General features: G+C 41.6%; 4 protein-coding genes across 8 annotated transcripts; 1 reads left to right on the plus strand and 3 right to left on the minus strand.

Annotated features, from left to right (window-relative positions):
• Positions 1 to 948: 948 nt before the first annotated feature.
• On the minus strand, positions 949 to 12,895 carry kcnk4a (potassium channel, subfamily K, member 4a). Of its 2 annotated transcripts, none has more exons than XM_060927937.1 (9): positions 12,738 to 12,895; positions 10,503 to 10,605; positions 10,085 to 10,404; positions 7,335 to 7,449; positions 7,031 to 7,191; positions 6,523 to 6,706; positions 6,005 to 6,141; positions 5,493 to 5,770; positions 949 to 5,382 (listed from the first exon to the last, which is right to left on the minus strand). In XM_060927937.1, the coding sequence occupies exons 3-9, from the start codon at positions 10,271 to 10,273 to the stop codon at positions 4,809 to 4,811; spliced, it is 1,638 nt and encodes a 545-aa protein (XP_060783920.1). In that variant the 5' UTR covers positions 10,274 to 10,404; positions 10,503 to 10,605; positions 12,738 to 12,895; the 3' UTR covers positions 949 to 4,808. The 2 variants fall into 2 exon arrangements, with proteins under 2 accessions (XP_060783920.1, XP_060783918.1); XM_060927935.1 differs by having other exon boundaries at positions 6,523 to 6,709.
• Positions 12,896 to 14,817: 1,922 nt separating this feature from the next.
• Positions 14,818 to 65,217, minus strand: si:dkeyp-115e12.6 (centromere protein F). Of its 4 annotated transcripts, none has more exons than XM_060927939.1 (17): positions 65,045 to 65,217; positions 63,980 to 64,219; positions 55,417 to 55,613; positions 54,566 to 54,669; positions 54,264 to 54,304; positions 53,832 to 54,117; positions 48,214 to 48,395; positions 46,104 to 46,229; positions 38,088 to 38,216; positions 32,925 to 33,047; positions 31,540 to 31,675; positions 24,263 to 29,325; positions 21,924 to 22,132; positions 20,660 to 20,792; positions 19,689 to 20,535; positions 19,424 to 19,577; positions 14,818 to 15,619 (listed from the first exon to the last, which is right to left on the minus strand). In XM_060927939.1, the coding sequence occupies exons 2-16, from the start codon at positions 64,139 to 64,141 to the stop codon at positions 19,447 to 19,449; spliced, it is 7,869 nt and encodes a 2,622-aa protein (XP_060783922.1). In that variant the 5' UTR covers positions 64,142 to 64,219; positions 65,045 to 65,217; the 3' UTR covers positions 14,818 to 15,619; positions 19,424 to 19,446. The 4 variants fall into 4 exon arrangements, with proteins under 4 accessions (XP_060783922.1, XP_060783921.1, XP_060783923.1 ...); XM_060927938.1 differs by having other exon boundaries at positions 20,660 to 20,795; XM_060927940.1 differs by lacking the exons at positions 14,818 to 15,619; positions 19,424 to 19,577; positions 19,689 to 20,535 and having other exon boundaries at positions 20,704 to 20,792; positions 21,868 to 22,132.
• Positions 65,218 to 78,879: 13,662 nt separating this feature from the next.
• zgc:162144 (RD3 domain-containing protein) lies at positions 78,880 to 80,697 on the plus strand. Its single transcript, XM_060926978.1, has 2 exons — positions 78,880 to 79,184; positions 80,334 to 80,697. The coding sequence occupies exons 1-2, from the start codon at positions 78,880 to 78,882 to the stop codon at positions 80,695 to 80,697; spliced, it is 669 nt and encodes a 222-aa protein (XP_060782961.1).
• Positions 80,698 to 87,189: 6,492 nt separating this feature from the next.
• Positions 87,190 to 107,612, minus strand: stx5a (syntaxin 5A). The gene is made up of 11 exons (XM_060927942.1): positions 107,518 to 107,612; positions 106,585 to 106,814; positions 101,113 to 101,180; positions 98,750 to 98,805; positions 98,604 to 98,674; positions 96,819 to 96,935; positions 96,596 to 96,652; positions 96,368 to 96,449; positions 95,743 to 95,849; positions 95,376 to 95,497; positions 87,190 to 89,012 (listed from the first exon to the last, which is right to left on the minus strand). The coding sequence occupies exons 2-11, from the start codon at positions 106,651 to 106,653 to the stop codon at positions 88,853 to 88,855; spliced, it is 909 nt and encodes a 302-aa protein (XP_060783925.1). The 5' UTR covers positions 106,654 to 106,814; positions 107,518 to 107,612; the 3' UTR covers positions 87,190 to 88,852.
• Positions 107,613 to 128,892: the final 21,280 nt, after the last annotated feature.

Genomic DNA, 128,892 nt, shown 5'->3' on the forward strand with positions numbered 1-128,892 from the left:
AAAACATCATTAAAAGATAAATACTTGACAATATAATACGAAAACACGCAGGAAAATCATCAAAAGTCCTGTATGTAATAAAATACTTGTACAAAATAATGCATGTTTAAAAAATAAACTGTATGACTAGTAAATAAAGACTGGAGTGTAAATGATTTATGTAAATACAGGTATGTTTCAGTAGCTGTGTTTTCAATCTAAGATAATTACACTGGACTGCTCGGTGATGGACACATCTGGATCTAGATTTCATAATAATATTTACTTATGTTCGATGCATGGAAACTGATCATTTCTGCCTGAAATACTGCAGCATTCTGAGAAAAGACAAGTCAGTTGAAACCTGCACAGGCTGTCTGGTTCAAAGGCATCAAGCTCAGCTTGTGTCTGACCTTTTGACAGTCAGGGTCGTCTTGAATAGGAATGTAGTCAGTAAACTGTAAATGGCCACATAGATTTCCAACACTGGGAAGGGACATCAACAATACAATCCCTGGCAAAAAATATGAAGTCACTACTCTTGGAGGATGTTCATTCAGCTGTTTTACTTTGCAGCAAAAAAAACCAAAACAATCAAAGATATGACACAAAATTATTTTATTTAACAGTTGAACATTCTGGCTTTGTAAAATATATCTAAAAAAATGTAATGAAATTTTGTAACTAAGGCGGTGGTGGTGGTGTAGTGGTTAGCACTGTCGCCTCACAGCAAGAAGGTTCTGGGTTCGAGGCCAGCGAGGGCCTTTCTGTGTGGAGTTTGCATGTTCTCCCCGTGTCCGCGTGGGTTTCCTCCGGGTGCTCCGGTTTCCCCCACAGTCCAAAGACATGCAGGTTAGGTTAACTGGTGACTCTAAATTGACCGTAGGTGTGAATGTGAGTGTGAATGGTTGTCTGTGTCTATGTGTCAGCCCTGTGATGACCTGGCGACTTGTCCAGGGTGTACCCCGCCTTTCGCCCGTAGTCAGCTGGGATAGGCTCCAGCTTGCCTGCGACCCTGTAGAAGGATAAAGCGGCTAGAGATGATGAGATGAGATGAGTTGAACATTCTGGCTTTGTAAAATATATCTAAAAAAATGTAATGAAATTTTGTAACTAAGGCGGTGGTGGTGTAGTGGTTAGCACTGTCGCCTCACAGCAAGAAGGTTCTGGGTTCGAGGCCGGCGAGGGCCTTTCTGTGTGGAGTTTGCATGTTCTCCCCGTGTCTGCGTGGGTTTCCTCCGGGTGCTCCGATTTCCCCCCACAGTCCAAAGACATGCAGGTTAGGTTAACTGGTGACTCTAAATTGACCGTAGGTGTGAATGTGAGTGTGAATGGTTGTCTGTGTCTATGTGTCAGCCCTGTGATGACCTGGCGACTTGTCCAGGGTGTACCCCGCCTTTCACCCGTAGTCAGCTGGGATAGGCTCCAGCTTGCCTGCGACCCTGTAGAACAGGATAAAGTGGCTAGAGATAATGAGATGAGATATTTCTGAAAGGACTTCAGAAAAGTTTATGTTATTCATGTTAGCGTAACTCTGTTTTTACATGCTAACTAAGAGTGTCCAAGTTAACTAGCTGTGTGTTAACACTAGCCGTGAACAAGGCTATGGCAACTTGATGAGCAAATCCATAGAAAGTCATTTGACAAACCAGACTGCATAGCTGTTGCAACGTTATCGCTTGCTCTAAAAGCACAGACAACTTCATTGCGAGCTTTTTCTTGGAATAGAACGTTTATATCCCTCAATATGCTTCCGCAGGTTGGACGGTGAGTTTTTGTTGGCTGTGATGTGGTTCGTTTTCGACAAACAAAGCAAACATTTAAAACGAAACAAACCTTTAATCCTTTCAGAAAACTGAAACATGGGTTCTAGGTATGGTCATGGGTGCGTGCATTCTCCAGAAGAACTGCTTTCTTCCATTCTGCCATTAACTGAATGTGTTCAAATAATGCCGTTGAGAAATAATTGAACTTGATTTTATCCAGTCTATGGATGTGACATGACCCTAGTGATTACTGACAGGCTGTCTCAGTGTCACCTGCGAAAAAAACAATCATGTTTTAGAAAAGAAAAGAAAAAACATCCACTTTCAAAGCTGCTTCATAGTAACGAGTAATGAGGACCTAGATAGAAATGTAGTGGAGTAAAAAGTACGATATTTGTCTTTCAAATGTAGTGAAGTTAAAGTCAGAAGTTTCCCAAAAAAATAATACTCAAGTAAAGTACAGATACTCAAAAAGTGTACTTAAGTACAGTACTCAAGTAAATGTACTTTGTTACTGTCCACCTCTGTCCAAGAGTAGTGATTCCATAATTTTTGCCAGGGTTTGTATTAACGACAGGAATAAAACTGGGAATGCTGCACTTCAGACCCTTTCAGTATTGGCTGAAAGACTCCGTGATTGACAGAAATATCACAAAGGCACGTGTCAGTATTAGTGACAAGAACATGTGCATACTACTTGTACTTGTAAAGCAAACCCCCCTCCCCCCTTTGTGATCTCATAACTGTGTTCATTAATGTATATTATACATTATTTAGATGTCTATTATTTAAAAGAAAAGTCCTTATAAAGGAAAAATATATATAACCAACATTAATCTGTGAAATATGTCAGTTAATACAGTTTAAAAAAAGGTAAATCTGTGTTTAGAATCTTGGGGATTATTTTAATACATAACTGTTTTCCCCATTAAATAGGTTATTAATACAAATATAATACATTTATATGTTAATAGATCAACAGTAAACTGGTTTACATGGGCTTTCATTTTTTCTGCGTAAGGACATTTTTGATGCATTCCAGGGTAAGATTGGCGTTGGCCTTGTTTCTTGGTAAAGAAGACATTTTCAGAGCAATTTGAAAAACACGCTACCTAAGCTGAACAGTAGTGTATACTTTAACAATGAAAACCCCCCACTATTTTCAAAGTTTCCAAACCGAAAAGGTTTGAGCTTGGATCCATTTCTGATAAGGAAGCCCTCACTTGAAAGGCTCTACAGAGAAAGGTTTCCCCAGAGGGAAAACTCAACACCCCTTAAGGGTTCAAAATTTGACCTGTTTTTGTAGGCTGTATTTAATTTGTAGGCTATGTACACTCACCAGCCACTTTAACAGCAACTTGTTCTCGATTCTAAAATTCCTGTTCTTGGCTGCAGGAGTGGAACCCAATGTGGTTTTCTGCTATAGCATGCTGAGATACTTTTCTGCTCACCCCAGTTGTAAAGAGTGATTATATGAGTTACTATATCCTTCCTGGCAGCTCAAACCAATCTGGTCAGTTTCCTCTGACCTCTTTTATCAACAAAACGTTTGTTTCCACCCACAGAACTGTCACTCAGTCAATGTTTTTTTAGTTTTTGCACCATTCTGTGTAAACTCTAGAGACGGTTGTGTGTGAAAACCCAGGAGATCAGCAGTTTCTGAAAAACTCAATCCAGTCCATCTGGCACCAACACCCATGCCACAGTGAAAGTCACAGAGATCACAATTTTTCCCGTTCTGATGTCTGAAGTGAACATGAACTCAGTGTTGTAGTCGAGCCACTAAACCTCGAGTCCAGTCTGAAGTCCCCAATGTTCAAGTTCGAGTCGAGTCCAAGTCATTAAAACAAATTCGAGTAAAGTCCGAGACGAGTCCACTATTGATCCGATTCGAGTCCGAGTCGAGTCCAACTGCACCATTTGACGGTGGCTGTTTCAACACCATTAACATTAGTTTGTTCCTGAACATGGCGTATGAACAGGTGAATGTGCATTCTCTTTATCAGGGAGTGTGAAGTATTCTCTCAGAGATGGTTGAGAGACGGATGTAAGTGCAGAAGGTGTGTTTATTAATACAAGTGAAGACAGGTAAACAATCCAGAACGGCAGGGAAAATCGTAAAACAGTGAAACAGGCAACAGGTCGAGCGAGGCACAAACAGGCTATTGTAGACTTGGCAGAATCAAAGACAAGAAACAAGAAATCAGGGATCAGGAAACCAAACAAGGAAATAAGGCTCGGTAATGTGTTAGCAACGCAACTCAATACTTCGCAAAGTAAGTGTGTTTTCACAGTTTTTATAGGGGCGCTGTTTGCACCTTAATCCTGCACAGGTGCAAGTTGTTTATGGCGCGCACGCAAGAGTCCACTTGGCACGTGCGCTGTCCGGGGCGCGCCCGAGAGTCTATCTGATGCACACGCCAAAGCGCGCAGGTGTGACACTCTTGCACAAAATTAGTATAAAAATGAATGTAGATACGAGTATAAATATCTTATGCCAAATTATTATAGAATGTTACAAAAAATAAAGAAAAAATCTGAGTCCGCGTGTCCAATTTCCGAGTCCTAATGCAGTTAATGTACGAGTCCGAGTCCAAGTCATCAGTGCTCAAGTCCAAGTCGCGTCACAAGTCCTTAAAATTAGGGCACGAGTCGGACTCGAGTACTACAAGCCTGACATGAACTGAAGCTCTTGATTTGTATATGCATGATTTGATGCATTGTGCTGCTGTCAAGGGATTGGCTGATTAGAGAACTGCATAAAACAGTAGGTGGGTGGTTGTTCCTAATAAAGTGTCCAGTGAGTGTATAATGGCTATATTCCCAAACCCTATGCCATTGTAATCAATCACAGCCCCTAAGACATTTCTGAAATTCAACCACTGGGTAAGAGTACCAAGTATCAAACACTGAACACGTATGCTTGCTGACATCTTTTTCAGGCCAGCCACAGGGACAGGACTTTTCCATGAAAACATTGTTTCTTTGTAAATTAACAGATTATTATGTGGCTACCCGTACATTTCTTATCCTCTGCTAAGCTTGGACTGAAAAACTTAAGTTTTACATTTCCTGCAGAGATTGGGGACTAACGTCTTCTGCTTTTAGTGGCGGAGGTGTTGGCGGATATGATGGGGGATGAAGTTCAGTGCTACATGCTCTCTGTAGTCCTAAAGGAGTCAAAGATGGAAGCCACCTTTTCATGCTTCTTTTCTTGGGCCTGCGAGGCCGCTTTGATCCAGCTCTAGACATTTTGATGTGGTCACTTAGTGTGTCTGAAGACTCATCAATGTAGGCCAGATTCTCACCAAAGAAGTCCAAGAGAGAGGGCCCAGGGGGAAAAGAAGCAGCAGAAGAAGGAGGTGGAAGACTCAGGCAGCTTCCAATCAAAACAACAGGGATATCATTTTCATTTGCCTGCGTTTTCTCGGACTCGGCTCCTGACCCAGACCCCTGCGAGTTCCACTCTGACTGAGACCAGGAATCTGACGGTGTCTCAGATCTGGAGTCTGATCCTGAAACTGATCTAGATGTGGATCCTGATCCAGGCTTGGAATGAAACCTCAATTCAGATTGTGAGACAGGCATTGATCTTTGTCCTGATGATCCATTTCTCTTCTCATAACTCGTATATAATCTAGACAAAGGTGGCACATCACATATTATAATTAACCTGAATTTAACAAAAAGTGGGATCAAAAAAAGACTGCATATATTAAAGAGAACTTTTGAGATCTTCCTGCTAACCTGGTGTCTGATGCACTGTTATACCGGGAACCAGGCAAGTTCACAAATAGATGGCCATTTTTTCTGATGGAATTAGCCTCCAAAGAAACTCCATGATGACGTCTATCCACAGCAAGCTTTGGATGCCGGTGGTGGGCACCACGGCGGCGTTTCCTTCTGCGCCTACGCTGGAGCTGGAAAGGATCATTAAGGTCCAAAGGGACAGGGATGCGAAAATCCATAGACATGTTCTGGATATTCTGGGTCCAGTCTGTAGCATGTGCTCTTAGCTCCTCCATCTTTGGAAAACACAAGTGTAAATAATAACACTAATTCATGTAGTGTAAATGAGTTTAGAGATCAGCAACCAATAAGGCAGAGACAAAAATGAGCTGCCAATGTATCGGCGCAATGTTTATAAGACATACTGTATTAACTATTAGATAGAAAAGGCATAAAGAATGCAGTTTATTAATACGGCAGAAATACACACACTGACTTGCTCTTTGCAAATTTATAACACTCGCACCTACCTCTGCTCTGGTTTTCTTGGAGAGCATTCGGAGCCAGTTGCCTATCATTGTGAGGATGGAGGCGAAGTAGGCCAAGCCAAACACAATCCACAACCATACCAGGGGCTTGTATATAGGAATACCATTTCTCCGGTTCTCTAAGAAAAATAAATGAATCTTGGATTGGATCTGGCCTTCAGCTTGACAATCATTCTTAGTACTGTAGTCGAATTTCAGTAAAACTAAGTGTTTAGACAGCTCTAGCCAAAATATTTGGACATAGTCTCAAGGCAGTGGAGTCACTGGAGAATAGAATATCCGGATGTATATCCATGGATATAAACATTAGCCACTGAGGCAAGTTTAATTGGCTTGTTAAAGCTTCACTGTAATTAACCTCTTCCACAAATCTCCAGGGGAATTAGCTAAATTACAGAATGTTATCCATGGCAGAGGAAGATAACCACAAGACTTCCTGTAAACCCATAAGTAAATGTAATTTCCTGCCTTGTAAAAGAATTAAGACGATAACTGTGTACCTGCTACATAGTCACCAAAGCCCACAGTTGTCAGTGTGATTACTACAAAGTATCCTGCTTCCAGAAATGTCCAGTTTTCCACTTCCTGAAACACCACGGTGGGTAAGGCAATGAAGATCAAGCAGCCAATCAGAATGGAGAACACTGCAGATATGATCCGTATGCTGGTGTGGCTCACCTTCTTCTGCTATTGTTAATGAGAATTAAGGGAAAAGAATAAACATTATTCCATAATATAGCTTAAACCAGGTGAAAATTAGCTACCAAGAACTTAACAGGAAGACAAAGTGCATGGGCTTGTGGTACATTCTTAACGTTATGTAATTACTTATTCTTGGCTCATCATCAAAATCACCCAGCAAAGATTCTTCTGGTTTCTGGCTCTTGTACTTATTAGTAGTAATCTTGTGTACAACCTTATAGCCTGCCTTGTAATATTACCTGTCTGAAGTATCTAAAATGTGACAAATTAAAGGATCATGTTCGATAAAAATTGTAAAGCACTTACCCGGAACAGTGCCTCTATCTTTGCAACTGCCCTCCTGAGCATGGTGCCCAGATGATCTCCGACTCCAGCTAACAGGATGCCAAACATGGGAATCCCCACCAGGGCATAGAATATACAAAAGAGCTGGCCTCCCTCTGTCTTCGGGGAGAGGTTTCCAAAACCTGCAGAGAGGGGAGTACAAAGATGATGATACAATATTTACAGCCTATCAATGATGCAGCATTAAGCAGGCACTTCCAAAAAGGATGGATATAGCCAATGACCAGCGATGATCATCAGAGAAGCAAAACTGTGACACACTCACCAATGGTGGTGATGATGGTCCCACAGAAGAAGAAGGCATTGGCAAAATCCCATCTGGTGCTGAAATTAGAAATGCTTCTGGAATCCACACCAGCCTCAATTGCATCAATTACTTGCTGCAGAGATTAGTATTCAGTGATTACATGGATGGTGGTGTGAGATGATCTACATACAGGGAATTAAGCTACTGTTCTTTTGGTTTATATGAATGTCAAGCAGCCTACATTACTGCAATTAGGTGTTTTTTTCTGCTTTTTCCCCCTGAAACATGTTCAATCTAGCCACTGGGATTTCTGCCCATTCGTCAAGGCAAAACTGCTCCAACTCCTTCAAGTTAGATGGGTTGCATTGGTGTACAGCAATCTTCAAGTTATGCCACAGATTCTCAATTGGATTAAGGTCTGGGCTTTGACTTGACCATTCCAAGACAAGACATCTACAGTGTCTTGCAAAATTATTCATCCCCCTTGGTGTTTGTCCTGTTTTGTCACATTACAAGCTGGAATTAAAATGGATTTTTGGGGGGTTAGCACCAATTGATATACACAACATGCCTAGCACTTTAAAAGGTGCACATTGTTGTTTTTTTTTTAATTGTGACAAACAATAATTAAGAGTTTAAAAAAAGAAAGAAATTTGGAGTGTACATTGGTATTTAACCCCCAAAGTCAGTAAAGCCACCTTTTGCTGCAATTACAGCTGCAAGTCTCTTGGGGTGTGTCTCTATTAGCTTAGCACATCTAGCCACTGGGATTTCTGCCCATTCCTCAAGGCAAAACTGCTCCAACTCCTTCAAGTTCGATGAGTTGCATTGGTGTACAGCAATCTTCAAATTATGCCACAGATTCTCAATTGGATTGAGGTCTGGGCTTTGATTAGACCATTCCAAGACATTTAAATGTTTCTCTTTAAACCACTCCAGTGTAGCTTTAGCAGTATGCTTAGGGTCATTGTCCTGCTGGAATGTGAACCTTCGTCCCAGTCTCAAACCTCTGACCATGATAATGATGATGATTATTATTATTATTATTAAATTTTGTGATGACATTGGATATTATCAGCTACTGTTGGTGTAGGTGTTTTCCTTGTTGAAAAGAAATCATGAAAATCCATTAGAGGTTTCTAGTTCTAAATGGATTGTAATGTGTTTCTGGTGGTCTGTGATGGCAATTTAATTGAATGCATTGTTCTTAATGGATCCTAGTGGTTCCTTTAAATTTATTCTGATGGTAAATCACCTACAGATGAAAGAATGAAAGACAGCCCTATTGACTTCTGGTGGTAACTATCAGGGACCGTTATTACTGTATATATGTAGTTGTTACAGTTCTGAGCTTTTAACTGGTCACTTGAATTGGTTAAAAATTCTGGTCATCACAGTAATCTGTTTCTTATAGCAAGTTTGTAAATCAGCATTTCAAACCTTATAAAAAAAATATACAGATAATGCCAGCTTGGATATACACTCACCAAACACCTGCACATCTGCTCATTTATGCAATTATCTAAATCAGCCAACTGTGTGGCAGCAGTGATATAAAATCATGCAGATACAGGCCAGCAGCTTGGGGTAATGTTCACATCAACCATCAGAATGAAGAAAAAAATGTGAACTCTGTGACTGTGGCATGATTGCTGGTGCCAGATGGGCTGGTTTGAGAATTTCTATAACCGCTGATCTCCTGGGATTTTCATGCACAACAGTCTGTCAAGTTTACTCAGAATGGTGCAATAAAGAAAAAAAAAAAACATCCAATGAGTGGCAGTTCTGCAGATGGAAACACCTTGCTCGAACCACAGACTGGTTCGAGCTGACAGAAAGGCTACAGTTACTCAGATAGCCACTCTGTACAATTGTGGTGAGTAGAAAAGCAGCTCAGAATACTCAACACGTTAAACCTTGAGGCGGATGAGCTACAACAGTAGAAGGCTACATCGAGTTCCACTTCTGTCAACCAAGAACAGAAATCTGAGGCTGCAGTCGGCACAGACTCATCAAAACTATACAGATGAAAACTGGAAGATATGTAGCCTGGTCTGATAAATCTCAATTTCTGCTGAAGCACACAAATAGTAGGGTCAGAATTTGGCACCAACAGCATGAATCCATGGACTCGATCTGCCTTGTGTCAACAATCCAGGCTGGCGGAGGTGGTGTAATGGTGTGGGGAATGTTTTCTTTCAATTATCACTTGAATTCCACAGACTATTTGGGTATTGTTGCTGACCATGTGCATCCCCTCATGGCCACAATTTACCCATCTTATAATGGCTACTTCGTGCATGATAATGCACCATGTCACAAAGCAAAATTCCAAGGTCAGCGGATCTGAATCCAATAGAACACCTTTGGGATGTAGTAGAATAGGAGATCCACAGGAATTGTGTGATGTAATCATGTCAACATGGACCAGAATCTCAAAGGAATGTTTCCAACATCTTGTGGACTCCATGCCATAAAGAACTGGCTGTTTTGAGAGCAAAGGGAGACCCTACCTAGTATTGGTATAGTGTTCCTAATAAAGTGTCGCATGAGTGTAAATGCAATGAAAATAAAGGGGCCTCTGGCTGAGACAAGTTTGAAAAACACTGGAATACATTTTGCACTGCATGTCATTTGTTACGCTATATGTAAAGCTATGACTGTGTGTGTTTGTGTACATTTACTTACGTATATGAAGTCATGTTAATGGCTATAATGCATGTCTGATACTGTAGGATGTTTATGTTTACCTGAGTATATAAATGTACCTGAGTGAACTCACTGAGGCTGCTCACTTGAACACAGTTGTGCTTGTTCAGGAATGTGATTCGAGAGTTAAACAGCTGCATATAAGCCTGTTCTTCTTTGGGAGCCTCCAACCAGCCAAACACCAATGCTCCTATCACCAGATACAGCAGCACAGCTGCCAGGATTGTCAGCAGCGTCGAGCAGCGCATGGTGCCTCAGCCTCCTCCGGGATTTGGCCAGGAGGGTCAGAGCGTTAATTCAGGAGCACTGGGTATGTTTCGTCAGGTCCACATCAACTAACTGGAACGGAAATGTGCTTGCTAATAGCTGTCTGTTCTGCCTAACAATGTCAAGACAAAACCAGAAACAGGGGAAGGAAAGGTTAAGTTCAATGCTTGTCCATGTTGCCTATGATGTCTAAAAACCTAAAAAGATTACCTACGACACTGTCCTGTCATCCCAGTTGAGAGTCTTGTCCTCAACCATTACAGAAGTCTGTTGTCTTACCCTCTTCTGCACATTCAGCCTTGATTACTGAAACCTGCAAAGCACAGCAGCCAAAAAAAAAATGGCTAAACAGCACGATGTTGAGAGGTGTTGGTGCAAACCAGACATGAGACAGGGTATCATAAGCATAACAGATCAGAACACAACAAATGACGCCATAGTAACAGAGCCTCTGGCGGAGGTCTGTGTAAACATGGTGTTCTAAAAATTGGTGGCAGAACCCTGATGTACAGCAGGACATTCAGTATTACAGCAACATGTCCACATGAAGCAGCCTCTGTAGACACCAGGAAGAGAGAATGAATATGAATATAAATTACTCATCACTGGACAAGATTCAGTGTGCAGATCCCGATCAAGAGTTACACATACATTAAATAAGAAAAGAGATAATCAGTACTGTGCAAAAGTCTTAGGCACATATAAAGAAATGGCTTAAGGCAAAAATAGTGAAATGAAATGTTTCTACTATAAACAGCAATAAGCCATAATAAATGAAACAGTGAATATATGGTGTGAGACGACCCTTTGCTTAAAATAAACACACACACACACACACACACACACACATATATATATATATATATATATATATATGTGTGTGTGTGTGTGTGTGTGTGTGTGTATATATATATATATATATATATATATATATATATATATATATATATATATATATACACATACACACACACACATTATATATATATATATATATATATATATATATATATATACACACACACACACATACATACATACATACTATATATATATATATATATATATATATATATATATATATATATATATATATATATATATATATATATATTAAGTCTCAGATACAATGAGTGCAGTTTTATAAGGAAATGAGCTGTAGGTTTTGCAGAACCAGCCACAGTTCTTCTGGACACTTTGTCACACTCGCTTCTTAATTTTGCAGCAAAACCCAGCAGCTTTCATTATGTTTTCTTTTTTAATCTGAAAAGTGCTCTCTTATGTAATATGCTGCTCGGATACAAACTTTTTTTTCCCTAACATTTAATTTTGTGCTGGAAAACGAACGTTTGGAACTCTAAAATGTTTTTGTACTGACTCGATAATGTAGAAGTCATAAAATCGAAATCTATAACAAAATTTTGCATGAAAAATATAGTGTACCTAAAACTTTTGCACAGTATTTTATGTGCATAGAAATATGTGAATATGTGCAGTAAATATAAAATATAAAAGCACTATGCAGACATTTTGTGCAGTGGGTGATGGAATCGGGCAAATGAGGTGTGCAAAATGCATGCTTTGATGTGCAAGAATCTGGATCAGAAAGAACATTAGTAGCAAGGATGTGCAAAATATTGACAGCAGATCACATGTTCAAAAGTATTAGCAGCATAGCATTGTGCTGAAACAACTGAAACATTATGTGACATTCCATGAGAGAGAGAGAGAGAGAGAGAGAGAGAGAGAACAATTTGCAAAAAAAAAATAATAAGTGGTCGGTGGTAGACATACTTTTAAAAAGAAGATTAAAATCACTATTTCTTCTTTGCAAAATGATAACTACAACAGCTATGGCATTTTGTTTTAATTCATATCTCCATTCAGTCAGCTCAAATTTGAATTTTACTCAATTTCAACTAAATCACAAAGGTTTGATTTAACACAGTATCAAAAGGCTATATGTATATTAGAAGGAGCTGTTCAATGAATTTCACAGCACAAATCACTAATTATAAAATCAAGTTGCTAGTGTAAAATTACAGCTAAAGTGCTAAACCTCTGACACATTTTATGTCTCTCAGATTGACGGTATTATTATTACTACTATGCTTTACACTGTTTAAATTAAACCAACCCAGTATCAGATAAAACAGACATGATCAAATGCACAACTCAATCAACTGGTTAATTACAGCTACCAAACTACTAACATTCTACTAAGCACACAGAGATGTGCAAACATTCACAGTACACACACATTTGTGGTAGAAGTGTAAATGACTTCACAGCTTATTAACCCATAAGACAGAGATGAAAATCCTAGAGCAACACACTAGAAAAATTCAATTGCTTGAGACACAGATTCACTTGCACCTTGTAATAAATAAATAAATAAATAAATAAATAAATAATTCTAATGTAGGTTCCAAGTTGGACACTTACCTTAGTGAAAAACAAAGATACAAAAGTGCAAAATTCCAGGGAGTGACGATCAGGAGTTCCCTCTCGGCAATAAAGGAGAGTAAGTGTGTGCAAACACTCAGCGGGTGTTTCCCCATTCCCAGGCCTTTACATCAGCCTGCCAGTACTGGAGAGGAGAAAGAACAGAAAACATTGGACAGTGAACAGTGCAAGGGCAGAGATCAGAAGGCTCCTGGAGAAGGGGGGGGGGGGTATGGAGAGAAGGCGATAGGAAGAGGATAGCATCAAGGATACAGTGCATAAATAAGTCTTGCCTGTTTATCCAACTTCATCTCATATTTCTAAACCGTTTTCATGACCCACAGTTGGCTCTGTATTTTTCTTGCTTCAAAACTCTTCACGTTGTTCATCTTTGCAGACATTCAAATATCCCATACTGCATACATAATCACTTCAAGAGTGGCATATCCCACCCATTAGCCTCTCAAGCGATGTTTGTCTTTTGTATGAAAGGCTTGAATTATTGTCATCTTTCTACAAAAACAAAGCAACTGAAAATGGCTGCTTGGGAATAATACAAACTAATTTATGACCATCCAAGCATGAGTCAAGATATTCCAAGCATTCTGGATTTACTGTATGCATCTCATTCAACTCCGAAACATATTTAAACATGACAGTCAACTTAAGAATTGGCAAAGTTAATGAAAAGGAGCAAAAATGCAGAATAACATGCAATGAGTGATATTTTGAACTGAAACATATGGACTGGGCGGCACGGTGGTGTAGTGGTTAGCGCTGTCGCCTCACAGCAAGAAGGTCCTGGGTTCGAGCCCCGGGGCCGGCGAGGGCCTTTCTGTGTGGAGTTTGCATGTTCTCCCCGTGTCCGCGTGGGTTTCCTCCGGGTGCTCCGGTTTCCCCCACAGTCCAAAGACATGCAGGTTAGGTTAACTGGTGACTCTAAAGTGACCGTAGGTGTGAATGGTTGTCTGTGTCTATGTGTCAGCCCTGTGATGACCTGGCGACTTGTCCAGGGTGTACCCCGCCTTTCGCCCGTAGTCAGCTGGGATAGGCTCCAGCTTGCCTGCGACCCTGTAGAACAGGATAAAGCGGCTAGAGATAATGAGATGAGATGAGACATATGGACTATGAGGAGCAGTTTTAATTGTAGAACATTTTTTTCCATTTAAAATGTCTTCCTAAGCAGTACAATTATCTATAAATGACCCCCCCCCCCCACACACACACACACACTCGGTAATGAAGGACAGGAACTTTACAGGTGAGTAACCTTATATTTACAGTATACCAAAGAAATGATGAAGGACCGCAGTCTGAGCAATGTGTTAGGGGTGGCGATAATTCTGGCATGGTCTTCAAGAGGGGAAAAAAAAAATGGTCTCATGAGAATGTTTGCTAGAGGAAGGAAAGTCATTTTAAGTTAATCAGCTGATTGAATCTTTTTCATCATATTTGCCCATTCTCTTCCTCAGATTCCTCAGAAAGTTCACTGTCGCTTCCAAAGCTTGACTGCGGTCTCATTAGAGTTGAATTTTTGACCAAAGGCAGCACTGTAGCTCATTACTAGTAGCCCAAGCTTAGGAGTGCAGTTTGAGTCCCATGTTAAATCAAAATGACTAACTGTTAAAGCTTCACTGGGAAACAGACCTGTGCATCAGTAAAAATGGACCTTTTCAACATTCAAAGATGATACGTCTTTATAGCTTAATCTAGAAATAATAATAAGTCTTTCACAGTCGGTTAACATTGCATTGTGAACAGGGAACGTGAACATAAAAGGATCTGGATCCATGTCCCAAAAAGTACGGTAATATTCAGTTTCTTCACCACAGAGTGAGTTTTTTATTTTTTATTTTTAAATTCACACCAATATTGAATTTATTATGGCTTACTGCTGTTTATAGTTTGTTTTTTTATGTTGAAACATTTCATTTCGTTATTTTTTAACCCATTTGATTTCTACAAAGATTCAGAGAAAAGATTTCCCCTGCGTGAATTTCACAGCTGTTGAAAGTTGCCTGAGCTATGAACACGCAATTCAAATGCATCTTTACAATTAAAGAAAATCCATTAACACAAGTTGCACTTTTAATGCCACATTTCAAACTTTAATAAGATTAACCAAAAACTCAAATCACTAGAGGGGCTGAAACCCCAACTCAAAACAAGTAACCAGTCCTTCAAACAAAATATACACATTAGAAAGTCGTCTCCTTCCAAATGTCCCAAGTAAACTAAACATATTTAATATCAGAATGAGCAGTCAGCATTACAAATGTCCCTTGTTTACTTGATGTGTAAAACACAAATTTATCTAACAAAGACTGAAGATATTAAATATATTAATCTCAATTAAAAAAAAAAAAAAAGATATTTCTAAGCCTTTCTTATACGAAAGGAAATTGTACAAATCTCTAGTTGAACTAAGATCAACCAAGCACTGCAGAGAGAGTGTGCGCACACTTCACAAATCACCATACATGGAGCGGAAACAGGCTCATGTTGGTCTGAGTCATACGCTTACCCTCTCTCTCTCACACACACGCGTTTCTCAAGTGTGTAACGTACCACATTCACAACAAATCAATCAGTAATCTATAGTAGTGCAAAAAAGAAAATTCCACAGGGAAAAAAAAAAAGATATTCACAAAGTTCAAGTGTTTCAAAATGAAAGCTAGCATGCATCACAAGACAATGTAAACATATCTGATTCAAAGGAATAGCTTTTCAGATAGTGAGAGTGATGGAAACGCAATCTGTGAAAACGTCATTGTGCTCCAGGAGGCTGAAATCGGCAAAAACGATCACGAGAGTTCCCTTTAAAGAGTAGAGGCCACTTATAGTCAAGACGAAACAGGCAGCTTTAAATCTTCCCGGTGAACCTGCAGAAAGACAAGAACACCCAAGGTTAAGACATCTATGTAAAATTATTAAAATTAAATGAGATCTGATTAAGGACAAGCAAATAAAATACAGGGGCATGTTCAGGGGTGGAGGAATCAATAAGCTGGGTGCCGAGGACGAGCAGGTTATTTGTCCGTTAAAAAATAAAAAAAATCACACATCTATCCATCAACCAGGGAAAAATAAGAGTTTGATTTTCACTGCTAAACAAAATGTTAACAGATGTCTTTATAACAAATTCCAACTGATTTGTACTGTACATTTCTTGGTGGCATGAAATGCTGTAACTTAATGAGTTATGGAACAAATCCCATCATTCTCCTAGCTTTCTACCTAGCATATCATTATTGCCTTTTTTTTTCTTCTTTGTAGCTTGAAAGATGAAATCTCTCTTAATATCAGAATTTGTTATACACGTGCTCAAATGTCACTTAAACGCCTGTATATCTGCTCATTCATGCAGTTATCTGATTCGCAATCATGTGGAAGCAGCATAAATGCCATAAGGATACAGGTCAAGAGCTTCAGTTATTGCTCACATCAGTCATCAAAACGGGAACATTGTGATCTCAGTGGCTTCGATCATGTCATATACACTGGTTCCAGACAGGCTGCTTCGAGTGTTTCAGCAACTGAAGAATACTTCGGATTTTCACAAACAATAGTCACTAGAGGTTGCACAAAATGATGTAAAATGCAAAAACACCATTGAGTGGCAGTTCCCTGGATCACAGCAGTGTTAGTGCAGATCACGGGTAAATCCAGGAGCAAGATCAATGTAATTCTCCTATTTTATATTAAACTTTGGTCAAATATCTGTAACATTCGGCATTCTCTGCAATTTTTTTTTACCTTGCGCAATACCAGAAAAATTCAGTTGAAATCAAGCCATTTGAGGCGAATTGGTCCGCCTCTGAAAAAACTTGGCATTTGGATTTCCCAGGAAACATTGATTTTCGTGACGTCGCGTGCGGGACGCCTCCCTCTGAATCCTACGTCAGCGCTGGTTTGTTTGAGAAAACGACCTGGTGGTTTTCTGCAAATTTTTTCAATGTTATCGCGTAATTATTAAAATGGTTAACAGATGTATCGTAGGAGGGTGTAGCAACACCAATCTTGATGGGATTAGTACTCATCGTTTTCCAAAAGACCGGACAATGAGAGAGAAATGGAAATGCTTGGTCTACACAGGCTGTGCACTGAAATCGTGCAAAGCTTGCACAGCCTGCTGGCGCTTCTGCCGGTAACGTCACGAATCTGGCTCCAGACTCCCTTTGGATTTATCCAGACGCGTTTTGTTATTTTATTTTTTTCTGCTGTAGACAGATGGCCTTGTGCAAAATTACCCTTCTGGATGAGTGTGTAAACATGACAACATGGGGTCCAGTCAATGCATTCTTTAACATCGGGGTTTTTTTTTTTTTTCCTCCTCTAGATTATTTGATTGATTGATTGATTGATTGATTGATTGATTGATTGATTGATTGATTGATTATTAAAAGGAAATTACGGGTCTGTGTACACTTGATCATTCTTTTTTGGTCACACACATTTTTTGTGTGTTTCTTTTTCTTTATTTCCAAGTTGTTAAAAAAAAAAGGTCATAAACAATTTTTAAAATTTATTTATTTATTTAAGTCCGTTTTTCTGAAGCCTGTGGTCGTCACTGATGGACAGCATGCGTAATTTACTGAGCTGCTTGAACAGAGAAGGTGCCAATCTGCGTGAGTGTTGAAAATTCCAAACTGCGTGAGAGAAGCAGATACCAACGTGACCCAAACATCACGTACAATAGACGGTTTTTGTAGCAGCAGGTAATACAGACTTTTCAATCAGCTACCATCACAAGTACAGTATATTTAAGACCTGTGGGAAACGCTGCTTATTTTATCATTTCACGCTGTTTCTGGCAGGAAATTAAACCATCAAAAATCCTATCAAAAATGTTCTTATTGCTATTGATGAAGTGTCTATGGACGGTTCATACCGCTATTGTTTTATCACCCGGGCCTACCTGTACCTGCATGATTTCATATATTACACTGCTGCCACATGATTGGGTGATCAGGTGTACACACACATTCCTATTAAAGTGGCCAGGGAGTATACAAACAGTACCAAAGTCTGGACGAACTTGCTTATGACTATGAATACTTTTGAATGGTACTGTACACTACTGTTCAAAAGTTTGGGGTCACCCAGACAATTTTGTGTTTTCTATGAAAAGTCACACTTTTATTTACCACCGTAAGTTGTAAAATGAATAGAAAATATAGTCGAGATATTTTCCTGGCAATTTTGAGCATTTAATCGACCCCACAAATGTGATGCTCCAGAAACTCAATCTGCTCAAAGGAAGGTCAGTTTTATAGCTTCTCTAAAGAGCTCAACTGTTTTCAGCTGTGCTAACATGATTGTACAAGGGTTTTCTAATCATCCATTAGCCTTCTGAGGCAATGAGCAAACACACTGTACCATTAGAACACTGGAGTGAGAGTTGCTGGAAATGGGCCTCTATACACCTATGGAGATATTGCACCAAAAACCACACATTTGCAGCTAGAATAGTCATTTACCACATTAGCAATGTATAGAGTGGATTTCTGATGAGTTTAAAGTGATCTTCATTGAAAAGAACAGTGCTTTTCTTTCAAAAATAAGGACATTTCAAAGTGACCCCAAACTTTTGACTGGTACTGTATGTACATACAAATATTAACTTAGGCCAAGAAAAAATAATTGTTTGTTTCCTATTACATCTTGAAAAAAAATAGGGTAGGTAGGTAGGTCTTTTTATTTTATTTTATTTTTTTATCACACAAAATACCGGGTAGGTAGTTTTTTTTTTTTTTTTAAATAAATTTTAGGTGTGGGACAAACAGTGGCACATAGTGGGGAAGTGTCATTCTGTGACTCAACCATCCAGAACCAGGCCTAAGAAAACCAGTGAAGCTTGTGGAATACAGGATTCGGAGCCCATGGATAAAATATGGAGTGCTCGGACGCTTAAAGGAACTATAAACATAACAACTACAAATGTTGAACCTTAACTTTATTAGGAACACTATGTTGTGAACTTGTATGTTTAATATGAATACAAAGAACATCGTGATATCGATACCGCCGTTAGCCTGGGCGCTGTGTGTATACTGTTTGCATGACTCGTCCAGCGGAGGATGATAATGTTCGTAGAGTTCTTTTACAGTTGAAAACTTATAAAATGAACTTATTGTCTTACAATCTTCCGTGTGGTCGCAACCGATCACGGTAATCGAGAACACTTCGTTGGCCGCCATGATGCCTAGCGTTGTGTACAACACAAGCCGGAGTTTCCCGGAAAGAGGTCATGACGTCAGATTGAGGCCGTGAGAAATCAATGAGTGTTTCTTGTCCGATATATGCGTTTTAGAATTAGTCACTTGTCAGATCGACAATATTATGCAAATCGTAATGCAGATATTTTTTTTTTCAAAATTTATTGTTGGTCGGCGAAAATACATTTTTTTTTAAACATCTAACAAAAAAGTCTAGGGTCAGGGCATTTTTTAAACGGTCGGTCGGGTAACCGGAAACGAACAATTATTTTTTCTTGGCCTTATCTATTTGACTTACTGAAGACTTGCTAGCCCAAAAGTGTACTGCCCCTGAGGATGGGTGACCAGTAATCCACTGTTTAATGCCCAGCTCCTACACCCATGTGTGAGGACTGACAGGTCTGTTATTTCACCCGGTGCTGAAAAGGAAGAAACGGCACCTGTGCAACGTGTGTACAGTGTGATTACCTGGTGCACACTATAGGAGATCACTATGGGTCAATGTCTTCCTCAGCCTCTGTGAGCAGAGGCTCTCTGAGTGAGATGGGTAAAGCATCTGTTCCCAGAAGTCCCCTGCGCAAGACATACGGACAAGCAGGACCACTGGGAATATCAGCAAAACCTTGAGAGAGAGAGAAAGAAAGAAAAACAGATAAGCTGCATGGCAGAATATGTTAAGACTGAACAGCGCCAAGATACATGACTGAGAGCTCCGAGCACAGCCGCTGCACACCTTTCATGACAACCTCCGGCAGGCCATAGGGTTCATACTCTGTGTCATCATATGCTGCAGACATGCGACTACGGCCGCGCCTAATTCGCTCGGCCAGGTGAACTGGATTGGCCGGGATTGGGAACGAGCCGGAAAACAGGAGCCTTTCTGTCTCTGATGCAGGTGCAGCAGAGAGGGGAGGCGATTCAGTGCATTCATCACTCTCTTCCTCCTTTTTTTCACTCTGAACCATCTGCTCATCATGGGTCTGGGTGCTAGCATGGAGGACAACTGGTCTCTGCTGGGGGCTTCCAAAGCCCTCCGCTTCCTCTCGGTTACACTCTTCTGTCTGCGTGCACACACTCTTTGCTTCTTTGGTACCCACTTTGTCTATACTGCCGGTGAGCCCAGTGACCTCTGATATTTCTTGCTGGTCCACAGCATTATCCTCTCTTAGGACAGAGTCAGGAGTCTGACTGTCTGGAGATGGAATGTGTCTCGTGTTTCTATGAGCTTTACCACTTTGCGTGGCAGTCATTACTTCATCATGCTTGAGACTAGACATACAAGCATCTTCCCTGTCTGCTGATTCTCTATTGAGCTCGGGATCTATGACTTTGGTCTTCAGTCCATTTCCTGCTAAATCCTCCTTTCTGCTTTCTGGTTGGAAAGAGATTTCACATGGCTGGATTCCAAGGTGCTGATCCTCACTCGGTCCGGTTTGTTTGATCTGATGAGTTAAATCATGCCTGCGATCAGCGTTTTCTATTTCTCCAGACTTGTCCTCTGACGTCCTCTTGCCATTCATGGTTTTGATTTCCATTTTTAGGTGATCGTTCGTCACGCTATTGTCATCAGCAGTCAGTTCCTGTGGAGACAGTAAATGAACTAAATAAGGCAAAAGCAACCATCCACACTGCAAAACTGTAATAATTCAATCGCTACGCAATAACAATTTAGAACACACATCAAGAAAGACTAATCTTATTTACCATCGCTTTAAGAATTGATGGACAGTCCTCGGTGCGCTTTTCTACTGATGATGACTGAGGATCTCTTTGGATGTCTGCAGTACCAGGTTCAGAATAACCTATGGGCTGGGAAAGATCTCCATACTGCACCACGCTACTGGAACAAGAGCTCAAATTACTGTGGAGTCAGAAATAATGTGTACATACACTACCGTTCAAAAGTTTGGGGTCACCCAGACAATTTTGTGTTTTCCATGAAAAGTCACACTTTTATTTCCCACCATAAGTTGTAAAATGAATAGAAAATATAGTCGAGACATTTTTCTGGACATTTTGAGCATTTAATCGACCCCACAAATGTGATGCTCCAGAAACTCATCTCATCTCATCTCATTATCTCTAGCCGCTTTATCCTTCTACAGGGTCGCAGGCAAGCTGGAGCCTATCCCAGCTGACTACGGGCGAAAGGCGGGGTACACCCTGGACAAGTCGCCAGGTCATCACAGGGCTGACACATAGACACAGACAACCATTCACACTCACATTCACACCTACGGTCAATTTAGAGTCACCAGTTAACCTAACCTGCATGTCTTTGGACTGTGGGGGAAACCGGAGCACCCGGAGGAAACCCACGCGGACACGGGGAGAACATGCAAACTCCACACAGAAAGGCCCTCGCCGGCCCCGGGGCTCAAACCCAGGACCTTCTTGCTGTGAGGCGACAGCGCTAACCATTACACCACCGTGCCGCCGCTCCAGAAACTCAATCTGCTCAAAGGAAGGTCAGTTTTATAGCTTCTCTAAAGAGCTCAACTGTTTTCAGCTGTGCTAACATGATTGTACAAGGGTTTTCTAATCATCCATTAGCCTTCTGAGGCAATGAGCAAACACATTGTACCATTAGAACACTGGAGTGAGAGTTGCTGGAAATGGGCCTCTATACACCTATGGAGATATTGCACCAAAAACCAGACATTTGCAGCTAGAATAGTCATTTACCACATTAGCAATGTATAGAGTGGATTTCTGATGAGTTTAAAGTGATCTTCATTGAAAAGAACAGTGCTTTTCTTTCAGAAATAAGGACATTTCAAAGTGACCCCAAACTTTTGAACAGTAGTGTACCTGCAACACAACATAAACTTTCCAAACGCAGTCGCTTGCCTCAAGCACCCTTGTCATTATATGTTGTAAATAACTACGCTCCATACATCCCAGGCTCTCACCGTTATTGTGTACTTATCTATAACAAACGCCAATCAAACAGTTGGCCCATGAGCACCTCCTCTGTGTGATGTGGGAGCGTAGCGCAGTGGGGCTGCATGACAGGACTAGCTGCTCCTCTTGCACGACGACTATAGGACTGCTGTTGCTTTTCTGATCCAGTGTCTCCTCAGGGTTTGTGGCAGACAGTCTCCAAAGCTGCAGCTCTTCAGCTTGGTCTTTGGTCTTCTCAGAAAGGAGCTGGAGTTCACTCTTCAGGGCCTGCAACTGAGAAAGAAGAATGAAAGCTTTTCAAAACCAGCATCTCAGAAGGGAAATTAAAACTGAATAGAGACTAAAGTGAAAAGCTAATCCTGTAGTGGCTGAGATTGCATGCAAGAAAATGCTGGTAACTCCAGGTGTGAACAAGATCAATTTTAAAACAATGCCTTGCAACCGCTCCATTTTCACATCAAATACGGGTGTTATGGTTTGAAATTTTCGCAGTATGATAGCCTAGTAGTAGAGTAGCCAATCAGAACGCGTGATTGCTCAAGTCCGGTGAATGTAGATAGAATAATGTTTTTTTAGACTAGGTTATCAGCTCGGGCGGCACGGTGGTGTAGTGGTTAGCGCTGTCGCCTCACAGCAAGAAGGTCTGGGTTCGAGCCCCGTGGCCGGCGAGGGCCTTTCTGTGCGGAGTTTGCATGTTCTCCCCGTGTCCGCGTGGGTTTCCTCCGGGTGCTCTGGTTTCCCCCACAGTCCAAAGACATGCAGGTTAGGTTAACTAGTGACTCTAAATTGACCGTAGGTGTGAATGTGAGTGTGAATGATTGTCTGTGTCTATGTGTCAGCCCTGTGATGACCTGGCGACTTGTCCAGGGTGTACCCCGCCTTTCGCCCGTAGTCAGCTGGGATAGGCTCCAGCTTGCCTGCGACCCTGTAGAACAGGATAAAGCGGCTAGAGATAATGAGATGAGATGAGGTTATCAGCTCATATACCGCGAGTAGAGAAAAACAAAATGGTGTAGCGTGTTACTGAACCAACCGAGGATGAAATAAAAACTCGACTCAAAAACAAAACCTCAAAAAAATACAAAAAAAAAAAAAAAGCAATAAGAAGTATTTGATGGTCTCATCTCATCTCATTATCTCTAGCCGCTTTATCCTGTTCTACAGGGTCGCAGGCAAGCTGGAGCCTATCCCAGCTGACTACGGGTGAAAGGCGGGGTACACCCTGGACAAGTCGCCAGGTCATCACAGGGCTGACACATAGACACAGACAACCATTCACACTCACATTCACACCTACGCTCAATTTAGAGTCACCAGTTAACCTAACCTGCATGTCTTTGGACTGTGGGGGAAACCGGAGCACCCGGAGGAAACCCACGCGGACACGGGGAGAACATGCAAACTCCGCACAGAAAGGCCCTCGCCGGCCCCAGGGCTCGAACCCGGACCTTCTTGCTGTGAGGTGACAGCGCTAACCACTACACCACCGTGCCGCCCGTATTTGATGGTAAGAACGTATCTTTTTTTGTAGTTTTCAATAATAATTATTATAGCATTTTTCACAAATTGCTAGTCATTTCGTTTACATTCGAAGCGGAAATTATTTTGTCGGATCTTTTGTATAAAGTTTTTATTTATAGAATTTGCAGAAACTAAAAATGCTCTGTCAAAATCCAGTGAATGTGGATATTAAAAAAAAAAAGTTATTCCACTCAATTTTGTCGTACATGGCTTATAGCCAACTGGGTGCTACGCGCCTCATTGGCTATCAGCTCATGTACGATTGGATTTCGTGGAATAACTGTTAATTAGTTTCCCAGTAGCACAGTATTAATTGAATATAACCAACAAAAAAAGATTCAAAGATTCTTAAGGATATTTTTGCGAATAACTTTCCATAAAATCTCTTACATCATCATCAGTATTTATCACGTTGTCGTCATCCGCTGAAAGAGAGAGCGGCTGCCAGGAAAGCCAACACTCTGAGCCAAAAACAAAACTAACTAGCAGGCTGTGTGCAGACCTGCTTAGCCAAAGATAGGCAGTTGTTTTGTTTAGTTCCGGGAAGCAATTTTATGTTCTCCTGTGCATCTTATAGTCACCATGCATGATACAGTTATAAACGTGTGAGAAATAGCAGCAGAGGCTGCAACGTAACCAGCTGGGCACGTCAACTGTGGGCACAACCATAGGATTACACTGAACTCCGATGTGTAAACAAAACCACAGAGCAGACGTTCGTTAGATACAGGTGAGTGGAAATATCAACACAGTCATTTTGCAAAACGTAGCAGTGATGTGGCTCTGAATATGGTATGGAAAAGCACAATTATAGTTTTTAAGAAAAAAAAAGTACTAAATGAGTTTTGACACAAAAGATAAACTGAACAGAAAAGTAAGTACCTGTTCATGAAGAGAGTGAACCTGTGCTGAGGTGCAGGTCTCATCTTCACTCTTCTCATGTTCATCTCCACGTTTTGGACAGCTGTCTTCAAAACCCCCACCAGTTACAACCTTCTCCTCCAGATCGGTGACTAGTGCACTCTCAATATCTGCGTTTGTCAAATTATTGGACTCCTCTTGTTTTAAACATGTTTCTGATAAACCTGGTTCATTATCAATTAGCTTCAGTTTTAATTTCAGCTGTTCATGTTCTTGCTTGAGGGACAGGAAATCCTGCCTGGACACTTCCTGCAGCTGTAAAGTCAAGCAGTCATGTTTAGCCTTCAACTCAGACAGCTCATTCTGTGCTTCATGCAATTTGTTTATTACCATCTTTAGTGCGCTCGTGTTATCTGTGGAATGTTCCAGAAGCTTCTGTAAATACTCTGGTAGCTCATTTGTGTCTGTGAAACTAGATTCAACAGAGCACTGTGCATTCTCTGTATTAGTCTCAGTCACATGATCATTGTCTTGCTGAGCAGTAGTCAGTAGTTCTGGTAGTTCCTCTGCAGTAGTGTTTTCGGTATTTGAGGATGTTAACGTCACATGCTCCTTGGAGGCTAAGCTCATATTACTCATATTTGTCTTATCTGAAGCAGCAGAGACATTGCCAGACTGATCCTCTCCAACTTCTACATTTGTAAAGGACTGCAGCACGACATCAGACTGCAGCACGACATCAGACTGCAGCGGAATGCCAGGCTGCAGCGCAACGCCAGGCTGTAGAGTACTGTCAGGCTGCAGCGCAACACCAGGCTGTAGAGTACTGTCAGGCTGCAGCGCAACGCCAGGCTGTAGAGTACTGTCAGGCTGCAGCGCAACGCCAGGCTGTAGAGTACTGTCAGGCTGTAGAGTACTGTCAGGCTGTAGAGTACTGTCAGGCTGTAGCGCGACGTCAGGTTGTAGCACGACGTCAGACTGTAGCGTGACCCCAGACTGTAAAGTACTGTCAGGCTGCAGCGCAACGCCAGGCTGTAGAGTACTGTCAGGCTGCAGCGCGACGCCAGGCTGTAGAGTACTGTCAGGCTGCAGCGCAACGCCAGGCTGTAGAGTACTGTCAGGCTGCAGCGCAACGCCAGGCTGTAGAGTACTGTCAGACTGTAGCGTGCCGTCAGGTTGTAGCGCAACGTCAGACTGTAGCATGACCCCAGACTGTAAAGTACTGTCAGGCTGTAGCGTACTGTCAGGCTTTAGCGCAATGTCAGGCTGTAGAGTACTGTCAGACTGTAGCGCAACGTCAGACTGTAGCGTACTAAGAGGCTGTAGAGTACTGTCAGACTGCAGCGCAACGTCAGACTGTAGAGTCCTATCAGGCTGTAGCACAATGCCAGGCTGTAGAGTACTGTCAGACTGTAGCGCAACGTCAGACTGTAGCGCAACGCCAGGCTGTAGCGCAACGCCAGGCTGTAGAGTACTGTCAGACTGCAGCGCAACATCAGGCTGTAGAATACTGTCAGGCTGTAGCGCAACGTCAGATTGTAGCGCAACGTCAGACTGTAGCGCAACCCCAGACTGTAGAGTACTGTCAGGCTGTAGCGCAACGCCAGGCTGTAGAGTACTGTCAGGCTGTAGCGCAACGTCAGACTGTAGAGTACTGTCAGACTGTAGCGTGCTGTCAGGTTGTAGCGCAACGTCAGACTGTAGCGTGACCCCAGACTGTAAAGTACTGTCAGGCTGTAGTGTACTGTCAGACTGCAGTGCAACATCAGGCTGTAGAGTACTGTCAGGCTGTAGCGCAACGTCAGATTGTAGCGCAACGTCAGACTGTAGCGCAACCCCAGACTGTAGAGTACTGTCAGGCTGTAGCGCAACGCCAGGATGTAGAGTACTGTCAGGCTGTAGCGCGATGTCAGGCTGTAGAGTACTGTCAAGCTGTAGAGTACTGTCAGGCTGTAGCGCGATATCAGGCTGTAGAGTACTGTCAGGCTGTAGAGTACTGTCAGGCTGTAGCGCGATATCAGGCTGTAGAGTACTGTCAGGCTGTAGAGTACTGTCAGGCTGTAGCGCGATGTCAGGCTGTAGAGTACTGTCAGGCTGTAGCGCAACGTCAGACTGTAGCGTACTATCAGGCTGTAGAGTACTGTCAGACTGCAGGGCAATGTCAGACTGTAGAGTCCTATCAGGCTGTAGCGCAACGCCAGGCTGTAGAGTATTGTCAGACTGTAGCGCAACGCCAGGCTGTAGAGTACTGTCAGACTGCAGCGCAACATCAGGCTGTAGAGTACTGTCAGGCTGTAGCGCAACGTCAGATTGTAGCGCAACGTCAGACTGTAGCGCGACCCTAGACTGTAGAGTACTGTCAGGCTGTAGCGCAATGCCAGGCTGTAGAGTACTGTCAGACTGTAGCGTGCCATCAGGCTGTAGCGCAACATCAGATTGTAGCGCAACGTCAGACTGTAGCGCAACGTCAGACTGTAGAGTACTGTCAGGCTGTAGCGCAATGCCAGGCTGTAGAGTACTGTCAGACTGCAGCGCAACGTCAGGCTGCAGCGCAACGTCAGACTGTAGTGCGACCCCAGACTGTAGAGTACTGTCAGGCTGTAGCGCAACGTCAGGCTGTAGAGTACTGTCAGACTGTAGCGTGCCGTCAGGCTGTAGCACAACATCAGATTGTAGCGCAACGTCAGACTGTAGCGCAACGTCAGGCTGCAGAGCAACGTCAGGCTGTAGCGCAACGTCAGACTGTAGCGCGACCCCAGACTGTAGTGTACTGTCAGGCTGTAGCGTACTGTCAGGCTGTAGGGCAACGTCAGGCTGTAGCGCGACCCCAGACTGTAGTGTACTGTCAGGCTGTAGCGTACTGTCAGGCTGTAGGGCAACGTCAGGCTGTAGCGCGACCCCAGACTGTAGAGTACTGTCAGGCTGTAGCACGACATCAGGCTGTAGAGTACTGTCAGGCTGTAGTGCAACGACAGATTGTAGCGCAACGTGAGACCGTAGAGCAACGTCAGACTGTAGCGCGACCCCAGACTGTAGACTACGGTCAGGCTGTAGCGCAACATCATGCTGTAGAGTATTGTCAGACTGTAGCGTACCGTCAGACTGTAGCGTACTGTCAGGCTGTAGCGCAACGTCAGACTGTAGCGCGACCCCAGACTGTAGAGTACTGTCAGGCTGTAGCGCAACGTCAGACTGTAGTGCGACCCCAGACTGTAGAGTACTGTCAGGCTGTAGCGCGACATCCGACTGTAGAGTACTGTCAGGCTGTAGCGCAACGTCAGGCTGTAGCGGTTTGTTTTTCATAGTGTGAAAAGATTCTTGTTCGGCCACTTCATGGGTATTTGAAGTAGTAGTAGTGCTAATAGCTAAATTGCAAGATGGCTCTGCAGAAACCTCAGCACACGTCTCAGTCCTTGAGGTCATCCTGTTCACCATGACCGTCATCTGTTTATCCATCTTGAGTGCAGAAAGCTCTTTCAGACAGCTCTGTAGTTCCTCTCCTTGCTTCTGGAGGGCGCTGTCTCTTTGTTGTAGTTCTATTAAAAGGGTTTCAATGTGCTTGCTCTGATTCTCAAATGCGAGAGTTAGCTGCTGGGTCTGACTCGTCACCTGGTTCTGAAGAGCCTCCAACTTTTTCTGTGACTTTTTTGCCCTTTCTGCTTCCCTGTCTCTCTGTACTCGCATACGTTCCACCTCCAAGACCAAAATGGTAGTGTCGTCCAAGTTCATGCCTGCTGTGGTCTTTATGTGATCCTCCAGATTTCCTGTTGAAGTAGTGTCCTGTTCTACTGGGAAGTGCTCCCCAGGTTTTATTCCAGTTCCACATTCTGTAATCAGGGCCGTTTTTGGTTCCTTGGAGAACATGGTGTTCTGAAAGTTCACCGACTCACGCAAGACAATATTTGCATCAAGAGATGTAGTAACCTCATTTTCTAATGCAGCAATATCGTTTGTGGTGTTGGGTTGGTTTCTGAGCTGTAGATAGGTTAAAGGCATGTTGATGTTTACATTCTTGTCTTCAATTGCGGCAGGACTTTGTAGCCGGTTCAACTCTGCTTGAAGTTCTGCAATCTTTAGTCCTTCCACTTCAGAAGTTTTGCGTAGTTTCTTCTCCTCCTCTCGCTCCCTCTCCCTCTCCTCACGTTCCTGCAAAAGCTCAGACTGAAGCACTTCTAGTTCCTTGTGCAATTTCTCCCTCTCTTTTTCAAGAAGTTCCTCCTTTCTCTTCATCTGAGCCAGGGTCTCTTGGAGTTTAAAGGTCTCCTCTTTGGTTTCTTCCTCTTCTCTCTCAGCTTCCGCCTTTCTTTTTTCAGCCTCCTTGTCCAAAGCTGTTACCACTTCCCTGAGTCTTGCACTCTCCTTCCTCTCTTGTTCCAGCTGTGCCTCCACTTTGCTTCCTTTCTCTTTAAGCTCCTGGGTTTTTGTGCGATACTGCTCGGCCTGACTCGAGTGCTTTTTGCTTAGTTGCTTCAGTTTGGTCCTGGCCTCAGTTTCTGCCCGCCTCTGAGTTTCAAGGTCATCCAGACGTTGATCTAACTCACGCTTGATGTCCCTGAGCTCACTCCGGAGAGCTGAATTCTCCTTCTTTAACTCCACAATAGAAGACGAGTCCCATTTCTGTCCCTGACTCAACTTCTGGCTTCCTGAATCACAACGGATATCGTCTTTAATCATATGTTCACTGATTGAATCAGACATGTACGAGTCAGTGTCAGTGTCAGTATCTTCAATCCCAGTGTCTTGTTCGGTAGTGGAACTCTCTATCTCTGCCTCACTAGACCTTTCTGCTCCATACCGATTCCCTTCTTGTACACCGATGCTCACTTGGGGGGAGTCCTCGGGGCCAAACTCGATAATGTGCTCCGAGTCGATCCCCTCGCCAGGTTCTCTCTCGGAAGGATGGGTTAAGAGCCCTGGCCTGTCTGATATTTTTGGTCTCTCGGTTTTGAGTGTTCTCTTTCTCTGGGATGAATGCTGGTGAGGTGGAGAGTAACTGGGATAAGTGGACAGAACAGGACTGAAACTGTCCCCAGCAACAGGACGAGATCCCCCTTGTGGAGAAGCTGCTGCTGCTGCAAGTTGTGCTAAATGAAAGATACACAGAGAGGAAAAAAAAATTAATGTTATATGCATGTACATGTCTGTGATACACTACATCTACCCATTTGTATACATGTCTTAAAAAAACAACAACAACCCTATATAGACATAGATTTACAGAACACTATACCAATACTGGGTAAGGTCTCCCTCTGCTGTCAAAACAGCCTCAATTCTTCATGGTATTGATTCTCCAAGGTGCTGGAAACATTCCTTTGAGATTCTGGTCCATGTTGACATGACTGAATCATGCAACTCCTGCAGATTTTGTTCTTTCATTTGTTGTTTTTTCTCTTCTTTCTTCCTCAATGTCTTAGTCTCGCTTTCTTTTTTTCACTTTCAAACTCCTTTCTTTCTTTCCATCTATTTTTTCTTATTCCTTTTTATTTTCTTCATTTCCTGTGTGTGTGTGTGTGTGTGAGAGAGAGAGAGAGAGAGAGAGAGAGAGAGAGAGAGAATAGCCTCAGTGTAATAGGACACTGGCCAAACGCTGTCAGGGTTTTGCCCCAAGACTAATTCTCACCTTTGGATTTGTTTCACACACACACACACACACACACACAACATGCAGACAGATAAAGATTGAGAGAGAGAGAGAGAGAGAGAGAGAGAGAGAGAGAGAGACATACAGATAGACAGACATACAGATAGACACAGACAGACAGACAGAGAGATAGATAGATAGACAGACAGACAGACAGATAGATAGATGTGCACCCTCGCTACGTGCGCTAGGTGAAGGATCGGTCAGTGGAGAGCTCAGCATGTTTAATTCCCCAAGCCATTGACAAGAACTTTCGTGAGAAATAACGCGAACGTCTGCATCATGTTGGATTTGCGGGCGGGAGCGGGACAAAATATGGCAGGCGCGGGCGGGAGCGGGACTGAAAATCATAATTCTTTGCGGGAGCGGGACTGAAAATTCTGTCCCGCGCAGACCTCTACTTTGAAGATCACAAAAATGTGCCTGGAAATAGCTGAGAAGCCATCTCCAGGCATCTAAAGCCCTTCAGCTACTGGGGCCCTAAGGCAGGCCCCAGACCCCCGGCCGCATTGTTCCGGGCCTTTGGCCAGTCATTCGGACAGGCTTTAATTTGGATGAACAGACAACATTTCAGACTTGCCTGCTTAAAATTCCTCATTTCCCACACTGTACTACATCCCAAAGGTGTTCTATTGGATTCAGATCCGTTGACTTGGAAGGCCACTGATCTCATCGTCATGTTCATGAAACCAGTTTGAGAAGAATTTTGTTTTGTAACATGGTGCATTATCATGCTGGAAGTAGCCATTAGAAGATGGGTAAATTGTGGCCATGAAGGGATGCACATGGTCAGTAACAATACTCAAATAGCCTGTGGAATTCAAGTGATGACTGATTAGTACTAATGGGCCCAGTGTTCCAAGAAAACCTTCCCCACGCCATTACACCACCTCCACCAGTCTGAACTGTTGACACAAGGCAGGTTGGGTCCATGGATTCATGCTGTTGGCATTAAATTATGACCCTACCATCTGTATGTCCGAGTAAAAATCGAAATTTATCAGAGCAGAGCATTTTTACAGTCCTCAACTGTCCAGTTTTGTCGAGTCTGTGCCTACTGCAGCCTCAAGTGCAACCTGATGTGGTCTTCAGCTGTTCACGCTCCTCCGCCTCAAGGTTTGACCTGTTGTGCATTATGATATGCTTTTCAGCTCACCACAACTGTACAGAGTATTATCCAGAGTATTACTGTATCTGCATTTCTGTCAGCTCAAACCAGTCTGGCCGCTCTCCGTTGAACTCGCTCATCGACAAGGTGTTTCTGTTCACAGAACTGCCATTCACTGGAGGTTTTTTTTTCCTTTATGGCACCATTCTGAGTAAACTCAAGAGACTGTTGTGCGTGAAAATCCCAGGAGATCAGCAGTTATAGAAATACTTAAACCAGCCCATCTGGTACCAACAATCATGCCATGGTCAAGATCACATTCCCCCCCATTCTGATGATTGATGTGAACATTACCCAAAGCTGCTGGCCCGTATCTACAGGATTCTATGCAATGCACTGCTGCCACGCACATGGCTGATTAGATAATTGCATGAATGAGTAGGTGTACAGACGTTCCCAAATAGTACTCAATGAGTGTATGTCACATACGTAAAGATGTGTTCGGGGCCTAAAACAGGAAAACCCCACTCACGGCCCTTTCCTTACCCTGCAGCTCTTTAATTAGTTTCAGTGCTTCCGCTAACTCCTCAGTAAGCCTCTTCACCTCTGCCTCCAGGCTTTTCTCCTTCTTCCTCAACTGTTCCAGTGACACACTCAATCCTTCGTTTTCCTTCAGCGACTCCTGCAGGCCAAAATGGGAGGTGCATTAGAACAGAACAGTCATCAGTGGGGACACCGTTTATGTTTATTAACTGAACTAAATAATGTTCAGTTAATCAGAGTGTATTCATCATATGAATGAAAAGAGCAAAGAGGCCAAGGCTGGTATTGCCAAGAAAATAAAATTAAAATAGTCTAATGACTGAAAAGGAAAAGATGCAAAAACATGTTTATTTTTTACTTTAATGGTTTATTTAATAGGGACCATGCATATTGATGAACATTGTTGTATAAGAATACAGCATGTAAATATGCCAGAATTAGTAAAATAACTACTTTTCATCTGCAGTCCCCAGGCAGGTAACATAAAGCATAAAAAAAGACAGCTAAACATTCATCCAGCACTCACTCACTATAATGATGACAAACATTGCCACAAAAACAAATACACACAAAAAAAAAACGACAAGCAACAAAGAAGACAAGGACATTAATACTCATTCACCTGTACATTGACATTTAAATGGTGAAATATTTGGCAATTAATAGTGAGTGCATCTCTGGTTTTCTAGGAGCCACTGTTTTAAATGAGTTTTGAAAGTGTTGTATGTTGGACACTCTCTTATTGGGATGGGCAAAGTATTCCAGTGTTTCAAAATTAAATTATTATATTCCAGTATTCCAGTGTTTCAAAATTAAATTATTATATTCCAGTATTCCAGTGTTTCAAGATTACAAGGTGAGAAAATGTCCAAGCAAAGACAAAAACACTCACATCAATAAAAGGAAGTAGTATTATGTAATAATAACATATTACACTGTGCTATAACAATCAGAAACTGCAGGCTTGGCTTTGCATTTACAACCCAAGACACTTTGCATTTACACCCTCACCCTGCACAGCAGACTCGCATTATATAAAAGACAGAGACGGCACTACTATAGTGTGTGTGTTACGTTTTTAGATGATAATGACAGAATATTGAGCAACTAACGTTGCCAGATCATTAACAGCAGTGTAACACCACTTCTGTACGTGGATTTAACTGTAGCTCAGGAATAAATATATCAGAAAAGCAGACTGAGAAATGGCACCAAATTACAATTATTCATCTAAACAATACGTTTCACAATTTATTCTTTTACATAGTCCATGTATATAGTTACAGCAGAAAAAGAACACAGCTATAAGTAAGAGCAGCCCTGCTGCGCTTTAGTTCATTCCGCATACAACTGATGTATGAGGAATTGAGGTAAGATGATCGTCATACCGTGAGTTTAGCTTGTGTGTGAGCCTCTCGCTTTTGGCTTTCTGTTAGATCACTCTGTGTGCTCTTCAGCTTGCCCTGCACTCCCTCCAGGTCCCTCTCTACAGCCTGCTTCTGCAGAGCCAGCTAGACACAGACAGACAGACAGACAGACAGAGACAGTGAGTTAGAGAGATGAGTCTGGGGGAAGTAAAAAAAAATAAATAAATAAATAAAACCACCCCAAACTATACTTGCCATCATTTGTAAACTAATTTACAGTGAAACCTCATGTTACGACCACTTCAAAATTACAAGCAGTTTTTCACGGTCCCGATTGCTTGCTTATATATTTCATTGGTCGCGGCCTTCATTAATGCGACCACCTCAATATTGCATATTAAGACCATTAATTTCAGTCCCACCCGTTGAAAATCAATGTAATTAAACCTCGAAAATACGGGCCCCCCCCGTCGTGTCAAAACACGGGGCACAAGAGCTTTCACGACATCCGGTTTACGTCATGCCGCAAAATTAAGATCGACTTGTACGACAATGAGTAGAAAACGTAATGAGTTGTCTTTGAAAGAAAAAATTGATCTGATTAACGAAAGTGCGGGTAAAAGTCAGCATCAGCTAGCAGAAAAGTTTGGAATTGGCAAAACGCAGGTAATCTATGCAACGAGGTGTGAAGTGAGCTTTAGTAGATCGATTTAAATAGAAAAGGTGCAAGTTGTTAAAAGTGTCCTAAGGCCACACCAATTTAATTCGTTGGTTCTCAGATTTTTTCAGGAAAAATATGAAGCGAGCGGGCGAAATAAAAATAAAATTAAAAAAATGCTCTGATGGTAAAACTAGCGGTGGAAATAGACCAAACAATACAGGCAAACCAGTAAACAGAATTTCAACACACCTGTCAAAGATTTTACGCTTCTGTTCGCTGAATATCCTAACAATCACAAACACAGGCTTTGCAGGATTCCCCTCCACAGGCATGTTTCTTCCACAAGTCTTTATCGAAAGTGAAAGGGGCGATTTGATTGGTTTTCGGCGTCACGTGACCTTTTCTGTTGGCGGGAGTTTGATTTCGATTTTTTTTTTTCATTTTGCATTTTCTTCAAGCGGCGGTTCCGAGAACCAACTAATTAAATTGGTGTGGCCTAATTATGAAAAAGAGTATTCAGAACGAGATTTCAATTTCTTGTTTCAATGACTTGTGTAAGTTTGCTGTCTGGTTTACATTTAAAAATGGTATGGTTTTAATTATGATTAATTCTATTACAAGTTTATTAAAAGTTTAAATGAAAACATATTGTTTTTTACATGTTGTATTACATGTACATTTGTACTTGCTAGACACACAAACCACACACATCCTATACTTTTGTTTACATTTAGCTTGTTGATTTGATCATTTATCAATGAAATACAATAAACTAGTTCATAAATTTATTACATGTAGTACAACAGTATTAAGAACATCATGCATGCACGTTGCTATGCAACAGCTCAGCAACTGTCAGTATATCTTGCCAACTCAATATTAAGACCACTTCGACCTGGTCCCAGTGGTGGTCTTAATATCGAGGTTTCACTGTACTTGTTTTATGTCTTTACGCCTGATCTAGGTACTATACATGATGGTTGCTGTTACAACAGAGCTATACTTGCAAGATGCATGAATCATATTCTGCCTGAAAATGCAGGTTGTTTTGGTACGCATCTTAATTCATGGATTGTAGTGTAAATATATTTTCTTTTTTGGGGGGATGATTGATGATAAAGAAAAGGCGAGCCTGAGGAAAAGATTGGTGTATAGGGTTCGAGTGTGGGGAAAAACAACTTATGAAATTATTCACGAGGACATTGTTCTTACTACAGAACACACAATCCTGTCTCTTAACCACAGCAAATATACTGCATTCATGCTGAATGGCTAGAACATGAAATACAAAAGGAAAACCATGGTTCATGGTTTCAGCACCACAGCCAACAAATAGATCCATTCACACCAGACAGCATGAGTAGTGATCATGTCACTCCATGCATTAGCAGTAATGATATCCAGATTGTTATTGCACACAAAACATTTTCAGTTGAGAACAAAATCTCAACAGAATGGTGTTACGCAAAGTTCATTATCTTCCTAGAACAGAAGCGTGTTGTTTTTCTTACACTATGACATTTTTCAAAGCCTACAATAGCTATTCTTTAAAGAATGAAGTGTCTTACTTATCGGTTTATACATATAATAAATGTGGAACATCTGTGAAACAAATTCATTCCTATTATCACTTAGACTACAGTAGTTATAAACTGTTGTTCCCTCTCCAGTATTTCTCTTTTTTCAATCGGCACAATGTCCCCTATCCCACTGAGGAAAAAGAAAGAAAGCTCCGACACTGGAGACTCCTTCCATAAATGTTAAATAAATGTCTCTCTACAAAAAGCTTCACCAGATCAAATCTTATACATTCTTCTTTGTTAAATAACATGTTTTCAAAATTTGTTTATTAGTCAACTTAAATTATTTCGGGCACCCGCCTTACAAATGATTAGGCTGATATAATAAAAATGATCGAATGTATTAGAACTAGTGGATTAATATAAATCTGTGCTGATATACAAAATGATCAATCAGGAAGGGAGACTGGCATATGGTGTAGGTTAACAAGAGTGCTCAGAAAGCACAATATCCCCCGCTGGCAACTATGCCATAACGCTGGTAAAAATGCGACTGAATTGAGCGAAATTGCAGAGGTGGACAGTAATGAAGTATATTTACTTGAGTACTGTACTTAAGTACACTTTTTGAGTATCGTACTTTACTTGAGTATTTTTTTTGGAAACTTATGACTTTAACTTCACTATATTTGAAAGACAAATATCGTACTTTTTACTCCACTACATTTCTATGAAGGTCCTCGTTACTATGAAGCAGCTTTAAAAAGTGGATGCTTTTTTTTTCCTTTTCTTTTCCTTTCTAAAACGTGATTGTTTCCCCCCCCCCCCGCATGTGACACTGACAGCCTGTCAGTAATCACTAGGGTCACGTCACATCCATAGACTGTATAAAATCAAGTTCAGTGATTTCTCAGCAACATAATTTAATACAATCAGTTGGTGGCAGAATGGAAGGAGGCGGTTCTTCTGGGGAACGCACGCACCCATGGTCATACCTAGAGCCCATGTTTCAGTTTTCTGAAAGGATTAAAGATTCGTTTTGTTTTAAATGTTTGCTGAAAACGAACCACATCACGGCCTACAAAAACTCGCCGCCCAACCTGCGGAAGCATATTGAGGGATATAAACGTTTGATTCCAAGAGAAAGCTTGCAATGAAGTTGTCTGTCCTTTTAGAGCTAGCGATAATGTCGCAATAGCTATGCAGTCTGGTCAGTCAAATGACTTTCTGTGGATTTGCCCGCCAAGTTGCCGTAGCCTTGTCCACAGCTAACGTTAACACATAGCTAGTTAACTTGGACTGCTAGTTAGCATGTAAAAACGGAGTTACGCTAACATGAATAATGTTAACTTATTTGAAGTCCTTACAGAAATATACATGTCTTAGCATAATCTTGCCAAACAAACAGAATGTAGATATCGGTGTTTAAAGGTGTTTATGCTACAGGTTCTACAAGCAAGTCAGTAAATCTAGTTGGTTGCTTCAGAGGCATTAGGTTTTGTAAGCGTTGTGGCAACAATAATGATGCGTTGACAGAAAATGTACTTTTAATCCTTAAGTATTTTTAAAAGCAAGTACTTCAGTACTTTAACTTAAGTAAAAATTTGACTGGACAACTTTCACTTGTATCGGAGTAACATTTGACCAGTGGGATCTGTACTTTGACTTAAATAATGAAGTTAGGTACTTTGTCCACCTCTGCGCATATTACAGACATGCATCAAAGAATCCTGTCAAGTTTCGTGAAATTCCTCCAAAAATCGTGAAGAGGATTTTCAGAAGGTGAGTACCCTTCCTGGGACAAACGGATGGATGGATGGACGGACAGACGGACATCGCCACGACATAATCCCCCTTTGGGCCTTTCAGCCAGCGGGGGATAAAAATACACGGAACAATAGCTTTCTAAGATAAAGTACTGTGTTCCTATTGCCAGGCAGCTACAAAATCAAGCCTTTGTGTATGGTTGTGAGAAGAGAATGAACTTTGTTTGAAGTTGCATAATATGCTGCATTTGAAGTGCTAAATTAAGCAATAACAAGGGAAGTTAGTGTTCTAAGACACGTCATTCTGTGCTGATTAATGAACACATGATGAAAAGTGATTTACATTATATTAACACATACGGTACTCAAAACAACGGACAATTCATATTGAGCGCGCGCTTATTTTTCAGAGATTACATTGGAGTCAGAATGTTTGCATTAGATTAGGTTCAGAAAAAGGGCCCTTATTCTACCTCGCTATTTATCAGTCAAGGATTTCCGAGAGTGTTGCTTTAATGCAAAGCAAATGAAGCAGCAAAACAGCAACTAAAAACACACACTACACATGGCTCCTCTGGTTGAAACAGAATACGCCGTTACTGGCGTCAGTAACGTGAGAGACAGCTGAGCATGCAGTGTGCATATCTCTTGTGCTCCACTTACTGACCCCTTCGTCAAGCCGACTAACCCCCCCCCCAGTGATTTGTGAATCCTTAATTTCTAAATGTATTACTATGGAGAGACAGCGAGAAACCACACAGAGAGTACAACACTGACCTTGACTCAAGTGCCTTCTGTCAAAAAGCCAAGAAGAGAAGAAAAAGGAGAGAACGAAAGAATGCAGGGGGGAGGAAAGGGGGAGAAAAAAAAAACAGTGGGAAAAAGTGAGATAGTAGCTGAAGTCAAAGAGGTGACGTTAGTACATTGACCTGTGGAACACATCATATTGTAACTCCCAGGAGAGAGAGAGAGAGAGAGAGAGAGAGAGAGAGAGAGAGAGAGAGAAGAGAAAGAGTAACTAGTTTTTGGGGGATAAACAAAATGAAAAAGTCATGTGAACAAGTGAACATTCAACTTTCAAAAATTTTCTAAACAGCTACACAAACAGAGAGACTGTGATGGGCAGTAAACCTGTTTCAGTGTAATCATGAATGCTCTGCAGATGTAGATTTGACCAAAATAAAGTATGCTGTAGTAATAAAAGAAGTGCATGCTGTGCAGTATATGCGGAACATACTTTATCATACTGTGACTGTAGTGTATTGTGTTGTGTCCTGGCTTGCTGGATCTCTTGGTTGAGTCGGTTAGTCTCCTGTTGGTGCTGCTTCTCCATAGACTGCCTCTCTCTCTGCAGCTCCAGCAGCTCCTACGTAAAACACACGAGTAAAGCTTAGCCATCCAAACATCTGCACATCCTCCCATCCGTCTGCAAGGCTCTGTCTGACAAAGATTTAAGGGAAAGCTTATGCATGGATAATTGGCATTTTATGACACTGCATTGCTGACATTAGGACTCGACCAAAGCTATATTTTCAAACCCAAGCATACACAAAACATTTTACCACTCCTATAGTCTTGTATACGAGTTCTTAAAGGAACAGTCCACCGTACTTCCATAATGAAATATGCTCTTATCTGAATTGAGACGAGCTGATCCATACGTCTCCGAGCTTTGCGCGACCTCCCAGTCAGTCAGACGCGCTGTCACTCCTATTAGCAATGTAGCTAGGCTCAGCATGGCCAATGGTATTTTTTGGGGCTGTAGTTAGATGTGACCAAACTCTTCCGTGCTTTTCCTGTTTACATAGGTTTATATGACCAGTGATATGAAACAAGTTCAGTTACACAAATTGAAACGTGGCGATTTTCTATGCAATGGAAAGTCCGCACTATAATGACAGGCGTACTAACACCTTCTGCGCGCTTCGGCAGCGCATTGATACGGAGCTCAGATATCAGAACTCAGATAGGAGTTGTTAAGACCAACAACAATAGCAAGACTGCCATTTTTAAATAAGTGATGAGATATCATGGATGCAGTAAAGCAGCAGTCATCCATTATTGTTGTTGTTGCTTCGATGTTCGCGCCAAGGTTTATGCAAACGCAGCGACGTAACTGACGTATACAGTGACATAATGACGTGGCTCCCCTTAGCACCCCGAGCTATGGAAAAGCAAACTGGTTCTCAGTTGGTTCGCAAGTTGAACGAGTTGTGAACCAGCACCAGCACTGGCCCCGAACCAGCCCTGGAACTGATTTGGTGGAAAAGGGGTAACAGAGGTACAAGTTACCAAGGCCACTGGCAAAACCCCATACCATGACAGACCCTAGCTTTTGGACTTGCTGTTGGTAACAGTCCAGGTGGCCCGTTTCATCTTTGGTCCAGACAACACCATGTCCATTTCATCCAAATAAACTAGTAGTTATTGCCCATGAACCAGATTTCCTCTGAACGGTGCTTTTCATATGGGCTAAATCGCTCAGTGACCTTGACTCGGCCCTAGCGGAAGTCTCCGGTGAGGAGTGCCGATTGCGAGGTCCCGTACAATCAAAACTCTCAGGCGAGTCAGGGAGGGGATTCCCCACCGAGGCTGTGTGCAGTGTGTTAGCGCGAGCATGTAGCCTATAGGAAATGAACAGTGTGCTGGATTAGCACTAATCCCATGTTCTGGAAAAATAAAAAATGTCATCTTGGGCCCCTCTGGAGTGTCACCAATCCATGGGCAAAGTATAGAGTATGGTGAACAGACAGACAGCCTTCCTTTAATAGAATATAGATAAACAAACAAGTCCTGGAATACTGATTCGTCTGACCACGAGACACATTTCCACAGTGTGATGGTCCATAACATAAGCCCTCCTTTTTGCACAGTAAAATTTTTACTGGCTTTTGTGGATGTAACTCTGTACTGTAGCGCCTGACAAAGGTTTGCCAAAGTAATCCTGAGCCCACGTGGTTATATCAGCTATAGATGAATGATGGTTCTTGATGCAGTGCCATCGGAGGGATCAGAGATCACGGGTGTTCAGCTTAGGTAGAGCTGGGCGATATGGCCTAAAAAAAAATCTTCGATTTTTTCACAAAAAATCCGATTTTCAATTTTAATCGATTTTCCCCCCCTACTAAAAATCAAACTACAGATGACAAAGAAATGGTTCAAAACAAGTTTTGCGTTTATTTTGTTTTCACTTAAACAAAATAAAGGTAAAACTTTTACTCTGGGGTTAAAGTGCAACCAGAAAACAAAAAGAAGCCAAAAAACAAGCTTGTATATGAGATAACATCGCGATAGCATCTGTGATTGCCTTCCACCGTGCCCCATCCTTATCATAAAGCACACAGATTGAAAATGTGTCAGGGACGGTTGCTTGCTTTACTTTGGATGGTGTGCTAGTGCTGCGGCTGTTTTCATTCTGCTGGGAGCAGCACTTCTCCCACTCCGCTGCATGCTTCTGTTTAAGGTGTTGGAATAAATTCGTCGTGCTGCTTCCTCTGGAAGCAACCATTTTCAAACACACCTTACAACAAGGACTTGTTTGGTCTGCGTCCGACCCCGTAAAACCGAACCAATTCCAGATCACGGAGGAAGTTACTCCTTTCTTGGGCACAAGTTGTGGCTTTCCCCCCCAATCGCTGCCATGTTGTTTGTGTGTGTCTATGGCAAGCGTGCGGGAGGAGGGCTATAATGTCACTGCCCGATCTGTCCCTGCTGCCCGATCAGTTCCGCACATGTGCAGAGGGGAGTATCGGTGGTGGAAGTTAAAACTGAGAGAAAACCGATTTTCATAAAAACACATCGTCCTAAACTGTAAATTCGAATTAATCGATAAAATCGATTTATCGCCCAGCTCTAAGCTTAGGCTTGCCCCTTGCACACCTTTCCTCAAGATTCCTTGAATCATTTAATGATATTATGTACTGCACTGGGTGAGATATCCATATCCTTTCCTATCTTTCTTTGAGAAACATTGTTTTTAAACATCTTAATAATTCTCTCATGCATCTGTTGACAAATTGGAGATCCTCCTTTTTCTAATGAGGTTGGATGATAATCAAAGTCATGCTTTTATGAAAATCCTTGTAGCATGGTTAATAATTTCTGTTTATGGTGTCACTTTGTTTTTGAAACAACACGCGGACCTTAAACACACTCATGATGGTTATTATGATGAAACTATTAGCTTTCTAAACACAACATAAAATATTTTGTGGCATAAAATATTTTGTATGCCAAAAGTGTGCGTGTGTGTGTGTGTGTGTGTGTGTGTGTGTGTAGGGGGGAGTGAGTGAGTCACTTAATGATATAGCTGCAATGAAACAAGGACTCGCGTGAATATTTTTAGCAATAGTGGCTTTGTGCCAAATTAACATCCTGCTGTCGTGTCATCCGTTTATTTACTTTTGAATTCAGTGAAACAAACGGGAGTTTAAAGAAAACAGCTATAGCTCCAGAAAGCATTAAATTGTAGCTAGCTTATAGTGCTAACCATTCGAGCAGGACAGTGATCTGTAGCACATGTCCAAATCAACACAAAAATGGTTAGCTGACCACAGAATCAAGCTTCTGCCATGGCCATTTCAGTCCCCTGACCTGAACCCCATTGAAAATCTGTGGGCTGAGCTGAAGAGGAGAAAGAGAGAGCACAAGAGAGGACCGCGAGGACCCTGGATGATCTGGAGAGATTGTGTAAAGAGGAATTGTCTCAGATGCCCTGCTCTGTATCTCCAACCTTATAAAATGGAACAGGAGAAGAATCAGTGGTGTTTTTACTGACAAAGGGAGGTTGTACAAAGTATTAAATGCAGGAGTGCCAATAATTGTGGCACATGCTCTTGTTGAAAATAATTATTTCTTGATGAGGGTTTTGTTTTTCTCTGAATAAATTTATTTCAAATAAAAGGTTGGATTTTTTTTCTCATTTTTTCCAGTGTGTGATGAAGCTACTTCACCAAAAGGTGGATTCTTTTTTTTACACTAATCTTTACAAGGGATCCCAAAAATCATGGAGGGCACCGGAGTATAAAGGTGGTGTGTGCCAGAGGTGGACAGTAATGAAGTAAATTTACTTGAGTACACTCTTTTTGTATCTGTACTTTGAGTATTAATTTTTTTGGAAACTTATAACTTTAACTTCACTACATTTGAAAGACAAATATCGTACTTTTTACTCCACTACATTTCTATCAAGGTCCTCATTACTCGTTACCATGAAGCAGCTTTGAAAGTGGATTTCTTTTCTTTTCTAAAACGCGACTGATTTTTTTCGCGGGTGACGCTGAGACAGCCTGTCAGTAATCACTAGGGTCATTTCACATCCATAGACTGGATAAAATCAAGTTCGGTGATTTCTCAGCAGCGTTATTTGAACTCGATCAGTTGGTGGCAGAATGGAAGGAGGCGGTTCTTCTGGGAAACGCATGCACCCATGGTCATACCTAGAACCCAGTGGCGGCTGGTAGTCTTTCAAACAGGGGAGGCTGGTCGGTTACGATATTTCCAGATTTTAAAAGAAAAAACATCAATTTTGCCCATACTCTTGCCTCTGATCTGGCTGATTGTTGGCAGCGTCACAAACTGTGAAATAACAGGTTCTTTTGGCCCATTAGCCTACTGTCCAATATACATGATGGTGGTGTTGGGGGGAGGGTACATTTTAACATTTTATATTTTAAAATTGTGGCATGTTGTTTAAAAATTGATCATTATTGAAAGCAGCTCTTTGTCAGGAACCTCAGCAGTAGAGCTGGGTGCCACACATTTCATTCAATGACACTTTCCCTATATTTTACTTATTTTGACTGAGAAATGTTTTATTGACAATATTGATAACCCTTCACTTTTAATCCAGGTCTGTAGTGTGAAATGTTCTCGGCTGCGTTTTTGTTTAAAAATGTTTTCCAAATTGTAGCTGTGTTTAATTCATATCCAGAAAAATATATATTCCAATATAATATACTCAGCATAAACATTTTAAATAGATTCTATATTTTTGGTCCATCCATGACATATTACTAAAGTAGCCTATTTACTGTTGCTGATGTGGGTCACTTGCTGTTAGCCAATTCACTTTCTCGTACCAGGAGAGCTGAAAGGAACGAGCATTATTCCCTACCTTTTTCACCAAGTCAGTTTGAGGCGTTGGTCTACCCTGCTCTTTAATTTTAATTTTTTCCTCGAAAGGAAGACTGGCAAATGGCTTCGCCAAAATTAAATCAGCAATGCTTGGCATCCGTGCGCAGCTTTCTTGCTAGCTGACTAGCCCCCTCAAGTTCAAGTTCAGTCACTCAAACAAAATTTCTGGAACTAAGATAGCAAACTTGACACTATATTTACACTTTATTTACAATGAAAATATATACAAACTAAAAAAGCTGGTAGAAACCGTATGTAATGAATGAAATCGAAATGTAAGCTGATCTCTTACAATACACCACAGCACTTGCGAATCCGCATGGGACTGAACTGAAATTCACCGCTGCCTGTCTATAGTTGAAACGAGCTGTCAAAGAAAATATCCGGCCGCTTTCACCAATCACCAGTCTCCTCGCGGAAACTGCCATGTCCCTCCCATGTGAGGCTGGGAGTCCGTGGGCGGGCATTTTTGCAGTATTTGTCCAATAACCGTCTTGCATTTTGAGATTGAAAAGCGCATAGCTCCCAAATGCCATTGAAGTCCACTGAGGCTGGGAGTCCGTGAGCGGGCGTTTTCGCAGTATTTGTCCAATAATCGTCTTGCATTTTGAGATTGAAAAGCGCAGAGCTCCCAAATGCCATTGAAGCCCACTGAGGCTGGGCTGCACCGCGCTGTCACGAGGGGGAAAAACTCACGCACACATTAAAGTTATAAGGGAATGATTTCGCACTGTAGTGGGTTGAGCACATATATTTCTATGATTCTGGATCTGAAATAGCAATGTTATAAGGTCGGCTATAACATAAGCCTAGCGCAATTCATCCTACACAATGTTCGTCATTTTTAGAGGAGGCTGAGCCTCCCTCGTTGTCTTAGAGCAATCGCCCGTGCTAGAACCCATGTTTCAGTTTTCTGAAAGGATTAAAGATTCGTTTTGTTTTAAATGTTTGCTGAAAACGAACCACATCACGGCCTACAAAAACTCGCCGCCCAACCTGCGGAAGCATATTGAGGGATATAAACGTTTTATTCCAAGAGAAAGCTTGCAATGAAGTTGTCTGTGTTTTTAGAGCTAGCGATAATGTCGCAATAGCTATGCAGTCTGGTTAGTCAAATGACTTTCTGTGGATTTGCCCACCAAGTTGCTGTAGCCTTGTCCACAGCTAACGTTAGCACATAGCTAGTTAACTTGGACACTAAGTTAGCATGTAAAAACGGAGTTACGCTAATATGAATAACGTTAACTTATCTGAAGTCCTTTCAGAAATGTGTTTTAGCATAATCTTGCCAAATAAACAATGTAGAAATCTTTCTTTTCTAGTAGCGTTAGCTACCCAATATGATTTTGAGTTTGAAAAGAGTTTGCTAGCATGTCAGGTGGAGTTTCACTGACTAGCTAGCTTAACGTTAAACCACCATGATGCACAGCATGCGTTCATTTTGTGAATTCACAAAATAATCCAGTCGGTTGCTTCAGAGGCATGAGGTATTATAAGTGTTGTGTCAACAATACATCGATGTGTTGACACAAAATGTACTTTTAATCTCATCTCATCTCATTATCTGTAGCCGCTTTATCCTGTTCTACAGGGTCGCAGGCAAGCTGGAGCCTATCCCAGCTGACTACGGGCGAAAGGCGGGGTACACCCTGGACAAGTTGCCAGGTCATCACAGGGCTGACACATAGACACAGACAACCATTCACACTCACATTCACACCTACGGTCAATTTAGAGTCACCAGTTAACCTAACCTGCATGTCTTTGGACTGTGGGGGAAACCGGAGCACCCGGAGGAAACCCACGCGGACACGGGGAGAACATGCAAACTCCACACAGAAAGGCCCTCACTAGCCACGGGGCTCGAACCCAGACCTTCTTGCTGTGAGGCGACAGTGCTAACCACTACACCACCGTGCCGCCCCTGTACTTTTAATACTTAAGTATTTTTAAAAGCAAGTACTTCAGTACTTTAACTTACACTACCGTTCAAAAGTTTGGGGTCACTTTGAAATGTCCTTATTTTTGAAAGAAAAGCACTGTTCTTTTCAATGAAGATCACTTTAAACTAATCAGAAATCCACTCTATACATTGCTAATGTGGTAAATGACTATTCTAGCTGCAAATGTCTGGTTTTTGGTGCAATATCTCCATAGGTGTATAGAGGCCCATTTCCAGCAACTCTCACTCCAGTGTTCTAATGGTACAATGTGTTTGCTCATTGCCTCAGAAGGCTAATGGATGATTAGAAAACCCTTGTACAATCATGTTAGCACAGCTGAAAACAGTTGAGCTCTTTAGAGAAGCTATAAAACTGACCTTCCTTTGAGCAGATTGAGTTTCTGGAGCATCACATTTGTGGGGTCGATTAAATGCTCAAAATGGCCAGAAAAATGTCTCGACTATATTTTCTATTCATTTTACAACTTATGGTGGTAAATAAAAGTGTGACTTTTCATAGAAAACACAAAATTGTCTGAGTGACCCCAAACTTTTGAACGGTAGTGTAAGTAAAAAATTTGACTGGACAACTTTCACTTGTATCGGAGTAACATTTGACCAGTGGGATCTGTACTTTGACTTAAGTAATGAAGTTGGGTACTTTGTCCACCTCTGGTGTGTGCTAGCCAGCAGCCTTAGTGTGTAATCACCCAAGGCTTGTAAAAGGCACGTGTTAACCTGCTTTACATTCAGCTCCAAGATCACTATAATAATCTCCACAGTAGAAACGCATTTCTACTGAAGATTCAACAGGCACAGAATACGCACGAGGAAAACTCTGACTAGTTGAAAAATGATGAAACTATGAATTGCTCTGAATTCATGATTCTATAGAAAGTAACTTTGTTCTGTAACAAAGGAAGGCTCCTCAGGTATCCTTACCACCTGAGAAAACTACAAACCTCTTCTCGTGCAGTCCAAGCTGTAGTTTCTTGTCTCATATGTACTCACAGTGTGTTTGTATACGAGGGTGTGTAAGAATTTGTGTAGCACAGTGAGGATAAAGGCCTTCATGAAGCAGCAATGCGACACTACACACACATTATTATTAATGTCAAACTGTTAGAAATTAAATGATCTAAAATTAATGGAAGCCCTGGACGCAGGAGTACTCACTCTCTGGTGCTCCCTCTCCATTTCTTTCCTGCGTTGCTCAGCATTGCAGCGGCTGGTCTCCGCATTCTGCCTCTGACACTTCAGCTCCTCCTGTAGCTGCTTCACCCGCTGTTCAGCTGCCTGAGTCTAAATACACAAATAAGCACTTTATCTACTTTATGTATTAAAGCAAGAACGCTTTTATAAAATCCATACCAGCAGTATAAATATACCACAGTAGGTGGAGAAGGATATTGCAGTTATACTGGTATTTATGGTGGACTGTGTGCAATACACATTAACAAACCAAAAAAAAAAACCCAGCAGCAATGTTTGGAGCTCGTGGTGATGCGTTTCTGAATTTGCTGTTTTGTTTCAGGTTTCTTAAAGTGTTTTGCACTTAAAGGCTACCATACCTACAATAAAGAAACTAAAAACTATTCAACTGCATATTGCAGGCCTCAGTGATGCACTATAAAGCCCATTATTCTATCCACATTCACTAGATATGAGCAATCGCGCACTCTGATTGGCTACCAGCTCATATACTGTGAGTAGAGAAAAACAAAATGACGGAGAGTGTTGCTGAACCAACTGAGGATGAAATAAACACTCTACTCGAAAACATCCATCCATTATCCGTAACTGCTTATCCTGTGCAGGGTCGCGGGCAAACTGGAGCCTATCCCAGCTGATTATGGGCGAAAGGCAGGGTACACCCTGGACAAATCGCCAGGTCATCACGGGGCGACACAGAGACAAACAACCATTCACACCTACGGTCAATTTAGAGCCACCAGTTAACCTAACCTGCATGTCTTTGGACTGTGGGGGAAACCGGAGCACCCGGAGGAAACCCACTTGGACACGGGGAGAACATGCAAACTCCGCACAGAAAGGCCCTCGCCGGCCGCTGGGCTCGAACCCAGAACCTTCTTGCTGTGAGGCGAGAGTGCTAACCACTACACCACTGTGCCGCCCATTACTCAAAAACAAAACCTCAAAAATTATCATCAAGTATTTAAAAGAAACAAAAATAGCTAAAAGAATATAACCCCCAATATCTCCTGTTCCACACTCCAGCCCAGTCAGTGGTGGTAACGCACCTTTAAGTTGGTTTGCCAACTGCCAAAAAGACCTAAAGAAGATGACTATACACAAAAAAAATGGAATAAAAAGTATTTAATGATAAGAACGTATCTTTTTTTAATCTTTCAAGAATTACTCATCTCATCTCATTATCTCTAGCCGCTTTATCCTGTTCTACAGGGTCGCAGGCAAGCTGCAGCCTATCCCAGCTGACTACGGGCGAAAGGCGGGGTACACCCTGGACAAGTCGCCAGGTCATCACAGGGCTGACACATAGACACAGACAACCATTCACACTCACATCTACGGTCAATTTAGAGTCACCAGTTAACCTAACCTGCATGTCTTTGGACTGTGGGGGAAACCGGAGCACCCGGAGGAAACCCACGCGGACACGGGGAGAACATGCAAACTCCACACAGAAAGGCCCTCGCCGGTCACGGGGCTCGAACCCACGACCTTCTTGCTGTGAGGCGACAGCGCTAACCACTACACCACCGTGCCGCCCTCAAGAATTATTATTATAGCATTTTTCAAGCGGAAATGATTTTGTCAGACGTTTTGTGTAAAGTTTTTATTTATCGAATTTGCAAAAAATAGAAATGCTGTTTCTCAAAATCCAGTGAATGTGGCTATAACAACAGCTATTTCACTCAATCTCGGTCACTGGCTTAGAGCCATGATATAAAATACCTTTTTATTATTACTTTTAAAATCACTCATTTTCTACCTTATTGTTGCAATTCGCTTACTGATGATATACTTGACAAGCTTCTTTTTTTTTTTTGACAAGCTTCTGATAGCCGACGCACCTCGTTGGCTATATCAGCTCATATATGACTTGATTTCATGGAATAAAACTGTTAAATATTGCAACCATGATACATGGTACAGCTCTGTGCTCTATACTAGCAATAGCCATGAAGACAAAAGTTTAAAAAATAAATAAAATAAATAAAAATTCAGTACTGAACAATGTATGGCTTAACGTAAATTAGATTATATCCGCTAGCCAAGTAATCCTGTGTGTACACATGCTCACCCTGTCCTCCTCCCGTGTTAGGCGTGTGTGTGTACGGGTCAGCTCGTCTCTGGTGCGCGTCAGGTTCTGCTCGTTCAAGTTGAGCTCTTTCTGAGCTTGAGCAAGACGAGATTCAGACTCCCTGCAGCGCTCTTTTTCCAGCTGCAGCTCCTGCTGCAAACCAGAGACACGGCCACGGAGCCCTGAGAGCGAGGGGTATACATATTAGTAATCAATGAATTAGCCTTGGCATTCTGGGGACACCGATACAGAGGGGGGATAAAAGGAAAGGATTACCTCAGCAATGACTGACAACACGCCCATTTCACAATGGACACTATTCATACACTCACATACCACTAAACAAACACTACTGTGTACATTTATACACAAGTGTTCAGTAAACTCTCAGCCATTAAGTCTGCACACACACACACACACACACACACACACACACACATTTCTATTGAAGACCATGAAGACAATAGCAGGCCACATCCCAGAGAATGTGCCCTAATGTATGAGAGCAATCTCTTTTGTCGAGTTTTCTTCCGGCTAGTCCTCTAATGAGGAAAGAGTAATATATAATTTACAAAGTCATTAACTCAGCACATACTGCGTTTCCAGAATGTTCGTCTTAATCCTGGGACGAACAAGACAATTTTTGTAGGACAACCTATTTTCTTTTCACACAGCACGTACACATCCACTGTCTTATGATAGATCTTAAATATAGCTCAATGACAGAAGTTGAGCATCTAGTTCCTCTCTCCCCAACAGTGGAAGAAACCTCAGACTTTAGTAATAATAAGGAGCAAAAGTCAAACACACCCTGACGCGATTCACTGGCTATTAGATTAGTTACAATGGCAAACCACTACAAATAATTTCTTTGAACCAACCAAGAGTACCTTTTATTAATGACCAAGAGACTCTTTGCTGAGCTCGACCTAGAACCATTCAGCTCACCACACCTACTCTCTCTTCCTAAACCCAATTCATTAATACCTGCACTGTTGTTCAAGTGTTCATGAACTTTTCCAATCATTATTCTAAAAGTAATACACTGCTATTATCAGTGGATACTACAACCCTGATTCCATAAAAGTTGGGACAAAGTACAAATTGTAAATAAAAACAGAATGCAATAATTTACAAATCTCAAAAATTGATATTGTATTCACAGTAGAACATAGACAACATATCAAATGTCGAAAGTGAGACATTTTGAAATTTCATGCCAAATATTGGCTCATTTGAAATTTCATGACAGCAACACATCTCAAAAAAGTTGGGACAGGGGCAATAAGAGGCTGGAAAAATTAAAGGTACAAAAAAGGAACAGCTGGAGGACCAAACTGCAACTCATTAGGTCAATTGGCAATAGGTCATTAACATGACTGGGTATAAAAAGAGCATCTTGGAGTGGCAGCGGCTCTCAGAAGTAAAGATGGGAAGAGGATCACCAATCCCCCTAATTCTGCGCCGACAAATAGTGGAGCAATATCAGAAAGGAGTTCGACAGTGTAAAATTGCAAAGAGTTTGAACATATCATCATCTACAGTGCATATCATCATCAAAAGATTCAGAGAATCTGGAAGAATCTCTGTGCGTAAGGGTCAAGGCCGGAAAACTATACTGGGTGCCCGTGATCTTCGGGCCCTTAGACGGCACCGCATCACATACAGGCATGCTTCTGTATTGGAAATCACAAAATGGGCTCAAGAATATTTCCAGAGAACATTATCTGTGAACACAATTCACCGTGCCATCCACCGTTGCCAGCTAAAACTCTATAGTTCAAAGAAGAAGCCGTATCTAAACATGGTCCAGAAGCGCAGACGTCTTCTCTGGGCCAAGGCTCATTTAAAATGGACTGTGGCAAAGTGGAAAACTGTTCTGTGGTCAGATGAATCAAAATTTGAAGTTCTTTATGGAAATCAGGGACGCCGTGTCATTCGGACTAAAGAGGAGAAGGACGACCCAAGTTGTTATCAGCGCTCAGTTCAGAAGCCTGCATCTCTGATGGTATGGGGTTGCATTAGTGCGTGTGGCATGGGCAGCTTACACATCTGGAAAGACACCATCAATGCTGAAAGGTATATCCAGGTTCTAGAGCAACATATGCTCCCATCCAGACGACGTCTCTTTCAGGGAAGACCTTGCATTTTCCAACATGACAATGCCAAACCACATACTGCATCAATTACAGCATCATGGCTGCGTAGAAGAAGGGTCCGGGTACTGAACTGGCCAGCCTGCAGTCCAGATCTTTCACCCATAGAAAACATTTGGCGCATCATAAAACGGAAGATACGACAAAAAAGACCCAAGACAGTTGAGCAAGTACAATCCTACATTAGACAAGAATGGGTTAACATTCCTATCCCTAAACTTGAGCAACTTGTCTCCTCAGTCCCCAGACATTTACAGACTGTTGTAAAGAGAAAAGGGGATGTCTCACAGTGGTAAACATGGCCTTGTCCCAACTTTTTTGAGATGTGTTGTTGTCATGAAATTTAAAATCACCTAATTTTTCTCTTTAAATGATACATTTTTCTCAGTTTAAACATTTGATATGTCATCTATGTTCTATTCTGAATAAAATATGGAATTTTGAAACTTCCACATCATTGCATTCCGTTTTTATTTACAATTTGTACTTTGTCCCAACTTTTTTGGAATCGGGGTTGTAATTTCTCCTTGACACATCTGCCTCAAGATTTTATCAACGCTTTCCAAATACAAAGCTTTGTGGATAATTTTATCACACCACCATTCTCAATCATTTTGTGAAGCAACTACAGTGATGTACATCATTCTGGACACAAAATAATTTGAAAATCTGCATAGGTAATGGAATCGGTCACACTCTTAGTTGACCATCATTAGAATCTCGCAGGAAATATCAAATTTGCTTACAAATTTTCAAGTGCCTAAATGGCCTTGCGCCTGCTTATCTTTTACATGACTTTTGCTACTCGCGTGATTTCCACATACATAATACTCAAAATAAAGATGATCTCTGCTTGCCCCTTGCTAAAACTGCTAAGTATCCAGGGCTTGACATTAAGGACTGCCCGATTGCCCAAAACATGCATTCGAGCAAGTGGAATATGTCCCCGACATGCCCGACCGGGAAAGTTGGAATGAGCATATATTACGAACTAGCACACCACAAAAATTAGGCTTTTTGATCTTTTATTTCAGTTCCTAAAAGCGTCCATCACTACGTATCCGCCATTATGTTTTGGCTGTTTTCTTAGTCTCGGTTTCATTCACTGCTTTGCAAGTTATTTTCTATACCCCTGCTGCTGTAGTATGGTACACGTACGGTTTATAGACCCCTTGTGCATGACGTCATGTATCATGTGATAATTACAGCTGGGGTCAGACAGACACTGTCTTTCATGCAAGCAAGGCTTAATCTGTCTTCAATATGGTTAATTTTTGCACTGTTTTTGCTTCTTCAAACAGAGAAATAGATAAAAGGTATTACCATCTCCCCGCTATCAAGAAAAATGTTAACAAATAGAAAAAAAAACGCTTCAAGAACAACGAGGAAATGAGTGGTTAAAGAATACAAGGAGAGGAGCTCAGCCTGAAAACTCCAGAGAAATTCACGATCGTATTTAAATTGTATTTTACAAAAACAGAAAGTCGGAAGTGAGGATGGACAAGTTTGCTTAAGACTCTCGTTTTGTTTTTTTTCTCCTCACATTCGAGTTAGCGCCTTCATGAAAAAGTGTTTGATTTTCTTACAGGTGAAGCCGCTTCCTTATTCGACACAAAAAACCCAGATTGATTTCAAACAACACGGGCATTTAAAAAAAAAACCCTGAACATGCACAATAAATCCTGAAAGAACAGAACAGATTAAGAGCAGAGAGAGCTCAAGCTTTGTTTCTGTTATCAGAGGAACACCGTCCTGTGCAAAATATTTATATATTGCTTTTTTTTTGTTACATCATCCACCTCTAGGTTTAAAAAAAAAAAAAATGCTGTGTTATGACAGACCGCCTACACTGATTCAGTTACAGGTTGCCAGGTCTTTATAAAACACCCACAGCCGACACACTAAACAATAATTTTAAACTCAAACATTATCCTGTCTGTCATGATGCAGTGTGTTTTTTTTGTGTAAGCCTAGAGGTGGATGATATAACAAAAAGATATGTAAATATTCTCAAGCACAGTACTGTTCAAAAGTCTCGGCACCCTATTGTTTTCTTCATACAAACTTTGTTATAGATTTCTATTTTATGATTCCTACATTATTGAGTAATGAACCTACAGTCAGAGAGATCCACACAAACACACTGAACTTTACGACAGCTGCATGCATGTGAAATGGAAATAAATCGACTAAGGCAGGAAAAACTATTTTGAATAAAATTGTTATTATCCGTTACAAGGAAAAGTAAAAAGTAACCAAACTTAATAATAAACGTAATCAATAACCAAACTTCAACTCAATGTGTGATATTCATTTTATGTTGCAATTCACAACTATTCTACGGTTTTCCTAAAAAAAAAAAGTAGTACTCGCGAAATGGGGGAAAGTGGGTTTAAAAGTTCATGTCGACCCCTGGTATCATAGTTCTTTTGGCTTAAATGGGGCTAAAGTGTGAAACCCACTTCCAACTAGTTTGAGAAAGGAAGCATCATTCCCTAAATTCAAGAAGAGTCTCAGACTTCATTTGCGCATGATGTGTGTATTTATAGCCTAGTTTTTTTGTTCATACACATTCACATACTTATATACCGTTTTTAGGTGTTTATGTTATTTAGTTACGTTACAGGCCTCAATTTAAACCAGCCTTAGCCGAATTTGACCGCCTGTTTAAATATTGTTGACAAACAAACAAAAACAATCTGTGCAGGTACACAGCGCTAATATTATCTCATCTCATCTCATTATCTCTAGCTGCTTTATCCTGTTCTACAGGGTCGCAGGCAAGCTGGAGCCTATCCCAGCTGACTACGGGCGAAAGGCGGGGTACACCCTGGACAAGTCGCCAGGTCATCACAGGGCTGACACATAGACACAGACAACCATTCACACTCACATTCACACCTACGGTCAATTTAGAGTCACCAGTTAACCTAACCTGCATGTCTTTGGACTGTGGGGGAAACCGGAGCACCCGGAGGAAACCCACGCGGACACGGGGAGAACATGCAAACTCCGCACAGAAAGGCCCTCACCAGCCACGGGGCTCGAACCCGGACCTTCTTGCTGTGAGGCGACAGCGCTAACCACTACACCACCGTGCCGCCCGCACTAATATTATGTATTTGTAAAAACACTATTTTACGAGGAACACAGACTGCAAATTGTATACATATCCTGAATTGAAAGAAGTTAGTTTATCCTTCAGGACTGAGTTTCCCAAGAGCATCGTAGCACAAAGATCATTGTTAAATAGTAGCGCGAGCATCACAATGAACAACTCGTTAAGATGCTCTTAGCGTTACGGGGCTTTTGGGAAACCTACCCCAGAGCTGTAACATACAGGATATTGCACGTCTCCATGTATTGTTTTCATAGAGTGCCTACGCCTGTTACATACTTCTGTGACTTTCTCATGTTTTTCCAGTTTCATGAAAAGTCTCTCACGATGACGAAGACTCTTACCATCTATCTCCTTCCTCAGTTCTTCCTCAATCCCGTCATCCCGTGCACTGGTGTCAGTGATGACATCACTGCAAGTGAAGGGGGACGAGGTGTGGGTGGATGTTGCTTTGCCCCTGGGAGTGGACCTTGTGTCATCCCGTTCCCACGGAAACACAGAGGATGGGGGGTGAGTCTCCGATTGGTTGATTTTGCACCTGAGGGGTGGCGTTCTGTGTGGTTGCTGAGGGAACGGAGATGAAACGCTACTCACAGAGGGCTTGGTGTTATCTCCAAACAGTAGCTGTTGCTAGAGAGGGGCAGTAAAAACAAAAACATTTCGGTCCATAAACTATGCTCCGTTAGAATATCAAATTAATCATCCAAAACAGCGCACAAGTGGCCAACAAAAACAGCAGGTTTTCATTATGCGCATGGATGTTTGAGGAAACTCACTCGGGCTTTGCTGACATCCTCTCCTCTGAGACTGCTTTTACCTGAAAGCACAAACATCACCACATGATTACCAAACTGCAAGGTTTAAAAACATATGAGACACAAAAACATAAATGTAATAATAAAAGGGTAGGAGTGATTAAATTACTGAACAATCTTTTTTCTTTTGTATTGGGTGCTTTCTAAACGATAAGAAAGGTTAAGAAGAGAATGAATTGTCACAAAGGGCTAGGAGGAAACACAGGGAGCAACAACAAAAGAAAAAAAGAACAAGAAAGAAAGAGGAACATAATGCAGGATACCGCTTTGGTCCCAGGGTGAGTTCATGTTCCAGCAGGGTGTGGAAAACAACAAGGAGTCCCCTGAGACACTTTCTTTTTGCAGCTTTTCCAGCTCTGCCTCAAGCCTGGAGGATGAAGAGAAAGGGGACGCACGAGAAGCTGCTATAAAATCATTAAAATCCTCCGTGTTAATCAGCAATATCTTCAGTTCCAGTCTTTCAGCTCACGACAAAAATACAGAACCCCTTTTTCGACAAATTATCTATGCTGGTTGCCAAACTAGCGCTTAATGTCAAAACATTTCAAGCTTTTTCCGTTACGATCCGTTGGCTTTAGAATCATAATCCTGTTGGTGTGGAACCTGGAGCTGGAAACTGAGGTCATTTTATTGCCCTAACAGCAAAACCAGTTATTTTCGTGACCACTTGAAAATAGGTGTGAACAGTGCAGAATTTTATGTCGGAAACAAAAGACAATTAAAAACTGCAACTGGTAAAAACAGTAACTCGAAACAAAATATCCTACACACGCACACACAAAAGCCAATAAAATAGGCAAAAACAACTTATTTTTATCTCGTGTCTAACTGTGGTGTATGGTTCCACTTCGGATGGGAATCTTCCACATCTGATTATGCAATTGTTTGGCTCTTCAACTGGTAGAAACACAAGTCAGTTCGCTGGTTTCCTGCGCCAGCACCGACACCATGTTACTGGTATTGGAATAACAAATAAGCTGTTTAGGTTTCCAGCCAAGCCCTCAGCCTGTTGACACAGCTGCCACACTCGTATTGTGCCAATTACAGTCTGCATGCGTCATCTCCATGGTGGCCACTACCACGTGTGATTACACTGTCTGACCATTTGACTCACCGTTTAACCTCCTGCGTGAGGTTCTGCATGAGTGTTCTTGCTGAATCCAGCTGACCCTCTAGAGTGCACACCTGAGCCACTTTGGCCTGTAGGTCCTGGGTCAGGCGATCCCTTGTCCGTGCATCTCCCTGCGCCTGCTCTCGCACTCCCACCAGCTCCCTCTGAACTGCTCCCAGCTCTGCACGCACCTCTTCATACTGAGACAGGGCAAAAACAACAGACTCCAAAGTATGTTCATTTCTAAATTACGAGATTCATCATACCATAGCAGTGTCAAATATCTGGTTACCATTCATACTTTTTAAAGATTTTTTTTTCCCCCTCTACTGCATCTTTATGCACATAAGTGTTCCGGGACGCAGCTGGAATGTGACTTAGCTCAAAGTCATGTTCAAAAATATGTTTGGCAAAGTAAGGAAATAATTCAGAATGAAAGACATTTTGTGTGCCTTCATTCTCTTTTTACATTTGCAAGAAGAGGGAGTTAAGACCTGTGGACTTAGAAGCACAGTAGAGCTTGCGTCATCTATAATTACACCTACTTAAACACTTGATTGCGTGTTACTGAAACAAATTAACATTCATAGGTGGGGTCCAAATACATTTTGTAACATCTGTTCAGGTTTACCTCACGTTCTGGCAGCTGTCTATAAACCTGTAGCCGCTTATCCTGTGCAGGGTCGCGGGCAAGCTGGAGCCTATCCCAGCTGACTATGGGCGAGAGGCGGGGTACACCCTGGACAAGTCGCCAGGTCATCACAGGGCTGACACATACAGACAAACAACCATTCACACTCACATTCACACCTACGGTCAATTTAGAGCCACCAGTTAACCTAACCTGCATGTCTTTGGCCTGTGGGGGAAACCGGAGCACCCGGAGGAAGCCCACGGAGACACGGGGAGAACATGCAAACTCCACACAGAAAGGCCTTCGTTGGCCGCTGGGCTTGAACCCAGGACCTTCTTGCTGTGAGGCGACAGCACTAACCACTACATCACCGTGCCGCCGTATAAAGAGGCGGCACCAATATACAACCAACCACCAATAGCCAACCAACCAGGACAAGGAAGCACCTCTACTTGCCAGTCAATGATGTGTCTATCACTTCTGAAAGCTCTCCTCTCATACTAGTGTGCAACCTCGGCGATGTGCATGCAAGTGTTTTTGGAGCATGACTCCAGTGGGAACACTATAGGGAGAGGCTGGGTTTGTCTGGTTTTTGAAATTCAAAGCAGCCAGCTTTGACTAACCTCCAGCAATATCATAGATACACCTTTCAGATTTCCAATTTAAATAAAAAGGTTTTTCATTTCACTTCTTCCTCCTTGTCTAGCACTATTGCCAGATCGGGGTCCATGTGGACCCTACTGAGCCACGGGTCATATTAATTAGAGCAGTTTTACACCGGATGCCCTTCCTGCCGCAACCCTTCCATCTCTGGGCTTGGGAAACAACCATTCACATACACGCCTATGGCCAATTTAGGTGGGGTTTACATTAGACCGTATCAGTGGATCATCAGATTAACGTTTTTAAAACAATTAGTGTGCACACAGCAACGCCAATACACGAGTCGCGTGCACACAGCAACGCCAATACACGGATACGCTCGGCTCCACAGGCATCCTGCGCTCCAAATCACTCCGCCCTGAACAGCGAGTGCCCTCTGGAGGGTGCGCACTCCGGCCCTGCACAGCTCACAGAGCGTGTGAGTGAAGCGCACGAGCAGTGATTCGGGACTGAGCCGCTGTGTGTGTGATCCCAGTGCATATCGGGCATGCGCGTCACTTACCACTTGCAAGTGGAAGGATGGCAAGCCTAAAGACAATCATAACTACTCAATGGGGAGTATTTGCATCAGTATTTGCAGTATTTTCATACTTTTATACTCTTTAATGAAAGGTGATACAAGGCGGAAGTCCGCGCCGTTTTTCAGCAGTCGCGTCACATGACCAACGCCAGCGAATCAGGAAGGTGGATGTCACAGTGACGTTGTCCAATGACGACGCCAGCTAGAGCTCAGCACAGCGTATCCGCATATTTTCAATGTTTACACAGCACCGGACCAGACACAATCTGGATTGAATACGTGGACCCTGGCGGATTCCCGTTTCCCGGCGTTTTAATGTAAACGGACAGTGCATCCGCGAAGAAAACGAGACAGATACGGTCTAATGTAAACTTGGCCTTAGAGTAGCCAATTAGCCTAACTGCATGTCTTTGGACTGTGGGAGGAAACCGGAGCACCCGGAGGAAACCCACACAGACATGGCGAGAACATGCAAACTCCATACAGAAAGGCCCCCGTCAGCTGTGTGGTCTGAACCCAGAACCTCGCTGCTGTGAGGCGACAGTGCTAACCACTACACCACCGTACCACCCCCCAAAAGGCTTTTAATTTCACTGATTGAAATTAATTGCATTACAGGCATTTAGCAGACGCTCTTACCAATACAACAAGCTGGAGGTTAGGGTGCCTTGCTCAAGGGCACTTCAGCCATCCCTGCTGGTCTAGGGAATCAGACCGGTGACCTTTTGGTCCCAAACCTGCTTCTCTAACCTTTAGGCCATGGCTTAATCAGCGAGTCAGAGGTCTCAAAAGTAGCTGGTCGTCGGCGGCAAATCACCGCCTGTAGCTGGATTTGCTGCTATTTTTCACTAAGTAACAAAAAATATTTTTGCTTACATATCTGTACAAAATTGAGCAAGTTTTATTCAACTAAATAATGGCCAAATACTAACATGTCCGTAGAAAATACAGGCAGCCGTTATGCTGCCGTGTGCTGTAACTAAAATGTAATCCGATTGGCTGACAAGGTGTTGATAATGTTTCGTGTACCGTGATTGAGCCGCGCTACCACACGGCTAGAAATGGCGACTAAAAAGTGGAGCAGCATGTTAGACGCCTGGCTTTCAAAAAGGCCTTGAACCACGGTCTGTCATTTTAGCCATTACTATGATTACCGAGTGAAATACATCTGTGTATGGGTCCATGTATAAATGCTGGTCAGCTAAATATTAAATTATAAATATCGATCGCGATCCCATTATTGTATACGGCCTGTTTTGGATCACACCCGCCCACTCGGCATGCTTGGCGTATTGAATCAAGCTCAGTATCTGAGATCACTATAGACACTGTTATAGAAGAGATCAATACTCAGATTGTTCAGAAATTGAATAATGAATCAAAAAGAAATATATATTTTTGACGTTTACAGAATCAAGTTATTAGTGTGCTTGCAAAAGCACACTATTGTTCTTCTTAAGTTTTATTTTTATTATTCTGTTTCACCCGTTTTTTGGATCCACTACTGCTCCTAGGGCTTTCGAGATAGAGACACTGTTCCAACGCTGAAACGTAGGGCCTGATCTGGAATGGCGTGCTTGTTAAAATGGTTGCACTACCCCTTGTCGTTCGTTTGGTATTCCCGTTTGTCGGCAAAATTCCGTGCCATTGAAACGAATGGGTAGAACTTTGGAGTGATGTCATAAGGAGCTCCTCCACTCTAGACGTTAGAGTGGGAGCAGCAGAAAAAAAAAAATTTAAACTGCGATTTTACAGCCAAAATCCATGTTTTAAACCCTGTAAAACCTCTGAATTAAAAAGGGTGGAGAGGAGATTTCACTGCGCAAAGCGCAGTGAAATCTCCCTTCAAAATGATGTGAAAGAGACTTTGAGCCATAGAAGGAGTGAGAGCTGTTGACCAAAGCCATTTAAAACAAGGATTTCAGAGCACGAAGCGCTCTGAAATCCTTCTTTTAAAACATGACACTGTGTGACAATGTGTATTGGTGGGAATAGTGATTGGGTGAGAGAGAGAGATGTAGAGAAAGAGAGAGACAGAGAGAGAGAGAAGCAGAGAATGTGGCTTCATTTGAGCAAGCACACTCCAGCAGTTTCTGCAGAGGAAATGCAATCTAGTTGTTACGGTTACTTGATTTTGCAAGCATCAAAAATATATAAAGTTCTGTATTGTCAACTTTCTTTTTGATTCATTACTGTATGGCAGTTCTGTTAAAATTTTTAATATCAAGGTTTCCCCAGGTTTGACCACCATAAATTTAAGACTTTTTTTAAGACCACTTAAATGAGAATTAAGACCTACATCGCACCCGTTATGTGGTCGTAGAACACCAGATCAAATTCACAATAATGACAAATGTTTCAAGTAAAAATACTTTTATTATTATAAAAGTTATATACTTAAGTCATTATGTGCATTGCTTGTCGAATCTTCACATTCAAGACAAAAAAACAAGTCTAAACCTGGAAGAAAGGAGCACAACGTAGGGTCCAAGTCATGGCCTTAAAAGGTACACAGAAATGCAATAGGCATACCAGTGGCGCCACCAGGGGGTGGCCAGGGGGGGGCTGTGGCCACCCCTACAAATTTACTGGCCACCCCACTGGCCAGTATAGATTGTAGTAGCCTCAGTTATGCAGTTCATCCCAAATGCACAGCCAGCCAGGCAAGACGCTCTTGATCTTCGGTGAGTGAGGGAAGATCATCTTCCCTCACTCACAGCAGCCCCTCCCCTCCCCCCCGCCGCTTTTGCGCGCTCCTACAGCAACGGCTCAGCGTGTGCGCGTGACCGCCGCTTGTACCTACACAGGTAAATAATGACCTCAAAAGGAGTTAAGAGAGAAGACGGAGAAGACTACCAGTAAGTAAATAAGTCAAAATATTCTTTAGTAAAAGAAGAGGGGGAAGTATGCGTCGTAACGTGTGCTTTTTAAGTGCTAAATAGTGCTGTTACAGCAGCTTTTTGATGGATTTTTGACAGTATAATGATATCCTGAAATTATGGCTTTTAGTTTTGGTGTGCCACCCCAAGATTTTAAGTGTCCCCATCTGGCCACCCCTATGAAATATTTCTGGAGGCGCCACTGAGGCATACCAACACATTAATGCCAAAGGTGTGCACTCACCAGTCAAAAAGCCAAACTGAGGGCCTAGCTCGAGGCCTAAAGAACTGTCTCTGAACTAATTATGACCATGCACCCAGAGATGATACTTAAAATAAAAAAAGTGATGTGGTTGTATTTTTTTTTTAAAATAAAATATCAAAACATTCACAACACTCTAAACAGACGAACTCTTTGTCTTAGTTTCCCAGTACTTGCTTCAACAATTTTACATTTTGTACCTTTGTAAACGAGGGAGGGAGAGAGATACAGAGGGGCATAGATAGATAAGAGACAAGGGGGATAGATGGGAAGATAGATGGGAAGATAGATAGATAGATAGATAGATAGATAGATAGATAGATAGATAGATAGATAGATAGATAGATAGATAGATAGATAGATAGATAGATAGATAGATAGATAGATAGATAGATAAGAGGTAAGCCTAAAGTCTCTTAAAGGTGCACAAAAATGCAATTGGTATACCAATACATTGGTACAATGGTGTGCACTCACCATGGGTGCAGATCCCAGGGGGGACAGGGGGGACATAACCCCCCCCAATTTCTGAAAAACATGAATTGTCCCCCCTAATAAAAATCCCCTAAATTATTAAAAATTGTACAAACAAATGTATTTTCAGACAAATGATTCCCTGTGCAGTACTTTTTGAATGATGTGGCGAGCCTCTTCGAAGTTGTGATTTATGGTTGCATGGTATGAGTTGCATACAGGCAAAAAAAAAAAAAAAAAAAAATCACTTTTGTGTCCCCCCCCAATCCTGACATCGGATCTGCACCCCTGGCACTCACCAGTCAAAAAGCCAAACTGAGGGCCCGACTCAAGGCCTAAAGAACTGTCTCTAAACTAATTATGACCATGCACCCAGAGATGATAAACAGACAAACTCTTTGTCTTAGTTTCCCAGCATTCAACTTGCTTCAACCATTTTACATTTTGAAGAATAAAAAGAAATGTAAATACTCCTAGTAAACGAGGGAGGGAAGACATAGATGTGGAGGTGGATAGATAAGATACACAATGAGATAAATAGATAGATAGGAAAGAGGTATACAGATGGATAAGAGATTGATAGGAGAGAGCGATAGACATAATATAGATAGATAACAGAGTGGTAGACAGACATAAGAAATAGGTAGGAGAGAGGAAAGATAAAAAGATATAGATAATCCACCACTTGCCTCGTTAACGTCTTTGACCAACTCCTTTGTTATATAAGGAGCAAGACCGAATTTTGTTATGCAAGACGTTTTGTTTTTCCACAGGAGAATGCTGTAGCGACTTCCGAGTCTGGGAACATAGCCTTAAAGAGTTCGCTTATGCCCTCATTCGAGCTGTACGAGTGGTGTTCCGTAATTGTTTTTAAAATCCAGAGCACCTCTGCCCAAAGTGTCTGGGTTCCACCGACACCCATCATGCCACTGCTCGGCCCTTGTGTTGTTGCTAGCCTTGCCGATGATGTCTGGCTTGGCTGATGCTGCTGACGTTCGACAGTGGTGCTCGTGCCAACTCCAGGTGCATTCGGAGATTGAACTGTGCAGAACTGAGCGATGGGCTGGTGGCGGTGGAGGGCAGATGCAATGTGCTTTGAGCTCTTCATGTGAGACTCTAAAGCGAAATGACCTATAGTGGACAACTTGAAGGTCTTTCGACAAACACAGCATCTTGCTTCAACGTCGCTTCCAGGAACCTCTCTCACCCAATCACGATATCTTTCATCTGAAAGCCACTGCTGATTAAAACGACACTTCCCCATGCTGTGATTCGCGGAGTCTCCTCTCCACCACGGACTCCGACGATTGCGCCGGCGCGAAAATGTATCAATATTATTTCTTTCTTTGCGCATGCTCCAAGAAATTCATTGATGTTACGCAAAACCCACGTTTTCACATTGTAGAATAGTGTGAGTAAATTTAAGACCTTTGTTTAAAAAATTAAGACTTGGGCAAAGCAATTTAAGACTTTTTAAGGCCTTAATTTTGGAATATTAAATTTAAGACTTTAAGACTTTTAAGACCCCGCGGCTACCATGAATATTGATTACCATCATTTCAGACTCTATTTTTGCTGTTTACAATAAATTGGAAATTCCTCCCCAAATGCCTTGAAACTGTCTCAGATAACCCCAGTTTTCTCACCTATTCTCTGCCTCATACCCTTTTATTCCCCTAAACTTTGAGACCACTGGCGAGTGTTAATTCATTTTCTATAACAGCACAGCTCTGACAGAAGTGCAGACCATAATTCAAATCACAGGTTAATGCTATTGTGCTCATTCTAATACATTACTTTCTCTATAACAACGGCTTGTTCTACAGTAGCCTAATAATAAACAGATTACAAACATGCAATAAACAATATGCTAAGTTTTAAAGTAAGTGCTAAGAGACATTTATTTAAGATTTATGAAAGAAGTATTAGGTGTCAGCACTCAGTAAACTTTCCACCAAGGGAAAGTCTTCAGGACAGCACTTTCTTTTTTGGTAACTTGATGCGTTATTCATCTTATTAAATTCAAGACAGAGCGAAATAAAAGAGCTGCTGGTGAAGGTATGACTGTGAGTTGGCCTAGTGGTTAGCGTGTCCGCCTCTCGATTGGGAGATCACGAGTTCTACTCATGGTCGGGTCATACCAAAGATCATCATAAAAATGGTACCTACAAGGTAGATGTGAGTGGGGAATCAAACTTTTGCGGTTACCAGAGGACTAGCCCCCCACTGTAACCCTAGCTACACTATATTGCCAAAAGTATTTGCTCACCTGCCTTGACTCACATATGAGCTTAAGTGACATCCCGTTCCTAATCCATAGGGTTCAATATGACGTCGGTCCACCCTTTGCAGCTAGAACAGCTTCAACTCTTCTGGGAAGGCTGTCCACAAGGTTTAGGAGTGTGTTTATGGGAATTTTTGACCATTCTTCCAGAAGCGCATTTGTGAGGTCACACACTGATGTTGGACGAGAAGGCCTGGCTCTCAGTCTCCGCTCTAATTCATCCCAAAGGTGTTCTATCGGGTTGAGGTCAGGACTCTGTGCAGGCCAGTCAAGTTCATCCACACCAGACTCTGTCATCCATGTCTTTATGGACCTTGCTTTGTGCACTGGTGCACAGTCATGTTGGAAGAGGAAGGGGCCAGCTCCAAACTGTAAAAACAGTCTGTGTGCCTAGGTGCTTGATTTTATACACCTGTGGCCATGGAAGTGATTGGAACACCTGATTCCAATAATTTGGATGGGTGAGCAAATACTTTTGGCAATATATAGTGTATGTAATAGGCGAAAGGCCGAGGACTACGGAAACGGAGATCGGCGCCGCCCTATGCGCCACATGGTGTGGGAAGGACTTTGATTTTTTATTTTGGTGAAGGTATGATGTAGAACAGAAGAAGTGACAACAGAAACCTGTCTTGCAGACACTCCACAACATTAAATGTAATTATAACTATAAAATGTTTGTCATTAATAAATGTAAAATTATAATTGTTGGCAAATTGTTGTGGTATTAGAGCAATTAATCACCAAGAACGTTATTGGAAAATCATCATAAACCTGGCATGATTATTTTCTTGAGACAGCATATCAAGAACGACAATGCAGAGATTATGTACATCACGTGTAAACAAACCTTTTGCCTCTGTTTGTGTAGTGCTGCTTCTGAATTATCCAGCTGGATCTGTCTCTGCTGTCTCTCTCGGATTAGCTTCTCATTGTGCACTTGAAGCTCTTGAACTTTCTTCAGGACCAGGCCAGAAAGCCCTGAGGTCCAGTCCTCGGCAGCCCAGCTCATCGTAACGCACACGTAAACACAACAGGATCAGAACCATTTACCGAGATCCACTGGGGCACCGGCGGATCATTCCTAGTTCTGGAGAATGAGAAAAAGCAAAAAGAAGGCACAAGTGAAGAGAAGCTCCAAGCTTATTTATCGTACAGGATTAATAATTGCCGTCAGTGAAAAACCTGTTCTCCGCCTCGGGGAAATAAGTGTCCTTGCATGTCTGAGTGTGACTGTATTTTTTTCATAAAAACACACTCGAGGGAATTTTGTTGCCAAGACACAACTTATAAATAACACAGATCTCATCTCATTTGAAAATACAACAAATGTGCGCGTGTGTTTTTTTAATTTTTATATTTATAAGGTGTCGAATTTGTTGGTTTATTTCGATTCTTCCAGGGAAATATGTGTTGCATAAACAGGAATGTGGAAAATCAAGAGCATAAATCCTACTTCATTTCAGACAATGAGGGGAACACATTTAACCTCTGATCATCCAGATGAGCAAAACAAAGACAGGGGCTTCAAAACATCTGTATTAAACCAGCTTCTTCATCAGGGTTTTTTTTTCCCCCCTTGCCTACTTCAAGACGTCATCTGTCACGTGACTGATTCTTCACTTTACGGTTATGAACGTTAAGGCAATAGCTAACAAAGCAGCTGATAACAAAACAGCAAACACTCAGCCGTGTCACAGCTGCTTCATTTCAGTCAATATTATGACAAACATATAACAAAACAAAAAGAGAGACAGAAAACAGCGAGTGTAAATCTGTAAACTACACCTCAGACTAACCGGCTAACAAATTACCCGAACAAACATGTCGCCCAGCAATACAAATAATTACACTATATACATATGAACAGCTGACTGATTAGCAAGCTAGCCCAAATTATTCTGTCATCACTTACCGCCTCTACGGAGATTTATAAATCACCATAATTCATTTCAGTCCTCTAACTTCTTATTAAATACCCGATATCGATATGCAGCAGGATCGCTACAGAGATAACGCGCTGGGAAACTGAGAGCAAGCAACGACAATCGAACAATGCGCGCGCATCCAGTCTCGTGCGCGCTCCGAGTCCGTCAAACAGCGTTTGACACGAGGTGGAGTGAGTGACGTAGAGAAAGGGGCGGGGACATGCAGCTTGAACTTCCGGTCTTAACCCCAAGAGGGGCCATAATAATGTCTGAGGAAAGCCTTCACAGCGGTTGCCAAAGTGACTGGCTAAAATATGAACTAAAATACATTTTTCTTTCACATGTATTTCAACCAGAAGTAAAGTTGTAACATTTTAAATGAAGGTTTCGTCCAAAAGTAAAAAAAAAAAAGGAGAAAATCACATTTAGATTCCTTTCCAGTTCCAGTGAAAAACACCCAATACATCCCTACATTTATAACCTAATTTACTCATCTCATCTCATTATCTGTAGCCGCTTTATCCTTCTACAGGGTCGCAAGCAAGCTGGAGCCTATCCCAGCTGACTACGGGTGAAAGGCGGGGTACACCCTGGACAAGTCGCCAGGTCATCACAGGGCTGACGCATAGACACAGACAACCATTCACACTCACATTCACACCTACGGTCAATTTAGAGTCACCAGTTAACCTAACCTGCATGTCTTTGGACTGTGGGGGAAACCGGAGCACCCGGAGGAAACCCACGCGGACACGTGGAGAACATGCAAACTCCGCACAGAAAGGCCCTCGCCAGCCACGGGGCTCAAACCCGGACCTTCTTGCTGTGAGGCGACAGCACTAACCACTACACCACCGTGCTGCCCACTGGCTAAAATATGAACTAAAATACATTTTTCTTTCACATGTATTTCAACCAGAAGTAAAGTTGTAACATTTTAAATGAAGGTTTCGTCCATCTCATCTCATCTCATTATCTCTAGCCGCGTTATCCTTCTACAGGGTCGCAGGCAAGCTGGAGCCTATCCCAGCTGAGCACGGGCGAAAGGCGGGGTACACCGTGGACAAGTCGCCAGGTCATCACAGGGCTGACACATAGACACAGACAACCATCCACACTCACATTCACACCTACACTCAATTTAGAGTCACCAGTTAGCCTAACCTGCATGTCTTTGGACTGTGGGGGAAACCGGAGCACCCGGAGGAAACCCACGCGAACACGGGGAGAGCATGCAAACTCCACACAGAAAGGCCCTCGCCGGCCACGGGGCTCAAACCCGGACCTTCTTGCTGTGAGGCGACAGCGCTAACCACTACACCACCGTGCCGCCCACTGGCTAAAATATGAACTAAAATACATTTTTCTTTCACATGTATTTCAACCAGAAGTAAAGTTGTAACATTTTAAATGAAGGTTTCGTCCATCTCATCTCATCTCATTATCTCTAGCCGCGTTATCCTTCTACAGGGTCGCAGGCAAGCTGGAGCCTATCCCAGCTGACCACGGGCGAAAGGCGGGGTACACCGTGGACAAGTCGCCAGGTCATCACAGGGCTGACACATAGACACAGACAACCATCCACACTCACATTCACACCTACGGTCAATTTAGAGCCACCAGTTAGCCTAACCTGCATGTCTTTGGACTGTGGGGGAAACCGGAGCACCCGGAGGAAACCCACGCGAACACGGGGAGAGCATGCAAACTCCACACAGAAAGGCCCTCGCCGGCCACGGGGCTCAAACCCGGACCTTCTTGCTGTGAGGCGACAGTGCTAACCACTACACCACTGTGCCGCCCAACCTAATTTACTTCTGGAGAAAAAAAAAAAGTTTAATGTCAAATTTAAAATTCAAAGATTCAGTGACTGGCTAATAATGTTTTTTCTTCTTCTTCTTTTGGCTGCTCCCGATTAGGGGTCACCACAGCGGATCTTTCGTCTCCATTGCTCCCTGTCTTCCGCATCCTTCTCTACCACACCTGCCACTTTCATCTCCTCTTTGGCCTTCCTTGTTTTCGTTATCTCTTCTCAGGATGTGCCCATACCATCTCAGTCTCATCTCATCTCATCTCATCTCATCATCTCTAGCCTTTGCCTCATCAAACTGCTCCCTGTACCCCTGTAGAGTTCATACAGCATTCTGCAATAATGCAGACGCTTTGAGGAGATCAATGGTCTTCTCCTGCAGTAACTTTGAGATGGCATTAGTGCACTCCAAAATCTTTGTCTGAAGGTTGATTAAAAATCTCATCTCATCTCATTATCTCTAGCCGCTTTATCCTGTTCTACAGGGTCGCAGGCAGGCTGGAGCCTATCCCAGCTGACTACGGGCGAAAGGCGGGGTACACCCTGGACAAGTCACCAGGTCATCACAGGGCTGACACATAGACACAGACAACCATTCACACTCACATTCACACCTACGGTCAATTTAGAGCCACCAGTTAACCTAACCTGCATGTCTTTGGACTGTGGGGGAAACCAGAGCACCCGGAGGAAACCCACGCGGACACGGGGAGAACATGCAAACTCCGCACAGAAAGGCCCTCGCCGGCCACAGGGCTCGAACCCAGGATCTTCTTGCTGTGAGGTGACAGCGCTAACCACTACACCACTGTGCCGCCCCACATCCCTACATTTATAACCTAATTTACTTCTGGAGAAAAAAAAAAGTTTAATGTCAAATTTAAAATTCAAAGATTCAGTGAATGGCTAATAATGTTTTTTCTTTCTTCTTCTTCTTCTTCTGGCTGCTCCTGATTAGGGGTCGCCACAGCGGATCTTTCGTCTCCATTGCTCCCTGTCTTCCGCATCCTTCTCTACCACACCTGCCACTTTCATCTCCTCTTTGGCCTTCCTCGTTTTCATTATCTCTTCTCAGGATGTGCCCATACCATCTCAGTTTCATCTCTCTTAGCTTAATTCCCAAGCTCTCCACATGTGCTGTCCCTCTGATGTGCTCGTTCCTTATCCTGTCCAACCTCCCATCGCAAACCTTAACATCCTCAACTCCGCCACCTCCAACTTTGCTTCCTGTCTCTTCGTTAAGGGTATGGTCTCCAATCCATACATCACAGCTGGTCGCACTAATAATGTTTTTTCTTTATTTTTTATTAATTACAGTCGTGGAATATATACATGGTGGTGTAGTGGTTAGCACTGTCGCCTCACAGCAAGAAGGTCCTGGGTTTGAGCCCAGTTGCCGACAGGGGCCTTTCTGTGTGGAGTTTGCATGTTCTTCATGTGTCTGCATGGGTTTCCTCCGGGTGCTCCGGTTTCCCCCACAGTCCAAAGACAGGCAGGTTAGGTTAATTGGTGGCTCTAAATTGACCGTAGGTATGAATGTGAGTGTGAATGGTTGTTTGTCTCTGTGTCAGCCCTGCGATGACTTGGTGACTGGTTCAGGGTGTACCCCACCTCTCACCCATGGTCAGCTGGGATAGGCTCCAGCTTGCCTGTGACCCTGTAGAAAAGGATAATGGATGGATGGATGGTTAGCACTGTTGCCTCACAGTAAGAAGGTCCTGGGTTTGAGCCCCGTGGCCGGCGAGGGCCTTTCTGTGTGGAGTTTGCATGTTCTCCCCGTGTCTGTGTGAGTTTCCACCGGGTGTTCCAGTTTCCCCCACAGTCCAAAGACATGCAGGTTAGGCTAATTGGTGGCTCTAAACTGACCGTAGGTGTGAATGGTTGTTTGTCTCTGTGTCAGCCCTACAATGATCTGGTGACTTGTCCAGGGTGTACCCCGCCTCCCGCCCATAATCAGCTGGGATAGGCTCCAGCTTGCCTGCGACCCTGTAGAACAGGATAAGCGGCTACAGATAATGGATGGATGGTTAGCACTGTTGCCTCACAGTAAGAAGGTCCTGGGTTTGAACCCAGCAGCCAGCGAGGGCCTTTCTGTGTGGAGTTTGCATGTTCTTCCTGTGTCTGCGTGGGTTTCCTCCAGGTGCTCTGGTTTCCCCCACAGTCCAAAGACATGCAGGTTAGGTTAATTGGTGGCTCTAAATTGACCGTAGGTGTGAATGTGAGTCTGTGTCAGTCCTCTGATAACCTGGCAACTTGTCCAGGGTGTACCCTGCCTCTCGCCCATAGTCAGCTGGGATAGGCTCCAGCTTGCCTGCAACCCTTTAGAACAGGATAAGCAGCTACAGATAATGGATGGATGTATCTCAACCAGAAGTAAAGTTGTAACATTTTAAATGAAGGTTTCCTCCAAATGTTAAAAAAAAGAGAAAATCACATTTAGATTATTTAAGGACAACATCATCCTGAAGTTCGCAGATGACACCGCAGAGATGAAATGGCCTACAGGAGGGAGGTGGCCAGTCTGGTGTCATGGTGTGAGGACAACATCCTCACCCTCAACACGGACAAGAAGAAGGAGATGATAGTGGACATGAGGAAGGAGAGGAGACCTCATTGGCCACTGTTCATCCAGGAGCTTGAGATGGAGAGGGTAAGCAAGTTCAAATACCTGGGTGTTCAAATCAGTGAGGACCTCACATGGACACATAACACCACACAGCTGGTTAGGAAGGCTCAACAGCAACTGTACTTTCTGAGGAGGCTGAGGAAGTTTGGTATGTTGCCCAAGATCCTCAGCAACTTCTACAGCTGTGTGATTGAGAGCATCCTGACCAACTGTATCACTGTGTGGTACAGCAGCACTACGGCTATGGACTGCAAACGCCTGCAGAGGGTGGTGAAGACTGCTGAGAGGATCACCAGAACTCCACTGCCCTCTCTGCAGAGCATCTACCACCGCAGAGTCCACAGGGGAGCTGCCTCCATCCTCAAAGACCCCACCCACCCCCAGCATGGACTGTTCACACTTAGGCTGGAGGTACAGAAGTGTGAAATGCAGGACTGTCAGACGAAAGAATTCTTTCCTTCCCACCACCAGCCCTGCAATGACTTGGTGACTGGTCCAGGGTGTACCCCACCTCTCACTCATAGTCAGCTGGGATAGGCTCCTGCTTGCCCGTGACCCTGCACAGGATAAGCAGCTACAGATAATGGATGTGTGTGTGTGTTTTATAATGAGTTAACACTTTTATTGTCACCCTCATCCCCCTGAGTCTCTATCTCACCATCTGAGGTATATAAGTCACTCATGGCATTTAAACACAAGCCTCATCATTGTATCTTCATTACATTGATCACTGCTCATACTTACACTGGTGGGGCAGGTGGGAACAGGCTCACCCAAACTGGACAGTTTAAGAAAAGGAAAAAACCCACCTGTTTTTTTGTTTGTTTGTTTTGTTTTGTATTCAGTCTTTCACTGTCCAGTTTGGGCGAGTCTGTGCCAATGATAGCCTTAGACTCTTGGTCTTTGGTGACAAGAATGGAACCTGATGTGTTCGTCTGCTGTTCTCACTCATATTCCTCAAGGTGTAATGTATTGTGCATTCTGAGATGCTTTTCTGCCCACCACGGTTGTAAAGAGTGCTTATTTGAGTAACTGTCTGCTCAAAACAGTCTGGTAATTCTCCTCTGATCTCTCTCAGCAACAAGGTGTTTCAGCCTATAGACCCTCTACTCACAGGATGTTTTTTTGTTTTTCACTCCATTCTGTGTAAACTCTAGAGACTGTTGTGTTTGAAAATCCCAGGAGATCAGCAGTTTCTGAAATACTCAAACCAGCCCCCTTGCCACCAACAAACATGCCATGGTTAAGGTGACAGAGATCACACTTTTTTTCCCCATTCTGATATTTGATGTGAACATTAACTGAAGCTCTTAACCCTCTATCTGCATGATTTTATGCATTAAGCTGCTGCCATATGATTGGTTGACTGGATAACTGCATCAGCAAGCAAGTATACAGGTGTTCCTATTAAAGTGTGCTTATATGATACGTGTCCATTGTCTATACACTATACCAAATGATAGAACAATTAATTCTTCTTGTGTGACTCCCCTGTGGAAATCATTCCACCGGTTCCCCTTTTTGTCATGACCTCTTCAGACAATATCATGTATAAGGTATCAACTAGATCACTACTGAGTCTCCATGTACTTTGTATGTTGGAACTTCAGCTCTTTGCCCTTTTTGTAAATCATTTTTGATTTGAGCATCTGCCACATGAACAGTTCATTACATGAACTTAAAATGTAAATGTAAAGAGAAAACAGAGAAATAAAGACATTTTGACTAGTTTTCTTAGAAATGACCAGGAAATTATAATAAATTATGAATTCTTAATTGGAATTATTTTACTGTTTATGATTTCACTACCAGTTTCTGTTATTCTAAACAAATTATACAGCCAAACAAATTATGTATTTCTTTATATATGTTACCTCTGGGTGATATTATTCATAAGCATGGTATAAGCTTCCACTGTTATGCTGATGACACACAGTTGTATGTTTCTGCAAAGCCAGATGAGAGACACCACCTTAATAAAATTGAGGAATGTGTAAAGGACACAGGTTGAGGAATGTGTAAAGGTTAGCACTGTCACCTCACAGCAAGAAGGTCCTGGGTTCGAGCCCAGTGGCCAGCGAGGGCCTTTCTGTGTGGAGTTTGCATGTTCTCCCCATGTCTGCGTGGGTTTCCTCCGGGTGCTCCGGTTTCCCCCACAGTCCAAAGACATGCAGGTTAGATTAATTTGTGGCTCTAAATTGACCGTAGGTGTGAATGTGAGTGTGAATGGTTGTTTGTCAGCCCTGAATGTGTCAGCCCTGTGATGACCTGGTGACTTGTCCAGGGTGTACCCCGCCTCTCGCCCATAGTCAGCTGGGATAGGCTCCAGTTTGCCTGCAACCCTGTAGAACAGGATAAACGGCTACAGATAATGGATGGATAGATGGATGGTGTAAAGGACATTAGACAGTGGATGCTTATTAACTTCGTTCTGCTTAACTCTGACAAGACAGAAGTACTTGTACTCGGACCACATGCAGCTAGAAGTAGGTTTTTTGATTACACAGTAGCTCTGGATGGCCTTTCTGTTTCTTCACGTGCAGCAGTAAAAGACCTCGGTGTGAGCATTGACTCCAGTCTTTCATTTGAAACTCGTATCGATAGCGTTATCTGGATAGCTTTCTTTCATCTCAGAAATATTGCTAAGATAAGAAAGATAATATCACTACATGATGCAGAAAAACTAGTTCATGTTTTTGTTACCTTTAGGCAATGGTCGAGTTGTAAAATCAAACCAGGAGGGATGGTGAAATTTTTAGTCACGTGTCGACCCATTGGTCGGTCCATCGGTAGGAAACTGGTTTGCTTTTAGGAGGGTTTGCACACAACGTAGGTCTGTAGACCTTGTTCATTTACCAGACATACAGTATTTTGTGCTGATAAAGTGTGTAGTACACACTGTGTACCCTTTTTATTGTTGTAAAAAATCATAATACACTGGTATTTTACTGTAAAACATGCACAGTGTGGATGTCATGTGTCATATTTAGTCAGTCTCCTGGCTGACATACCTACCACATTCTCCATATTAGGGTGAAATGCAGATGACAAATTTGAAGTGTAACTTCATAGTCATGGTAGGCTCCTTTTAAATCGTTTGGTAAATAATTTATTAAAACCTCAGCAGGCAATGTAAATGAACAACTGAATCTTTTCATATCAAGTCAATAGAATTTTTATTCAAAGGTGAACATTGGGAACATTGAGTTAAATACAGAGGTAGGTAGGTAACCAATAAGCTAAAACAAGCAACAGTAAATTGTAAATCAGACTAAACTTCCTAAAAGATGTTTGAGGCATTATGCATCTTTTTGTTTTTTTTCTTTTTGTTATTATTGTGTTTATTCTTATGAGTAATGCAAATTATACATGTCCATACCCGTCAGAGCCGGCCCGTGGCATAGGCAATATAGGCAAATGCTAAGGGTGCTGCGTCCATCCAGGGGCGCAGAAATGGGGGGAGAAAAATTATGACTTCCACTATTCTGAAAACAAGTCAGCATTATAATGTCTTAGCCTAATTTAATTGTACAGCAAAGCATGTAGTCAGGGTGTGATTTGTCAAAAAAGGTGTGGTGGGGTGTGGTGGTGGTTGTTAATCATGAAACAATAAGCGCTCAACAGTAGTTCGCCCTGTCTATAGTGTGTCTTCGGGCGCGCAAGTGCACATCCGCGGCTATTCTCTGTTTTGGCCAATTGCCTAGAACACAAAGTGTGCCAAGGGGCACCAAGGGCGACCAAAACCCCACCAAAAAGGAGGGATGGAGTTATTGAATGGAGATGTTACCAAGTGCATCAGTGGTGTACAGTGTTTTCAACCACTGTGCTGCCGAACTCTAGTACCGCGGAACACTAGTGTGCCATGAGAGATCACCAAGTGTACCGTGGAAAATTATAGAATGACTGTATATTGTAAATATTGGCAACAGCGTTTTAGTTTCAGTCAACATTTTCTATTGGTGATGTGCCTTGAGATTTTTTCATTGAAAAAAGTGCGCCCTGGCTCAAAAACGTTGAAAAACAAGTGTAGCCTACGCAGTAGTGGTCGGTGATTTCCTTATGCCTACTAAAAATGCACAATGATAGGTTATAAGGGGTGCGGGGGGAGCGCTGTTCATCGGGGAATGAGAATGGCTATCCACTGCAAAAAGTAGCCCAGACTACAAGTGCTTAAATGAAGAAATCCAAACTCTCGGGTGCGCAAGGGCGCAAACGAAGGCTACAGGAAGAAACAAATAGAGCCAAGTATAGAGGTAAGTCTGATCTAATCTCTCATATCAACCATTATAGTGGAAAATTAATATTTTAGACGCCTGAATCAATGTCTGCCTAGCTAACTAGATGCAAACAGCAATAGACTTCAATAACAAAGTACCCATAATAGCACTTTTGTTTGAAAATACAGCCCACTGATGTCCTAACAGGGTGCTTAAGTTTGCACAATTTAGAATTGTAGAATTTTTTATTCATTTAATTTGTTAATTCTTCAGAGATGACTTAACTTTTAATAGCAAAAAAGAAACTAAAAATAATTTCTTGTTTATTGTCCATGCACTACACTTTGAACAGGGTGCGGAAGAGTTTTTGCCCATTATATGGAGATATGTATTGAATTTGTGTGGTCATTTTACTTTGTGACACTTTATGTGAATAATGATAATAATAACAATAATGAAAAAGATAAAAATGACTTCTTGTTTATTGTCCATGCACCATACATTGTTTAATAGTAATAGAATAGAGTGATTAGATTAAAGTGTTATTTAGATGTTATTAGAGGGTTTTTTTCTTGGGGGGGTGCCAAAACTCAATCTCGCCTAGGGCAGCCAAAGACCTAGAGCCGGCCCTGATACCGGTTATTATTTTAATGGAAAGAAAAGTACTTATAATCTTATTTCTGATTTATTTATTATCTGAACGAGGATTTGAGCTTTGAAAAATGACCGGATTCTTTCTGTAACGTTGATTCCCGCTGTTATTTAGGTCACGTGACACCTTAACGTTGACGGTTACCAAGGAGCTGCCTTGGATACTTTGATACTTTGCTTCGATACATACCAGCACTTTGATACATACTGGATACAAGCTAGCAAAATGAGTTAAAAGCAGGCATCTTTGGAAAGTTTCTTTGGAAAGGGGAAAAGGCCCATTGAGGAGACAGAAGAAGAGCCTATGATGAAGAAAAAGAAAGCTGCATTTTAGCAGACACTTTGTCGAGTCCTACACCAATCCTGCTCTGCCTTACGTGTTGTGACCGGCTCTCTACTGAGGCAATGAAGCCTTCAAAACTGCTAGTGTCGTTAATTTTAGCCTTCCTGTCTTGAATAACACTTTTTGTTGCCTGAAGAATAACAAACGAACGTCCAGGCTGATTAAATTAATGGCCTTATACAAGAAATCAAAGCTAACATGAACCTGAGTACGCTATCGATAGCTGGCTAGACTCCAAACTAACATTCATTATGATAGCTGTGTTGTTATCCGCCGCCCACAAATTAGGCTACATATCGGTAACTTTACAGCATGATAGTGGGCTCACAGAAAGTGTGACTGATATTCGTAACTCTTGACTTACCTCCTGAAATGTTTTTTCTTGCGATCTTAAATCCGAACTTGCTTAGGTCTTGCTGTCCACTCCGCTTGGCCATGATGCTGCAATCCGCTGCTGTCACTGACGCCGAATGAAATAAAAAATAATGGAACCCCAACTGAATGTCACCTCCTCAAACGCTTCGCTTACGCGTGCCTTCTCTCGCGGGAGCTTACTGTATGCTCAGTTTCAGCAAAGCTACATGGAATGGCATTTCTAATTCCAATGTTAAATAGAAGTAATGTCCACATTTATTGATAAAATTGCTCAAGGGAAGGGAGGGGGGATGCCCGTTTTAGAGGGGGGATGATCTCATCTCATCTCATTATCTCTAGCCGCTTTATCCTTCTACAGGGTCGCAGGCAAGCTGGAGCCTATCCCAGCTGACTATGGGCGAAAGGCGGGGTACACCCTGGACAAGTCGCCAGGTCATCACAGGGCTGACACATAGACACAGACAACCATTCACACTCACATTCACACCTACGGTCAATTTAGAGTCACCAGTTAACCTAACCTGCATGTCTTTGGACTGTGGGGGAAACCGGAGCACCCAGAGGAAACCCACGCGGACACGGGGAGAACATGCAAACTCCACACAGAAAGGTCCTCGCCGGCCCCGGGGCTCGAACCCAGGACCTTCTTGCTGTGAGGCGACAGCGCTAACCACTACACCACCGTGCCGCCGGGGGGGGGGGGGGGGGGGGGGGGGGGGGGGGGGGTGGGGGGGTGATTTTGAACATTTTTTATTCCAGGGGGGATGGCATCCCCCCCATCCCCCCTCAACTCGAGTACAGCCTCTAGGTAAGATTATTGTAATGCCTTACTGTCTGGATGTTCCAGTAGGAGCATAAACAAGCTCCAGTTAGTTCAAAATGCAGCAGCAAGAGTCCTTACTAGAACCAGAAGATATAACCACATCACCCCCTTCTTATCCACATTGCATTGGCTCCTAATCAAATTTCGCATTGATTATAAAATACTACTATTGGCCTATAAAGCATTGAATGGTCTCGCACCAGAGTGCCTGAGCGAACTTCTGGTCTTTTATGACCCACCACGCCCACTTAGATCAAAAGGTGCAGGCTATTTGTTGGTACCTCATATAGTAAAGGCTACATCAGGGGGCAGAGCCTTTTCTTACAAAGCCCCACAATTATGGAACAGCCTTCCAAGTGGTGTTCGGGATTCAGACACAGTCTCAGTGTTTAAGTCTCAGCTGAAAACATATCTTTTTTAGTCAAGCCTTTTGTTAATAGCTTTTTATGAGGTAAAGGAGTAAATCTGGAGGGTCCTTGGGCATAGAATGTTTTGGTAAACTGGGATGTATGGATGCTGTCCTCCCACCCCCACCCCACTCTCACACATTCACTCGGGTTTGTTGATGGTGTAATAACTGGCTGCTTTATGTCCCAGGGCTCCCTCATGGCTGTGTTACCTTCTGGCTCTCCCTTTTAGTTATGCTGTCATAGTTAGTTTTGCCGGAGTCCCTATTTGCACTCAGTGCAAAATGTATACTGTTCCTACTCATTAGGTAACATTGGGCATCCCTAACAACCTGTGTTTTCTCTCTCTCTTTCTCTGTATGTCTCTCTCTGTTGAGTTACATGTCAATCCTGAGACACCAGTGATGCTGACCTCTTCTGGCCCTCGGACCTGCCTGATCCATCCTGATGCCTTATCTTTAGCTGGCGTCTCATTGCATTGCCCCTGTGGAGGACAGCCCCATATGGACAGTCAAAAGTCACCCTTGGAAGATGGCTCTGGACACTTACAGCAGTGCATCTATAGCTGAGAACCACAGTTGACATGATAACTTTAGGACTGCAGTTGTCATGAACAGTTCTGCACTCATGTTTCCATCAGTGAACAACTATTGATAACTTCAACAAAGCAGACTTCATGTTAAAACTATAATGATTTTCCTGGTTACACAGTTGTGTATATGTGACTATATAGGACACCATTTAGAAGCAAATTATTTATAATCATGCTATTTGTTATCACCCAAATGAGGATTGGTTCCCTTTTGAGTCTGGTTCCTTTCAAGGTTTCTTCCTTTCTTCTTATGGGTGGTGTAGTGGTTAGCACTGTTGCCTCACAGCAAGAAGGTTCTGGGTTCGAGCCCAGTGGCCAATGGAGGCTTTTCTGTGTGGAGTTTGCATGTTCTCCTTGTGTCTGCGTGGGTTTCCTCCTGGTGCTCTGGTTTTCCCCGCAGTTCAAAGACATGTGGTTAGGTTAACATGGGGCAGCCATGACCTGAGGTTGGGCTGAACTGCCCTTGAGCAAGGGCACCTAACCTAACCTAACCTAACCTAACCTAACCTAACCTAACCTAACCTAACCTAACCTAACCTAACCTAACCTAACTACTCCCTGGGCACTGTAGCATAGCTGCCCACTGCTCTGGGTATTTGTGTGTGCTCACTGCTTCAGATAGGTTAAATGCAGAGGTTAAATTTCACTGTGTGCTTAAGTCTGTGCCTGAGTGTACATGTGACAAATAAAGGCTTCTTGGCTTCTTTCTCATGTCGTCTGAGGGAGTTTTTCCTTGCCACCGTTGCCACAGGCTTGCTCATTGGGGATAAAATTAGCTCATATTTTCCGTAAAGCTGCTTTGCGACAATGTCTGTTGTTAAAAGCGCTATACAAATAAACTTGACTTGATATAGCCATATATTCTTTTGTTGTGAATAAGTGCTTTGTTGAGTGTGGCTGCATAACAGTTTTCTTGTTACAAAAAGGAGCTAGACACTAGGCTTTAAGAGATATTAGCAGTAGAAACATGTGCTTCCTGACACGTGTGACACGCAACTGTTATATAATCCCAGTTAATACAAACTAAGAATAAAACCCTCTTAGTGCTGAGCTGAGTGGAAACCCTTGTAGTATTCATAGTACTTTCATAGTCTGCCAGATATAACTGACTGTCATGCAAAGAATGCAGGGGACACCGAAGTAACAATTAAAATGATACTCAGGTTATGTAACGTGCATCTAGTAATCTATGTGTTAATTGTAGGCTTGGAGTAACAAATGTTTCTTGCAGATAATCTATCTATCCGATAATATTTCACTAACTGTTATCACCATCCATATTGTTTCAAATAAAAAATATTCACATTAGGCCTTCAGCTTTCAATATGTATAATTATCCAACAAAAAAAAAAATTATTTGGGAAACAATTGTTCTGATTTTATCTAATGACTTTGTGATATTTTTACATTGTGATCAAAGCATTTTACAAATTTCAGTTGCAATTATAAAGCAGGATTATATGTGCGTTGTACAAATGTACACCTTCCCAGATAGGCTTAATCAGGTTGGTAAGACATGTCAATCACTATTTCTATGGGATTACTCTCTTATGCAAAGTGATTATCATATAGACCAGCGAGGCCGTGTTGCTGCAAGAACTCATGGGTGTGCAGGAAAACTTGGATACATATTTACATAATCTGCAAAACCTTTTCGTGTTACTTGACAATGTGCATGTGCCCTTGACTAGAAAACCTGGATTGTGTACAAACTGGAGTCAATCTATAATTCAGAAGTAGGAAAACAACTATTGGAAAGGTAAGGACTAATGTGCATTAACTATTTAGGACTGAAATGGAGTGACTAGGAGTTATTTGCACAATACTGTCTACTGTCTTTAGTGTGAACGTACTGTATGCTTTAAACACAAGTGATAACATATAAAAGATAAATAATAAAAAGAAATCAAACACATAGCCTTGAATATTATCTTATAATATGTCTTCCTCTCTCTCTCTCTCTCTCTCTCTCTCTCAGATGTTCCCCTGGTCTGCTATGTTCTCACTGGAGCCGAAGGTACCTGGCCAGCGCACTCCAGAGGAGCTGGTCACTAACACCCTGATGTTGGAGCTGGGTGCTATGGTGAAGCGCACTGAACGTATCTGTTTAGAGAGAGCCAGCGAGGTGCGTCGCTGTCGCAGATCCTCATCCTCACCAGACTACAGCTGGCTGGCCGGGTCTCAACCTCATGTACCCTATGAGCTTACGCCTGGAGACGTGCTGGACTTGCAGGAGCTCTGTGCACGGATCCCACCTCCACAATGTGGCCCTGTCATTGTCAGGTAGGGAGGATCGTGAACCCGACATCATTTCGTAGATTGTAATAAGGCAAGTGAAGTCAATAGACAATTGTACTTGAAAATATCACTGTATTGCAGCCCTGATGTCAGAAGCAACAACCAGGGAAGCTGACGGGCCCAGGAGGGTTTAGTAGTCCACGGATATGCAGAATAAACTGTCTGACCTGTCTATTTTATCAAACTATGGTGGTCAAAAATCTAGGCTTAGCACTGATCGCAACTCATTAGATAAGATTATATATATCAAATATTTGTAACATGGTTTGGTCAGCTGAGTTTTTGTGGTAAGATTTTCCACATCTACTGTACAGAAACTTGTGTGGCTGATTACAGAAAATGACATTTTCTCATATAGAGGGGTTTCTGACTGAAAAAAGAAAAGAAAAAGGGAAAAAAGACTGGTTAACTCAAAGCAGTGTAAAGCAGAGTTCCTGAAATGGTCTTGAATATCATTAGAATGAGTTCTCGTTGGATTGTGTTACATTCATGTACAATTCACAAGTTGTGCGTGTGTGTTTCCTTCGGGCCCTTTTTACCGTACATGGTTTTTATCTGGCATACATATGGTAGGGGCGGCACGGTGGTATAGTGGTTAGCGCTGTCGCCTCACAGCAAGAAGGTCCTGGGTTCGAGCCCCGGGGCCGGTGAGGGCCTTTCTGTGCGGAGTTTGCATGTTGTCCGCGTGGGTTTCTTCCGGGTGCTCCGGTTTCCCCCACAGTCCAAAGACATGCAGGTTAGGTTAACTGGTGACTCTAAATTGACCGTAGGTGTGAATGTGAGTGTGAATGGTTGTCTGTGTCTATGTGTCAGCCCTGTGATGACCTGGCGACTTGTCCAGGGTGTACCCCGCCTTTCGCCCATAGTCAGCTGGGATAGGCTCCAGCTTGCCTGCGACCCTGTAGAAGGATAAAGCGGCTAGAGATAATGAGATGAGATGAGACATATGGTAGGCCTGCTCTACTGGGAAACTGGTTTATTTCTGAGATAAATGACAGTGTGCTATTTTGAAACAAAATTTAGTACAGTAAATATGGTTCGGGCTCTATACTGCTGTATTACAACTAGTAATACTGTACTACTTTTGTTAGATTGTCCATTGTTACTGTGTCATTTCTGTTGCATGATCCTCAGGTTTCGTAATCTAGTGTCAGAGATTGAACCAGAAGTGCATGAGGTCCCTCAGCTCTTCCGCTCGGTGTTGAGGGCCTGCCTGGATGAGGAGCAGGCTGATGAAGAGCTACAGTTACGCACAGCACGTTGGGAGAAGCGGCGCAGTAAGAGCCTTTCATTCGTCACCTTCCGATCCAAGTTCCGTGCGCTTAGCCGTGGCATGGGCAGTTTCAGCGGTTCTCGAGGCAACCTACAGGAGGAAAACACATGGTCAGAGGAAGAAGAGGAGGGAGCTGCGGAGCAGGTGACATCAGGGGCACCATGGCCGAGAAGAGGGAGGAGCCACAGCATGCCAGAAATAATCCCTACAGAGAGTTCTGCTTAGAGCTGCAGAGTGAGGAGCATAGGGAATAGGGAACAGGGAATGTGAAGAGGAAGAGGGAAAGATGGAGATCTAAGAGAGTAGCACACCATGGTGCAAACAAGGTAGAATGACAGTGTGTACAAGAACTTGTGCTTGCATTATTATTCACACATGTACAGAGGTGGACAAAGTACCCAACTTAAGTCAAAGTACAGATCCCATTGCTTAAATGACTCCGATACAAGTGAAAGTTGTCCAGTCAAATTTTTATTTAAGTTAAAGTACTGAAGTACTTGCTTTTAAAAATACTTAAGTATTAAAAGTACATTTTCTCTCAATGCATTGTTGTATTACTGACACAACGCTTACAAAACCTAATGCCGTTACCAAGACAGAAATGTGAATTCACAAAATGAACACATGCTGTGACATCATGGCGGTTTAACGTTAAGCTAGCTAGTCAGTGAAGCTCCACCTGATACTAGCAAACTCTTTTCAAACTCGAAATCATATTGGGTAGCTAACGCTACTAGAAAAGAAAGATTTCTACATTGTTTATTTGGCAAGATTATGCTAAAACCTATTTCTGCAAGGACTTCAGATAAGTTAACGTTATTCATGTTAGCGTAACTCCATTTTTACATGCTAACTTACAGTGTCCAAGTTAACTAGCTATGTGTTATTGTTAGCCGTGGACAAGGCGATGGCAACTTGGCGGGCAAATCCATAGAAAGTCATTTGATTAACCAGACTGCATAGCTATTGCAGAGACTCCAACTTAGGGAACATTTAGAAAATCCTCCCGACCTCCTGCTGACAACATAAAAATCTCCCGCCCGCCCTTACTACACATGATTAGTTAAAAAAATATATAACTTGATCATGGACGTAGTCAGCTCTGAGGCCCCCGAAGTCCGGACCTCAGTCATTTTTAAGAGCTGAAAATGCATTTGTACGCTAAATATTCAACTGGATAAAAAAATAAAGAATAACATTAAAACATCTCCGTAAAAAGTGCACTGTTAATGATGTTAAACGCTGATTCTGTCTTCTGTGTGTGTTTGGTGTGTTCTCTGAGACCAAGAACACAAAAATGAATGAGCGCGCAACTCGGAGGAGGAACGCAGTGCAGCAGACACGGGGTTTCCATGGGAACCATCAGCACACTTTCATCAAGCTGTTCCCCCTACTCTTTATTCAAACATGGTGGTGTATACTGATTTTTTTCCCAGAATTTTTTTTTTTTTGTGTAGGCGTAACGGATGCGAGATTGTTAATGTATCTTAGTTCCATAGGCTGCATGGTTTAGGGTATCTTTTGTCCTCATTGCTTGGGCCAGATCAAACCACTTAAACAAGCTTAAATTATTCTTACTCTTGCCACATACATGATTTTTTTTTTTCAAAACTGACGATATTCAGTTCAAACACCGTTAAAAGTAATTTCAGGAACAGAGCTATTGTGTGGCGTGTGATTCACCCCGCTCATTTAAATATGTCGAACATTTTTCGGCGCGCGCTTTGCACATCACGGACCTCAGGGATTTTAAAATGCTGCTCCGGCCCTGAACTTGATCCGTTTATGTTGACGAAAATTAATAGTTGACTTTCCGCTATTCGAGTGTCTGACATTGTATGGGTGGACTCAAGTGTGTACCCCACGGTATATGCTGATTCCCCGGTCGGTACACCGATCGGCGTAATGGGGGATTGGAGTGAATGCCGGATGCGTGCGCGTGCAGATGAAGCGCGCATATGAATGGAGTGGAATTCGGTCCCCGCCGCCGGGTACACACTGAGCCACCCAATGTCTTAGCAGTTACCGATAAAGCATACAGATGACTCTATTAATGATGCGTGCGAGGGAACGAGAAAACCCACGACACTCAACCATTTTGTTTGTTTTTTTGCGTCTGCATTTATCACCTGCTCATCTTTAACTTTATGTTCTCTTGAATGGGATAATGAAACGAAGTTCTGTTGATGGAAATGGCGAAAGTCAAACTACGAAGAAAAAAATATCAGAAAATCACCAACTTTATCGTTGGGATCGCCCGTCGTGATGGTCGCCAGGGACGAATGGCGGACTATTCTGGACAGCAGCAAGACGACCCTATATCTGACAGGGTTAGATCACCAGGCCAGACGTTAGATTCTAACCAACTTGTCTGACTTTTTTTGCCTGACTTTTACTAACTTAGACTTAGAAATAGAATATTATTAGAAGAACATTATCATCAGAGGGTCTACCATTGGCAATTTATAATAGTCATTATTGACATTAACATTAGGCATATTAAAGTTTGGTCTATAGTCACTGGATTTATCCAGATCTGTTACTATTAATAAGATTGAATTGACACAAAATGTGGTGAATTTTATATATATATATATATATATATATATATATATATATATATATATATATATATATATATATATATATATACACACACACACACACACATCGGGCAGCACGGTGGCGTAGTGGTTAGCACTGTCGCCTCACAGCAAGAAGGTTCTAGGTGTGAGGCCCTTTCTGTGCGGAGTTTGCATGTTCTCCCCGTGTCCGCATGGGTTTCCTCCGGGTGCTCCGGTTTCCCCCACAGTCCAAAGACATGCAGGTTAGGTTAACTGGTGACTCTAAATTGACCATAGGTGTGAATGTGAGTGTGAATGTCGGTCCTGAGATCGAGATGCTGGCCTCTTCTGCTCCTCAGACCTGCCTGGTCCATCCTGGTGCCCTGTGTCTGGTTGGAGTCTCATCGCATTGCTCCTGTGGAGGATGGCCCCATGTGGACAGTTGGGGGTCGCACCTGGAGGATGCTCTGGACTCTTGCAGTGGTGTTTTTGTGGCTGGGGACTGCAGTTGACTTGCTGACTTTGGGACTGCGGTTGTCGTGAACAGTTTTGCGCTCAGGTTTCTGTCGGTGGGGGGTTTATAGCATCAACGAAGCTGACTTTGTTAGGACTGTTAATGTTATAGTCATGTTGTCTGTTGTTGCCCGGATGGGGATGGGTTCCCTTTTGAGTCTGGTTCCTCTCGAAGTTTCTTCCTCATGTCGTCTGAGGGAGTTTTTCCTTGCCACCGTTGCCACAGGCTTGCTCATTGGGGATAGATTAGGGATAAAATTAGCTCATATTTTAAGTCGTTCAAATTCTGTAAAGCTGCTTTGCGACAATGTTTATTGTTAAAAGCGCTATACAAATAAACTTGACTTGAATGGTTGTCTGTGTCTATGTGTCAGCCCTGTGATGACCTGGCGACTTGTCCAGGGTGTACCCCGCCTTTCGCCTGTAGTCAGCTGGGATAGGCTCCAGCTTGCCTGCAACCCTGTAGAACAGGATAAAGCGGCTAGAGATAATAAGGTGAGATATACATGAGATATACACACATTTTATACACACATACACATTATTTATATATATATATATATATATATATATATATATATATATATATATATATATATACAGTTGTGTTCAAAATAATAGCAGTCCAACATGACTAACCAGATCAATCACTGTTTTTGGTGGAAATTATATTACTACATGGCAAATAATTTACCAGTCGGTGTAGTAGAGTCATAGAAAACCAACAGACCCAACATTCATGATATGCATGCTCCTGAGTCTGTGTAATTGAATAATTAAGTGAAAGGGGCGTGTTCAAAATAATAGCAGTGTGGAGTTCAATTAGTGAGGTCATTCATTCTGTGAAAAAACAGATGTCAGTCAGGTGGCCCTAATTTAAGGATGAAGCCAGCACATGTTGTACATCCATTTCTCTCTGAAAACCTGAGAAACATGGGTCGTTCCAGACATTGTTCCGAAGAACAGCGTGCTTTGATTAAAACGTTGATTGGAGAGGGGGAAAACGTATAAAGAAGTGCAGAAAATGATAGGCTGCTCAGCTAAAATTATCTCCAGTGCTTTAAAATGGACAGCAAAACCAGAGAGATGTGGAAGAAAACAGAAGACTACCATTCAAATGGATTGAAGAATAGCCAGAATAGCAAAGACTCAGCCAATGATCAGCTCCAGGGTGATCAAAGATGGTCTGAAGTTACCTGTGAGTACTGTGACAATTAGAAGACGCCTGTGTGAAGCTAATCTATCGGCAAGAAGCTCCCGCAAAGTCCCACTGTTTAAAAAAAAAAAAGACGTGCTGAAGAGGATACAGTTTGCTAAAGAACACATTGACTGGCCTAAAGAGAAATGGAGAAACATTTTGCAGTCCAAGAGCCGCAGACAGTTTTTCAGACGACCCCCAAACACTGAATTCAAGCCACAGTACACTCTGAAGACAGTGAAGCATGGTGGTGCAAGCATCATGATATGGGGATGTCTCTCTTACTATGGTGTCGGGCCTATTTATCGCAAACCAGGGATCATGGATCAGTTTGCATATATCAAAATACTTGAAGAGGTCATGTTGCCTTATGCTGAAGAGGAAATGCCCTTGAAATGGGTGTTTCAACAAGACAACGACCCCAAACACACCAGTAAGTGAGCAGCATCAGGGTTCAAGACCAACAAAATGAAAGTTATGGAGTGGCCAGACCAATCTCCGGACCTTAATTCGATAGAAAACTTGTGGGGTGATATCAAAAATGCTGTTTCTGAGGCAAAACCAAGAAATGCAGAGGAATTGTGGAATGTTGTCAAATCATCCTGGGCTGGAATACCTGTTCACAGGTGCCAGAAGTTGGTCGACTCCATGCAACACAGATGTGAAGCAGTTCTCAGAAACTGTGGTTATACAACTAAATATTTGTTTAGTGATTCACAGGAATGCTAAATGGTGGCACGGTGGTGTAGTGGTTAGCGCTGTCGCCTCACAGCAAGAAGGTCCTGGGTTCTAGCCCCGGGGCCGGCGAGGGCCTTTCTGTGCGGAGTTTGCATGTTCTCCCCGTGTCCGCGTGGGTTTCCTCCGGGTGCTCCGGTTTCCCCCACAGTCCAAAGACATGCAGGTTAAGTTAACTGGTGACTCTAAATTGACCGTAGGTGTGAATGTGAGTGTGAATGGTTGTCTGTGTCTATGTGTCAGCCCTGTGATGACCTGGCGACTTGTCCAGGGTGTACCCCGCCTTTCACCCGTAGTCAGCTGGGATAGGCTCCAGCTTGCCTGCGACCCTGTAGAAGGATGAAGCGGCTAGAGATAATGAGATGAGATGAGGAATGCTAAATCCTAAAGATTTTTTCAGTGTATACAGTAAATATTTGGAGTTTGTAATGAAAAATGCAGACACTGCTATTTTTTTTTAACAGCCCAATTTTAATTTTTCTTCTTTTTCTGTAAAGTAATTAAAATATTGATACATTTTTCTTCATATTTTGATGTAGAATATAATGTGCAGTGTTCCCAATGCATGGAAATAAAAACTATTATAAGGATTTTGAGCTTTACTCATGTTTTTAAATACACTGCTATTATTTTGAACACGACTGTATATAAAACTTGCCTTTGTGCCTGTGGCGCTCAAACTTGTCTCCCTCCGAGCTACTCGCGGAGAGGGAGAATCTCCCTCTTTGCAATTTCCCAAGTTGGAACCTCTGCTATTGCAATGTTATCACTAGCTCTAAAAGCACAGACAACTTTGTTGGAAGTTTTCTCTTGGAATAAAACATTTACATACAGGACCTCAATATGCTTCCACAGGTTGGATGTTGAGTTTTTGTAGGCCGTGACGTGCTCCATTTTCGACAAACAAAGCAAACATTTAAAACAAAATGAATCTTTAATCCTTTCAGAAAACTGAAACATGGGTTCTAGGTATGGCCACGAGTGCGTGCATTCCCTAGAAGAACCGCCTCCTTCCATTCTGCCACCAACTGATCGCGTTCAAATAACGCTGCTGAGAAATCACTGAACTTGATTTTATCCAGTCTATGGATGTGAAGTGACCCTAGTGATTACTGACAGGCTGTCTCAGTGTCACCTGCGAAAAAAACAATCCCATTTTCGAAAAGAAAACAAAAAAACAAACAAAAATCCACTTTCAAAGCTGTTTCATAGTAACAAGGACCTTGACAGAAATGTAGTGGAGTAAAAAGTACGATATTTGTCTTTCAAATGTAGTGAAGTTAGTCATAAGTTCATCTCATCTCATTATCTCTAGCTGCTTTATCCTGTTCTACAGGGTCGCAGGCAAGCTGAAGCCTATCCCAGCTGACTACGGGCGAAAGGCGGGGTACACCCTGGACAAGTCGCCAGGTCATCACAGGGCTGACACATAGACACAGACAACCATTCACACTCACATTCACACCTACGGTCAATTTAGAGTCACCAGTTAACCTAACCTGCATGTCTTTGGACTGTGGGGGAAACCGGAGCACCCGGAGGAAACCCATGCGGACACGGGGAGAACATGCAAACTCCGCACAGAAAGGCCCTCACCAGCCACAGGGCTTGAACCCGGACCTTCTTGCTGTGAGGCGACAGCGCTAACCACTACACCACCATGCCGCTAGTCACAAGTTTCCAAAAAAAAATACTCAAGTACAGTACTCAAGTAAATGTACTTTATTACTGTCCACCTCTGCACATATACCAAAGATTGAAAGTTTGATTGAAACAGCTGAAACCTCAGTTTAGTGACTTTTTTTTTGAATATTTGTTTATAATTACTATACATAATTTCTCAAGCTCCGTATTAATAAAATGCTTATCCCACAGCAAAGAACTCTCAAATCTGATTGGTCAGAAGGTGTTGATTAATTTTCTATAACAATAACTCTGAAAGTAGTGCCTGCTGCAAGGCTAATCACAGGTTTATCTTCATGTCCTCAGTCACATACACTATCATTCTATTTGGTAACAGCTCGCTCACTGGGACCCGTATGGCAGATCACCACATTGTCTAACCTGTAATAATAAGCAGATGCGGTTATTGGAAAATAATCAATTTCAGGCCACATCACACCACCCTGTGGGCTTACATCAAGAACGTACAGGAAAGTTTTGTGTTAAACTACATACAGTAGTTGCTATAAACAAAGAAAAATAATTCAGTTTTGTAGATTTGTTTTTAATATGCAGATCCTTTCCAGAAATCACTTACTATATTCAGTTAGTTGAGGCAAGTAATTAAGCTAAAAAGAAAAAAAGTCAGGAAACATATTAAAAAAGTGTTCATTAAATAATATGCTACACATTGGGGCATGTAGAACTGAACCATCTAATGAAAGCACTGACTACGAAACTGAACATTGGGAGACTTGGGTCTTTCAGAATTTACTGCAGTTTGTTCCTCATAATATAAACCTGGGTATTTTGCAAACTCTGCATTTATAATGACGGAGTACCAAATGCAGTTTGATCCGAAGCTTATCACTTTACAACTTCACATTGTACTGTACTGTTTTAAAAGTAATGCTTTTGTTTTGGCTCATTTTATGGTTAAGTCACAAATAGTAAACAATGCACTAAAAACAAAGTCTTCATTTACACTATACAAAAGCGTAAAATCATGAGACAAGAATGCCTAGCTTGCTATCTGCTTTGGAAAATAAAAATTAGGAAAATAAGGAACTCTTAACAATTTACAGTATAAAGCCATTACAAGGCCATTATTAGTTTTATCAAAGGAATAATTCTCCTTTATACAAACAGGAGACAGGATGAAGCACATGTAAGATGGCAAGTTTATCACAGGGAGACCTGTACAAGTGATCATGTTAATTTATCGTAAAAGCAAGTCTTTCACATCATTCATGTTGTTATCACTGACTGCTGATAACACTGTCAGAAAAAAAAAAAAAATCTAAACCAGTTTGCAGAATCAAACCATTCGCAAAATTCGCCTTCTCCTGAAAGTAAGTATGGTAAGTGAAGGCTCAGTGTTTATAATGTATATGACTCAAGGTATGAAAGAAAAGACAAGAATCAAATCTGACATCACTCCCTGAATAGGGCAAGATGTTTCAAAACTGCCTTCATCAATCTATACAGAGAGCGAGACGACTAACCACACAAGTTTCTATAATTTATCTAACATTTTTCATTCTCAGTAAAAGCATACAAACACACAAATGGTACGATTTGTCCGCTCTTGTGGCAAAGTTACTGTTGTCCAGTCTACTTCATTTTTTTGCACATCGCCCAATAAGAGTCCATGGCTACTTCATGCCATCCACTTCTTAATCCCATCGTTCCTCATGATGCTTCCCTCTCAGGCAAGGAAAACCACAAAGATGATGAAGAAGACCACCAGTACGAGGAATATCTTAATCATGAGCCAGCGGTTGGAGGAGACGGACTGAAAGTATTTGAGGATCTCGGTGTGGGCCATTTCCACGTTCAGCTGAGTGTCCTCCACATTAGAATCAATCCTACAGAACAACAAGGAAAATTACCCTTGAGCAGTGTTCAATACAGATAAACATGAATATCCAAGTTTAATCGCACTTAATGCTAAATACTCTGTTATGCACATAAAATTGCACATTACAGGTAGACTCTATTTTTTTTTTTACACACACATACGTGTGTAAGTATGCATAAAAATAGTTTATAGGCCCTAAACTATTTTTATGCATACTTGTATTTAAAAAAAAAAAAAAAAATTATATATATACATTTTTTTTTAAATACAAGTATGCATAAATAGTTTAGGGCCTATAAACTATTTTTATGCATACTTGCACATGTATTATATATATATATATATATATATATATATATATATATATATATATATATATATATATATATGAATGAATGAGTGATTCCACGCTTATGGGTACTGAAATGGGGACATGAACTTATTTTTAAAAATTCACCTAAAACCATTTCTTTTTTTTACCATCAGGTCACAAAACATGTAATCTTTAATGAATGATATGTTAAAAGATAACTTTAATTTTCTGAGATGTAATAAAAACATATTTATATGCCAAAGTCAGAACGTAACAGAAGTGTTGTGGACATATATATTCTCAATTTTAACAATGTAGAATTACTTTTTGAAACATAGGAAGGTGATGTTTTAGCAAATATAATTAATAAACATGTGTAGTAGAATAAACATACACATTCTTTCAATAAGATTAACATGGTATATAGCTAGATTGTAATTAATTTGTAACAGACGCGAGATGGACAATCGTAACAGAAGTAATGTAACAGACATCATTTTGGAACTCATAGGCTTGACTTTGGCATATAAATGTTTTTATTACATCTCAGAAAATTAAAGTTATCTTTTAACATATCATTCATTAAAGATTACATGTTTTGTGACCTGATGGTAAAAAAAAAAAAAAGAAATGGTTTTAGGTGAATTTTTAAAAATAAGTTCATGTCCCCATTTCAGTACCCATAAGCGTGGAATCACTCATTTTTTTTAATATATATACATATATATATATATATATATATATACACACACACACACACACACAGAGTCTACCTGTAATGTGCAATTTTTCAATAAGGCAAATTTTCTATACTTTTTCACGGTAGATAATGCAAAATAGCCCTCGGTATTTAATCCTTCTTTTGTCTAATTTTTATTTCAGTTTTATTTATCTGTTTGACATTTTCTTGCTACTCTAACACACGAATTTCCCTGATGTGGGATGAATAAAGTGAATCTAATCTAAAATAAGCAAGGATAAATAATTCTAGCTATTGAATAGTAAAACATTACCCGATCTCGATTCCAAAATAATATTCTGATTCATTTTAGACTGTATTAATGAGGACTATTGGTTCATGAATGGCTTGCTTGAGAATCAAAGGATTTGGTTGTTTTTATTTCATTAGTACAATCCCTTAATGCTACTTAAAGGAGAACTGAAGTCATTTTTAAACTTGCTTTATTTCTTAATTAAAGTGTTATTCAATTACGTTTTCGGTTTTAGTAACCTTATCTCGTGACTCGTATTGGCAACTAATTGTAATTAAAATATTATACTTATCGGCCTATTCGGTTTTTAGCCATGTTGAATTTGGTTCGTTTGGTCCACGGCAGGCGTCGCTTATCCACGCGATCTTCACGAGACTTGTGCGAGACTTCGAAACGTGAAGTGTCAGCCAGGTGAAACAGGTTTTGAAACCTGTTTTCCAAACGAAATATTGCACAAAAACAAGTTTAAATGACGATTACTGCCTACTTTTTTTCAAACTTTCCTGACTGCTATCAGAACAAACAAAACTTCCGGCTTGATTACATCAGTATTCGAAAGAAGGCGCGCGCGTCTTTTGACAATGTTGGCCACTTTGATTTCCCCTGTATGTTTTACTTCCATCTTACGATGTCTCGCACAGGTCTCAACGAATCAAACACGCAACTTGCTATAGCAGTGACAAAATAGCTATCAAAAATGCATTCCTATATTTAATAAAATGAGATATAGAATTTTGATTCAAATTCAAATGCATTCAGTTCTCCTTTAAAAGACTGACATCTGCTTCAGAGGTGGACAAAACAGCACTGGCACCCATCAAGCCGATTCCACGTCCTGGTAATTAGTTTTCTATTTGCACTTCCATAGTTTAGCAACCAGGAAAAAAAAAAGAGGGAGGAGGAAAAAACCCTTCTTATTGACTTTTTCCAAAACAAACTTTCATTTTAGTATGTAGCCATGTTTAAACTTAACACTGGAACTTAAATATGTCCCCCGAAGCCTTCTGCACTATACAAATGGGCTGAACAGTGATCTAACTAGTCAAATGGTTTTAACTAGCTGGATTATTTAGCCTGTACGGATGACAGTCGATCTTTGCAGAATCATGAAATACGTAGGTATGTGCAAGCATGTAGAAAAGCGAACAAAAAGGGTCAAGCAACAGCAGTGCATCATACAACACTCCTGCCAGTAGAACACGCAGTCTCCTTGCAGTTTCACATAGGGATATAAGATAAAGCTAGCAAGCTGCAGATAATACATGCAATGGGAGGACAACATACCACAACTCGCAGCCAAAACGTTGGCCAAAAACTTGCCAAGGACAGACACAAAAAGGACAATGTGATACGTTTGAAAGGACAAGATGCTATGTTAGAAGAGGAAAATAACCACATGGTCATTTGTTAGTCTGTATTAGTCCACTTAAAAAGTAGATGGCCTTTCGATTTAATAAAAACCTATGAAATTTAGTCATTGTGATGCATGTTTATTTCTGCAATATATTAAAAAAAAAAAAAAAAAAAAACAGGCCATTCTGTGGCTGGAAAGTTATTTAATTTAAGGGGATTCCCTTGCAAATAATGTGCATGAAATTACTCGCTCACTTCGCACAGTCAAGCAGACAGAGGAAGTCTGTGCGCGCATGTGCAGGTTTACCTTGACTATGCACGGACAGTTCCATCATTCTGCTGCTTAACGAACAGCTGATCGATATTTATTAGTTTGGTCCTGCGTTTCCTTTCCTTCGTATATAACAACGTCTTTTCTTCTCGCTTTCCATTACTGTAGTCGTTCTTTCATGTTTCATTCACATACTCGCGTCCTCCATTTTTCTCTCCTGTTTCAAATGTGTATCCCACAATGCCTTGCGTGAACAGTGAAAGCCCAGCACGTGATGCATGACACAGTATCTTGAATTGAGTCGTGGTGAAGCAGGAAAAAAAATAGTGAATTTAGAGCCATGTGGCCCTCAATTCATTAACTGTTCTATTTTTAAATAAATAAATAAAAATTGAAAGTCTGTGATTCAAATTCAGTAGCTTTCGGCCCAGAAAAAAATTTAATTGGGCATCAGGGAAAATTCTTTTCATGACCTACACTTGAAAAATCTGAAAGGCAGTACAGCTTTAATTATCTAACTAGCTGCTGTGCATAAAAGTCATTACATTTCATTCAACTTTAACTTTGTATCCCAGTCAGTTTTCAGGCAGCCAAAAGCTGTTGAACGTACAAGGACACTAGAACTTTTACTTAAAAGGAATCTTCAGGATTTTTTTTTTTAACTTGGGCCTTATTTTCCCATCTTTTGGGTAACTTTTTTTTTTTAAACTAGGGACAAAAACCTGTTAAAATCAGCCCAGTATTGAGTTAGAACGCTATAACCATCAACTGCAAAACAGCTATATAATGTAATCCTATGGGGAAATTACCTGCATCAAAGTAAACCACTTGTTTTCGCCACTGGCCGGCTCAAAATGTTATTATAAAAGTGTCTGACAACATGGAAAGGATGCTTACAGAGATACACCTGCCTGTGTTTACCAAAATAACTAAAGAAACTGCAGACTGTGAATTGTAGTTCAAATCTGGACCCAAGTAGATAGGAAAATAAGGTTCAGTTAAACAAACAACTCTAACCAAAGGCAGGGTTTCCCATACATAGACCATTGTGTGGCGCAGCGCCACACAATGGATTCCTATCGCCCCACAATCAGACTCGCGATTTTGGAAAAAAAAAATAAATAAATTCCGTTGCGTATCGTTCTGTTCATTCATAGTGCTCTTTCTTCTCGTTCACGCGCGTGCACAGACAGACAGAGAGGCATGTACACAGGCCTGTCGTTGCCTGTTAGGCTAATTAAAAATAACACAGCCTTCCCGATTCGCCTTCCGACCCCTTATTTTAAACGGTAGCCTACGTCGTGCTTGTGATGAGCTTTATCATAGCCTTCTTGGCTTACAGGAAACGGACATCCCTGAGTCAGGCTATAAACCAATTTTGATGCATACAGTAGCAGCTTGACGCGAGGAACCGGCCTTATTGCATTATCCCGTTTATCCCGCTTAAGTTATTAATAATGGCTTGACATTTACAATAAACAAGGATTTCCCACTAGCCTAAATAAAGTGTTATATTCGCGGGGATGCCTAGTTGATGCTATCTGAAGCATAAAATCTGAATCAGAGATGCACCGATTGACCGACTGCCGATCAGAATCGGCTGATTTTCACGTGATCGGCCATGACCGGCGATCGGCTGGGCAAAATTAAAATATGCCGATTTTCTGCTGATCAAAACTTGTGTATCTCACAGAGATGAAAGTGGAAATACTCGCAATTCGCAACTAAAAAGACTGCAGCTACACTGGCAGCTTGAACATGCTTTGTAGTGCGATCATGTTGCGCTTGCACAGAACAGTGTCAGTCCTGCGCGCCTAACGAGCTCCAGCGCGCGCGCGCCGTTAACAACAACAAAAAAAAAAATTCACTATATTTGGATATCCAAATAGTGATTTTTTTTGTGTGCCAGATATTGGATGTGAAAAGAAGAAAATGTTTGTGGTTGTGTGAATTTCCCATTATAGAATTAATACGTTAGTCTATTAGATTTGTACAAAGAGAGAGAGAGGAAAAAAAAAATGTTTGTTTTACAACCTTGGTTGCACTTGATTCCATCGGAAATTACTCTACAAATACACATTTGACAAAGATGATAGAATGGCTATGGTACAAGTATGACTGGAAATTATTTTTGTATTTTGATACTGAATGAAGAAATGGGTTGTTCCATAAGGCATAAGTTTTCAGATCTAAATAGGCTTATGAAAGTGTGTTCCATAGCAGTAGGCAAATAATATATGAGGGGGAAGTTGTTTTTGTGCCAGATATTGGATGGGAAAAGAAAAAATGTTTGTGTGAATTTCCTATTTCAGGAATTAATATGTTAATGCCAAACATGAAGAAAGATTTTACAAAGAATGTCTTTGTTTGTTTTCAACCTTTGAGGTGTTGAAAATTTATTACTGAAAATCTGGCAGAATGTTCTATTAAAGAAAAGGTAAAAAGAAAATAGTCTGTGTGTGCTGTGAAGTGGCTTGAAAAAATGAAATCGGAATCGGCCAAAATCGGTATCTGCAGGTCACACTCCATGGAAAATCGGAATCGGCCCAAAAAATTGCAATCGGTGCAGCTCTAATCTGAATATTTTAAGAAACATCTTTATTAGCTTTATTGGCGAAGTAGATAAACCATCACTGCATCACTGATACGCACACACACTGGCAGCTGAATTAAATGTTCTGATAGGGCATGCAGGCTTTGCACCAATTAGGGTAATGCTTTTTCATTATTGTTAGTTGCCTTGGTGTTACCTTAAGTGGTTTCTTACATCTAATTATGATATTTTATTTTATTATTATTTTGTTGTTACATTATACTACATTTCATTTTAGTATTGGTTGAGGTAAGTGTTAAGTTCAATATTTAAAATAAAAACATCCAGCTTGTTTTATGCAATTTATTCCTTGAATGTCAACTAAAGAATGATTGAAAGATTGCCACCAAAAAGGCAAAAAACTAAGGTAAAAACTAAACTTTAACTTCAATTTTGGTGAGTAATTTTCATAAATTTAAAAGACAGGTTTTCCACCAACATCAAGCCCAGCAAACTAATGGCCGGCCCTGTAATGTAAAGTTGGGTCGAGGAATGAAACCAGGCAGGGTTCTGGGAAAAACTGTTTTAGCCGTCTTCTCTTAAAGAACTTAAAAGAATTTAGATTGAACTGAATAATCTCAAATGCTTCTTGTAGCTTTAAAATAGTCCCAGCAGGTGACTCTGAAGAAAAATACTGTATGTTTGAACACCGCCCGCTGTAAACACTTTGCATACACCCCAATGACCGACTCCACCGACCGCCACGACACCACCGCGCACGATTCCCTCATCGGTACAGTGGGGCACCACAAATTGCTACCTGGTCTGTGGGAAACACTGAAAGGGATAGCTAATAAATTTGTACTGAACACCACACAACATTATCCAAGCATTCTCCTCCTCCTCACCTCTGTACGGTCTCCTCCTGTTCTTTGACCATATGTGCCAGCTGTTGGAAGATAGAACCCAGCTCCACAATGGTGCTTTCAATGTTCTGCATGGTGTCTGCTCGACTCTGGATGTACGAGTCCTACACATGATGCCAAGGACCAAAAAAAGAAACGGAGTCACAAATTGATTTAAATCATGTATTTATATACACACACACACCATAATTAAAGAATATAGGAACAGTTATGACAGTCAGTACAAAGAACGTCTAAATAAGAGAGTGTCAATAAACCTAATCATCTAAAATAAAACGGCTACAATTAATTTTTGGCCAGCAATAAAGAGCATTTCAGAAGTGAAAAAAATCTGGACAGTGAATCACACCTGCTCATCAATGAGCTGCAGTTGGAGGGGATTGGCTTTTGAATCCATGTCAATGGCCACGTCACTGCCAAGGCTTCTAGACTCATCTTGCATCAATACTGAGCTATCTGAAAAGAAAAGATCAGAACAGTTCTATTAATCTCATTATCTCTAGCCGCTTTATCCTGTTCTACAGGGTCGCAGGCAAGCTGGAGCCTATCCCAGCTGACTACGGGCGAAAGATGGGGTACACCCTGGACAAGTCGCCAGGTCATCACAGGGCTGACACATAGACACAGACAACCATTCACACTCACATTCACACCTACGGTCAATTTAGAGCCACCAGTTAACCTAACCTGCATGTCTTTGGACTGTGGGGGAAACCGGAGCACCCGGAGGAAACCCACGCGGACACGGAGAACATGCAAACTCCACACAGAAAGGCCCTCGCCGGCCACGGGGCTCGAACCCGGACCTTCTTGCTGCGAGGCGACAGCGCTAATCACTACACCACTGTGCTGCCCCAGTTCTATTAATTAATCTATTAATAAAACTCAGTCCTTTGTGTATTAATATGCGCAAAAGGTCTGCGGAGATTATTTCCTTTCTGAAGGCTTAAAACTGCAGCGGTTTGTCAACTTACTGAAGTTGTTGGCGAGCAGAGGTGAGGCGGACACTGGCGCCTGGGAGAACTGTTCTCTTCTGCTGCGCTGCTGCTTGAGATTCTACACAGAGAGAAGCGCACATATCAAGACAAGTCAGTCAACAACACTTCTCAGGTTAGGGAAATATGAGGGAGGGACAGATGCATGAAAAATGCTACATGTTCCAAGCATGCGAGTGAAATAACCAACGAGTAAATAAACTTTACCTCTGTTCTCACTTCCAACACGGACTTGAAATCGTTAGACATCGAAGCCAACTTGGACTGCAAACATTAGAACAGAGGACAGTTTACTTCCGTGCAATGCAGGATGCTTCTGTTGTATTTGTACGTGTTTCAGCAGGATAACCGTTCTTGTCAACGTGAATCAAACACAACAGATGATAATCAATAAAGAAGTTTGCAGAGATGATCAGACAAGACTTCTTACTTGGAGGGAGACAACAATCGTGTTGGAATGTGACTGAATGTGGCGCCCATTTTGTCCACTTCGGGAGCGCACCAAGTCTTGCAGCTGTGCTATCTGTTTATTTAAACTGTTGATGTCCTGAAACAGAAACACACTTTTTTTTTCTCCCCGCAAATAACCAACTTGCCCATTTGAGTTTTTCTGGAAAAGGTTTAAAATATCTTAGATAAAACTTTATTGATCCCTTTGGGAGGGTTCCTTAAGCATTGACAACTCTTTGGACTTCTTACAGCAACAGATTCCAAAGGTAAGTATTACACTTCAACTCTAGCCCTTTTACCTGGTTACTTGTAAGTGGAATAAGTCAGGGAGAATGTACAGTGAGCCGGTCATTATTGTAAAACCAACCCCAACAGGGTGATGCAGGACTCTGACATGAAGTGGAGGGGTCTTGAATTCCTCTAAAGGGGTTTATTTTGCGATAATGATCGGCTTGCTGTACATTATCCTGCTTATAACATGGACACTAACTAAAGAAATCGATATATTAATTTAAAAATTGTATTGCTTCCACTAATGACATGGTCCACAGCAACAGTGTGAGGGGGAAAAAAATAAAAATAAAAAATTTCAGACTGCTAAATGCCATAATTGACCAATCAGAACTGAGTATTCAAATGATCCGTGTAATAATAAGGGAATAATGCACATTATTCTGTCCACATCCACTGGATATGAGCAATCGCACACTCTGACTGGCTACTAGCTCAGACCATGAGTAGAAAAAAAACAAAAACAAAATGGCAGCTTTGTTATCAAGTATTTAAAAGAAACAAACGGCTAAAAAAATAATTCCACACTCCAGCCCAGTCAGTGATGGTAACGCACCTTTAAACAGGTTTGCCAAACGCCAAAAAACAACAAAATCAAAATGGCGGCGTGTTGCTAAACCAACAGAGGATGAAATAAACACACACCCTGCAAAAAAAGAGCAATATTTACATTCTAAGGAGAAATTGTCAGATGTTTTGTACAAAGTTTACATTTATCGAATTTGCAAAAAAAAAATGCTAAGTTTCTCAAAATCCAGTGAATGCGGATAGACAAACATTTATTTGACTCCGTCTCATCATACATGGCTTATAGCCAACTCAGTGCTACACGTCTTGTCAACCATCAGCTCATGTATGACTTGATTTCGTGGAATAACTTACTTAGTTCCAGTCCACTAATTTACTTGGTTGAGCATTATTCCAAGAGTGTCTACATTTCCTAAAATTGCACTGGGATGCTACTACATTAGTGTTAGCGGCATCATAGACATGTCAAGCAATATTCTTTACGAATATAATTTAATTAAAATATGAAAGCTCGTCCGATGAAGACAGAGGGAAAAAGGGATGCCAATTTCATCTAAAGCACTTTTAACAGGCATTTACAAAATCAATATGAGCTAGCTAGCTCGCTCGCTGAAGGGCTAAAAAGTGTGTGTGTGTGGGGCTTCTTCAGGATCTATTTATTGTCTTTGAAGAATCAGTGACTTGATGTTAAGTTCTTGTTTGTAGACTGTTGTATAAAAGCAACATCAAACTCACAATCAGGCGGCTGTAATGAATACTACCTACAGCGAACCGCAGCCGTGCTGATTCAGTATAACCGCACTCTTGGTCATGTGATATTGCGTTATTAATGAAAGTCTGCACTTTGAGCTCAGTCAGTATTTATTTTGAACTTCTATATACTTCTGTGTGTCAACATCCAATTCTCTATAGACTTGACTTGAAAATTTTATGAATGACCTCTGACCTGCTTTATAATGTAGGTCAACTCTTCGATCTCCACAGACTTGTCATCAAACAGAGATTTCCTTTTGGCCACTGAAAAATGAGGAGGGTTACTCAAGATCATAAAGCCTACTGACACAGTGCAGGCAATTTCAGCCAAGTACTTACAAATTGTGAGCTTTTCCAGTTTAGCAAACGTGTTACTCAAGTCTTTTCCAATTCTCCTAAGAAACACAAACGTAGAGGGAATTAAAACACAGAAAATGGTAAGAGCTACAGTACCAGCCAAAAAAAGTTTGGACACCCCTTCTCATTTATCGTTTTTTGTTGTTTTTTCCCTTTATTTTGACTATTTTCTACACTGTAGAACAATACTGAAGACATCAGTTTTTACCCCCAGTGTGACAAGCAGGTGTGTGACAAGCGGGTGCGTGACCAGCACCTTCATGGCTGCAGGGGCGGATGGCTGTTTGCTTGTGCTGGATTACCTCCTCCCCTCCCCCCCTTAAGTCCCATGTTTAAAGTGTACTTGTGTTGCTGTGTGCTTATGCAAAGGTTTTTTAAATGTTCCCACACTGTACTCCTGACAGGAGCATAGTGTGTGTGCGCGTGTGTGGGGGGTTCCCTCATCTCTCCTCATGTTGTGTTTCCTTTTTATCTTTATCCCTGTCTTCCTGTCCTGTCTACCCTATGTCAATTGTATGTTGTATATGTACGGACAGGTTGACAGCTAATTTCGCTGGTACATGTGACTAGTGACAAAGGGCATCATCATCAAAACTATGAAGTAACATTTGGAACATACCGTATTTTCCGGACTATACGTCGCTCCGGAGTTTAAGTCGCATCAGCCAAAAAATGCATTATGAAGACGAAAAAAAAAAACCATATATACGTTGCACCGGACTATAAGTCGCACTTTTTTGAAGGGTTATTTTATCCATAGAATCTGTGATTGTATCTGATAAGCGGCGCGTGGTTACTGCGCGACTGCATTGTTTATTTAATAAACGAACAGCTGAGCAGTGATAACGCGCCCTTTGCCCTGTAAGTAGCCTAGTCTGATTATTTTAAATATCTACTACTATCTTTAATACTATCACTATCGTTATTACTAATAGCCTATATTATTATTATAACTAATATTAGTAGCCTATTACTGATGCATTAATCAGTTTGCTTTTAGATTATTTTTACCGGTAGGGCTTATTATCGCCCCATGGCTCTTTCATCTGTGTTATTAAAGCTGTAGTCATCATCGAGGAGAGTCATTCTTCATTTTTGTCGAATTTTATTTCATTAAATCAGAGGTCAAGTAGGCTATAGGTATATCATCTCCAAAGACAACCGTCTAGTGAAAAAAAAAAAAAAAACGCTTTTAAATACCCTACTTAAATCCTTAAAAAGAGTAATTTAACTCATGTCTTGTGTGATCTGATCTCCAATGGTGAAATAAACCGGTTGTGATATGAGTAGTCTGTTATTTTAGAAGATAAATTTAATATATAATTTAATATATAGCCTAATAAAAATAATATTTTATAACATATCACGACATATTACTGTCTGTAACTGTTCGTCACTAAAGCGTTTTCTAAGATCATAATGTCTGATATATATTTTTTTTTTTACACACACAATAAGCGCGTGTGCGTAAAGTAATAGTAAACCACCCCCCACCTTTTTTTTGAGTCGCCGGACCCACCCACCTCCTGCGTTCCAGGACCTCCCACTTCACAAATTAAGCACTGCCTAAAATCATTACATAACTTATTTAAATAACTATAGGCCTATCATTAATAATAAAACACAGGTCAATCAAGTTTATCAAGCTGGCGATTTCACTCCAAATCAGCAAATCCATTGAATTCCTCATCCTCGGTGTCGCTTCTGAACAACTCTGCCAACTCCAGCGGCAGACGAAGCGCCGTTTCCTCTTCTTCTGCGTGGCTGTCGTCAGACTCAGCATCAGCTCCAGTTATTCCGCGGTGAAAAAAAAACAACAAACACATATATACGTCGCACCGGAGTATAAGTCGCATGGCCAGCCGAACCATGAAAAAAAGTGCGACTTATAGTCCGAAAAATACGGTATATGGAATTAAGTGTTAAAAACATTACATATTTTAGATTCTTCAAAGTAGCCAGCTTTTACCTTGACGCTTTGCACACTATTGGCATCATCTTAACCAGCTTCATGACGTAGTCACCTGGAATACTTTCCAATTAACTGGTGTGTCTCGTCAAAAGTTAATTAGTGGAATTTCTTACCTTTTTAATGTGTTTGAGATCAAAAAGTAAATAGTAAATAATAAAAACACAGTAAATAGCCCTATTCCACAACTGTAGTCATTCATGTCAAAAACTGCTCAAGTAAAGAGAAACGACATCCATCGTTACTTTAAGACATTAAGTGTCTTAATAGAAATAAAGAAAAAACACTGAACGAGAAGGTGTCCAAACTTTTACCTGGTACTGTATATCAAATTTGTCAAAAAAATAAAATGCATTTATACATTTACAAATCTTACTTTGCCATGAGTGTGAAGTCACTCCGCTGCTTAAGAGCATTATGGTTGGGTTTTGCCAGTGGACCATTCTGTAAAATGGAGAAAAACAGTAATATAACTGAGGATGTATTAAAATATCCAACATATTGTACAGTGGAATAATTAAACAGCCTTCTTCTGAACTGAAGAATGCTAAAATTGGGTAACATTAGGATCACCAAAGTAAATAACACCATAACATTTCTGCTTGAATATTTCCTAGGAATAGAAACTAAAGAGAATGCGTCACTGCTTGAAATGCTACAAAACATTCCATGACCATTAATAAGCAACTAAAGCAACATGAGAACTACTTCATGGCATTAAACAGGTTTAGAAGTTTAAATATGAAACCGATGGCACAAAAGTTACAGAGCAACCTGTGTCATGTCCTCAGCAGAACATGACAAAGGATCACATTACATAACATACGAATACCGAAGGACGACAACTGTTTTCATATCAGAGGGACCAACATTGTGACAAACAAAGCAATCCGAACAAGCGGAAACAAAATACAGAATTTACACAAAAATCCTAATGTGTGCAAGTTTGGTTAAAATAGATAGATTCAAAAGGGGAAAAATTACCTTCAGTGCTTGTGCACATACATTTGTGTCAATGTGAAATAACACAACCCAGTCAGTTTCTTTTGTGCTGCCTATTTTAGAAAACACGCCCTTCAACAAGCCGTTCAAATCCGGCTCCTTTTCCTATGTCACAAGGGGAGCTCATTAGAATTATGCCACTCCCTCATCAGAGTATCTCCACTCATGGATTGAGAACCGTCTTTGCAAAAGAATATTCGTGAAGAAAGTGCGACCTGGTTGGCTGTCGGGTGTGGAGGGTGGGTTTAGCAGCGGCTCATTATTTAAAGGAACAGTTGCTCAAATCTGCCATTTTGAACAGGGCTGTTTGGACAGGGTGAGAAGGAAGCTGTGGGGCTTTATCCTTGTGGTATTTTGACCAAAGCATGTCACAGACATTTAATTAAGACCTCAGGGAACCATGTCACCTTGTGGAAAAGGGGGAGATCACATTTGAAAACATTTTAAAAGTGAGCTACGCAAAACTAAAAAGTAATCAACTGATCGACATATTCTTCAATAACCAGAGACCGCAGTCTTGTCCCTTTCTGCTGTTTCACAGACGCAAGGCTTGTGAGCACGATCAGAAACAAGTACATGTCTTTCACATCCCACATCCCTGTACTCATTCAACATTAGTAACCGTTGTATCCTAGTCAGGGTCACGGTGGTTTAACGATCAAAGGCAAAGGTTTTCAATTTATGCACATCTGAAACTTTATATGTTAAAAAACCCTCTGTAATTTTCTTCTGGTCCCAAGAAGTATTGTTAATACGCAATAACTAAAATAAGTTAGCGCGGATCGCGGCGAATTTCTGCTCGGCGATTTTCGTGACCGCTTGACTCGTTACGTCATTCAAGATAAACAAATTGCCTGAGTTGAGTCCACTTCCGTTTAACGGATTGCCGTTTGGCTTGAGTACAGACGTGCGTTTGGGAATTTCCAAAGAAAAACCATGCCTTAATGTTGCACAGTGAACTGTAACAACGGGACCGGTTCAGGAAGAAGTTTTTACCTTTTTTCGAGAGAGAAGAGGCAGAGAGAGTGGATTGTGCGCATGAAGCGAGAGGGTTGGCTTTTTCCGAAAGAAGAGAAGAGGCAGAGAGAGTGGATTGTGCGCGTGAAGCGAGAGGGTTGGCTTTTTCCGAAAGAGAAGAGGTAGAGAGAGTGGATTGCACACGTGAAGCGAGAGGGTTGGTAGCCGGGTAAATACGCCACTCTGTGCTCCGATCACTTCGACGACGATTCATTTTTGAAGAATCCCCATCTGTTGGAGAGTTTAGGTGTTAGCGTCGGACAGAGAAGGCTCAAACCTGACGCTGGTCCAAAAAAAATTCAAACACAAATCAAGCAGTCAAAGAAGAAATGGACCAGCAACGCTCAAGCAAAAAGGAGAAGATTGGAGGTAAACATTTGTACTTTTTTCATTTAAATGCTCGGTAGTTGGGGAAAAAAAAAAAAAAAAATCATTGACAGATGAGATGTCAGGCCCAATATATTGACATTAGCCTGCCATCCGTGGCATTTCCCAATGTGGCCTACCGGTGCACTGTCAAGTAATCGTTACCTATATCCACTAGGGAGGGCAGTTTAATTATTCTTCAAAAGGGCTCTTATTTAGTATTATGCCGAAAGTAAGAATTTATTATAACTACCAGGATAAATCGTTTGGGCGCGAGTCTTGTTGAGGTCCGGGGTTACCGCAATCAGAGTCGGCCGAGTCACTGTCCGATTCCGAGGCCGCACAGTCAAACCAGTGAGCCACATTCATAGATTGCTTCGCAACAGCCACAAGTTCATACATATATGGTTTCACCTCTCGATATTCAATTTGGAAAGTTCCTACTTCAAAATCACTATCGCTTTCAGACATTTTACACAACCTCTCACGACCAAAGTCCGTACACGTGTGCCCAGTTCGCAAGTAAACACAGAACTGCTCCCAGTCTGTTTGCCTTGAATGACGTCACGACGACGGCCCCCTGGCGATAAAAGTGCGCATAAGTGAGATGTAAACAACCCTTCGGAACTTGCGCAAACCAGTATATTTTAATCATTTTATTCAATATTAGGGTGCAAATTAGACACCAGGAAGATTGAATTAGCTTTTTGGGTCGTTCTTCTAGAAAATAAAGTTGATATTCTACGTTCCACCTCTGACCCTTGCCTATGACCTTTAAGTAACTAATTTGCTTATATTTTGACAAATTGAACCAGCCAATGTATTCATCTGAAAATATGCCAGATTGATCAAGTGCATCTGTGGGAGCAGGCAGGACTGGGAATATTACTTCTTATGAGGGGAGAGGAGGAAAGAGGAAGGAGGAGAGGGGAAAAAAAAAAAAAAAACACACCCTCCACATCACTACAAGCAAGAAAGAGTCAAAAATATCAGGCATTCTATCATGACAGGTACCATTTAAATTAAAAATATGCAGTACAGTAAACTGTGAGGTTTCCAAATAAATAAATAATTAGTTTATACTTTTTATTTATAGCCTAGAAAAGTAAAACACAAAAGGAAGAAAAAGAGTGGGTGGATAGTAAATGGCATTTATATTATGGAAAAGATAATTTTTTTCCCTCTTCATCTTCAGAAAAATGTGTTTATTCAATTAAGGCCCAAGTAGGTTAAATATACAAAGCCCTTATGGACAGATTTTGTGGAGGTATTGAACGAATGACCATGTAAGGTTTTATTCTATTCAAGCAAGCCGCATTAACTTTTATTTTCTCACAAATCTCCCCTGATATGCTTTCCATTGCACATGCATGCTGTTTGTGTGTGTGATTTAGTCAGCCACCAATTGTGCAAGTTCTCCCACTTAAAAAGATGAGAGAGGCCTGTAATTTTCATCATAGGTACACTTCAACTATGAGAGACAGAATGGGGGGAAATAATCCAGGAAGTCACATTGTAGGATTTTTAATGAATTAATTGGTAAATTCCTCGGTAAAATAAGTATTTGGTCACCTACAAACAAGCAAGATTTCTGGCTCTCACAGACCTGTAACAACTTCTTTAAGAGGCTCCTCTGTCCTCCACTCGTTACCTGTATTAATGGCACCTGTTTGAACTCGTTATCAGTATAAAGGACACCTGTCCACAACCTCAAACAGTCACACTCCAAACTCCACTATGGCCAAGACCAAAGAGCTGTCAAAGGACACCAGAAACAACATTGTAGACCTGCACCAGGCTGGGAAGACTGACTCTGCAATAGGTAAGCAGCTTGGTGTGAAGAAATCAACTGTGGGAGCAATTATTAGAAAATGGAAGACATACAACACCACTGATAATCTCCCTCGATCTGGGGCTCCACGCAAGATCTCACCCTGTGGGGTCAAAATGATCACAAGAACGGTGAGCAAAAATCCCAGAACCACACGGGGGGACCTAATGAATGACCTGCAGAGAGCTGGGACCAAAGTAACAAAGGCTACCATCAGTAACACACTACACCGCCAGGGACTCAAATCCTGCAGTGCCAGACGTGTCCCCCTGCTTAAGCCAGTACATGTCCAGGCCCGTCTGAAGTTTGCTAGAGAGCATTTGGATGATCCAGAAGAGGATTGGGAGAATGCCATATGGTCAGATGAAACCAAAATAGAACTTTTTGGTAAAAACTCAACTTGTTGTGTTTGGAGGAGAAAGAATGCTGAGTTGCATCCAAAGAACACCATACCTACTGTGAAGCATGGGGGTGGAAACATCATGCTTTGGGGCTGTTTTCCTGCAAAGGGACCAGGACGACTGATCCGTTTAAAGGAAAGAATGAATGGGGCCATGTATCGTGAGATTTTGAGTGAAAACCTCCTTCCATCAGCAAGGGCACTGAAGATGAAACGTGGCTGGGTCTTTCAGCATGACAACGATCCCAAACACCACCCGGGCAACGAAGGAGTGGCTTCGTAAGAAGCATTTCAAGGACCTGGAGTGGCCTAGCCAGTCTCCAGATCTCAACCCCATAGAAAATCTTTGGAGGTATTTAAAAGTCTGTGTTGCCTAGCGACAGCCCCAAAACATCACTGCTCTAGAGGAGATCTGCATGGAGGAATGGGCCAAAATACCAACAACAGTGTGTGCAAACCTTGTGAAGACTTACAGAAAACGTTTGACCTCGGTCATTGCCAACAAAGGGTATATAAAGTATTGAGATGAACTTTTATTATTGACCAAATACTTATTTTCCACCATAATTTGCAAATAAATTCTTTAAAAATCAGAGTGTGATTTTTCTGGATTTTTTTTTTCTCATTTTGTCTCCTAGTTGAGGTATACCTATGATAAATTACAGGCCTCTCATTTTTTTAAGTGGGAGAACTTACACAATTGGTGACTGACTAAATACTTTTTGGCCCCACTGTATGTATATTTAAAAAAAAAAAAATCACCCACTTAAGCTCTCAAATTGTACAAAACTCTTACATCCTGCTTTTTATATATATTTTTTCATGTTCTTTCCATTTAAAAAAAAAAAAATCCAGATTGAAGAAAAATGGAACTGCTTGTCTTCACGTATTTTTTTGTAATGAAATTCAAGGTAAAGTCAAGGAAAGACTGCTGTCCCAAAATAAAAAAACTAATAGCTTAACATTTTAAAGATTAAAACCGTAGAAAATTATCAAAAGCAAATATTTATAATATATATATCTCGGGTGTCTCCCAAAAAAAGGTGTATTAAGTATCACGAGACATTTGTAACAATATCAATATTACTGTACGTCACCCAAAGTACTTCGGTTAAACCCTGAATGTTTGCACTTTGTCACACTGACAGGTCTATTCACGATGGAATCTTGGATTCTGTGAAATGCTCTATATTTAACGAGCTTTGGGCAGGACAATGAGCTTCGTGTCCTACCTGTATCTGTCTCCCCTGCAGAGACTTGCAGGCAGACTGGAACTCCAGGGTACGATCCCTGCAAGTCATGATACTGGAAACCACAGTGAGGTGTACTGGTAATTCCCAAAAGTCCAAAGTAAACACCTCTACGGTGGTTTATTGTGATTTAAAGACAGAACTACTGAACAGGCAGAGGGTCACTAGGAACTTGGTAGAGATGAGCGCTCCTGAACAATCCCCAGCTTCATCTGTGGGGGGGGGGGGAAAGGGGTCATGGTTAATAAGTGTGTAATATGTTAAAGCACATATTTTATTAAGGTAATCTTTGGCTCTAAACTTCGCACTAAATCAGTTAGATCACAGAAGCTGGGAATGTTATGTGAGGATCAAATACCTACATTTCAGCAGCTATTTGAAAAATCGACAGTTTTGGAAGCGAGAAGCTTCCAGCTCATTCGGACAATTGTATAATTAGGAAAGCTGATACGACCTAGGTGACAAAATGTCGGGATAAGTTTAACTCCTTTTTTGACACTAGTGTCAAATTTATATAACTAACAAACAATAATCATACATGGTAAAAAAGCTAACACCAAAAATGTTTAGTGACGAAGGCTCGGTTAAAATACCTGGGATGTCGCCCAAATTACTCCCTACCGCCCACAGAGTGCACTACATAGAGGCGAAGAGGCGTTATACATTAAACACATCATATCCTATGTAGTGCACATGTATAGGGAACACGGTCCTATTCGAGACATCCACTGAGAAAGTGAAATAATGCTAGCTTTCGAGCTACGTAGCTTCGTTAGCTTGTCAGCTGGTTAGCTTTGTTTGCTAACAGAAAGACTCGACAAAAGTTCCAGTTACACGGAATGTAATATAACAAGAATTAAAGTTATTTAATAAAAACACCAACACAATTAAAACAAACCGTATACGTTTACTTACTGTTAATTCGAAAATATGTCGCTTTTCCGAAATGCCGACAGATTCAGAGGTAGCCGTTTCCGTGCTGACAGGTTCCGGTGTGTGACGTCTTTGCCACGTCCACCACTACGCATGCGCTCTGAACTCTCCCAGAGCCTGACTAATGACGTCAACGAAATGGAAAAATGTGTGGGCGTGTCTTTCTCCTCAAGTATCTTAGGATTGTCACAGACAAAGAGAATTTTAACATTTCAACTCTAATTCCTCACAGCAAAGATTTAATCTTACTTAATTTAAAAGACCATATCTGATGATGTTTTGGTCTCCAAATTCAAGGGTCTATGTAGATTTAACAACAAGAACCCCTTCTTTATCACACATACTAGTGCATCTCAAAAAATTAGAATATTGTGAAAAAGTTCAATATTTTCCATCAGTTATTTAAGAAAGTGAAAATGTTATATATTATAGACTCATTACACATAAACTAAAATGTTTCAAGCATTTTTCTATTTTAATTTTAATCAGTATGGCATACAGTACAAAAACATAAAAAAAATCTCAAAATATTAGAATATTTCATTTCGAGTTTGAGTAAAACAGTATGAACACAGTGTATCTCTCGGTCTAGTTCAGTACACACAACCACAATCATGGGGAAGACTGCTGACTTGACTGTTGTCCAGAAGATAATCACTGATGCCCTCCACAAGGAGGGTAAGCCACAAAAGGTCATTGCTGAAAAAGGTGGCTGGAAAAGGTGCACAAGCAACAGGGATGGCCGCAGTCTTGAGAGGATTGTCAAGAAAAGTTGATTCAAGAACTTGGGAGAGCTTCACAAGGAGTGGACTGAGGCTGGTGTCAGTGTATCAAGACCCATCACAAACAGACATCTTCAAGAAAGAGGATACAACTTTCACATTCCTAATATCAAGCTACTCCTGAGCCAGAGACAATGTCAGAAGTGTCTTATCTGGGCTAAGGAGAGAAAGAAATGACTGTTGCTCAGTGGTCCAAAGTCCTCTTTTCAGATGAAAGTACATTTTGCGTTTAATTTGGAAATCACGGTTCTAGAGTCTGGAGGAAGAGTGGAGAGGCACAGAATCCAAGGTGTTTGAAGCCCAGTGTGAAGTTTCCACAGTCTGTGATGATTTGGGGTGCCATGTCATCTGCTGGTGTTGGTCCACTGTATTTTATCAAGTCCAAAGTCAACACAGCCATCTACCAGGAGATTTTAGAGCACTTCATGCTTCCATCTGCTGACGAGCTTTTTGGAGATGCTGATTTCCTTTTCCAGCAGGACTTAGCACCTACCCACAGTGCCAAAACTACTACCAAATGGTTTGCTGACCATGATATTACTGTGTTTGATTGGCCAGCCAACTTGCCTGACCTGAACCCCATAGAGAATCTATGGGGTATTGTCAAGAGGAAGATGAGAAACACCCAACCCAAAAATACAGATACACTGAAGGCCACTATCAAAGCAACCTGGGCTTCAGTAACACCTCAGCAGTGCCACAGACTAATCACCTCCATGCCACACCGCATTGATACAGTAATTCATGGTAAAGGAGCCCCAACCAAGTACTGAGTGTATAAATGAATATACCTTTCAGAAGTTGGACATTTCTGTATTGTAAATCCTTTTTTTGATTGATCTTAGGGAATATTCTAATAATTTGAGAGACTGGATTTCTGATTGTCATGAGCTATAAGCCATAATCATCAAAATTAAAACAAAAAAGGCTTTAAATATTTCACTTTACATGTAATGAATATAGAATATATGAAAGTTTACCTTTTTGAATTAAATTATGAAAAAAATGAACTTTTTCATGGTATTCTAATTTTTTGAGATGCACTAGTACACTCAAGCACGGTTGGCACGGTGGTGTAGTGGTTAGCGCTGTCGCCTCACAGCAAGAAAGTCCGGGTTCGAGCCCCGTGGCCGGTGAGGGCCTTTCTGTGTGGAGTTTGCATGTTGTCCACGTGGGTTTGCTCCGGTTTCCCCCACAGTCCAAAGACATGCAGGTTAGGTTAACTGGTGACTCTAAATTGACCGTAGGTGTGAATGTGAGTGTGAATGGTTGTCTGTGTCTATGTGTCAGCCCTGTGATGACCTGGCGACTTGTCCAGGGTGTACCCCGCCTTTCGCCCGTAGTCAGCTGGGATAGGCTCCAGCCTGCCTGCAACCCTGTAGAACAGGATAACACGGTTAGAGATAATGAGATGAGATGAGACACTCAAGCACACACTTAAAGCAGATATGCAGAGCCATGGCCTCACTTTTTGTTTATAAATGCCTTGAGACCTCAAGAATGGCATAGGAATAGTTTTAAGCGTAAACGATAAATCTAATATTTTTTCGTTTCCAGTTGAGAGTACATCGTGCGCATTCTGGCTGCCACTTCTCACCGGAGCTTTTTGTTTTATTTTCTCTCCTTTTTTGTGCTTGTGTAGTTTGATGTTTGTTTTTGTTTGAGTGTTTTGTCTGCCGGTTGTCGTGTAACTCCGGACCCGGTTTTGGGCGTTGGTTTCTTCCAGGCCTTGGTTCACCATGGGTGATGCCTGTGCTCTTTGCTATGGACTACAGTGAGCTCATTGCTCATTTTAACATCGTGGTTGTCCAGCGCTCTGTGCAACAGTGCTTTAGTGTTTGGCATGATGTTCCGAGCGATGTTGCTCGGTGGCATCGTGGCGGCTGTGCAGGTGGTTTAGGACATACCAACGCTCTGTGTGGCGATGCTTCTGTGCTCACTTTTTGGATCCATGGCATGGTGTTCCGAGTGATGTTACTCGGCGGCAGCATGGTGGCTTTGCTGGCAGTGTGGGACTTATTTTCATGTGCCTTTTGGTGGGACTGTGGCTGCTACACCATTGGAATGACATCCTGACCTCTATTTGGTGGACTTTTTTTTCCTTCCTAAAATTGTAAAGCGATCTTGGGTTTTTAGAAAGGCACAATATAAATTAAACTTATTATTATTATTATTATTATATTATTATTATTATTATTATATAGTAATTTTTACGATTAAAGTGATTTATATAGGTAATGGTCGGAGTGAATGACCTTGATATCTGTGACATCACAGCAGGAAGTCTATCGGTCTCATCACCATTTCCGCTATACTAAAACACAGAGCTGACTGCAACTCCAATCCTCCATTTTGAGCTAATTTATCACCATGCCATGTAGCTGTGTTGCTGGCCTGTGCAGCAACGTGACAGAACGTGGATTTACATTGCATTCATAGCCCAAGAATGTTCAAACTGCAAAGATTTGGACGCGTTTTGCGAGAAGTTCATGGGCACATTGGGCACCTATGAAGTGGCCTCTCCTCTGCTCTGCACATTTTACTGAAGACTCGTACGAGACCTCTGATCTGTTGAGGAGCCTTGGCTATAAGCCCGTATTGAAAGACGGTGCAGTACCAACAATTAAAGGAAAAGAAAACTACAAGAAAAGGAAAGTATTCATCTCATCTCATTATCTCTAGCTGCTTTATCCTGTTCTACAGGGTCACAGGCAAGCTGGAGCCTACCCCACCTGACTACAGGCAAAAGGCGGGGTACACCCTGGACAAGTCGACAGGTCATCACAGGGCTGACACATAGACACAGACAACCATTCACACTCACATTCACACCTATGGTCAATTTAGAGTCACCAGTTAACCTAACCTGCATGTCTTTGGACTGTGGGGGAAACCGGAGCACCCGGAGGAAACCCATGTGGACACGGGGAGAACATGAAAACTCTGCACAGAAAGGCCCTCGCCGGCCATGGGGCTCGAACCCAGACCTTCTTGCTGTAAGGTGACAGTGCTAACCACTACACCACCGTGCCGCCCAGGAAAGTATTCATTTTATTTATTTTATGTTTTTTATAAAAAGGAAAGTAAGTTCAGTTGCGGGCGGCACGGTGGTGTAGTGGTTAGCGCTGTCGCCTCACAGCAAGAAGGTCCTGGGTTCGAGCCCCGGGGCCGGCGAGGGCCTTTCTGTGTGGAGTTTGCATGTTCTCCCTGTGTCAGCGTGGGTTTCCTCCTGGTGCTCCGGTTTCCCCCACAGTCCAAAGACATGCAGGTTAGGTTAACTGGTGACTCTAAATTGACCGTAGGTGTGAATGTGAGTGTGAATGGTTGTCTGTGTCTATGTGTCAGCCCTGTGATGACCTGGCGACTTGTCCAGGGTGTACCTCGCCTTTCGCCCGTAGTCAGCTGGGATAGGCTCCAGCTTGCCTGCGACCCTGTAGAAAGATAAAGCGGCTAGAGATAATGAGATGAGATGAGATGAAGTTCAGTTGCACCAGTTCTCCTGGAGTGTGAGCTGAGGGTTGTTGGTAAAACCCGGGACGGAACAGGATGTGACATCACTCGGGCAGTGACCTCCCTGTGGTTGTTGCTAAAACCGGTGACGTCCTGTCCCGTCCCGTCCCGGGTTTTAGTAATTGCCTGAACCAAGCAGTAATGGCGGAGTACTCAGTATGGAGAGAATGGAGAATGAGTGGAGCAGCTGTCTGATTTCTCCGCTGGATATTGCTGCCATCTCGCCCTTAAGTGGAAGAAGCGAATGAATAGAGAACTGAACGAACAACTGAAAGTCAGATTGTTTCAAAACAATCGGCCACAAGGTCGGCCTTCAAGAAGCAAGAACACAGACGGGTAAGCTCATTTGGATACAAAACTACATGTTGTTTACCTGCATTTGGATTAATACATGTAACTTGTATTGTGTGTTTAAGTTACCGGTATAAGATTATTTAATTTGAAATTCATCCTCTGCATCTGAAGCAGTGAACACACACATGCACACACAAGTGAGCAATGAGCACACACACTGGTGTACCAGAGCAGTGGGCAGCTATTCTACAGTGCCTGGGGTAAGGTGCCTTGCTTAAGCGCACTTCAGCCCAACCTTCGGCCCATGTTAACCTAATCACGTGTCTTTGGACTGTGGGGGAAACCGGAGCACCCGGAGGAAATCCACGCAGACACAGGGAGAACATGCAAACTCCACACAGAAAGGCCCTTGTCAGCCACTGAGCTTGAACCCAGAACCTTCTTACGTCCTTGCTGTGAGGCACCAGTGTTAACCACTACACCACCAGCTCAGCACACAACACTTGATAACATTTTATTTGAATTTATTTGAAAAAGAAATCTTACTTAATTATAATAAATGTAATGTTCAACAAATGGTGTGCTGGTGGATTCAATGTATTAGACTTTTATTCATTAAATTCTACATTTAAAGTCAAATGGATCGAACGGTACCTAATCCAAGCTATATTTGGAATTTCATCTCTACTTCTGTTTTTGAAGCTTTGGGAAGATAAACTTTCTTTTAGGATGTAACTATGAAGTAGAAAATATTCCAGTGAAATTATCAAATTTTCACAAACAGCTACTCCTGTTTTGGCGTATAAACATAATTTCTCTCCGAACACAGACAGTTTATGTGCAACACTGAAGACAGAACTTACAAAAATAAAGCATTATTTTAAAAAAAAAGGTTTGACAATTACATTTTACTTCTTAGTCAGTTACTTAAGGAGGACAGTCTTTACTTTATTTCCTATAAACCCAAAGGAATTCTCAGTTGTTGTTGATGCAGTTCCAACAGGGACTAAACTATTATTGAAATCCAAACTCAGAGGTGTTATTTCCTGGTTTGCCTCAAATGACCTGCACTTTAGCTATACAGATCCTTTCTTAAGTGCAAAAACAAAAAATAAATGTATAAGAAACATTATCCATAGTACTATTGTGAGCAAACCTGCTGAGGTATTTTATTGGCACAGTTTGTCTCCTGGAATAGACTGGCAAAGTGCATGGTTGTTACCTAGAAGGATTTCTCTTACAAATAAAATATCTGAAGTTTCTCTGAAAATATTGCACAGATGCTATCCTGTCAATTCTCATCTCATCTCATTATCTCTAGCCGCTTTATCCTGTTCTACAGGGTCGCAGGCAAGCTGGAGCCTATCCCAGCTGACTACGGGCGAAAGGCGGGGTACACCCTGGACAAGTCGCCAAGTCATCACAGGGCTGACACATAGACACAGACAACCATTCACACTCACATTCACACCTACGGTCAATTTAGAGTCACCAGTTAACCTAACCTGCATGTTTTTGGACTGTGGGGGAAACCGGAGCACCCGGAGGAAACCCACGCGGACACGGGGAGAACATGCAAACTCCACACAGAAAGGCCCTCGCTGGCCACGGGGCTCGAACCCGGACCTTCTTGCTGTGAGGCGACAGCGCTAACCACTACACCACCGTGCCGCCCCCCTTTTCTGTATATATGTCATTAATCTTGTTTTAAATTTAGCAAAGTTCCATATATAGTGCAGTAAGTTTGCTAAACAGAAACCTAACATTCCTGTTTTTATGTCCAGTGTAAATCATATACAGTATAGCTACAGTATAGCATTGTTTAAATCCCCAAACCATTAAGACTAGTATTCTATGTAATGAATATAATATCTAGTACTTTGTTCTTTATCATAACTTCAAGCATTTTCTTTTCTTTTCATTTTTTGTTTTCTCTTATGACTAAATGTACATTGTTACAGTTAATGGTTATTACATGTACGTTGATAAAAACCTGTTATGAATTGCATTCTGTTAACAAGTGTTTCCAGACAAAACAAACCTCACCCAGTAGCACTTCCCTGGTGAAAAATAAATGTACTTTATTGTATTTAAAGTATATTCATATTTTCAATAGTATTTTGAAAATGTACTTACACAAATTGTACTTTTTGTAAATATATAAAAAGTATACTAACATCACGCTTTCACGCTAACACTTTTAACACACTTTAAAATAAGTATACTATATTACACTTTATAGAAATATATTATACTAAAATATACTTTAAGTGAATGTTGTGTAATTTAGCACATAAAAGTACACTAAATACACTTCAAGTTGCACTTTTCTACAATTTAATTACAATTAAAATATATTTAGTACAAAATTAGTTGTTCCAAAATAGCATGCCTCAAGTTAACTAATCATAAACACGTGAAGTATATTGATGATTAGTGTGGCTTCAAGTACACAAAAGTATGCTAAGTTTTAGTACACTTAGCACATTTATTTTTCACCAGGGTTGTGATGAATATGAAGGAAGATATCATGAAAAAAAGGTACCCTATGGGTACATGTGGCTACTGCTTATAAATAAAACATTTTTCTGATACCATGTCCATACAGTAAATATAGCATATATATTTACTCTATGAGGCAGTAGCCACAAAAATGAAGCATAATCCAAAAATGAACGATTTAAAAATCACAGAAGTAAAGTATACCAAGAGTCTGTACTTTATATTATTCTACTCTAACCTCTTACAGTTTTCGAAACTGAAATCTCTGAACCGAGGCTGACATACACACGCTGTCGCCATGACCCAAACTCTTATTTCCTGGAAATGGCCCGGCGCTAGAGCTCAGTGGAATGCACTTTCCCTCTGTAATAAGCATAAATGTGTCTGAAAGCGATTTCTTTAGTCTACTCCATTTATTTTGAATGGTGAACCGAATTGTATGCACTCACTGGCCATTTTAATCGGAACATATGTATGCGCATGTGCAGTGCGCGATTGTTACACTTACATTCTTATAGGATGATGACGTAGTGGCTTGCGCTTCTATATGAGGCAGTAGCCACAACAAAAACAATTTTGACCTTTTTGCTGACCTTGACCGGATGACCCTCAAAATGTTGGAGGTTCTATTTGAGACCAATGCCCATCTATCCTGAAAGTTTCATGAAGATTGATCCAGCCGTTTTCCCATAATATCATTTACAAAAAAACAAAGAAACCCGACTGAAAACAAAACCTCGCCCCGCTTACTCTGTAGCGGGCGAGGTAATAAACTAAATTCTCCTTTCTCTTTTTACATTTGTTCTGAACAAAAGCTATTTCATATCAAAGGTTCAGCAATGTGTCCAATTTCTAGCACAGTATCAAATTCCCCCTGACACAGAGCAATTAAATTTTAAAAATGTACTTTAAATATAGCTACAAGCAACAGTTGGTGGGCCTGAGTTACAAGGGTGCAAAGATGTCTGTTTGATGAGGCAGTGTTGGTATGTGGATGTTGTTATGCCGCATCATTGAACATACATGTGAACTTTGACCCACAATGTACAGTATGATGTAGAGCGGAATTATGCCACACTTCCTGTTTACACCTTCTCCTTGTGCTGTAACCTTGCCGTGGCGGAGAGGCTTGCGCGCTTCAAAGACCCTAAGAGATATGCTGGGGGGAGCCTCTGGCTCCTAGCAGATCCAACCTTATCAGATTGGTCTTAGGCGAGTAGCTAGACGAAAGACAACACACTGGTCCTCCAAGTTGGGGGTTGGGCGTGGCGCTAACAACGCCACCCTGTAAAAAAAAAAAAAGCTACCGTTACAGAAACTAAAATGAGCAAATCCATCGACATCAGGCCCATAGCAGTTCTCCGCCACTCTTTGAGTGGCAGTATGACCACCACTCCTGATGAAAGCCAAAAGGAAGTCAGAGGTGCGATGGGGGGACTACTTGGGCCAAAGATCAAGGTCCGCCTTGGAGCATGGAATGTCCGAACCATGTTCGAGACCTCCAAGACAGCACAAGTCCTCAGTGAAATGAAGAGATACCACCTGGGCATCCTGGGGATTAGTGAAAGTCACTGGAAGGGCTCCGGACGCCAAGTTCTACAAGATGGATCCATCATCCTCCACTCAGGCCATGAGAGCGCCCATACACATGGAGTAGCCATCATAATCTCCAAAGAGACGCTTAAGATGGCTTGGACATGTGTTAAGGATGGAGCAAAGCCAAATCCCAAGAGTTGCCTTAAGATGGACACCACCTGGAAAAAAAAACCCTGGAAGACCTAAAAACACCTGGCATAGAACTGTAGTACAGGAGCTTCAAAAGATGAACCTGTCGTGGGGAGAAGCACAACATGCTGCCAAGGACCGCATGCGATGGAGAGAGCTCATTGAAGCCTTATGTCCCACAGGGAACGAAGAGGAGTAAGTAAGTAAGTCCTGTTTGCACAGTGCGACATGTTAATTGATTGCCTCGCCATTAAAAATAACCTTGTAAGATATCAAAAATTGAAACGGTGAAATGATGCAATGGGTAGCATTGCTGCCTCACAGCCTCTTGGTCCCAGGTTTGATCCTGAGCTTGGTTACTATGTCTGTGGAGTTTCTGTGCGTAATCATCTTGTGTCCATGAAGGTTTCTTCTGGTTTCTCCAGTTTCCTCCCTCCTCTCAAATACATGCCAGGTGCATTTGAGTGTGTGAATGTGTGTGTTAATGGTGGCATCCCATCCAGGGTGCATTCACAGTGTATTCCCACCTCCCGTCCAGTGTTCCTGGGATAAGCTCTGGGTTCACTGTGACCCTGATTAAGATAAGTGGTTACTGAAAGTGGTAGAGAGCATTTGGCACGAGCAAATAACGGGTGTGTGTTTGATGTAGGCATTGAAAAATAACTTATTGAGAAAGACATAACTTAATGCATTTCACATTGGGTAGGTATTGCAGAAGGAAGTCCCTGTAGCTGGGATGAGGAGGAAAATGCATGGCATAAGACCACTCTCCTCTGCTCCAGTACCTGTTATTTATACATTTGCTGGTGTGCTGTACCACAGCATTCCCTGTCAGCCCAATATGGTCATGCAGCTACATTCATGCTCAATTTCTAATAATTTTTCAATATGCGTTTAGCACAGGCAAGCTACTGACAAAAAGTGTTTTGTTTTTTTTTAAAGTCCATAACTAGCTACAATAGCACTTGGTTGAGTGCACACCTCCACCAAGCCACATATTCAGATTTGCATCAAAATCTAATCAATAGTTCTTGGCCCATGGCCTACCTTTCCGCAAAATTTCATCAAAATTCATTTATTATTTTTTGAGTTATGATGTGAAAAGACAAATAAATGAAAGTGAAAACTTCCAGTAAAGTTGGCGGAGGTAATAATAACAGGTTATGTACGCCAGATGTTCCCAAATGTTTGGCAGCCAGGGATTCTTTTAACTATTAAAAAACTGACTGATTAAGTGCAGATTTACACACACCAGCCACTTTAATAAGAACACCTATACCTCTGCTCATCATGCAATTATCCAAAATTGTGGCAGCAGAACAATACATAAATCATGCAAATACACATTAAGAGCTTCAGTTAGTGTTCACATCAAACATCAGACTAGGAACATACAGTATATTATTTTAATGACTTCAACCATAGCATGGTAGATTTTGACACACAACAGTCTTTAAAATGTACCTAAAATGGTGAAAAAAATGCTGTGGACAGAAATGCCTTGTTGATGACAGAGATCAGAGAAAAATGGCTGGAGTGGCTCAAGTTGAGAGAACTCAAATAATCAGGTACAGTAACTCAAATAATCACTCTTTAAAACCGTAGCGAGCAGAAAAGCATCTCAGAATGCACAACATGTTGAACTTTGAGGATGAGGAGCTACAACAGCAAAAGATCACATCGGGTTTCTCTCCTGTCAGCCAAGAACAGGAATCTGAGGCTATAGTGGGCTGGCGATTTGAAAAACGCAATCCCACTATTATTTTTAGGCATCATCTTTTCATGATAATATTTTACAACCCCAATTCCAAAAAAGTTGGGATGCTGTGTAAAACATAAATAAAAACAGAATGCAATGATTTGCAAATCACGGAAACCCTATATTTCATTGAAAATAGTACACAGACAACATATCAAGTGTTGAAACTGAGCAATTTCATAGTTTTTTTGAAAAATATATGCTCATTTTCAATTTGATCCCAGCAACATGTTTCAAAAAAGTTGGGACAGGGGCATGTTTACCATTGTGTTGCATCACCTCTTCTTTTAACAACACTGTAAATGTTTGGAAACTAAGGAGACCAATTACTGTAGTTTTGAAAGGGAAATCTTGTCCCATTATTGCCTGATATACAGTCTCAATTACTCAACAGTTCAGAGTCTCCTTTGCCATATTTTGTGCTTCATAATGCAGCAAATGTTTTCAATAGGAGACAGGTCTTGACTACAGGCAGGCCAGTTTAGCACCTGGACTCTTTTATTACTGAGACATGCAGTTGTAATACAGTATGTACAGAATGTGGTTTGGCATTGTCTCACTGAAATTGCAAGAACTTTCCTGAAAAAGATGTCATCTGGATGGCAGCATGTTGCTCCAAAATCTGTATATATCATTCAGCATTAATGATGCCTTCCCAGATGTACAAGCTACCCATGCTATGGGCACTAATGCACCTGCATACCATCAAAGATGCTGGCTTTCAAACTGTGTGCTGCTAACAAGCCAGATGGTCCCTCTCCTCTTTAGCCTAGAGGACATGGTGTCCATGATCTCCAAAAAAGAATTTCAAATTTTGATTTGTCAGACCACAGGACAGTTTTCCACTTTGCCTAGGTCCATCGTAAAAGAGCTCGGGCCCAGAGAAGGTGGTGGTGTTTCTGGATATTATTTATATCTGGGTTTAACTTGCATTTGTGGATGCAGTAATGAACTGTTTTCACAGATGATGGTTTTCTGAAGTGTTTCTGAGCCCATACAGTTATTTCAATGGCAGACACATGTCTGCTTTTAATGCAGTGTCGCCTGAGGGCCTGAAGATCACAGACATCCAATGTCAGTTTTTGGCATTGTCCTATGTGTACAGCTATTTCTCTGGATTTTCTGAATCTTTTAATGATACCGTAGATGATGTGACCCCCAAATTCTTTGCAGTTTTACACTGAGGAACGTTTGCCCATGCAGTCTTTCACAGAGCAGTGAACCCCTCCCCATCTTTACTTCTGAGACACAACCTCTCTGGGATGCTCTTTTTATACCCAATTATATACTGACCTGTTGCCAATTAACATAAAGAAGTGGTGTGTGTGTGTTACATTTCCAATCTTTATTGCCCCGTCCCAGCTTTTCTGAAATGTGTTGCTGGCACTAAATTCAAAATGAGCATCTAATTTTCAAAAAACAGTAAAAATTTCTCAGTTTCAACATTTGACATGTTGTCTGTACTATCCATCCATCCATTATCTGTAGCCGCTTATCCTGTTCTACAGGGTCACAGGCAAGCTGGAGCCTATCCCAGCTGACTATGGGCAAGAGGTGGGGTACACCCTGGGCAAGTCGCCAGGTCATCACAGGGCTGACATAGAGACAAATAACAATTCACCCTCGCATTCACACCTATGGTCAATTTAGAGCCACCAATTAGCCTAACCTCCATGTCTTTGGACTGGGGGAAACTGGAGCATCCAGAGGAAACCCACGCAGACAACATGCAAACTCCACACAGAAAGGCCCTTGTTGGCCACTGGGTTAGAACCCAGGACCTTCTTGCTGTGAGGTGACAGTGCTAACCACTACACCACCGTGCCGCCCATTGTCTGTACTATTTTCAATGAAATATATTGTTTCTATGATTTGCAAATCATCATATTCTGTTTTTTTTATTTTACACACATTATATTTTACAAACATTTTACACAGCATCCCAACTTTTTTGGAAAGGGGGTTGTATTTAATGCCATGATCAACACCACTGCATATGATGAAACAGATAAATAATAAATCCACTGAAATATCTCGTGAGGTGCATAACTACAAAATGGACAAATTAAGATGATAAAAAATGTGACACAAAATGGGTAAACATTCATTTTCATTGTTCATTCACTCACAGTACAACTATACTTCTGTATAGCCACTGCCAGTTTAAAGTTACTGTACAACCTTTCTTTGTTAGAACAGTGTTGTTCAAAATGACTGCAAATATTTGGGAAGGTGGTGATGGTTATATGCTTTTTTTTAAAATAAAGTTTTCACATACAAACTGTGACTATTACAAACCCCATTTTCAGAACAGTTGGGATATTTTCCAAAATGCAATTAAAGCAAAAATCTGTGATTTGTTAATTCACATGCAACTTTACTAACTAACAAAAGTACAAAGAAAAACAATTTCAACAGTTTTTCTGACCAACTTAATTGTATTTTGTAAATATAAACAAAGTTAGAATTTGATGCCTACAACACACTCAAACAAAGTTGGGACAGAGGCATGATTATCATTGTGTTACATCACCTTTCTTTTTAATAACACATTTTAATCATAGGGCGGCACGGTGGTGTAGTGGTTAGCGCTGTCGCCTCACAGCAAGAAGGTCCTGGGTTCGAGCCCCGGGGCCGGCGAGGGCCTTTCTGTGTGGAGTTTGCATGTTCTCCCCGTGTCCGCGTGGGTTTCCTCCGGGTGCTCCGGTTTCCCCCACAGTCCAAAGACATGCAGGTTAGGTTAACTGGTGACTCTAAATTGACCGTAGGTGTGAATGGTTGTCTGTGTCTATGTGTCAGCCCTGTGATGACCTGGCGACTTGTCCAGGGTGTACCCCGCCTTTCGCCTGTAGTCAGCTGGGATAGGCTCCAGCTTGCCTGCGACCCTGTAGAAGGATAAAGCGGCTTGAGATAATGAGATGAGATGAGATGAGATTTTAATCATATGGGAACTGAGGATACTAATTGTTGCAGTTTTGCAACTGGAATTTTTGTCCATTCTTGCTTGATACAAGACTTCAGCTGCTCAACAGCTAGTGGTCACCGTTGTCTGATTCTCCTCTTCATGATGCCACATACATTCTCAGTAAGAGACAGATCTGGACTGGCAGCAGGCCAGTCAAGCACATGCACTCTATGTCTATGAAGCCATGCTGTTGTAGCCCGTGCAGAATGAGGCCTGGCATTGTCCTGCTCAAATAAGCAGGGACTTCCCAGGAAGAGACGTCATCTTGATGGCAACATATGTCTGTCTAAAATCCCAATATATGCCTCTGCATCAATGGTACCTTCACACACATGTACAGTGCCTTGAAAAAGTATTCATACCCCTTGAACTTTTTCACATTTTTCCACCTTACAACCACGAACTTAAAAGTTTTTTATTGAGATTTTATGTGATAGACCAACACAGAGTAGCACATAATTGTGAAGTGAAATGAAAATGATAAATGGTCTTCAAAATTTTCAACAAATAAAAATCTGAAAAATGTGGTGTGCATTAGTATTCAGCCCCCCTGCTTCAATACTTTATAGAGCCACCTTTTGCTGCAATTACAGCTGCAAGTCTTTTGTGATATGTCTCTACCAGCTTTGCACATCTAGACACTGAAATTTTTGCCCATTCTTCTTTGCAAAATAGCTCAAGTTCAGCCAGATTGGATGGAGAGCATCTGTGAACAGCAATTTTCAAGTCTTGCCACAGATGCTCAATGGGATTTAGGTCTGGACTTTGACTGGGACATTCTAACATGAATATTCTTTGATCTAAACCATTCCATTGTAGCTCTGGCTGTATGTTTAGGGCCATTGTCTTGCTGGAAGGTGAATCTCATTCCCAGTCTCAAGTCTTTTGCAGCCTCCAACAGGTTTTCTTCCAGGATTGCCCTGTATTTAGCTCCATCCATCTTCCCATCAACTCTGACCAGCTTCCCTGTCCCTGCTGAAGAAAAGCATCCCCATAGCATGATGTTGCCACCACCATGTTTCACAGTGGGGATGGTGTGTGCAGGGTCATGAGCAGTGTTAGTTTTCCACCACACATGGCGCTTTGCATTTAGGCCAAAAAGTTCAACTTTGGTCTCATCTGACCAAAGCACCTTCTTCCACATGTTTGCTGTGTCCCCTACATGACTTCTTATGCCTGTCTTTCAACAATGGCTTTCTTCTTGCCACTCTTCCAAGAAGGCCAGATTTGTGGAGCGTACGACTTATAGTTGTCCTGTGCACAGATTCTCCCACCTGAGCCGTGGATTTCTGCAGCTCCTCCAGAGTGATCATGGGCCTCTTGGCTGCTTCTCTGACCAGTGCTCTCCTTGCTCGCTCTGTCAGTTTAGGTGGACGGCCATGTTTTGGTAGGTTTGCAGTTGTGCCATACTTTTTCCATTTTTGAATGATGGATTGAACAGTGCTTCCTGAGATGTTCAGAGCTTGGGATATTTTTTTATAACCTAACCCTGCTTTAAACTTCTCCAGAACTTTATCCCTGACCTGTCTGGTGAGTTCTTTGGTCTTCATGATGCTGTTTGTTCTTCAGTGTTCTCTAACAAACCACTGAGGCCTTCACAGAACAAGTGTATTTATGCTGAGAGTAAATTACACACAGTAGGACTCTATTAACTAATTAGATGACTTCTGAAGGCAATTGATTGCACTGGATTGTATTTAGAGGTATCAGAGTACAGGGGGCTGAATACTAATGCACACCACATTTTTCAGATTTTTATTTGTTTAAAATTTTGAAAACCATTTATCATTTTCGTTTCACTTCACAATTATGTGCTACTCTGTGTTGGTCTATCACATAAAATCTCAATAAAAAAATTTTAAGTTCGTGGTTGTAAGGTGGAAAAATGTGAAAAAGTTCAAGGGGTATGAATACTTTTTCAAGGCACTGTAATTCATCCATGCCATGGGTACTGATGCACCCCATACCATCACAGATACTGGTTTTTGCACCTTTCTCTAATAACAACCTGGGTGGTTGTGTTCACCTTTGGCGTTGAGAACTCGACGTCCAGTTTTCCCAAAAACAAGCTCAAACCTGGACTCATATTTCCACTGTCTTTTGATCCATCTGAGATGAGTTTAGGCCCAGAGATATCAGCAGCGTTTCTGCATAGAATTGATGAATGGCTTCCTCCTTGCATAACAGTTTCAAGTTGCATTTCTGGATACAATGATGGACTGTGTTAAGTGACAACAGTTTTCAAAGTACTCCTGAGCCCATGTGGCTATATTTGTCACATTAGCATGACGGTTTCTCAAGCAGTGCAACCTGAGGGCGCGAAGGTCACGCACATTCAATAGTGGTTTCAGACCTTGCCCTTTACACACTGAGATGTCACTGAGCCTTTGGTGCATGCTCCTTTTATATCCAATCATGATGCCCTCGCCTGTTATCAATTAACCTGCTTATTGTGGAATCTTCCAAAATTGTGTTACTTGAATATCCTATAAAATTTTCAGTCTTATATTGCCTCTGTCCCAACTTTTTTTTTTGAGTGTGTTGCAGGCATTAAATTATAACTTAGTTATATTTTGTAAAAAAAAAAAAAAAAGTTGGTCAGTAAAACTCCTGAAAATCTTTTCTTTGTACTTTTGTCAGTTAAATTAAGGTCCGCTTGAATTAAGAAATGACAGATTTTTGTTTTTATTGCATTTTGGAAAATATGCCAACTTTTCTGGTAATGGGGTTTGTAGAAGAAAACATCCTGTCCTCCCCGAGGCAGAAATTCATTGTGCCATTGTAAACGTTTTGCTCCCTATGAAATGTTCTTGGCAATTAGTACAGCTTGGGCAGGGGCTCATATTTCACTGAAGTAAATATGCTCCTTGCACACTCAATGAAATGAATTCATCTGTAACCTTTTTATCCTCGTCAGAATTGCAGTATCTGGAGCTAGTCCCAAGAACACTGGGTGCGAGGTGGGAGAATTTTCTCAGGGTAACACACACACACACACACACACACACACACACACACACACACACACACACACACACAGTCTCACCTACCATGAATCCAGTCTGCTTATCTGCATAGTTTTAGACTGAAGGACAAAACAGGTGGGCAGAACATGCAAAACTCCACACAAACAGTAAACCAAGCTAATGATCAAACCCAGGACCTGCAACACCATGCCAACCATTATTATTATTATTAGTAGTAGTAATAATAATCTCCTGGGTATACTTTATGGTTATGGACACCAACACACTGACCATTATATCCATCCATTATCTGTAGCCACTTATCCTGTTCTACAGGGTCACAGGCAAGCTGGAGCCTATCCCAGCTGACTATGGGCAAGAGGCAGGGTACACCCTGGACAACTCACTAGGTCATCGCAGGGCTGTCACACCATTCACACTCACATCTACGGTCAATTTAGAGCCACCAATTCACTTTAACCTGCATGTCTTTGGAGGAAACCCACGCAGACACGGGGAGAACATGCAAACTCCACACAGAAAGGCCGTCGCCAGCCACTGGGCTCAAACCCAGAACCTTCTTGCTGTGAGGCAACAGTGCTAACCACTACACCACCATGCCCCGCACACACACACACACACACACACACACACACACACATCCAGCTATCCATTTTATCATTGATTATGGATCTGCTTGCTATACTTCACAGACACCACTAGGGGCCCCCAGAAAACAGATTAAGGGCATTGCACTTAGCATTTTCTATTTACTAGTGAAGAACAGCACAATTTTGGACACAAAGTATGACTTACTTTTGTCTGGTACGTTGAGCAAAATGTCAGAATATTTTTTAATATCTCACGTGAAGCCATGACTGAAAAGACTTCAGATAACGTCGCCAAAAATATTTTCACCATTAGATGTCGCCACTTTACTAAAAAAATAAAGAAGTAACTACAGTAATCCTGTGTTTGATCAATAATGTATATTTGGAGGGGGAGTCGGGGTGAGAGATTATGATATTTTCTTTAGTGCTTTACTGAGCCAAATACATATATGACCTGGAACAGCTAAAGACAAGAGAACTGGGGTAAAAGCTACACAGAGATGGCTGCTTTGAGATAACAGTCACTGTTTATAACTGTCATGTTATCACTCAAACACACACTCAGCTTTGTATTATGGATCTCAGCAAGAAACAGCATGTCTTGTTTGTGCTGTTTTCTTGCTGTAATCTTTCCTCCTCAGTGACTGTGAGGATTTTCTTCTTTCTCCATATAGATACAGATGGTAAAATCAAAAGAAGTATACACTTCAAAAAGAGATGTGTTAACAAAGAGCAGCAATGGAGTGTGCATTAGGCTGTGTTAAGAATAACCCATTCTGTACTTGTAACAAAACCAACATGTTTTCATATTTAACACAGGCAATGTGGTGAGATCTTTTAACACGTTCTGGGGCACGGTTTGGTCTTCTCCTTGGACCCCTTGAAATTGTCCCAACCCTCTTTAACAGACATGTGTGGAAAAACAGTATGTGTTAAAATATACTCTGTGAGTACTTATCCAACTCTCTTTTAACTAAAAACCCTTGCAAAAACAATTCAAAATGCAGTAATATACAGTGGTGCTTGAAAGTTTGTGAACCCTTTAGAATTTTCTATATTTCTGCATAAATATGACCTAAAACATCATCAGATTTTCACACAAGTCCTAAAATTAGATAAAGAGAACCCAGTTAAATAAATGAGACAAAAATATTATACTTGGTCATTTATTTATTGAGGAAAAATGATCCAATATTACATGTCTGTGAGTGGCAAAAGTATGTGAACCTTTGCTTTCAGTATCTGGTGTGACCCCCTTGTGCAGCAATAACTGCAACTAAACGTTTCCGGTAACTGTTGATCAGTCCTGCACACCAGCTTGGAGCAATTTTAGCCCATTCCTCCGTATAGAACAGCTTCAACTCTGGGATGTTGGTGGGTTTCCTCACATGAACTGCTTGCTTCAGGTCCTTCCACAACATTTCGAATGGATTAAGGTCTGGACTTGGCCATTCCAAAACATTAACTTTATTCTTCTTTAACCATTCTTTGGTAGAATGACTTGTGTGCTTAGGGTCATTGTCTTGCTGCATGACCCACCTTCTCTTGAGATTCAGTTCGTGGACAGATGTCCTGACATTTTCCTTTAGGATTCGCTGGTATAATTCAGAATTCATTGTTCCATCAATGATGGCAAGCCGTCCTGGCCCAGATGCAGCAAAACAAGTCCAAACCGTGATACTACCATCACCATGTTTCACAGATGGGATAAGGTTCTTATGCTGGAATGCAGTGTTTTCCTTTCTCCAAACATAACACTTCTCATTTAAACCAAAAAGTTCTATTTTTGTCTCATCCATCCACAAAACATTTTTCCAATAGCCTTCTGGCTTGTCCACGTGATCTTTAGCAAACTGCAGATGAGCAGCAATGTTCTTTTTGGAGAGCAGTGGCTTTCTCCTTACAACCCTGCTATGCACACCATTGCTGTTCAGTGTTCTCCTGATGGTGGACTCATGAACATTAACATTGGCCAATGTGAGAGAGGCCTTCAGTTGCTTAGAAGTTACCCTGGGGTCCTTTGTGACCTCGCCGACTATTACACGCCTTGTTCTTGGAGTGATCTTTGTTGGTCGACCACTCCTGGGGAGGGTAATAATGGTCTTGAATTTCCTCCATTTGTACATAATCTGTCTGACTGTGGATTGGTGGAGTCCAAACTCTTTAGAGATGGTTTTGTAACCTTTTCCAGCCTGATGAGCATCAACGACGCTTTTTCTGAGGTCCTCAGAAATCTCCTTTGTTCGTGCCATGATACACTTCCACAAACATGTTGTGAAGATCAGACTTTGATAGATCCCTGTTCTTTAAATAAAACAGGGTGCTCACTCACACCTGATTGTCATCCCATTGATTGAAAACACCTGACTCTAATTTCACCTTCAAATTAACTGCTAATGCTAGAGGTTCACATACTTTTGCCACTCACATATGTAATATTGGATCATTTTCCTCAATAAATAAATGGCCAAGTATAATATTTTTGTCTGATTTATTTAACTGGGTTCTCTTTATCTACTTTTAGGACTTGTGTGAAAATCTGATGATGTTTTAGGTCATATTTATGCAGAAATATAGAAAATTCTAAAGGGTTCACAAACTTTCAAGCACCACTGTAATTGTGAGGTCAAGGCTGTCTGTCTCTCTGGGGGAAGCTGTGACCTAAAGGTTAGAGAAGCAGCTTTCAGACCAAAAGGTCACTGGTTCAATTCCATGGACCAGCAGGCATGGCTGATGTGCCCTTGAGCAAGGCATCTAACCCCCAACGGCTCCCCGGGCTGCTCTGGGTGTGTTGTCTGTCGCTCTGGATAAGAGTGTCTGCTAAATGCCTCTAATGTAAAGTTAAGAGCAGTCCAAAATGTGATTTGACTCCAATTTTAAAGTACAGCTCACCATATGATTTATACCATTAAAAGCAATCCATGTCTACTGAGGAAACATTTTATATATTTAATGCTCAGGAAAACTACTAGAGCAGTGGTGCAGTGGTTAGCACTGCCGCCTCAGAGCAAGAAGGTTCTGGATTTGAACCTGCCGGTTGACCAGGGGGTTTACTCCTACAGTCTGAAGACATGGTCAACTGGCGACTCTGAATTGTCCATTGGAGTGAATGTGAATGGCTGTTTGTCTCTCTGTGTTGGCCCTGTTATAGATTGGAGGCCTGTCCAGGGTGTACCCTGCCTCTTATCCAGTGTCAGCTGGGATTGGATCCAGCTCACCTGTGACCCTCAATGGGTAAGTGGAATAGAGAATGAATGAATGTTAAGGTGTACTTTAAAATTAGAATAATCGAGGAACATTTCAATGCCTTCAGTCTCATTAAAAATGCCAGTCTCTATGTAAATAACACAATATCACTGCTTCTAATAAAGGTTGCATTTTCCACCAGTGAGATTTCAGTATATAAGTTTGAAATTGCACCATCATTCATTCATCTTCAATAAGTGCTGAAATCTGGTTAGGGCTGCTATGGATTCAGGACAATAGGAATGAGGTAGGAATTCAACCCGGATGCAATACAATGTCCATCCATCCATTATCCGTAACCACTTATCCTGTGCAGGGTCACGGGCAAGCTGGAGCCCATCCCAGCTGACTATGGGCGAGAGACAAGAGACAAGTCACCAGGTCATTGCAGGGCTGTCACATAGAGACAAACAACAATTCCCACTAAAGGTCAATTTAGAGCCATCAATTAGCCTAACCTGCATATCTTTGGACTGTGGGGGAAACCGGAGCACCCAGAGGAAACTCACGCAGACACAGGGAGAACATGCAAACTCCACACAGAAAGGCCCCTGTCAGCCACTGAGCTCAAACTCAGAACCTTCTTGCTGTGAGGCGACAGTGCTGTGCTGCCGGAATACAACATGTTTTTGCAAAGTAGGAATAAACACGAAAGGACAACATGCCAAATCCTTGACAGATTACCCAAACTCATGATCAAACCTCTGGCCTTGGGCCTGTGAGGTGACAGAGTTACCCACTGTGCCACCATTATAGCTTACAAAGTGGTTTCTTCAGCGAACTGTATCAAGGTCCTTGTTTACTCTAATCCTGGATGTAAACAGTCCAAATCCATGGAGCTTATTTGATAACTTCATTGAGAATATTATGTCTGACTTCCTAAATCAGTTTTATAAAGAAGTACTGTGAATTGAGTGCTCTGTTAATGATCTCAACCCAAACGCCAAGCTATATGATCAGAATCAGCTATGCAAAAAGAGTAAAAAGTGAATTTCTA

The sequence above is a fragment of the Neoarius graeffei genome, chromosome 8, assembly GCF_027579695.1.
Source record: "Neoarius graeffei isolate fNeoGra1 chromosome 8, fNeoGra1.pri, whole genome shotgun sequence".
NCBI lineage: Eukaryota > Metazoa > Chordata > Actinopteri > Siluriformes > Ariidae > Neoarius > Neoarius graeffei.

Excerpts from the sequence above, each read along its gene's own strand:
- kcnk4a (XM_060927935.1), bottom strand. The coding sequence starts at position 10,273 with ATGCGCTGCTCGACGCTGCTGACAATCCTGGCAGCTGTGCTGCTGTAT. Across the intron at positions 7,192-7,334 it reads GACCATCATCACCACCATTG|GTTTTGGAAACCTCTCCCCG; the intron begins GTGAGTGTGTCA and ends CCCTCTCTGCAG. Across the intron at positions 5,383-5,492 it reads AACAGTGCATCAGACACCAG|ATTATATACGAGTTATGAGA; the intron begins GTTAGCAGGAAG and ends ACCTTTGTCTAG.
- si:dkeyp-115e12.6 (XM_060927938.1), bottom strand. The coding sequence starts at position 64,141 with ATGAGCTGGGCTGCCGAGGACTGGACCTCAGGGCTTTCTGGCCTGGTC. Across the intron at positions 46,230-48,213 it reads TAACACGGGAGGAGGACAGG|ACTCAGGCAGCTGAACAGCG; the intron begins GTGAGCATGTGT and ends TTGTGTATTTAG. Across the intron at positions 19,578-19,688 it reads GCCGGAGGTTGTCATGAAAG|GTTTTGCTGATATTCCCAGT; the intron begins GTGTGCAGCGGC and ends CTCTCTCTCAAG.
- zgc:162144 (XM_060926978.1), top strand. The coding sequence starts at position 78,880 with ATGTTCCCCTGGTCTGCTATGTTCTCACTGGAGCCGAAGGTACCTGGC. Across the intron at positions 79,185-80,333 it reads TGTGGCCCTGTCATTGTCAG|GTTTCGTAATCTAGTGTCAG; the intron begins GTAGGGAGGATC and ends CATGATCCTCAG.
- stx5a (XM_060927942.1), bottom strand. The coding sequence starts at position 106,653 with ATGACTTGCAGGGATCGTACCCTGGAGTTCCAGTCTGCCTGCAAGTCT. Across the intron at positions 98,806-101,112 it reads GACTTCACACTCATGGCAAA|GAGAATTGGAAAAGACTTGA; the intron begins GTAAGATTTGTA and ends TGTGTTTCTTAG. Across the intron at positions 95,850-96,367 it reads TCTGCTCGCCAACAACTTCA|ATAGCTCAGTATTGATGCAA; the intron begins GTAAGTTGACAA and ends TTTTCTTTTCAG.